Source organism: Diabrotica virgifera, chromosome 1 (assembly GCF_917563875.1).
Source record: "Diabrotica virgifera virgifera chromosome 1, PGI_DIABVI_V3a".
Classification (NCBI taxonomy): Eukaryota; Metazoa; Arthropoda; class Insecta; order Coleoptera; family Chrysomelidae; genus Diabrotica; species Diabrotica virgifera.
In genome coordinates, this window is record NC_065443.1 from 277,362,257 (window position 1) to 277,506,435 (window position 144,179).

A 144,179-nucleotide genomic window follows, 5' to 3' on the forward strand; every position below is an offset into this window, starting at 1 on the left:
CAAAAAATCCGGATCGGAATATTTTTCCTAGCGGATGCGCAGTGGCTTTCTGGACTAACTGCATATGACACCCAAATATAAATAAAAATACTACTTGTAGATACACAAGGGTACTGTAATTTCTTAGTTATTCACTAACACATTGCGGGCCATGCCTTAATCGGGATAATACTTTCGGGGGCCACAGCAATGAAAGTCAGTCATACGTGTATATCAAAAATGAGTGATGCGGCCCCTGGCAGAACATCTGTGTCTCTCATATATGAGCGACCTAGCACGCAATGTGTTAATAAAACTCTTCTACTGAATAATATGGTCTTTCATATAGATAGGATTTTGTCATTTTACAGAACTTGGGAAAAGATGTTGCAGATTTAAATTGTAGAGGGAGAAGTTTGTATAGTTTCTTTGAGGAATATTATATCTGAATAGGGCTTGTCTGTGAATAAATAAATAAATATAATATCGATTTCTTTACTACTCAGTGGATGGGATCAATAAATAGAAATCAAAGGTAGAATTTCTGGTGGAATGGTCATGATTAGGTCTTGCTGGAAAGATGTAGGTGTTTATAAATTAAGCAAACAGTTTCTAAAATATATAAAGAAGGAAATGTTAAAATCACGTGATCTTTGAAGTAGCTTCTATAATGTGTTGTTCTTCTGAGATCAAACAGATACCTTATTGCTTTCTTGTAATTTGAAAATATCATTGGATTGGGCAGCTGTACCATAAACCATAACCTCTAAAAGGAAGACCATATTTAACATGAGACTCGAACAAAGAAAAATATGATTTTTGGACGATGCAAAATTGATTTCCTTCAAAATAAATCTTTTTGCATAGCAAGCTGAGGCTAGTTTTTTACTTAAAAATCCATTATAAATTTAAGTACTACCATTTAAGTTTGCTGTTTAAGAAAATACCAAGAAATTTTACAGAATCAACAGTACTGATCTGGCTGTTATTAAGAGGCAAGGGTTGAAGAGCTCCTTTATAGGATAATGCTACTGTGGTAAAAGAGTAAGTATAGGATAATTCTACTAAAAGAGTAAGACTGTGGCTTAAGTTTCATGTCAGCAAATATATTTTTATGTTAAAACGTTTTAAAATGTTTTTTTCTTTAATTTTGTACCTTGTTAGGTGGGAAATATCCCCATTTTTCCTCCCTGTAGACCTGCCACTTTTTATAGCCAGATTTATAAGTTTTAGATAGGTTGCCTGCCCTGTACGTGGTAACTCGTTGATATATTCAGTGATAGAGACATTGGTAGTAATTTTCGAGATAAAAGCATCGGGTTTTCAAGGAGGGTTTGCTGAAGATGTTAAACTTCTTATATACTGCTTCATGATCAGATAGTCACACATTAATAATTGTAGAGCGGACATCAAGGGGTGAGAAATCTGAGACAATAATAATAATCAATTATGGTATATGTAGTTTTTATAACCCTTGTAGGAGAATTAATGGGTTGTTAGACCATACAATTCAAATATGTTGACTAAGGATATTTGGGTATCACAAGCAGCAGTATAAGTAATGCGTACCTGTATATATTGCTTTTGCTTGTGGCCAAGTACCATCTATAAGTACTATATTATAAAACTTATGAGAATTTTCCCTAAGCACTTCTCTAATATCTACAGCTGTTTTGCTTGGATAAAGCAATAGTGTGTTTGAAGCAGTTAATATATCTTCTAGAATGTTATACTTTCCCGGGAAGCGTTTCCCTTTAAATACAAGGCATTTTGAAGAATCTAAACCTAATTGTAACATAGTGGCAGTTCTAAGGCACCTCTTTTCTTCTGCTGGATGTTGTAACAGTATAATACTACTTTTTGGGCACATAGGTGGAACTGGTATCCATTTACAATAGCAAACTGTGGAAGGACGACTAAAAAATGTAAGGTTCAATATTTATATGTAACCAGGTAAAATATTTTCGAACTTACTGGCACTTAGAGCATATATCTCTCATTACCGGAGGATCTGCATGAATTGAAGCCAAGTCTGATAAGGCATCCAGTTCTTCTTCAATCATGACTGATTTTTAAGGCTATACTTGTAAAAGGATTCATTAACATATATATTATACGGAAAGATGTAAACTTTTGCATCTAGTATTATTTATATATAAAGTATATACCATAAAAAAGTAATATTCATTTTGACAACATAGTTTCGAATAAAAGTATGGTTATAGAGATAACGTCAATGTCATTCTGTAAACCAATCTTCTTTTAGTGTTGAATGAACGTACATCAGTACAAAAATTTAGGCAAGGCCAGGCAATTATTATATGTGGCAACACTGTGGAACTGTCAAATAGAGGAGAGGGCCTAATCACGCCCAATTTGTAAAATGGTAAAAGTATACATAATAGCATTTTTAAGGGTGATTTAAATAGTCAGTATTATTAAAGAGTATCTTTAATTTAACAAAAAACAAAAATTATAATCCTAAATTATTGTACCCATTTGTTTAAATTTTTAAGATGGTTCCCCATCCTCGTCTTTTTGGCAGTAGTTGCATTTATTTTTGACAATATGGACTTCTTCACGTTTTGAATGAGTATTACATACAAATATTTTAATGAGTATTACATACAAATCTTTTACAAATGTCCCACCACTTTGAATATTTATTGTCACTACCCCTACATGAATATCAACGACCTCATTTTGTTGCAGATTCCGGCACTTCTATTTGTTTCTTTACACTAATACCGGTGGTTTCTATGGCATCGATTACGGATTTATGTTATCCGGTGGGTTCTTTTTGTATCGATTCATTAGCTCTTCGTTTATATTGGGTGAGGTTAATTGTTTTTCAAGCTCTTCCAGAAATAGTTTTCTGTGATGTTTCATGTTTACTTGGGTGTTCCATTCAGGATTTATCATATTCCATAAAACGAAAGCATTGTAGCATGCAATATCCAAAAAGTTAAAAAAACATGTAAGGCCATCTTCTTAAATATTTTTTGGAAATGCATATCATCAATATATTTTTCTTCATTCCTTAACTATTTCTATAGTAATTTAAAACCAATGAACATAACAAAATAGGGATATTAACTGATACAAAAACAATATAAATTTATTAAAAAATAGTAATTTTACAATTTATAAAGATATTTAAGACGAGTTTCAATTAACGCTTGTAATAACCATAGATAGATAATAACAGAATAGATTAGGCCAGTCCGAAAAATAGCGTAACGCGGAACAGTTCGGGTCGGTGGTCTATCAATCTCTCTCTACCGGCGCTTAGCTTTCTCTCTCTAGCATATGATGGCTGCCGCCTCTGTGTAACTGTCGTTCCATTACTCCCACCTCTTGGTAGATACGCTCACACTCGCACGACAGACAAAGATAGCTAGACCACCGTACTTGATATCGGCGTTACACCCCGATGCATTGAGTGGCATATGACTAGCCAGATCTATTGTTGACATATCTCTGGTAATAATACCCCTGGCGTCGTCAAGCTGTCATTTTTTGAAAATGAATAACCATTTTCAATTTCGTTGCAAAACGAAAACACAGCCGAACCATATTCTAGTCCAATCAGAGAGTGCTGCAAGCACCCCTACCGGTTTCGAAACTTATTAGTCTCTCATCAGGAGGCACATATGCTGCTCTCCCTGATCCAACCAAAACAAACCCCAGCGTGCAGTCCCGGATTGCAACGAACGAAATGGCATAGATGCCCTAGCGGCAACTGCTAGCAAAAAGACTAAGTTTTCACTCTAATGGCATATAAAACAACATAATGCTATTCTACACCCCACCTTTTCTGAGGTTATCTTGACTATTAAACAAACTGCATCGTTTATGGTATTCCCAGAATAGTTCATTTTAATTATTTTTCAAATAATATTAAAAAACTGTAATACGTTATATAGTTCTTCCATTTCAAGCACATGCTTGAAATTATTTAAGAATTACTTTTTATACTAGGTCTCTATTTTACTCACAGAAACTAGTATCACAAAATTAGGCTACTTGTTCATAAAAGTCACAATAAGTTAAACAGGAATAAATAATACGGCATGTCTTTGATACCTTGTTTACTATAAATTTTGACGTTTATCATATTCAGTGACAGTGACATTAGCGCATGTGTTGTGTTTATTGGAATTTATAATCTATATTGTGTTTATTTTATAAAGTAATATTATTTGTGTTAAATATATTATAACATATTATAATATACATGTAGTTAAATATAAATGTACATACCTACAATATACCGGGTGTCCACTTATATTTTCCCCCATTTTAACTGCCTATAACACGCTATAACTTCTAAACGGCTCAAGATAGAAATATGCGGTTTTCGCTGAAATGTTTTATTTTAGTAAAAGTTTTGTCTGAATGGATTGAATTTTTTATATCGCTTTCAAATACGAAAAGAAAAATGGCGGATTTTTGAAAAAAACGTTGTTGACTTTTTTTAATGGAACACCCAGTATATTTTTTTGTAAATTAAAAGAAAGGTCATTCACCTATCCAGCGATATAAAGTTTTTCAAAATCGGTTGTCAAATCACTGAGTAATTAATTTTTAAAATGAGAGGTGCAACGTGGATATCACATAACTAAATAACATAACTAAGCAAATTGATGTTATGTTATGTGATTTCCACATTGCATCTTTCATTTTAAAAATTAATTGCTCAGTCATTTGACAACCGATTTTAAAAAATTTATATCGTTGGATAGGTATATGACCGTTTTTCAAATTTTTAGGTAAATGATCATTTTTTATAACGCTTTTAAATAAAAAATGGCGGATTTTTGAAAAAAAAACGTTGTTGACTTTTTTTATTGAAACACCCAGTATATTTTTTGTGTCTTCAAAAACGGTCATTTACCTATTCAGCGATATAAAAAATTTTAAAATCGGTTGTCGAATGACTGAGAAAATAATTTTTAAAATGAGATATGCAATGTGGAAATCACATAACATAATATCATTTTGCTTAGTATGTTATTTAGGTATGTGATATCCACGCTGCACCTCTTATTTTAAAAATTAATTACTCAGTGATTTGACAGCCGATTTTGAAAAACTTTATATCGCTGGATAGGTGAATGACCTTTCTTTCAATTTACAAAAAAATATACTGGGTGTTCCATTAAAAAAAGTCAACAACGTTTTTTTCCAAAAATCCGCCATTTTTTTTCGTATTTGAAAGTGATATATAAAATTCAATACATTCAGACAAAACTTTTACTAAAATAAAACATTTCAGCGAAAACCGCATTTTTCTATCTCAAGCCGTTTAGAAGTTATAGGCAGTTAAAATGGGGGAAAATATAAGTGGACACCCGGTATAACAATATACAACTTTATACAATACGTCCACCGATAATAGCCATTTCCTCATTATTACATTGACAATACATATCAATAATATTCCATATCGACGTAACTTTCACTTAATGTTTTGATTTAACTTGTTTGCAAATGAATCATGCCGTTTGTGCAAAGAAAAAGATATTGTAGCAGTTTTAACGAGTAGGTTACGTTGGTGGAACATACAATGAGTTTTTATTATGAACTGTATAAAAATGTGAATATGAGCAGATATTTATAGTCCATTTTGACATACACAGAACTTATATACCCAAATTATTTCACTAATACATCCAAGGCAGTGCTTAATTATGACACAGTTAAGCATGAGTTTACCCCGTTTATTCCAACACAATCTAGAAGTTTATGTGATGTGAAACGGTTGGTTGAAGGAGGGGCAATGATTAACGAAATGGATAATGATGGTGACACTGCACGACATATAGCTGTACGTTCCAAATCTAGAGACATAGTCAAATATTTGTTGGAAAAGGGAGCTGATGTTAACGCAATAGAAGAGTCAACCGGAAAAATTCCTTTACATTGCGCCACTTTCAAGAATGATTCTGAACCAGTTCGACTATTGACAGAGTCCAGTGGCATAGCTAGCCTCACAGGGGCCCCCTATCAAAGTTTGTCGCGGGGCCCTTTTCCACGACTGATATGGGATAGTGCTAAAAAAATGTTCAACAAAAGCAGCAAAAACGGGTGTATAGAATAGAATAGAAATATACTTTATTGTCACTGAAAATTTTACAATTTTATGGACAAAGCGTAGGTACAAAGAGTAGTAAAAAAACAACAACAAATACAGTTTACTGAAATTACACAAATCGTCAATATTATTACAAAATAAAAGATAATGAAATAAAACAAAACAATACAGTTTTATTAATAATTGGAAATATTTTAACTGTAGATTCCTGGGCTCAAAATATTACTGTTTAACCAAATCACCTACTCCGAAAAGGCTTCCTAAGGAAGCTGGAGCTCTTTGAAGATGGTGCCTTTTATATTAGTTTTTTGAAATACCTCTAGAACACATCTCTTTAGAAAAACTAAAACTGGTACGGCCATTTATCTTCCAGAGATAAATCTATTTCATAAATTGTGAATTTCTAGTACCGGTCATACGCATCCTCTTTGGGTAGGGCAACGGTTATTTTATCGCATAACTTTTAGTCTTTAACTTTTAAGCATTTTTGACACTGGATTATTAAATTGTGTGGTATTCTAGTAGGTACTAAAAGTTAAAACTTTAAGTCGGTAGGATACACCGTTTTCTAGAAAAATCAATTTGAAATTTTTTCGTTTTTTGAATTCGATCAAAATTAAAAATTTTTTCAAATAAACCTTGTATTTTACCGACATAAAGCAAGAGTAACTTTTAGTACCTAATAATTTAATAATCTAGTGTCAAAAATGTTTCAAAATTAAAAACACAAAAAATAATGCGATAAAATACCTGTTGACCTACTCAAAACGGACGCATATGACCGGTACTAGAAATTCGAAATTGATGAAATCGATTCATCTCTGGAATAAACGTACCGATTTTCGATTTTTTGTTTTTATAGCTTTTTTTGAAAATTTAAAGATAAAAAAGAAAGATAAATAGGCGTATCAGTTTTGGTTTCTCTAAATAGAAGCGTTCTGGAGGTATTTAAAAAAACTAATTACAAGACGCCTTTTTCAAACAGCTCTCTCTAGCTTCTGTAAGAAGCATTTTCAGACTAAGTGATTTGGGTTAAATCTTAATACATGTTTTGAGCCCAGGAATCTACAGTTAAATTATTTCCAATTATTAATAAAACACCCTGTGCATTGCAAAATTTAAATAAATTGCAAATTGCATAATACAACCTTAGGAACTAATAAGTTTAGCGTATAACACTCAAATATAGATAATAATAATACTAAACTATAATAATAATAAATCTAAACTCTAATAATCCAAAGTCGAAAAAAAGATTTGAATTGAGACTCATTGTTTTAAAACAGATTCAGTTTTTTCAAGCCAATGGTTAATATACATTGAAAAGGAGCGTAAACAAAGAAGCTCTGTTCTTTAACGGCGAGCGACCGGCAAATAGATATACCTAAATACAATTTTTAGATAAAGAACAGATTATACGAAAATATACGCAAACAATACACAGTGTATCAATGTTTCAAATTATCAAAGGCAAAGCGATTACAAATATTGCAATTTCGCATTATACATTATACAATGTCTCACACAGCCAACGGTGAATAGACAATAAGAAGTAGCTTGAAAACAAAAAACCTCTGCTGTTATAGAACGGCTAGAGGCAGAAAATAGATAGGTACCTGTACAATATATAAATATAGTTTATAATAAAGAATTCATTACACGAAAATGTCGATATATCCCAACAATATATTATGCGATTAAAAAAATCGATGATGATTATTTAAAAGCGTTTTAATAGTGAAATAATTGCAGAATATTTTGTTCAATTTTTTTAATGGAATTTTGTTTCGACATGTCGCGTTGGGGACCCTGAATGTCGGGGTTTCGATATGCCGCGTTGGGGCCCCTGAATGTCGGGGGCCCCGTATAATTGATAGGGCTGATACGGCGGTAGCTACTCCTCTGACAAAGTCTGAAGCCAATGTTCAGTATTCAAGTACAGATATAGATAATCCGATCCTATTTGCTTTAAAAGTAGGCAATTTAGAAATTGTGAAATGTGATTTAGAAAATGGGATCGATGTAGATGTTAAATTAGGAAAAGACAAAATAACGCCTCTTCATATTGCTGCTGGCAGGGGTTACATCAAATTAGTAGACTATTTTCTGTTGAACAACGCTAACGTGCATCTCAAAGATTGTCACAATCGGAGTTCAATTCATCATGCTGTTATAGGTGGTAAAGTTAAAATTGTTCATAACCTTATAAAAAGGAGTTGATATAAATGACCAAGATATATTTAAGCAGACTCCTTTATACAGTGCGTCCATAAAGTAACGCATAAATTCATTATTTCGTAAACGGCGATATTAAGGAAAAATCGCGAAACAGGTCGATTTTTATTTTTAAATTCCGATTTTTTTGGCATATATATCATACTAGTGACGTCATCCATCTGGACATGATGACGTAATCGATGTTTTTTAATGAGAATAGGGGTCATGTGATAGCTCATTTGAAAGGGTATTCAATTATTTATTCACTAACATAAACATTAACATATTTATTTATACAAGGTGTTCAAAAGAACATTTTTTTAATTAAAATAATTGAGACAAAAAGAAGAATGTATGTAATTTATTTAATTCAAAATACGTTTTACTGTTGTCAAAAAACAGGAAAAAAATGTTTATTTGACAAATAAATATTGTTTTTCGCTTAAATTCAATGTTAAAGCTGCCACCCACCTGTCTGTCTCTTGGCAGTTTGAACATTTCGTTTAAACGAAAATCAATGTTTATTTGTCAAATAAAATTTTTTTCTCTTTACTGACAGTAGTAAAATACATTTTGAATTAAAATAAATTACATATATATATATATATATATATATATATATATATATATATATATATATATATATATATATATATATATTCTTCTTTTTGTCTCACTTATTTTAATTAAAAAAATGTTTTTTGAACACCCTGTATAAATAATTATGTTAATGTTTATATTATTGGATAGAGAATTGAATACCCTTTCAAATGAGCTATCACGTGACCCCTGTTCCCATTTAAAAAAATCATCGATTACGTCATCACGCCCAGATGGATGACGTCACTAGTATGATATATATGCCAAAAAAATCGTAATTTAAAAATAAAAATTTTTTCCTTAAAGTCGCCGGTTTACGAAATAACGAATTTATGCGTTACTTTATGGACGGACTGTATATAGCTTGTAAACGGGACTTTAGAAATTGTCCAATTGAATTGAAATTGAAGTAGTTAAATACTTACTTGAAAATGGTGCAGACGTTAACAAGAAAAGTCAAGGGATTACGCCTTGGTATTTAGCTTACTGTATAACTTAACCATATGGACTCTTTTTTAGAAAAAATCTTTTCTAGATTATTCTTGAAATAATGTTAACGCTGTATAAAAGAGCAGCACAAACAATTCACAAAAACATATTTAAAAGAATTATTCCGGAAACACCATCAGCAATTTGAATTTTTATGAATCAATGCCATTTTCAAAACAAACTGTCAACAAACTTGACGTCACCACTTGGTATATGGCGTAGCCTACTCTCAAATACATTCAATATTGCTTTATTGCTAACAAAACGATAAACTACATATTTTATCATTATTACAATATTAAAATCAGACGTATAAAGTAGATATAAAACCAGTCTTACAATTATATAATAATTAACCGAAAAAAATAAAAGTTTCAAGTAAACCTAGAGCTGCCGTATATTTTTCTGTATCTTATAAAGATCGAAATATTTTTATAGAAAAATGACAGGTATGAATGACATTGCTTAGAAAATTTAAAGAAAAATGAAGAATGGCAAGAAAGATGAAGTAAAATAATTAGCAACACCAACGGATGGACCATAGGGATGAACAGCTACACATACCTTGGTACCAACATAAATGGGACCACCCAAATGAAATAAAACAACGCATAGAAAAAACAGGATCAGCGTTCATAATGATGAGGTCTCTTTTCAGAAGTCACGATTTCCCAATTGATACCAAAACCTCTATCATCAGATTCTATGTACCTACTTTCTACGTTATTATACGGAGTCGAGGCCTAGACACTTCCGAAGCTTCTTCCAAGGAATGTGAAATTATTAACACTATCAAATAGCGCAAATTAGAGTATCTTGACCATGTTATGAGGAATGAACAGATACAGGGTGTCCCGGAAAATAGTGCGTTCCTTCAAGGTACGGGCTAAGTGCACCATTTAGAGCAAAAAAGTCTGATAAAATTTTTTTGTAAAGTCAACCGTTTTCAAAAAATACAGCCGGCAACGCTGCGTTCCTTCTTCTGTGTAAAAATAATTTTACTGTAACTCAACCATCATGAATCATCGACCATTAGGCATAATATTATGTATTGATAAAATACTGATATCAGTGATACAAAAACAGCATAATATTTGTGTTTATTAAATATCTAATAAGTAAGGTTTGTATAGTGTTTTAACTTACGTGAGACATTTTTATTACGATCAGAATCAAGCTACGTCTTCAAGAAGTATCTACCTATCGGTAGAACAGGTTACAAAAAATTTGAGTATTACATTTCTCCATTCAATCTTTTGGGAAGTTCGAGTGGTTCAATTAGATGATTACTAATAATCCCAACCCATGCATTAATACTTTTGGCATTATAAAAGTAAAACCTACACACACCATTTCTCGTAAAACAAGCTTTATATACACACAACTCTTTACACATTTTGTTTTGAAACCATCTACAAATCCTTAAACTTCGAGGTAAATTGCCTTGGTGTACCTAAATCTTGCACTAATTATACACTATAGGTACGTAATTAACATGATACTTGCGATCGAAATCATGACAATACCACAACAATACGATGTATTCTCGGGTTACAGGTAATTATGATATGACTGTTTGTGTTTACAATTTTAAATATCTTCGCTATGTCAAAATAAATCAAACTGCCGGATTGCCAAATGTAAATTTTAGTAAAAGACATTATTTTATTTTTTTGAGGCAACAGATGACTTTAGAAACAAAAATTTACAAGAAAGTTTTATTTTAAATGGTGCATTCTACCCACACCTTTAAGGAACGCATTATTTTCCGGGACACCCTGTATATGACTTGTTCCAACTCATTCTTCAAAGCAAGGTATTTGGAAAGAGAGGACTCGGGAGAAGAAGAATATCTTGGCTTCAAAACCGGAGAAAGTGGTTTAATACATCGACAACCGGACTGTTCAGAATAGCAGCAAGCAAAGTTAGGATAGCCATGCTGATCGCCAACATCCGGAACGGATAGACACTGTAAGAAGAAGAACGGATGCAAAGAAATGAAACATTTAACACAAGATAATTGGTAGATTATTAATTAGATTAGTCAATTCTTCTTGCAGCCAGGTAAAAAAGTGATTCAACAGTGATGGTTTGTAATCAAACAGTTTTTTCTTAAAGGTAAATACTCCGCGTTCTTTGTTTGTATAATATTTTGAAATGTAGAAAAATAAATTTAAAAAAAAGCTTTGGCAATAACGTGAAATAACGTAAATTCTTTGGTTTGATCATTTTCCTAGAAAAATCTTAAGAACAAATAACTAGAAATTTGTTGTTTGTATGCCTCATAAAATTGAAATATTATTTCAAATCTAATAAATGGAAGACATTGAATTTGTTGAGCAAGTTGTGATTAAAACATTTTATTTGTCGTTTTTTTGTAGATCCAATGAGGGTACATAAAAATAATATCATTGACAAAAAATATCACTAAGAAAAATATTTAAACAACTCAAATGATATGTTGTGTTGCTATATTCACAACCAGTCCATAAGTAAACTAATGTGTGAATGTATCTTTAATATGTTAAGCCCTGCGTGACACATACGTTGTCTGTATCGCGGTGCACTTGGTGGACCGCGTGACTTTACCGATGTGTCTCACAGCGGTATTAAAATTAATATCTGGTCCACAGATCGCCTCACAAAATAGTATATTATAAGTGGATGTTGAGGTCTTTAAAACACGCGCGATTTTTCGAGCATGATGGCGCAACTGGAGTGCTCGAAATAGAGCAAGTATTTTAAAGACCACCAATGCTTTACGCTATTTTTTTATTGGTATACACTGAAATCATGTTTTATTACTAAAAAAAGTAGAAATAAGAGCTAATAGTGTAAAATGGTTGAATATGTCATGTACATCAATATACATTTCGTTGTTACGGAAATGAGAAAAACTTGCAACCTGTCACATAAGATTAATTGTTATTACTGGTTGTATATTGCTTAAAAATGAGTTCTAACATTGATTACTTAAATAGTAAAGCAAAATAGCGGTTAATACCGCAAAAATCGGAAGAAGCTTATAAAAACGAATACGCGAAGTTCATTAAATAGATGGAAGAGCAAAAGGTAACAGATACAGATGAACGAGTTGTGCTTGCTTACCTTCAGAAAATATCGGAACAGTACAAGCCGTCGATTATGTGGGCTTCTTCTTCTTAACGTGCCCTATCAAGTCCCCTTGACGTTGGCGATTAACATGGCGAAACTGTCTCTGTCTCGAGCTATTCTAAATAGGTGTTCTGCTTTCTTTATTCCTGTCCACTCCCGGATATTCTTCAACCAAGAGGCCTGCTTTCTACCAATTCCTCTGCGTCCTTCGATTTTACCCATCATAATAAGTTGAAGAATATTATACCGGTCTCCCCTTACTACGTGTCCAAAATAGGCCATCTTTCTATATTTGATGTTATCAAGCAGCTCGCGGGTAGCATTTGCTCTCTTAAGGACTGCCACATTTGTCAGCATAGCCGTCCATGGTATTTTCAGAATACGACTGTGCAGCCACATTTCAAAGGCCTCCAAACGGTTAATGGTGGATATTTTTAATGTCCATGCTTCGACACCACACAAGAGGACTGACCAAATGTAGCATTTAATCATGCGCTTTCGAAGTTGAAGTTGCAAGGTATTACAGAAGATACTACATAAGATATTACAGAAGAATGACCTCATTTTTAAAAATGTCGTGCGGGCTATCACGATTCTACATTTTATCTCTTTATCTGGATCTAGTTGTTCAGTAATATGGCAACCAAGATATTTAAAACTGGGTACTCTTTGAATTATATGACCATCAACATATAACCGTGAATCTTGATGGGCCAAACGGCTAAATACCATGTATTTTGTTTTTGAACAGTTTATATTTAGGCCAAACTCTCTTCCCACTGTGTCAATGGTATTTAAAAGGTGTTGTAATCCATTCATAGCATCACTTAAAATAACTGTATCGTCTGCATATCTGATTGTATTTATCAGAATTCCATTAACTTTCACACCCCATTCCAAATTATGCAGCGCTTCCTTAAATATTCTATCTGAATACAAATTGAACAACAGTGGGGACTGTATACAACCCTGTCTGACACCTCTTTGTATTTTGCATATTTCTGTTGATTTTCCATTTATGCAAGCTGTCGCTGTTTGACGCCAGATGATTCGTACATCTTGACTATCAACTCCTTTATCCTTTAATATTTTAATTAATTTGTGATGTTGTACTCGATCAAAGGCCTTCTCATAGTCAATAAATACAGCAAAGACGTCTTTCCTTTGATCTCGGCATTTCTGCAATAACACATTTAGTGCAAAGAGTGCGTCCCAGGTTCCCAGTCCATTTCTGAAGCCAAATTGTGTTTCATCCTCTTCTTCTTCACATTTATCTCTGATTCTACTGTGGATGATACGTAGAATGATTTTCAAGGTGTGGCTCATAAGGCTTATCATTCTATAGTCGCTACAGTTTATGTGGGCTATCCATTCGAAATTGCAAGTAAGTTGAGGATAAACAAAGGGGTCGATTTAAAATCATTTGTGAAAGTGCATGCATTCATGAAGGTAATTAGCAAGAATGATATGGCCAAGAAGGCGCATGTATTCAAGGAGGACGATTTGCGGAAGTTTTTCAGATGCACCGGACATTACGTATTTATTTTTGAAGGTGGTAGCGATTTGCGGTATCTTTGGCTCTTACAAGAGATGTGAATTGTGCGATTTATGCTGACATGACATCAATGAAGGGATAGATCCGTCGATCTGGCTTTTATAGATCTTAAGAAGGCGTATGACTGCGTATGAAGGCGTATGTGAACTGTGCGATTTATGCTTACATGACTCCTCCTCCTCAGTCGTTTCCTCATTGCTGAGTGTCGTGATTCCCTATAATACGAGCAACTATCTCTTTCCATCGGCTTCTGTCCTGAGCTTCCCTCATGGATTCAGAGAATGTTTTTCCACTGACTTTCCGTACTTGATCCGTCCATCGAGTAGGTAAGCGACCTCTACTTCTGCGCCCTTCAACGTTTCCCGAAATTATAAGTCTCTCAAGATTATCATCACTTCTTCTTGCAATATGGCCGAAACATTTTAAGACGGTGGAGAGGCAAATAGAGGAAAGTCGAGTATGAATATTAAGCTCTTGGAAGATTGAGTGATTTGTTCTGTGTTCCGTCCATGAGATCCGAAGCATTCTTCTCCAGCACCACATTTCAAAGGCGTCAATCCTTTTTCTGTCGTCCGATTTCATTGTCCATGTTTCGGATCCGTAATTAAATATGGGAAAAATTAAGGCACGTAATAATCTTATTTTGGTGTTCTTCGACAAAGAGCGATCTTTCCAGATTTTTGATAATCGACTCATAGCGTTTTTGGCCATGCCTATTCTCCTACGTATTTCTGTTTCACAAGATCCTGTATTACTGATCTGGGATCCTAGATAATTGAACTCGTTAACCGCTTCAAACTGGTCCAAGGCTCCTGTTGTCTGAAGTGAATTTGAATAATCTACTATCATAATTTTTCTTTTTTGTTTATTGATCTTGAGACCACATCTATTGCTTTCGGCTTCCACTAGCTGCAACAGGCTGGACATTTCTTCTTCGGATGCAGTTATTAATGTTGTATCATCTTCATATCTGAGATTTGAGATCTTCTTTCCTGCGATAGAAATACCGCCATTCCATTTGTCGAGTGCTTTTCTCATTATATACTCCCCATAGAAATTAAAAAGACTTGGAGATAGAATACATCCTTGTCGGACTCCTCTACCTATTTTAAAAGCATCAGACTTATGATTTTTAATTCTTATTCTGGTTTCACTGTTCTCATATAGGCTTTTCACCAGAGCTGACAGATGCACAGATGGCACAGTCAAATGCCTTCTGATAATCCAGAAAGCAGGTGATCATCGGAATTTTGAATTCTCGTGCTTTCTCAATGAGTTGTCGCATATTAAGAATTTGCTCCCTTGTGCCTTTACCCTTCACGAAGCCTGCCTGTTCTTGTGGTATTTGTCTACACAAATTACATTTGTTCTTACATGACGTCAAGGAAGAAATAGATCCGTCCATCTGACTTTTGTAGATTTTAAGAAGGCGTATGACTCGATACCTAGAACCAAGCTATGGGAAGCAATGGAAGACATTGAAGTCCCACAAAGGTTAATAACAGCAGTAAAAGCACGCAACAAGAATAACACAGTAGCTATCAAAATGGGCAATAGACTATGCAGTCCATTTAAGACGACAAAGGGACTACTACACGCTGCTCCACATCCCGTACCCTGTTCAAAATATTCCTGGAAAAAATCCTGAAACCATGGAAAAGAAAGTGAGAAGGAATGGGTATACCAGTAATAGTAATCCACAAATAGTAATCGCACAAGACGAAGATGACCTCAGTTTTATGATGAGGCAACTGGAACGGGAATATACAAAGAATGGGATGGTAATAAACCTAAAGAAAACTGAATACCTAACAACGGAGAATACAGAAATAAAACGACTGGAAATAGACGAAGGTAAACAAATCAGAGGAACAGATAAGTACAAGACAAGTATTGTTTTATAATACGACAAACAAGAAACTGCATGCGAAACTTGAACCCGATACTGTGGGATAAGAACATCAGCATAATACCATGACAAGAAGTATCCTCACTTATGGGTGTAAAAATTGGAAAATAAATAAGAAAACCAAAAATAAAATAAGAGCAACAGAGATGGAATTCCTAAGGAGAAGCTGCAGAGTAACAAGGAGAGATAGAATAAATAACATAAGATTAATAGAAGAATGGGAGTGAACTCAGACATAATAGACCAAAATCGTTGGATAAACCGAATAACAGAGTGGAGCCCGATAGGAAAAAGCAAGAGAGGCAGACCCCGAAGATCCTTCAGAGATGAAGTGGACGAAGCAATGGAGAGAAGAAATCTACAGAAAGGGGACTGGCAAGACAGAAAGAGCTGGAGAGAACGGTTGAGTGAAGGAATACAGTAAGAACTGTGGAAATCCTTAGTATATACAGTAGGAAAAATGAAAGAATACCCATGAACGAACATATAAAACACGCTGTATTTTCCTGTCACCGTGTCACACAAAAAATTGGCCAGCGCAAGTACCGGGTGTCCCAATAAGAATGGCTCTCGGCCATATCTCAGGAACCGTTTATAGTACAGCTTTGGGAAAAAAAATTTTATAACAAAAGTTACCTCGAGAAAAGCCTGGAAATTATTTTCATATTTGTAAGTCCACCGCTAGAGGGCGTAATTAAATGTCAAAAATTTAAAAATCAAAATTTTACAAAATTTACATAATGAAAGGGCACTGAAAATCCAATCATCGTATTCTTCGCAAAATTCTGCGAATATTTGATTTCACAAGTGTAACTCTACCTTTGCAAATAAGAGGTGGGGGTGAGTGGGAACCTTGTTATGAAAAATGGCTGTAAGTCCGGTTCTGCTTAATCGATTTTTGCAAACTTGGTCTCGTTGAAAACAGATCTTTTTCGTTAATGTAAGAGTTATAATTACGAAACAGCCTAGTAAGTAATATGCCAGCTAGGAGGCGCTATTTTATGTTTTTCAGAAATCTAGTTTTCTTTGGAAAATATTAAATACAAGTATGCACTTTTAACCCTATATTACAAAATTAGACCAAATTATCAACAGAATATCGAAAACCGCATGTCGATACCTTTTTTCTATCTCGAGATATTTTAAGAAACGTATAAATTGTAAACAAACTGATAATGTCACCGGTAAACGAAGTTAAGGAAATCAAAGTGAAAATAGGTAGTGTGCTATGGAGACAAATTAGAGCGGGACACTTGCGGAGTGCCGGCAGAAGTGAATATTTCTCATAGATTCAATTATATTCGGTTCGATTCAATTCGATTCCATTTAATTGGATTTAATTTTATTTATTATAATTATGCTTATAATTTAATACATTTAAAATATACCCAATTTAATACATAATATATATGGTTTGTCAAACGTAGAAAAGAGTTTGAAAATCTTACCATCGCCGAAATTTTTAAACTTTTTGCTACGTTTGACAAACTGTACTAGTGATTTTACCCATTAATTTTAGAATTAACAAACTTTCAAAAGAAGTTTTACTTCAAATTTGATAGTGAATTTAATTATTATTATATAAAATGAATAGGATTCTTAAAAATACAATTTGAGTATAAGTAGGTTGAAAGGAATAATGTAATTAACAAATTTAAAAAAGTCACTTTTGTATAACGGCCTCCCCTTTAATGAGAGTATCTAAAAATAAATGAACTCTTCCATGCATTATTTACGATTAAAATTTACACGAAGTATTTACTATACTTCATCAGTAATTAAATTTTTAAATTAAAAATATCGGTTACATTATTAAGAAAAATAATAACTTAAAGCTTTATGTATCTTTATATCTTATTAATCCTAATTTTAACGGGTAAAATCACTAGTATATAATATTATGTATTAAATTAGGTATATATTATATATTTATATTAAATTATAGATGTAATATATATTAAATAAAATTAAATCTAATCGAATGGAATCTAATTGAATCAAACGAATATAATCGAATCTATAATAAGTATTCACTTCTGTCGGCATTCCGCAAGTCTCACGCTTTAATTTTTTCCACAGCACACTACTTGTTTCCACTTTGATTTCCGTAACTTCGCTTACAGGAGACATCATCAGTTATCTTTAAAAATTAACACGTTTCTTAAGATATTTCGAGATAGAAAAAAGGTATCGGCATGCGGTTTTCGATATTCTGTTGATAATTTGGTCTAATTTTGTAATACAGTGTTAAAAGTGCATACTTGTATTTAATATTTTTCAAAGAAAACTAGATTTCTGAAAAACATAAAATAGCGCCCCCTAGCTGGCATATTACTTATTAGGCTGTTTCGTAATTATAACTCTTACATTAACGAAAAAGATCTGTTTTCAACGAGACCAAGTTTGCAAAAATCGATTAAGCAGAACCGGACTTACAGCTATTTTTCATAACAAGGTTCCCACTCACCCCCACCTCTTATTTGCAAAGGTAGAGTTATACTTGTGAAATCAAATATTCGCAGAATTTTGCGAAGAATACGATGATTGGATTTTCAGTGCCCTTTCATTATGTAAATTTTGTAAAATTTTGATTTTTAAATTATTGACATTCAATTACGCCCTCTAGCAGTGGACTTACAAATATGAAAATAATTTCCAGGCTTTTCTCGAGGTAACTTTTGTTATAAAAATTTTTTTCCCAAAGCTGTACTATAAACGGTTCCTGAGATATGGCCGAGAGCCATTCTTATTGGGACACCCGGTACATGTAATAATTATGGTTACATGTACTTGCACTGGAAAATTTTCTTTGTGACACGGTGACAGGAAAATACAGCGTGTTTTATATGTTCGTTCATGGGTATTCTTTCATTTTTCCGACTGTAATATATACAGTGATGAACGAGCTAATAACCGGCAAAATAGCACAAAAGATGGAAAACGCATTAAGATGTGTTATATTGTTTTCCATTATATTGATTGTTTTCCACCTTTAGACGTATCGCACGAATTTGGAAACTACCACTGTCACAGTGACAGTTTAAGTTGACATACTCCAATGATACGTGTAAAGGTGGGAAACAATCAATATAATGTAAATTTATTGGTTAATATGTCGCTAAATTTCCCAACTCGAATAGTTTCATTTCTTTTTATCTCACAACTTAATACACGTTTTCCATCTTTTGTGCTATTTTGCCTGTTATTAGAGCGCTCATCACTGTATACATCAAGGAAGAAAGAAGCGTATTGCTTATTACTATCCGACCATCTAAGACTGTGATGGCTCGACGTATTACAGTTGCTGATAGCGATGCAATTAATTATGTGCGTTTGGTGAAGAAATATTTATTAATGCGCCCCAAAAATGTAAGTACAGATCGAGTTTTAATGTAAGGTGATATGAATCAGGTCGCCTTTACCGCTACAAATTACAAAGCATGATTATACAAATTTTGATTTTCACCTTATCTCAACTCAAAAGTTCTGATTTTTTGTTCAGCTGTGTATATAAAGCTTATGATTAATTTGTAAGTTTTATTCCTTTGCTGGATTTAATAAGGCAGTTAAATAAAATGTACCTCAATTGTACCTCAAAAATACAAAGCATACAAACAAAACTTGATTTATAATCGTTTTAGCTCTGCTAAAAATAAAATATCACTTTTTATATAATAAAGGAACAAGTTTGGAATAGTCAATACTTCATAAATACATCATATCGAAAGTTCCGTTTTTTATTGACTGTTTAATTTTTATTGATTTAATCAGAAAGTCTACGTCCATTTCGTACCCGGTTAAGAGATGGAACTTGGAAAACACTACTCCGTTATCTTCAAAAAGTAAAATGTTCCTGGAATAAAAAAAATAAATATAAATTATTACTGTCAATATTTTTCTCAACCTTCAGAAACCTATTACTGTCAAGATTTTTCTCAACCTTCATAAAGCTGGATACAGCTATACGACAAACATGCATTTTTGAGTATATTTTCTAAAATATTTTTTTTATTGAATTTCCTTCGAACTATGTTTATTAAATGGTTCCATGACATCTCGTAACGCTACAGTTCGTAACCGGACAATTCGTAACAGCGACAGTTCGTAACGGCGATAGTTCGTAACTATACAAATTCGTTACGGACAATTCGTAACGTCCAAATTGAATTATTCTGTTTATTTTTATTAACGTGGAAACTAACTGTTAATACAGTTATAAATGAAATTATAAAGTCATTCAATTGAAATTATAAAATCAATTTAACGAATCAGTATCAGGATAAACATTTTTAAGGCATTTCATATTTTTAAGACATTTAATAAGGTAATTATAATCTTTCGTTTACAAAATGTTTACTTAGAAAGTTGGAAATGTCTAAAGACGGTTGTCGGCTTAAATATTTCACGAAATACTTCATTATTCCTTTGTCTAGGTATATCGCACACCTAGATGTAAACTACTGTAACTCAAAATACCTTATTTTTCAGAAATTGACAAAAACTGATTTTAGCTAATGTAAGGCAGATATAAAAAAAAATTGATAGTATTATAAAGATAATGGTTTTTAGTCCGTACTTAAGGTACTCATTTTTTAATTAATGTGTTCAAATTTAAATAATATGGAGATTTTTAGTTACTCCAGTTTTATACTAGAAGTACGCACTATTTTTGCACAGTATCTCCAGTTAGTTTACTTTACTTGAACAAAAAGAGTAACATTACTTTTTACTCTAACAAAATCTTCAAATTTCTTAGTATTTTGAGTTGGTCTTTCTTGTAATTATACTTACCGAATAATCTGAAGTACACTGATACTTATTTATGCCCTAGTGATGGAATGAAAACATAGGTGGTTAGTTTAAATCAAAAGTTATAATTTTGTCTTATTACAAAAGTTAACACAAATACATTAGCCTATTAATAATCTTAACTACTACATACTGTAAAATTATTTTATAGTTATTATTTATTTTACTTTTATAATGGATTTTTTTTTGTTTTACAAGATATTTTTATAATAACACTCGTAGTAAGATCTGGGTATAAGATTTCCACAAGTTCTTTGATATCCTTCTTTTTTGCATCTGACGAAGTATTTTTTACAGTATATGCCTTTATCAGTCCACTGGAAAAGTCAACATTAGTTTCCGCCATTTGTCTAGTGGATTTTTTTTGTGTACAAAACATTTTTTAAAGTTTGTTTCCGCAAATGATGTTTTATAATAGAAAGTGTTAGGACTTTCCTGTTCCATTTTAAGAACTTTAATGTCATGCCACCTAACTTGATTGTTTTCTTCATCCAAATTGAAATTATTTCCCCAACTTTCCTGCAGCGATTTCAAATCATAAAACTGGTCATGTGTCAATTCATGTACTTTGTATGCAGGGCCAGTTTTTTTGGCAGCCCTAATCAAAGTCGTACACTGCTGTGGGATGTAAATAGGACCTGACTTAAGATGCCTTTTTACTTGCTTTTCGATCACACTGTGAACGTTGTCCCCTTCATTTTGCGAATGACCCCGTATTAAAAATTTGTGCGTTATAGATTTTACTCTCATATTGGACACAGCGTAGGCATAAGCAGTCAATAAATACTTGTTCTTTTGCTGCCCACAGCAGTTATCTGAGTAAAATATCAGATCTATATCTTCATCGGAATGCTGATCTAACTGTGATTGAATAAAAGCCAATACACAACTACCGATTTCAACCGCTCCACGTTTCCCTTCCGTTTCATCCCAAAAATAACAGTCCACATTCTTTGCCTGTAAATCACTTATAGTGAAATTGAAACAATTAATTCTAGACTTGTAAAAGAATAGGGATACTTGCCCTTTAGGAATTTGCATACTGCTTGGAGATCATAAACCACCACAATAGCATCAGTCCGCTTTTTGTCATTCTCTTTTTCAATTCGAGCCAGTTCCTTTTCTGTTAAATGATTTTCATAGGCTTCCGAAATTTTGAGTTTACTTTCTTCATCTGCATTTTTGTAGTTTTCGCATAAGTCGCACAAATCTTTTTTCGGTCGATAGAAGCCAATGTTGAATTGAAAATTAAATATGCGCTGAAATGTCGAGCTTGTAGCGAATGGCATGTTACTTGCTTGGCGAAGTTCTTTATAATCGCGGTAAATATCTGATAAAGATCTGTCGCACTGAATGTATTCCCGTGAAGTTTGAGCACGGAGATAATGCGATTCAATCCTTGGAATAGTGTTGATAAATTGAACAACACTTTCAGTAATTACAGGGTCTATGGTGGGTTGATTTCCGTGCTTTCCTCTTTGTTCTCCTTCTATAAACCCACATTCTGTCTTTTTGGTAAGTGCTGTTTTAATTGCTTGATCACTTAAGTCAAGTGTGGCCTTAAAAAAGGTTTTACAGACACGAATTCGCGAGTTGTTCACTACAAAATAAAATGCTGAGTTTAGAGCCCGGTATTTAATCGTACTTACGTACCTATACTTGGGCTTTATTTCTTGTGAATGTCTCACTATAAACTCTCTCTGTCGCTGAAGGTCCCCAAGTCTCCAAAATGCATCAAACAATTTTTGGCGATCTGTGATTTCGAGTTTGGTACTGCAATTCCATCTGCATTTTTCTCCACAAGGCGGGCGAATTTGTCGTGCAGGAACTTGTTTCTTAGATTTAGATCTAGATTGGTAAGCTTTTCCCGAATTTCTAAGGCTCTTTGTGTAATTAATTTTCCACCCTTCTGGTTTTCTTAACCTCTTCTTCCCTTTCTTCTCTTCCTGGTCATGTGCCAAATCTTGAATTGCTCTTAACGTCGGACCATCGCAGATATTGGTTGCATCTTGTAGTATGTGACTAGTAGTATTATCATCACTATCAGAAGAAGAGCTACTACTAAAGCTGGAAGAAGTAGTCAAACTCGATGAAGAGGAACAGCTACGAGATCGCGTTGTTTGTAATTGAGGTAAATCAGCTTCACGATAATTCTAGTTCGGATCAGCGTCTGAGTCGTCTACATCACTTTCGTTACTATGGATCGGTGAGACATAGTAATGCTTTGGAATTTTTTTTACAGCGTTTGTCACATGAATATTGCTAGTTGGATTGTGAATAGGCAGTACCATTGTATCCAAAAGAGGAACAGGGGAAGACTCGCTAATAATCGGAGACACATCGTTAGCTTTTTTTGAAGAGTTTGTCACATCCTATACGTCAGTTGAAATACACTGAGTAGGTAAATCAATTCTATACATACCAGGAACAGAAAATACAGATTAAGTTATGACCGGAGGGTCAGCATCAGTTAACATTGGATTTATATTCTCTTCATTGTTGACTTGGCTGCTTACTGGTATATGCAGAACAGCTGCACGCTGTTGTTCTGCTTCTTTTTTCAAAATTTCTAATATTTTGCTTCCACGGCCTGTCATTTTCCTAAAAAAACAGAAAAGTTGATTGATATTACCAAAATATTCATGTAAAGTAGTGCAACTCAAAAAACATTATTTTGTCACAAAGTTATTTATGCATCTTACGTAGGGTCAAAGCTATAGTTCAAAATGTCACAATTAATTTCTTTGGATTGCGAAAATTGACAAACTTCAAAAGACTAACTGAATAAATGAAGGAAAAATTTTATTCATCTAAACTACTGTAACTCTGAAAGCAATAATTTTTTCACGATAAGTAAAGTAATTTGAAATATCTCAAAAAAATTTATCATATATTTCCACCAAAATCAGTACAACTTAAAATAATATCAAATCACTATTTAAATCGCCAAAGAAATGTTCATGTAAACTACATTAACTTGAAATAGAAAATGTTACTTACCACATATTTTTCACGTAAAGTGCTGTAACTCAAATTCAGCGAGTTTACTATCGACATCCACTTACGGTGACTGGAGGATAACTGAAAATGGCGTAGTAATACTCGAACCGCCCGGTTTAAAATCTTTCAACTAAAGTGACGTGTAGCGTCATCTCTCGGAAACTATTCAAGGTACTGTTACGTGGGTTTTATTTACGTATAGATCTTCAGGTCAAGAATTTGAAAATTTTGTTAAGTCGAAATGGTCAAATTTTGAGTTAACGCAGTTTACATCTAGGAGTGCGATATGCAAAATTAAGGAACAATAAGAGGGATAAACTTTTAAAAATATTGTTAAAAGTTTATTTGTATCTAAATATTTGTTTGTGTTTAAAAACTTTTAATATATTCTGAAATACGAAATATAAAATGTGTTAAACATGTTTATCCCGGTACTGATTCGTTAAATTGATAAACATAATTTCAATTATAACTGTAATAAAAGTTAGTTTCCACGATAACAAAAATAAACAGAAAAATTCTATTTTGACGTTACGAATTGTCCGTTACGAATTTGTAGTTACGAACTGTCGCTGTTACGAACTGTCGCCGTTACGAGTTGTCCGTTACCACTTGTCCGGTTACGAATTGTCGCGTTACGAGATGTCTGGTCACGTTATTAAATATGTATACAGTAACCGCAACTCTACTAGATACATAGGAACATTGAGCTATTACAGTCCTGGACCCGCCACTCTACTAGATACATAAGAACATTGAGCTATTACAGTCCTTTATTTTTATGTCTAGTGACGTTTAGAACGTCAGAAAATGTATTCGCTGTGAGCCAATGAGTAGAGGGGATTAAACAGTTTTCGCCAGCGCTGTTAGTGACAATTTTATAAGAAAAGTACAAGTTTCAAACCGCGACAGAGCGCTACCGGCTAAACTCACAGCCAATACAAACAGAGGTAACCTTTAAATTTCACATAAACTTCTTTTTCTCAATGGCCTTTTGCGTAAGCAGTTGTACAGTCGTAGGAACTTATTTATTAATTATAATGAATACAATAAAAAAGCATTATTACTTTTACTATTAATTATTTGTATTCGTTCAGTAATCAGTTTACAATATTTCAGTTCAATGTTTGTATTGAAAATAAATTGGAATAAATCCTTTGTAAAAGGTATAAAATTTATTAAAATCCCTAAAGGGCTACATCAGAACAACACGTTTTCGATTTTATTACAAAATCATCATCAGTGTAAGACAGTCTGGATGCTAGCTGAGCCACCAAAGAAATATAGGGGTAATAACCCTTCAAATATAAAATGTATGCTTTACAGATGCATATTTACTTAAAATGCCTTGTGATGGGCAAAAGGCAACAGGAATAATGCCCTAAGGTAAGGTATTTAAATTCCCAACACGTGGGATGCAAAAAAATTGAGTTTACATTTCGATGACATTTATGGCATTTTAAGTAAATATGCATCTGTAAAGCATACATTTTATATTTGAAGGGTTATTACCCCTATATTTCTTTGGTGGCTCAGCTAGCATCCAGACTGTCTTACACTGATGATGATTTTGTAATAAAATCGAAAACGTTTTGTTCTGATGTAGCCCTTTAGGGATTTTAATAAATTTTATACCTTTTACAAAGGATTTATTCCAATTTTTGTGATTGATGGTATACAGCCAACTACAGGAAAACTTTTCTTTCCTTGTGGATTTTGAAAATAAATATTATTACTAACAAGTTTAACTTATTTATTTCATACTTTCCTTTTTAAATTTAAATTAGAGATCCATGAATTTTATTTAAAATTTTCTGTTATGTTCTCCTTCATAGGAGCCTTCACCTTAATCATATGTTGCGACGTACGTTGCCTTTTTTACTTCACGGCTTGTAACTTTAGGTGGTTGTACTTACTTATGAAGCAAAAAACTCAATTTTTAGACGATCAAAAAAATAGTTAATGGCTCGGGCCAAGATATCCAATAAGTAGAGATTGTTGTATACATTTAGAACTACCTTCATCTAAATTTTTAGGCAATTTAATATTGTGAGGAAAAAATGCTATCAGCGCTATCAGTTTACAAATGACAAAAAGTGCGATTTTCGAAACACTGGCTATTTTTAAACACCTGTATCTTCGACTATATTAGGATTTTAATTTACAAATATTTTTAATATATATTTAAAAACCCTTTCATTTGCTGGTTTCTATATTTTGTTCCTCGGTTTGGTTAAATTTTGACAATTAGTTGAAAATCATAGAATTTTGTAAGTATTCTTTTCGTTTTTCTCAACAAATAAAATACAACGTATTTTTTACGGTTTTGCAAATTACTTCGTCAAAAAGTTGACAAGAAAATGAGACCTTGTGTAAAAAAATTGGTATACTGGACTCAAAGATATAGCTCTTCAAATATAGCGTAAAAAGGGCTATTTTTGACGCTTCAGATGAGCATATCTCAGGCCCACGGTCACCTAGAGCAGAGGTCACCAATTAGTTTCCCTGAGGGCCCGTTTCGAAAACCTATGACACTTCCGGGGTTCGGATTTAATGCTACCTGTGACTGGTTGTTCTGATTCGGTTTCTTTGCGCATTCTTGTTAAAACATATCCCCTATAAACAAATCAGCAGGGAGCCGGGCAAATTTTTAGGGAGAAATTATTTAACAATTCTTTTTAACAAATTCAAAACATTACCTTTTTTGCCACAGAAAATATGTTTTTAGCATTTTTGGTTCATCTTAAACAAAAAAGATGTTCTGTCATTTTCAAAACTAGATAGATTTCGAATTTTAAGCGATTTAAAATTTGAAAAATGCGAAAATAATTATTTTCCAAGTCTGAAAACTCTTTACAAAATTAAATTTTCAGTGAGAAAAATGACATTTTTCATTATGTACAACCTGTCTGAAGGTTGGAGTGAATTAAGTGCAAGAACTGATTCTCAATAGGGAGTTGAGATATTCATCTGTTATCTGAGATCTGTACCGATTTTTAATAAAGTCCATTCTTGATAAAGCGGCTTCGCACACAAAAGTTGAGCCAAACATAAGAAACAATTTCATGGCCAAACATTTTCAAAGTTGCCAAACACTGTATTCCGAATTTAATGGCGGTCCGCACAAAACTAGCCCACGGTCCGGATGCGGATCGCGGTCCGCCAATTGGTGACCCTTTACCTAGAGGGCTAAAAAAATAGGTACAGGCTACTTTTTGAAGGTACAATAATATACTAAAATTTGGTAAAAATCCACAGACCCCCCCCCCCCACATACACAAAAGTGGTCGAAAAGTAAAAATATTGATCAAATAAATATTAAAGTTAACGTAAAAAATGCAATAATAAAATCAAATCGAAAGCGAACTTACTTTATACCACACTTGCAGTTGTTTGGACAGACTTTAAAAACGGATCTCATCAAAACGCCACCATCATCTACTATCAATGGAATATCAACATTTGAAAATCGTGATTTGCGCAACACCTTGGCTCTTTCGTAAATATCCATCGATTTGCCCTTGGTGCACAATATAACTCGTGCATTGAGTTCCAAAAATTCTATATATCTATCTTGAATTTTATTAATCTCCCTCGTTATATTAGGATGCACAGCAAGGCTTAAAAGTATCGAGTTTTTAAAAATGGTGTAATAGTTATTTATGTATCAACGGCATTAAATAAATGTTTATACCCTAAAGGCGACAAGCTTATAAATTCGAGGGCATATGGCCCTAGAGTTTATATGTCGCCCGAGGGTATAAACATCTATACCCCAGGCTGTGGGTGAAAAAACGTGATATAATTCAGGAATTTTTGAAACCAGGTGTTGTAAAGGACGATGCCAGGAATAACTGTGTTGCAATAACCAATAAACGAAATTAAACTTACCATAGCTCAAATTGTAGGTTTTTTAATTTACTACAACTTTCTATTAAAAAGTTTTTGCCTAGAATCAATATCCTAAGCTGCAAAATTAAAAATCTTTAAAAATTGCAAATTTAACAAATGAAAATCGCAATAACAAAAAAAGCTCACAATATTTTTGGTCACATTTTAGTAGAAGTTATTCCTGGCATCGTCCTTTACAACACCTGATAGGTTTAAAAAATTCCTGAATTATATCCTGAAATCGACCTATTTTTCACTCACAGCCTGGAGTACTAATAATGCACGTAGTACAGACAAAACTTTATGTCATACCGGTTCATTGCATCAATTTAAGTTTTACTTTTATTTTGTTATAATTAGAAGTAATATTGTATGGCAGTAGGGATTTAGTGCCGTTGCTAGGAAAGTGATGTTGGTTAGCAATTTGTTATTAACGTAAACAAAGTTTTTCTATGTGACGCCAAAAAAAAAGTCAGAATGCAAGAGAAATTCGATATTTCTGAAGAAATAGTTAAAAAAGCCAAAAAGCGACTGAGAATCTGCTACGGAAAAAATCCAAAGAAACGTACGACAAGGAATACGCTAAATTTCAACAATGGATGGCAGAAAATAATACTGAATGCGTAAATGAAACCGTACTGCTGGCATACTTTGGAAACATATACCCGCGCGGACATACAGTATAACATTAGGGTAGGGGAGCCCAAGCGGGGATTTTTGCAGTTACTCGCGCGCGTCAGATTATCATATGGAGAGAAACCTGGTACCCTGCAGATGTACCTCTACCATATATTGGCTCTTAACACAGGGAAGTTCGTTAAGGGGGGCCCGAAAAAAATCTATAATGTTCCGTTTGGTGTGTGTTGACGGAATTAATTATATAAAATAAATATTAATTAAAACGCAAACAACTGTCAATAATATACTTATTTATTTTGGTAAAAAAGGGTGTTTTGCTTATAGATCTCGTAAGAGTTTCAGACCACTTGCCGGGATGCGAAATCGACCGAGACTGGTGAAAACGACTCCGCTGAACTAAAAACATTAGTTTGTGGTTTTTAAACTGATTTATGGGCCTAGGGTCTGATAAGGTAATTTCCCATACAAGGGCGTATAACATCTGGTTTTTTAAAAGCTGAGAACTGATATATTTCGTTTCTTAAAACTAACAGGCCATTCTACGCATGTGAATTTTAAATGGAACGCATTATTTCATTTTGAAGAAGTTATTAAAAATAAAAATTAAAATTAGCAAAAATAGTAATTAAAGCGTATCGCTATACACCCCCTTCGAGAAATATAAGTCGCTAGGTAATACATATCATATAATGAAAATTGAAAATAACAGAAAATACATTGCAGTGTTTATACGAGGAGAAAAAAAATCACTGAATTCACTAATGCCCGACACTTTCTTGATAACTTCCGATAAATCTTGCTTTTCTCTTCAGTCTGTTGTTTTCATTGTCTGTGTTCGTTTTGCTGGACACTGTCATTCTTTCTGGCTCGTGATGTATACTTTCGTGAAGCTCGTACGCCGGCTTCAATCTGTCTATGGAAATTGTTGTTTCTTTTCCATTTACACGGACGACAAAAGTCTTGACACCTCGCTTAATAACTGGAAAAGGACCGTGATATGGGTTTTCTAAGCTGCATTTGACTGTATCACGGCGGATGAAAACGTGAGAGGTGGTTTTCATGTCTTTGAAAATAAAGGTGCTTTTGGATCCATGATGCGACGGTTGCGTAGGACGGAGGTTTTCGAAATGGTTTCGAAGCGTTTTTAAGTATATGTGAGCACTGTCGTCGGTGTTTCTTCGCGACGAAAACAATAGTTCACCTGGCAAACACAATGGTTCTCCGTACACGAGTTCGGCTGCTGAAGTACCTAAATCTTCTCTCCACGCTGCTCGTATGCCCAGTAACACTGAAGGTAGGCTTTCGGTCCATCGGATGTTTTCATGACATCGAATTGCTGCTTTTAACTGTCGATGAAACCTTTCTACCATACCATTTGCTTGCGGATGATGGGCGGCTGTCCTTGAATGGGTAGTTCCAGTTAATGTGCAGATTGATTTGAAGAGATGCGATTCGAATTGTTGGCCTTGATCTATTGTGATGCGCTTGGGAGTGCCGAAACGAGCTATCCAACCAGAAAAAAATGTTCTGGCTACTGTGTCTGCTTCTTGATTAGGCATCGGGAAAGCTTCTGGCCAACGTGTGAAAAATTGCCATTCGAAGTGGTTTCGGTACAAATGGTCTGGCTGTAGATGTTGATATGTCACAGTACAAACTCAAGTTTTGTTCGGAAAAGCGTATTTTCTTCATTTGCAGTGATGTTTTCTCACTTAAAAAAGTTTGCAGTTCTGGATCAGTTTCTTGTGCAAGAGCTAAGTCCATGATGTCGATAAATCTATCCTTAAAAATACTCTAAATTATCAGATTAAGATAAGGTAAGTTAAGTAGATGCAAAAGAGTATACATTTCAGACATCTGACGATTTGAGCAAGGCGTAAGGAAATAGGTGAGTCAAAAAGTTTCACAAAAAAAGCGAATATTTCTCGAAATGAACGTCAGATCGAAAAACTAAAAAATATGTCTTCAATATTTTTCAAAAATCTATCAAGTGGTAATAAACATGACCCCCACGGAGAGGGGTGGGGGGTAAATTTAAAATTTTAAATACAAACCACGCGATATTTCGCAAAATAAACATCAAATCGAAAAACTGCAAAATACACTTTCAAAATGTTTTTGAAAAATCTATCGAACGGTACCAAACACGACCCCCACAGAGGTGGGGTAGTGGGTTACTTTAAAATCTTAAATGGGACCCCCAAATTTTTATTGCTGATTTGGATTCTTTACGTAAAAATAAGCAACTTTTATTCGAAACTTTTATTCGAAACATTTTTTCGAATTGTGTGGATAGATGGCGCTATAATCGGAAAAAACGATTGTTGGAAATGGAAAATTAAATTAAAAGATGGAAAGTCCCCACTAAAATGGAAAATTTTACTTAACTTTTTTGGTTTTAGGACCTAATAATCACAACCCAATAGGTCCCCATAACGCTCGAGTGACTGCAAATTTAGCTTACTTTGCTCCCCTACCATTATGCCCGCGCGGGCATAATATAATATAAGTAATAAATATAAGTAATATAAGTAATAAATACGCAATATTAAACCGGTATGACATAAAAAAAATTTCTATAGTTGAATATTGTCAATAAACTATAAACTACTTTTGGGAGAGGTTGTTTATAAGTTAGTTCGCTAATCTCAGACACAACTGTCTATAAGTAATTTATAGTAATTTTAGTAATTAGTTTTTTGCGAAGTAAGTTACATTTTGACAGACTAGACGTGGAAATTACTATACAACAAACAAATGTGTTCATAGCCAATATTAAGAGTAAACAAACAACGAAACAATAATAATACTAATAGCTAATAATATAAACAGTGGGAATAATACAATTATTTACTATAATATGTTAAATTATAATAAGTTAAATTTATATTTTGAATATTAGTTTAGTATACACTCCCACCATTTCCAATAATTCTTCTTATTTTAATGAAAGAACAAGTTTATTTCAGTGGTTAATAGTGTGAGGTAGGAATTTTTGTGTTGTATGTTTCCTACTCTGAATCTGTCAAAATGAATCTGAATTCAGCGAACGGAAATTTATTGCTAATTCAGTTATTTTATTGCTGGGATCGAATTTTAAGATTGGATTTTAGTAATATCGGTATGTAAAGTTCCCAGGAAGTGTGCTATTTTGTTTATTAACAAATTAGGGCTCCGAAAACTTGTTTTTTTTTTCAATTACTGCTCTGTAACTAAGAAGATTTTGACTTTAAACCAAAAACACCCGAAAAAAAAACCGTAATTTAATTCTGCACAGAGATATTTTTTTTCCGAATTCCTTCGACGAAAATTTTCCTTGGAAAATCCGCGTTTTCCCAACAAAATATTTTATTTTCAATTAAAATTTTAGGTAAGGAATTTTAGCAATAAATAAATTACTTGGTGACATAAAAGCTTTTTTGTAGTTCATACATTATATTTCCGGAAGCCGGCGACAATAATTATGATACACCAGAATCACTATTTTAGTATAAAAAGACACTATACCTATCTAACGTACTTTACATATTTTAAATTGAACTATTTGAGCGGCCGCAGGGATGTTTTAAAGTTGTAAACAATTTTTTGGCTTATAAACAAATAGAATATCTCGGTACCTACTAGATTAAATTAAATTAAGAGTATTAATAATTAAGATTTAATTGATTAATAAACGATATTTAAAAGAATTCGACAAGACGCTTCTTTTAAAAGAGAAAAAGTTAAATTGCGAGGAGTGGTTCATTAGATAAGCCAATCAAAGTTGACCGACATTTGCGACGAAGTTATAAACAATAGGATCGTAATCTTCGAATCATTACCTTTTCATTTCGGCCCTCTTTCTGCATACAAATTTTCATGTCTTTTTAGATCCAAGGAACTTGATAGATCCACCTAACTAACGCATTACTAAACGCCAAAGATGCTTTAGTGTTGTTAAAATAAATTAATTAAATTATAACAAAATAAAACGATTTTTTCCTATATTGTATTACTAACGTATTTTTCCTATATTGTAGACATTCTTTTAGAAAAATTTATCACACGTTTACCCTAATACGCTCAAAATACAAATATTCTCATTTGGCAGCTATATTTGTTTAAACAATCTTTGTTTAAATAAATTAAATTTTTTGTTAATAATTTTTTTTACCGGACGGCGGACTGAACGGTTTCAGCGGCTTTGATTTCGCTCCAGAACAATATGTTATCTGTGTTTATATTTCACATCTGAAAGGGTATAAGCAAGTATAAGGAAGGGGAGAAAGAAAAAAATGTTTATATTTCCTTGAGACAATAAAGACTATTTAATTAAACAAAGATTGTTTTACCTGTACCTTGTAGGATAAGAGAAATTCAATTTTTTTTATTGTTATTTATTGAAAAAACTCATAGCACTTGGGGAATGCCGACATAAGTGAATACTTCTTATAGAGCGTTTTTATTATGTGTGGGTTAATTAAATTTTATGTCTGGTTATTACTGAATTGTTATTAAAAAATCTTAATTTTTTCCTTAAAAATTTTTGTTTAATGATTTTAGTAATTTTAGTTCAAAGAATAATTAGTTAATTAGATCATTGTAAATCTTAGGTTTATTCAACTAAAATTTGTATACTTACATGTCATAATGGAAACAAATTATGGACAAATAAAATCCCTTAAATTGCTTGGAATTTAGCATTACAGGATTCTCTTTTACTAGACCTATACAAGACCATATTACCTCTTTTCCAAGTATATCAGGCCCTGAAATATTAGTTGGTCATTTAAATAGCACACGATATATCACTAAGTACCAATACAATTTCTTTTTAAATGAGTATTATTTGCGACAAGAAACAATATCGAAATATAACAAAAAATTCCTAGGAGAAAAGGAAAACAAAAAAGAAGAAAACTCACGAAATGTAGCTACTTTTATTAAAATAAAAAAGGAAGCCTGTCAGACCCACGATTTATTACAGTTGTCTACATGGACTTTATGTCTACATGGACCCAATGAACATTAAGGGCGCGATTACGTCACGAGATTACTGTAATTTGAATCGTAATATGATTAATCGGTATTTTTATGTCTGATGTATGGAAAATAGTCAAGATAGTTAAGAAATAAAGATGTTTAGTGGATTATACTACCTAATTATGGCAAACTTTTGATATTTATCCAACGGTTAATACAATATACGGAAATCTAGGACTTGAATCTCCATTGTACACTGAAAATTTGTCGCTGAATTTCCATTAGTACTGGATTAACTATTGAATACATACCATCCTTAGAGGTCAGTCAGGATTATGTAAATTCGTATTACTTGTATAATTTATTGTAAGAATTTAAATAATAGGTAATAAATTTGGCCACACTACAGCCTGTACCTGGCATTCTAAAACGTCAGCATTATTATTACGTTAATAAATAATGAAATTTTAACGTTTTAACCTACCTTATAAATACATATTCTTATTTAAGCTCCTACAATAGGTACGATGTACAACTACATATAATAAATAACTTCATGAATAACTCAAAAGAAGTTTTTACGGGAAATAACACCAAAATTACGATTACAAAAATATAAAGTAATTTAGGATATATAAAATATAAATGAATCGGTCATTTCAGAAACAACATGAGTCAGAAATTATAGTTTTGAGTTAATCACAATAAAAAACTGTTTTTAAAACGCTGTAGGAAAAATGCTTTAAAATGATTTTTACAATAATATTTCACAATCCTGTACATTACGCATCAAACATTTTTTTTGTAAATTTTTTTCTCTTGAGTCATATTACGATTTTTAGAAAAGTGACTTATGTTGATTGTCAAAAATTGACTCACGGTTGTTTCCGAAATGACCGATTCAAATAATAACACAAATAATACACAATAATACACATTCAATGTGTACTGAAAGGACGAAAAGCACTCTAATACTTAAGAAAAGAATGAGAAAAACAAAAATGAGAATTTATGTCAAAGGAACTGAAAATCAAGAAAAAACTGAAAATCCAAAAACGGTTACTTAACAAGAAGTTCTGAAAACGCTCTAAAATGAAAAACATTTTGAAGACAACATGTCAAAAGATTGGCAAGCATCTTTTAACAGCTCAACATATAAGATAAGATATAGTTGTTCCATTATATTTTTACACATGTCATATGATATTAGTATGTGAATTTTTTGCCAAAAATTTGCAATAGGCTAGGAAAGTCTAAAGCAGTTTGCTTAAATATCTACGTTGACAGTACTTACATTACTTACAGTAATTACATACAGTCCGTCCAATATACTTACCATTGCACGTCATCCGCGTCATAGCCCGTGACGTCACATGATATCAACACGAAATATTTAGGCGGTAGGTCTGTTCCTTTTTAGAATTACTTAGCCGAATACATGGGAATTACAGCAACTAGACATGTTTTATTGTATACGCGTAGAAATAATATTGGAAGATTTCTATTATTGTACATTTAAAGAAACATACCCTAACTTGTTTCATTTAAAATAAAATAACTTCTACTTCGTTTGTTTCATTTAATTAGTGTAATTGGAATATAAAGCGTTTTTATAAAGCACACTTGTTCGAATTACACTCTAACTGCGATCGAACAAAGGTGATATTTTGGCATAAATTGGTAACATGTATTTGACAGTTGCGGTGATGACACTTCATATTTGTTTTTATTCTTTACTATAAGTATTTGTTTTATTATATTTACTGTTTTTATTATTTACTTTAACGTAAGATTATAACTTAATTCTTGTTTTCTACTTCTAAAGTTTTTATTTATTTACATTGAATATTAATTTGTCTTGTTGTATAAGTATAATCCACTTCCGCAAAAATTGTGTGATATATTTCATTTAAAATGAATTCAAGAATTTTTTGTAATTAGGCAACAATGTCATCTTAGATCTCTGACGTTGATAATGACGTGCAACGGTAAGTATATTGGACGGACTGTATCGACGTATGTTTCACCATGATACTATAAATAACAAGATAATATATTGCGCATCGCGAAGAGAAGGGAGTCGTGACGTAACTGGAGACCCAAGTTCGTAATCGTTCGTAATGACCGAATGATTTCCGATTAGTTTGAATTGCTCGCGGTTGTATAGTCCAGGCTTTATGGTCGCCCCCGTTAGGTAAATTATTCCGATTCGATTTTTTTGCCCAAACTTACTAAAAAAGAGTTCCTTATAACAAATCCGCAGGATGTCGGGAGGTGCCGCAGTCAGAAAATTGGTTAAACAATTTTTTAAACAAATTCAAAACATTAATTTTTTCGATTCGTTCAATTTTTTAAAATTTTTTGGATCATCATAAGCAAAAAATGTCTCATGATTTTTCTCTAAAATTTATTTTTGTCGAGTTAAACGCGATTTAATATTTGAAAAACGCGAAAATCGCCATTTTCAAGGCTTAATAACTCAGTTAAAAATTATTACTATGAAAGTTAGAAAGTGACCAAATCAAAGTTTAAAGGCCACCCTACAAGAAAGATCCTGAAGAAATTTTTGTCATTATTTTATTACTAAGCTGTTATTTTTAATTATTAACAATGAGCGCTAACTGCATATAGGCGGCCGTCAATAGTGAGTGCGAAAGAGATGCACCATTCCGGCAGTCTAATGATGCATCTCACTTGCACTCACATTGAGGGCAGCCTCACTTAGCGCTCTTGGTTAACAATTAAAAATAACAGCTCAGTAATAAAATAATGACAAAATTTCTTCAGAATCCTGTAAGGTGGGCTTTCAACTTTGATTCAGTCACTTTTTGACTTTCATAATAATAATTTTTAACAGAGTTATTAAGCCTTGAAAATGGCCATTGTCGCGTTTTTCAAATTTTAAATCGAGTATAACTCAACAACAGTCAATTTTAGAGAAAAATTACAAGAGACCATTTTGGCTCATAATAACCCAAAGAATAAAAAAAATTAAACGAAGTGAAAAAATTAGTTTGTTTAAAAAAATTGTTTTAGCAATTTTCCGACCGCAGCACCTCCCGGCACTCTGTGTATTTGTTATAAGGAACTCTTTTTAAGTGAGTTTGTGCAACAAAATCGAATCGGAATATGTTACCGAACGGAGGCGACGATACAGTCTGGACTATAAGCTAACAACAAGAATTCAAATTCCGGTCTCCAGTTACGTCATGCGATGCGCGAACTCGGACGTATTTGCGCTACGGGAAGATACTATCTTGTTATTAATTTATAGTATCATGCGTTTCACAATGTTTTGATTTAACTTGTTTGCACATGTCATAGGAATTTCTGTCAGTCTATGTATCATGCTATGGTAGGCTGCTAATTTGTGTTGTGTAGGATGGGATGATGAATTGTGTATAGTTGTGTCAGTATGGGTAGGTTTATGATATACGGAGAACTCATGACAAAAAATAACTTCGAGACAGAACTAAATATCATTAGACAAATAGCAGTAAACAATGGCTATAACGAACAAACAGTTAACAACATTTTAAACCAAAAACTCCATAAGAAAGCCTTGAAATTAGTGTATCCACCACCACAGAAAGAACCCAGTACCTTCTGCTCTCTCACATATACTGACAAAATAACAACAAAAATAGCCAAATACATAAAAAACAAAGGAATAACACCAGCTTTCAGAACTAACAACTTAAGCAAACATATTAAAAACAATAAAAGCCGAAACAGAAAGCAACTACAGAGTGGTGTGTACAAACTAACTTGTGGTGACTGTCCGAAAACTTACATCGGTCAAACTGGAAGAACTTTTGACAAACGGATAGCAGAACACAAAAGGGCTTTCAACAATAGAAAAACAGACACTTCTACATACGCACTTCACCTTCTAGATCATAATCATTCTTTCAATGAAGAGTTTCAAATTCTACATATTCAAAATAAAGGCCTTAAGCTATCACTTTTAGAATCAATGGAAATTAATAAATTGAAAAATACAGATATAATTCTGAATGACCAACTCGAGAAAAACAGCTCCCCACTCCTCAACCTCTTCAGTTAAAGACTTAAAAAGGCAAACACATTGTAAAATATATCACTTGAGAAAGGCACTTTGCCGAAACAGCTGTAGTAATAACATAGTTGTAATAAATTTTGTGGAAGTATAGAAAACAAACGTTTTTCAGTGTTTTATTGTGAGATAAAATGAACTTCCATCAAGTAACGGTCGAATCCATCAATTACTTTTCAGTTTTGGTCTATAGTCTATTCTATAGCATAAATCTTGGAACAAATGTATAAAATACCAAGGACCTCTATCTTCACTTATATAACTAAGATGAGACCCTAAACCTTTAAAATTAAGAGAATTATGTGAAGTGATATATTAGATATTATGTTAGGTTAGGATGCAATAACAGATCTAGTTTATGGTATACCATAACCACGGAACAAATATGACATCCTTCTCGGTAAAAAGTGCATTATTATTTGAAACATAAAGACTTACTTTGGAGCAAATCTGTTTCGGCCGCATTTAGTTCATCTTCATTCTTTACCTCTACTTCATCGACATGTGAGCCATAATCGTCCCAACTTGACGGAGATTGGGGTCTCAAAGGATTGAACATTTTTATTTTCGGTGCAGCCCAATCATAATTTTCATGTTTATTTGATTCCAGATGTGAAGTGCTAGAACCGATACTTATAACTTCATCATTTCCTCTTACGACAGTAATATCTGAGTGTATAATAATCTAAAAAAATATTTTTGTTTTCAAATTAAAGATAATAGGCCTTGGGCCCGCATATACAATTATTATTTATGACCACACCGTTGAAACTTTTTGTACTTGTTATTTGGGTGGAGTCGGACAAATTTTGAGCTTGGCGCATTATGGTAGTGGGGCGTTTGTCTGTCAAGCGGTGACGAAGTTGTCAATTTTATGCAAGAAAAAAATTTATTACCACATTGGTCATTCTATTTTAATCAATGGATTTTATCATATAAACAACGAAAACAATTTTGTCGGACAAAAATATTGGGGCATATGACGCGTCGGACACGCTAAATATGTCAAATTTATGAAAATAATAAATTTATTACCACATCGATAATTTTAACGGTATCTATCATAAAACCTTTTTACAATAATGTGGTAACCTTGTCGGACAATTTTCACGGGGCATATGCGCAGTCGGACGCGCCGAAGATGTCAATTTCCTGAAATTTTTTTATTTACAACCATTTTTCCGACAACATTAGTAGGTTATAAGTAATTATATTCTTAATCAAAAAATCAAAGTGTCGGACAAAAATATTGGGGCAACTCGACAGTCGGACAAAAAATTTAATTTTTATTAGTAAAGTATACTTTCAAATTATGCTGGGTTCGTGCATCCCTTATCTTTACAACCATTTTTCCGACAAAAGTAGTAGGTTACAAGTAATTATATTCTTAAACAAAAAATGTAATTGTCTGACAAAAATGTTGGGGCAAACGAACAGAAAACTTAATTCTTTTAGGCTATCGACGAGGAGGTATTATCAAAAAAAAAATTTAAAACAGTGTTTCTCGGTTACTTTTGAATCGATTTAGCTGAAAATTGGTACACACACTAAGTAAAGCATTTAAAAGGGTATGACGCAGATCGGAACCCAAAATTTTCTTAAAAAATTTTCCGACAAGAGGGAAAATTTTAGAAAAATTGTGATCTGATAATGTGTGTACATACTCCTTGAACAACGACAAACATCGTTCTGTAGTTTTTTTTCTCGAAATAAAAAAAAATTTTCAGCGCATGTATCAGGTTATAAGTAGCTATATTTCAAATCAAAAAATCTAAGGGCCCGACATAAATAGTGGGGCACATCCAAAGTCGGACAAAAAATTTAATTTTTATTAATAAACTATACTTTTAAACTATTCTGGGTTCGTGCATCCCTTATCTTTACAACCATTTTTCCGACAAAAGTAGTAGGATACAAGTAATTATACTCTTAAACAAAAAATGTAATTGTCTGACAAAAATGTTGGGGCAAACGAACAGGAAACTTAATTCTTTTAGGCTATGGACGAGGAGGTATTATCCAAAAATATTTTAAAACAGATTTTTTCGGTTATTTTTGAATCGATTTAGCTGAAAATTGGTACACACACTAAGTAAAACATTTAAAAGGGTATGACGTAGAGCTGTACCCAAAATTTTCCCAAAAAAATTTCGGACAAGAGGGAAAATTTTAGAAAAATTGTGATCTGATAATTTGTGTACATATTCCTTGAAAAACGACAAACATCGTTCTGTAGTTTTTTTTCTCGAAATAAAAAAAAATTTCCGACACAAGTATCAGGTTATAAGTAGTTATATTCCAAATCAAAAAATCTAAGTGTCCGACAAAAATATTGGGTCAAATCCAAAGTCGGACAAAAAATTTAATTTTTATTAATAAACTGTCTTTTAAACCTTACTGGGTTCGTGCAACCCTTACCTTTAAAACCATTTTTCCGACAACATTAGTAGGTTATAAGTAATTATATTCTTAATCAAAAAATCAAAGTCTCGGACAAAAATATTGGGGCAACTCGACAGTCGGACAAAAAATTTATTTTTATTAGTAAAGTATAATTTCAAATTATGCTGGCTGCGTGCATCCCTTATCTTTACAAACATTTTTCCGACAAAAGTAGTGGGTTACAAGTAATTATATTCTTAAACAAAAAATATAATTGTCTGACAAAAATGTTGGGGCAAACGAACAGAAAACCTAATTCTTTTAGGCTATCGACGAGGAGGTATTATCAAAAAAAAATTTTAAAACAGTGTTTCTCGGTTACTTTTGAATTGATTTAGCTGAAAATTGGTACACACACTAAGTAAATCATTTAAAAGGGTATGACGTAGATCGGAACCCAAAATTTTCTTAAAAAATTTTCCGACAATAGGGAAAATTTTAGAAAAATTGTGATCTGATAATTTGTGTACTTACTCCTTGAACAACGACAAACATCGTTCTGTAGTTTTTTTTTTCGAAATAGAAAAAAATTTCCGACACAAGTATCAGGTTATAAGTAGTTATATTCCAAATCAAAAAATCTAAGTGTCCGACAAAAATATTGGGTCAAATCCAAAGTCGGACAAAAAATTTAATTTTTATTATTAAACTGTCTTTTAAACTTTACTGGGTTCGTGCAACCCTTACCTTTAAAACCATTTTTCCGACAACATTAGTAGGTTATAAGTAATTATATTCTTAATCAAAAAATCAAAGTGTCGGACAAAAATATTGGGGCAACTCGACAGTCGGACAAAAAATTTATTTTTATTAGTAAAATATACTTTCAAATTATTCTGGCTTCGTGCATCCCTTATCTTTACAACCATTTTTCCGACAAAAGTAGTAGGTTACAAGTAATTATATTCTTAACCAAAAAATATAATTGTCTGACAAAAATGTTGGGGCAAACGAACAGAATACCTAATCGTTTTAGGCTATAGACGAGGAGGTATTATCAAAAAAAAAATTTAAAACAGTGTTTCTCGGTTACTTTTGAATCGATTTAGCTGAAAATTGGTACACACTAAGTAAAGCATTTAAAAGGGTATGAGGTAGATCGGAACAAAAAATTTTCTTAAAAAATTTTCCGACAAGAGGGAAAATTTTAGAAAAATTGTGATCTGATAATTTGTGTACATCCCCCTTGAACAACGACAAACATCGTTCTGTAGTTTTTTTTCTCGAAATAAAAAATAAATTTCCGACACAAGTATCAGGTTATAAGTAGTTATATTCCAAATCAAAAAATCTAAGTGTCCGACAAAAATATTGGGTCAAATCCAAAGTCGGACAAAAAATTTAATTTTTATTAATAAACTGTCTTTTAAACATTACTGGGTTCGTGCAACCCTTACCTTTAAAACCATTTTTCCGACAACATTAGTAGGTTATAAGTAATTATATTCTTAATCAAAAAATCAAAGTCTCGGACAAAAATATTGGGGCAACTCGACAGTCGGACAAAAAATTTATTTTTATTAGTAAAGTATACTTTCAAATTATGCTGGCTGCGTGCATCCCTTATCTTTACAAACATTTTTCCGACAAAAGTAGTGGGTTACAAGTAATTATATTCTTAAACAAAAAATATAATTGTCTGACAAAAATGTTGGGGCAAACGAACAGAAAACCTAATTCTTTTAGGCTATCGACGAGGAGGTATTATCAAAAAAAAATTTTAAAACAGTGTTTCTCGGTTACTTTTGAATTGATTTAGCTGAAAATTGGTACACACACTAAGTAAATCATTTAAAAGGGTATGACGTAGATCGGAACCCAAAATTTTCTTAAAAAATTTTCCGACAATAGGGAAAATTTTAGAAAAATTGTGATCTGATAATTTGTGTACTTACTCCTTGAACAACGACAAACATCGTTCTGTAGTTTTTTTTTTCGAAATAGAAAAAAATTTCCGACACGAGTATCAGGTTATAAGTAGTTATATTCCAAATCAAAAAATCTAAGTGTCCGACAAAAATATTGGGTCAAATCCAAAGTCGGACAAAAAATTTAATTTTTATTATTAAACTGTCTTTTAAACTTTACTGGGTTCGTGCAACCCTTACCTTTAAAACCATATTTCCGACAACATTAGTAGGTTATAACTAATTATATTCTTAATCAAAAAATCAAAGTGTCGGACAAAAATATTGGGGCAACTCGACAGTCGGACAAAAAAATTATTTTTATTAGTAAAATATACTTTCAAATTATGCTGGCTTCGTGCATCCCTTATCTTTACAACCATTTTTCCGACAAAAGTAGTAGGTTACAAGTAATTATATTCTTAAACAAAAAATATAATTGTCTGACAAAAATGTTGGGGCAAACGAACAGAAAACCTAATTCTTTTAGGCTATCGACGAGGAGGTATTATCAAAAAAAAATTTTAAAACAGTGTTTCTCGGTTACTTTTGAATCGATTTAGCTGAAAATTGGTACACACACTAAGTAAAGCATTTAAAAGGGTATGACGTAGATCGGAACCCAAAATTTTCTTAAAAAAATTTCCGACAAGAGGGAAAATTTTAGAAAAATTGTGATCTGATAATTTGTGTACATACTCCTTGAACAACGACAAACATCGTTCTGTAGTTTTTTTTCTCGAAATAAAAAAAAATTTCCGACACAAGTATCAGGTTATAAGTAGTTATATTCCAAATCAAAAAATCTAAGTGTCCGACAAAAATATTGGGTCAAATCCAAAGTCGGACAAAAAATTTAATTTTTATTAATAAACTGTCTTTTAAACCTTACTGGGTTCGTGCAACCCTTACCTTTAAAACCATTTTTCCGACAACATTAGTAGGTTATAAGTAATTATATTCTTAATCAAAAAATCAAAGTGTCGGACAAAAATATTGGGGCAACTCGACAGTCGGACAAAAAATTTATTTTTATTAGTAAAGTATACTTTCAAATTATGCTGGCTTCGTGCATCCCTTATCTTTACAACCATTTTTCCGACAAAAGTAGTAGGTTACAAGTAATTATATTTTTAAACAAAAAATATAATTGTCTGACAAAAATGTTGGGGCAAACGAACAGAAAACCTAATTCTTTTAGGCTATCGACGAGGAGGTATTATCAAAAAAAAATTTTAAAACAGTGTTTCTCGGTTACTTTTGAATCGATTTAGCTGAAAATTAGTACACACACTAAGTAAAGCATTTAAAAGGGTATGACGTAGATCGGAACCCAAAATTTTCTTAAAAAATTTTCCGACAAGAGGGAAAATTTTAGAAAAATTGTGATCTGATAATTTGTGTACATACTCCTTGAACAACGACAAACATCGTTCTGTAGTTTTTTTTCTCGAAATAAAAAAAAATTTCCGACACAAGTATCAGGTTATAAGTAGTTATATTCCAAATCAAAAAATCTAAGTGTCCGACAAAAATATTGAGTCAAATCCAAAGTCGGACAAAAAATTTAATTTTTATTAATAAACTGTCTTTTAAACCTTACTGGGTTCGTGCAACCCTTACCTTTAAAACCATTTTTCCGACAACATTAGTAGGTTATAAGTAATTATATTCTTAATCAAAAAATGAAAGTGTCGGACAAAAATATTGGGGCAACTCGACAGTCGGACAAAAAATTTATTTTTATTAGTAAAGTATACTTTCAAATTATGCTGGGTTCGTGCATCCCTTATCTTTACAACCATTTTTCCGACAAAAGTAGTAGGTTACAAGTAATTATATTCTTAAACAAAAAATATAATTGTCTGACAAAAATGTTGGGGCAAACTAACAGAAATCTTAATTCTTTTAGGCTATCGACGAAGAGGTATTATCAAAAAAAAAAATTTAAAACAGTGTTTCTCGGTTACTTTTGAATCGATTTAGCTAAAAATTGGTACACACGCTAAGTACTACAATTAAAAGGGCATGACAAAGAATTATACACAAAATTTTCCAAAAAGATTTTCCGACAAGAGGGAAAATTTCGGAAATTTTTTTTAAAATTTTAGAATGTTCTCTACAAGGCGGAACCCGACATCCGACGCCCTGAAGGGCACTAAGGATTATGAGAAAGAAGAAGAAGGAATGTTCTCTACGTTACGTCCTTATAAATATTATAAGGTGTATTTCTACAAATTTTCAGTTTGATCTATGTAGATCTAACCGAGAAAAATTGTTTATAGTTCGCTTTGGTCTCCTTGATGCTTATTATTTTTTTATATCCCAGAGAACGGCTGTTCCCGTACATGCGACACTATATTATACAAGAAATTTTCGATTTTCTAAATGTGACTGAATTGAAAAAATTGGGCCAAATCCAATCTTAAAATATAGGCAAAGAGATATATGTCAACCATCCATTTTGGTCCAAGGGTGTGGATTTTACGTCCCATTTAGAGTCTGTTTTTCGTTCTCGTCCCCAAAACTTCCAAAAATTTCGAAAATTTAAGTCCGACTTTACAGCTTCTTATAGTACTGAACATTACCTTTCCAAAGCATGTTTAATTTTGAAAATTCTTCTCTTCTTCTTCTTCTTCTTCTTTCTTTTATATAGACATTACTATGTCTGTTTTTCAATGTGCCTCCAGTAAGTTGTCATTCCACCTTTTTCGTGGTCTTCCCACTGATCGTCTTCCTATTGGGGAACCTTCTCTGACCGTCCTTACTACTCTATTTGTTGTCATTCGGCTTATGTGGTCGTTCCATTCTACTCTTCTGCTTTTCACCCCATAGGCGTAACCAGGGGGTGGTTTTGGGGGTTATAACCCCCATTTTGGATGTACTTTGAGCTCTATACGCTTAACACAATTATTATTCCATACCCCCAGAGACCTTCAAGTAGACGTAACTCCCCCTTAGGATCATCCTGGTTACACCTCTGTTTCACCCAGTTATTAATGTTGTCCACCTTGCATCTCCTTCATATATCTGCACTTCTAACTCTATCCCACAGCGTCTTACCATCGATTTTTGGCAATGTTTTCATCTCTGCTGTTTCTATAGCATTCTTTTTGTCCTTTCTGTATCAGGTTGTGTTTCTGCCGCGTATGTCATTATTGGTCTGATGACTCTTTTGTAAATTCTGCCTTTCACTTCTTTTCTGGTGTTTTTATTTCTCTATTTTGTTTCATTCAGGCAACCTGCGGCTCTGTTTGCTTTATTCACCTGATCTTCCACTTTTGTTTCGAGCTTTCCGTAGCTGCATAGTGTGATGCCTAGATATTTAAACTCCATGACTTGTTCTATTATTTGACCCTCCAGCTCTAATTTACACCTTATTAGATCTGCTGTTATAACCATGCATTTAGTCTTTTTTAGGGAAATTTACATGTTAAATTTTCTAGCGGTTATATTAAATTCGTGCAGCATACGTTGTAAATCATCTTCACTTTGAGAGATTAGTATTGCGTCGTCTGCATAGCAGATTATTTTAAGTGGTTTTTCTCCCATTTGGTATTCTTTTTTTGTTCTTACTTTTTTTATTATTTCGTCCATGATCAGGTTGAACAACAGAGGACTCAGGGAATCTCCCTGTCTTATCCCATTGTCATTTTGAAAATTGTATATACCATTCAAAAGTTACCGATCTCAGAAATTTTATTCAATTTCTATTTAAAAAGGGAAAAATGTTTTGTATGTGTGCATGTTTGTGGAAAAGTTATACCGATCTGAATTTCTTTTCTATGTTTCAAGAGGGGGTCAGGACCGATTCAGAACCGGTATAGCTTGTGACTTTCGACCACCCATAAGCCAGCTATAGGACTTGGTAGGTACAAAACGGCATATTTTTTGGGGGTATATATCTTGGGTTCAAGGAGAGACAGGAAAACCGAAAATACACTAGTTGTAGTGGTTGCGACGCTAAATTTAATAGAGCAATCAAGTTCATTTACCGGTCATTCCAATATTTTTTTATTCTATTTCGTATAGTGTATATTCGATGGACACTAGATCATTTGAGAGATAATGGTAGAAAGACGACCATTTATCTTAACTAGACCAGGGCGCATCTGTAAAAATATTAGTACATTTGGACGTTGAGAGGTGACTCAAATTTTTTTGCAGAAATTGCTTGAAAATAAATCAAATAATAATATTTGAGTTATCCTCCCTCTCAAAAAGGTCCGGAACATTGTTTAAATAATCAAAATGTCAAAAAATTAAGGAAAAATTCGATTTTTTTCTTGGTTTTTTGATTATAACTTTAAAAGTATTCATTTCCGGAAAAAGTTGTACTGACATAAAAGTTGCGTAATTAAATTTCCTACAATATAGAATTGGTTAAAAATTTAAGAAATAGTCACCCTTGTTGCAAAATAGCAATAATTATGAAAAAAAACATACAAAAACAAGTATTCGCATTTTACGTTTTTCAACCATTTATGCTACACTTAAGACCTCCATATTTCACCCTGAAAAATTTTATGATACAGTAAAACAACACTGTAAATTTCATTAAGATCGGTTCAATAGATTTTGCAAAATAAAATTTGCAATCCAGTTTCATAAAAAAAAATTCATTTTTTCAAAATGTTACAGGACTGAAAATAAAGCAGATAGCAAGTTGAAATTTTTTTTTGCATATAGAAGTGTACTATACCTTTCATTTGCAATTTTGCAAAATTAAAATCGCTTAACACCACGGCGTCAGGAATTTTTTTAAATAAACATTAATTATTGGTGCTACGCGCAGATCAGCGGATAGGTTGCTCTGATTGGGCATTCCAATGACCTTTGATAATGATTGATACATTTTAATTATTATGACATTTCGATATAAATAAATAAATTTGTTTATTGCAAAATAAAAACACATACTCTATCCTTTGAAATAACACTTTTATTAGCAAAAACTTTCTTTGTTCATATATTTTAACTTAAATAATAAAAGTTTATTATTTTTAAACATATGCAATTGTTTAAACAATATTTCACAAACAATAATAAAATAAGTTTGATTTTTGTGGAATTAAAAAATTAAAATACAATAAAATATAGAGTAAGAAAATAATATATTAGATAAAGATTGGAAGAAATTTTGGTGGAAATCAACCTGTGTGAATCAAACACCGCTGTCCTGCGCGTAGCACCAAAAATTATTGTTTATTTCAAAAATTTTCTGACGCCGTGGTAATTAATCGATTTTAATTTTGAAAATTGCAAATGAAAGGTACAGTACACTTCTATAAGGAAAAAAAAATTCAACTTGCTATCTGCTTTATTTTCAGTCCTGTAACATTTTGAAAAAATGAATTTTTTTTCCGAAAGCAATATTGCAAAATTTATTTTGCAAAATCTATTGAACCGATCTTAATGAAATTTACAGTATTGTTTTACTGTATCATAAAGTTTTTCTGGATGAAATATGAAGGTCCTAAGTGTAGCATAAATGGTTGAAAAACGTAAAATGCGAATACTTGTTTTTGTATGGTTTTTTCGCAATTATTGCTATTTTGCAACTAGGGTGACTATTTTTTAAATTTTTAACCAATTCTATATTGTAGTAAATTGAATTACGCAACTTTTATGTCAGTACAACTTTTCTCGGAAATGAATACTTTTAAAGTTATAATCAAAAACGAAGAAAAAAATCGAATTTTTCCTTCAATTCTTGACATTTTGATTATTTAAACAATGTTCCGGACCTTTTTGAGAGGGAAGATAACTCAAATAATATTATTTGATTTATTTTCAAGCAATTTCTGCAAAAAAATTTGAGTTACCTCTCAACGTCTATCTCAAAACAGATCCGCCCTTGACTAAACGTGGAATCGAGAAACAATACATTTAAATTCATACATTTAATTTATAAATAACTTTGAAAAACTCCTGATACAAGAATAAAAAAATTGCTAAACGCTGTAAAAATAAGTGGCGCATACAATATTCCAGCTACAAATGAGCATGATTATGGAAACATCTTTTAAAATAAAACTAGAATTTTATTTTCGATCAAAATGAAAATACATTCTTGCGCCACGTAATATTTATATCAGTTCATTTGTAGCTGGAATATTGTATGCGCCACTCATTTTTACGGCGTTTAGCAGTTTTTTTATTCTTGTATACATATACAATGAAAAAAACATCAAATATTATGTAACAAATAATTCTTAAAAATACATAAATTGTTGATTAATTATCGTTATCTTCAAATTCTGAATCTTCAGATAGGTACAAATTTTGTTCATCTTCACTCTCATCGGAAGACGGCTCCCCCTCATCCTGATCATCAGAAGTGGAAACTAATAAATGAAACATTTTATTAAAAAAAAAAGTAATGAAAACTGTTAGACTTATTAAACTAAAGCATTTTTCCCTTTAACTACTCGCGCATCATGTCATAACATAAGTACACGCGTGGCGTACTTTTTGGCTTGGCACCACTTAAAAGCAACGGTTTTGTTTATTTTTTTTTAAATACACTTAGTTGTTTGTTATTAACCTTAATCGGCATTAGCGAATGCTTTGAGTTCCTTCTCAGTAAGTCAATTGGGATTTCAAGCTGGAACCTAATCAAAAATAAAATTATTAATATAAAATTTTTTGAAACATGATTTTTTTACATGAGAAAAAGTTTTGTTTATAAAGAAAAATATATTTTGTGCCATAATGACTAAAAAACAATTATTGAAAGAATTACGTACATTACTGCAATCATGGCGTATTTTGTACACCACCATAAACAACAAATAATAAACTGGTAATTACGGCTTTCTCAGAACGCCGATTCCAACGAAACTAAAACCAATTGTAAAGCACATTCCAGTGATAGGTTAGATAGATAAACTAGGTCAAAAATTAATTTTTTAAATATATTTTCAGTAGAATTCTTATATCTGGCGTTCAAAATACGCCACCGCGTGTAGTTAAAAGTTAAGTAAAATGGACTTAATGCAAGTAATTGTTTCGATTTTTTAAATAAAAATGGTTTAATTTTAAAATTCTTTAAAATATCAAATTTTAAAATATAAAAAAGCAGAAAAGCAGACATACAGAGAAAAACCTTAATATCAGCGTAATAGATTAAATTTTTAATGTAATTATAAATATATTACCTGAATGAGCAGCTATCTCTCGGAATGTGGGACACTGCTCGCCATCGAACCAAAAAAACTCAAAGCTGCCATCGATATTTAACCACCCGCACTCTTGAATATCAAGGTCTGTAGGTCGCCTCAGGTGAGCATTGCACCACACGTTACTGATATAAATGGTTCGTTTTATATGTTGCAATAACTCTTTTTTGGTTGGTGGAAGATTTGATGCGTCGAACCCTTTTAGGTTTTTTCTCCAAATTTTGTCATTTTCATTTTTATTTTTATATTTTCTTTCAAATACTTCGAATCTGCCTTTATCGATATCATTTTTTGTATTTAAACTATATATTTGGCATACATACTCTTCAATAGATTTAAATACTTCGTGTTCTGTATCCAAATATTTCGGCACCGTTTCTAGTAGCTGCATAAAAGCATCTTGATACGATTGTTTTTTTTTTAGTATGGCAAATGGTCTTTTTTTCCCTTTTCTGTAAAAAGCTGGATTAAAATCATTACCCGTAAATATGTGACAAACGGTTAGGGCTCTTGCTAATTTGTCACCTAATCCTTGGTAAATTTTATTCATATTCAAATACTCTCTTTTTTTGTTCGAACACATATTTACCGTAATTTGAATATCTGCTTTTAAATATTTCATATTTGCAAGAATAATTACTGGTATATCCGAGTCAGTGCAATGGACTTCAACGTTGTAATTATTAGGCAGTTGGCATATGTGGTACATAATCTTGGTATCTGCTTCTTCGTGAAAGCAACATAAGTTGTAATCTGTAGTTTTTTTAATATGATTTTCATGTACTTGGTAAGAGTAACAGGAAGTTCCATAACTTAACTTGACTATTTTATCTTGGCATAAAATAACAAAACAATCATCAGTCCAATCATCGATTAAAAATTCAACGAAACTTTCTTTGAAATTTTTACTTCTTAACAGTTTCCCAAAATCAGAGGGTCGCTTATTGTTTTTATGCACGCTATGAACGGTATCATCCTCTCCTCTTTGGCGGTGTTCATAATCTTTTATACTTGGATCGTTGAATTTGTCAAATATAATGTGGACTTCTTTTTTATCTGATACCAACAGCTTAAAAATATACATTGAAATTTTCCCGTATGTATTAGGTACATTTTTCAATGTGTGGAGCAAATAGAAGCCATCGTAGATATGGATATCGGCTTTCGGAGGATTGCCATTCTCTTCCTGGTAAATTAAAAAGTTTATTGTTAATAATTGATTTTATTAAACATTTATATTAATTTTAATTTTTTTAAATACAGTACAACCTGCCACATCCGTACCCGCTCATATCCGGACCTCCCCATATCCAGGTGGTTCTGCCGTCCGTATCTACCAAAATCCCCGGAGAAAGGCAGTCCTGCTGTTGGACAATGCAACCGACCCAAAAGAACTAAAATATGGCGAAATAATGTATTGTAGAATCTATAAAACGTGTCCATCGACGAACGTTATTGACAGCGCTGATTACTGAAATATATGAAGGAGAAAACGTTTCAGAGACTATAAAAGAAGTGGTTTTGATATCCGGATTTTTTCATATCCGGATCGGTCTGTCGCCACATTGATCCGGATATGGCAGATTTTACTATACTTATTTCTTAAAAAGGTTTACCTGATATGACTTCAACTCCTCGAAAATCACTGATTTTTGGGTTTTACAAATAGATCCGTCAGAGTGGCATAAAGAAAATGGAATAGGCGTCAGCGGATATTTCAACGCTTCTTTTAGATCTATATGGCTTTGCAGCGACGCATACAATAATCTTCCAAAAATGTCTCTTTGAATGGTAACTTCTTTGACTTTTCCATTAATTTTTACTTTTTTGACACATTTTGAAGCAAAATTAACAACAGTGTTTTTTAAAATAGCCTTGTCAAACCTTTCTGGGTCTATTTGAGATTCAGTAATAAATTTAATTCGTTGCAGCTCTCCTGTAGTTTCAATATTAGATAAGAATGTGTAAATATCTTCAGATACTGATTGCCCTGAAGATATATTGTACAAATTCTCTTGAGATAAATTGCTTGAAAAAGGATTCGTACATTGCTGTATTATAGTTAACAAATTTTCAACATTTTTATTGCTGTGACAGATAGAAGATTTCCTTAAATCTTTGGTTATATCATCCTTTGAATACAAATTGCAGAAATCCATTAATTTCGAAATCATGTTAGTACGCAGTGAATGGGTAATAGCCCATTTTTGCCGAGCACCCACAGAATTTGTCATATTTATAATGCCTGATGATCTAGAAGCAGCATGTGCATTTATAGTCTGTTCTAGTGTTATGTCGATGGGGTTTCTTGAAAATGGCTTTGTGGTCCTTCTTATGCCAAAGAAGCAATCTCCGTACTCTTGTATCAAACCAGGATGAGTTTCTTCAATCTTTTCTAATTTGTTTAAATATATGGTTAAGTATCTGGCATAATTTTGATGATTGAAAGCGAAAAAAATGTTTGTCATTTTTTCCAAGACATATTTGTAAATGTCAAAATTAGCAGTTCGGATACTAAATTCAAGCATTAGGTAATAATCTATCAATTGTATGTACATCATAAAAATTTGAGGTGTCTTTCCATGGTTCCCTTGTAAAGTATCTTTCTTAAATTGTGCATAATCTTCAAAAATTTTGTGACATAATTCATTATTTATCACTGGATTTTCATTTTCATTTTCTGAGTAATGTTTTAAGTAGGTTTTAATTGTTTCTAAATCATACTGTTTATTTTCTAAAAAAAATTCTACGTGCAATAGTTGAAGTGCAAGTGAAATTATTGGATGAATTTTACAGCAGCGATTAAAATGTTTACCAGTAAGAAATGTATTTATAGATCCATTCGCTAAAACTTCGGCATCAACAAGCATGTTTGTTAAACCACATCCATTAATGAATTTGCCTACAGCTTTAAAAAACGATAGCATAATGTGAAATGATCCTAAATGAATAAATAGATTTTTGAATTCTTCTTCAGCTGATTGAATTTTTAAAGCTATTTTAGCAATGGCCAAATCATAAGTAACATTGAAGTATTTTTTTCCACACTCAGAAGCAATTTTTAAGCTAAGACGCATTGTTTCTTTTATGACTCGTGGATCTGTAGGAGAATCATTGATTTGGGTCAAATAATCTATTTTTTGAATAGTTGAATTATCGTTAGAAATCTTTGCATTGTATCCTACCCACATAGGTACATTCTGTAGATGAAGTTTGTGGGAAAAAATCCAACAAAAGTTTATTTGTTTGAAAAGTAAAACGCACTTTTCGTTATCTGAAGTTGAAGATGTTTCTACGCCTTGGGTATTATCTTCATTTATAAATAATTCTTCGTTACTAGTAGGTGGATCAGTGTTCGTAGATTCTAAACTTACAGTAGTAGTTGGATTAGTGCTCGCAGATTCTTTATTATTTGAGATAAATTCAGGACGTTTTTGTTTCGTTGGTGGTAAATTTTCAGTTTCAAACGACTCAAAAGATCTTTTTCTTCGATTACTTTTATTTCGAAGATTCAGTGCTAAATTTTGTTCCTGAACGTTTGAGCTGTTATGGGATTCCTGAGCAATCAAATGGTTAGCTGCAGGAATATCCTGATAAGCGATTCCAACTGTATCATGAAGTGTATTTTTGCCTGATTGTGTTTCAACGAATCTATCATAATTATCCCAAGCGACTCCACATGCTAAGGAAGAAGTCGGAATTATGCCCGAAGGACACGTTTGTCCATTCGCAATGCACGAGTAAGCTGCAGAAGATTCTAATTCCGCTAAACCTGAATAGCTGATTGAATAACCGCACCTATTTAATATTTCCATTACCTTTACATTGCCAGTAAGACTTTTCATTGACATACCAAAAATAATTTGTTTACGAGGCTTTATATTACCTTTGGTAATGGAATAAATCGAATCGGATGCCAAGCACGCGGTTAATCTTTCGATTCTTTCGGTCTCTACTTTAGTTCCACTCAATGCCGTTTTCCAGAACACATTCAGCCAATTTGGAATGTCGCATTCACCCTTATTTAGAGCTTCAGCGTCAAGAAAATCTGGTAAAGGCTTTTTTTTAATTTGCAAGATTTTTTTTCTATATTTAATTGCAAATTCACGACATTCTTGCTCAAAAATTATGTCAAGGATTTCATCATCATTGATATTTTCTAAATCCGTATTCACTGACATAACAAACCATTTCTTTGAAAAATATTCAAACTTAATTTTTTTTTTCAGATGTATTTCCATATATTGTCTTAGAGTATTAGTCGTTATCAGGTTTTCAGGGAAGTCTTTTCCTTCAGACTCATAGACTTCTTGCAAAAATAAAATGTATATATCTTGCAAATAAGTGACAGAGAAAATTTTTGATTCGCTTACAACTTCCTTTTCAATATACTGAATCAACTGTTTACGAGCAATCTCGTTGTAACCACGTGTATCTGTCCAAATAGTTGTAGGTGGTTTGTTTGTATAAGCTTTAAAATTTGAAAAATATTTTAAACTGCATCTTTGATGATAGAATAACATAATATTTTCATTATTTACTTCTTCGTGAATTGACATTAGCATTTCTACATCATTCATTTCAGTTGCGTAGCTTCGAATTCTATCAAAAAATCTGATTTTATGTTTTGTTTGGCTACAATATAATTTGCGTCCTTTCCATTTAATACTTATGTTTCCACAAAAAAAACATTTTTCTTGACATTTTTGTTCATTTTCAACGATACTATCATCAACAATGTCATTATCCACCTCCATTTCATCTGCATTTTCAATGTCATCTGCATCTCTCGATAATTGTTGTCTTGTACATCTAAAATTACAATTGTAATTAAAACAAAATATTATTACATAAAAATTTAATGTACAAAAAATTGTTAAAAAATAAGATTTAATAATTAAAAAATACTCACTTAACAGAAACATTAACTGGTTCCAAATTAATTGCTGCCGATGAAAAAGACGAGTTAGTCGAATAATCTTCAGTCGATAAATATGACACTGCTGCTTCACTGCAATATAATTTTATTACGTAACATTTATATAAATATGTATATAAATAAAAAACATACCAAACCAACCATGAAGTGGATAAATTTGAAGAATTTGTTTTCAAGTTATCTGCTTCATCAACAGACGAAATTGTTGCACCCACTGATGTTGAGGGAGTCTCACTTAAAAAAAAGTATCATGTAAACATGTTAATTAAAACAAACTTAAAAAACCAAATAATATTGAAGTATCTAATGTTTTGAAACTTATGTTTCTTTTTGTTTAATTAAAAATGTGATCTTAATAGTACTTCAAAATACTTGACTTTTATTTTATTTTTTTTTTGGAAATAAGAACAATATGAATTTAAACTAACAATATGAAATATTACATTGAATTAAAGATTTTTCCTTTTTTCTGATACCTTAATGAACATAAAAAATGTATGAGAAAAAATAAAAGTGGCGTACTTTTTAATTTTTTTTCTTCAATACTTTGTATACCTACGGCTTTTTTGGTCAATTTATAGTATTTTATGAAACAAGACATATAAGTAAACAAAATATAACATTATAAGATTTATTAAAATCGGTTCATTCGGAGAAAACAGCTGAAATCTTATTTTTGGGGGGTAAGCTATCGATGTAAGGCTTAGGAAAAGGAAACGTTTAAATTTGGGAAATAACGACCACCCTAATGTATATGCAAATATGCACCATGTATACTGTGAAAAGTTACTTAATACATTTTATGTATGGGGAATATCAGAGGTCATTTTATGCTTTAATTCGGGAATTTATGAAACCTATGCTGGGTTATAAAGGGCGATGTCAGAAGATACCCTGCATAAAATGCAACGCCCAAATTTTTGGTTTTTATATTTTTATAACACTTTTTTCTAACAGGGTCCAAAATGCACGTTTTTGATTAAAGCCGCATATCACGAGAATCTACATCGATTAACCTTTAATTTGAGCGTTTATAAGTTTAATTTCGTTGAATTGTTATTGCAAAAATAGCCTTCAATTTTTTGTGAGTCACATCAGCCGGAGGGAGAATTTCCCCACCACCATGCCAATATCTCGGCATGCCGTTGCTCGAAAAAACGTATACTATATTTATTTCTTGATAAAAAATAGCTTGTTTTTTTTTAATGCCGCCAGTTTCATTTTTTAATTGTTGAACAAAGTGGCAGCGATTTAAAAAAAATGGCTATCTCAGCCCCTATTTATAAAGAAAATTTAACAACATTTTTAAAGCAATAAAAAAGGGTTATAAAAATTTTTTTAGATTGTTTTTAATTTTATATGAAAATATAGGTATTCAAAAAGAGAATTCAACTTAAATTAAGTACTGCGATTTTTTTCAAAAAGTTATGGCCCTTTACATTATTTTTCGTCTTGGAATAAATAAATTATCAGATTTTAGCAACAAATTAACCGATTAATGACCGATAGGTATTTATGGTTAACATTTGAACTTTATTAAACTGTTAATTGAAAATTTTATGTATAATCAAAAAACAAAGATAAGAGAAAAGAAAAATTGCTGAAAATTATCCAGGGTTTTTTGAATCATAGCAATAAACAACTAAATTATAACACAAAACGTGTAGCATTTAATTGGTTATTTAATTTTAACAAATAAAATGAACTGAAAAAAAAATTAATTAATTCATTTGAAATAATCAAATATTATCGGAATTTCGAAATTCAAAATTAGTTAGATTTGTTTTTAACAGCAGAAGAAGAATATTTAAACAAAAAATTGCAATTTCCAATAAATCCGAATTATAATTGTTTATTATAAAGTGACATTAATTCAAACATTGTTTTAAAAACAATACCTTTACTTCCGCTTGATTCGTGCTACACGTGCTGAACCTTTATTTTATCTGACGAAAGGTCACAGATGGTGTCTTCAGGATTTTATAGAAGACAAGAAGCGAGTGTATTTTTTTTGTTCAAACTAGACATAGGATTCCTCATTATATTCTATCTATAATAAAAAGTCCATGTGTAGTTTCCACGTCGCCACACTGTAAATTATATAATACATTATACGCATAGGGGTTGTGTGATAGCTCAGTCGAAAGGTTTTTCAATTCTCTATTCACTAATATAAACTTATTTATACAGGATGCCCAAAAAATGTTGTGAATTAAATTAATTGAGACAAAAAGAAGAATGTACGTAATTTATTTAATGCAAAATACGTTTTACTGCTGTCACAAAACCGAAAAAAATGTTAATTTGAAAAAAAACATTGATTTTCTCTTATAGTCAATGTTAAAGCTACCACCCACCTGCCACTTGGGAGTTTGAACATCTAGTTTAAGCGAGAAACAATGTTTTTTTGTGATATAAATGTTTTTGCGTTTTTTCTAACAATAGTAAAATGTATTTTGAATGAAATAAATTACATATTATTATTTTTATTGTGTGATTTAATTTAATTAAAAAAACATTGTGCACTCTGTATAAATAATTATGTTAATGTTTATCTTAGTGAATAGAGCAATGAATAACCTTTCGAATGAGCTATCACACCACCCCTATTCTCATTAAAAAAATCATCGATTACGTCATCACGCCCAGATAGATGACGTCACTAATATGAGATATATGCCAAAAAATTATAATTTACAAATAAAAATCGACCTATTTCAGGATTTTTCTCCAGTCTCCAGTTCTCGAGAAAATGAATTTATTCCAACTCAAACGTCCTCACTGTGTAATACTTTTTCGTCAGACGTTTTCTACGTTCAGTCCGTGCCGCCCCAACCAAGCGTGTCTTCAAAATTAATATCATTTGCTTATTATTATCACTTTTAATATTTTATATAAATCCCAAACAAAATTAATCACTTTGAATATTTTGCATAAACCCCATCTAAACAAATACGCGTTCTTGAATTTTCTTTAAAACATTTAAAATATTATTTAATAAACATACAAATTTGCTATATTTTTTAACAAATTTTATAAATTAATATACTTTCATAGTTGAACCAGAGGTACACATCTCTGATTGAACACACATGTATATTAACATTCTATAAAGTTATACCTTAATATAAAATAAATTATACCAGAATAAGCATTTAGGTATACACGAAATGTGAAAAAGAAAAATAGAAAAAAATTTAATTACAAAATAATATTGCAATTAACAATTTAAAGAAAATATGATAAAAATTCTTACCTTTCAGGAAGAAGAAATTGTTTTTTAACAATAAATTTTTTATAACATTGTGAATGATATCCTATTTCATTATTATCCCAATTTTCTGGCAATTCAACATCATTCCATTGATGCTGATGTTGTTGACGGGCTTTCAAAGATGTAGTACATGACAACCACGTTTTATTAGAGAATTCTTTTACTTTATCCTGGATACCTTTAAAATCTTTTGTTTGGGCACTTAAATGTTTACACAAAAAACACTGCATTTTTATTTATTTAAAAAATATATTAAAGCCACTATACTATACAACTACTTTTTCTATTGTCATACAATATATTATGTCAATTATGATTTCACTACCTGGATCATAATGAACTTCATTATGATACAGATTTTCATTACGATACAGATTTTTAACCAATAGAATCGCGATATGGCATTCGCGATAAAGGTGGCACACTCGCAGTGACCAATGTCGAGTCAAATGCATACGCTTTGACAGTTCTCTATATGTAAACAAACTGACAAACTAGGTACTTAATTTGTTTGCTTTACAAAATTAATAAATTTGAATACAGGGTGTTTGGTAAAGATTGGGTCATAGCTTAAACTTAGATTTCTGAGCTTAAAATAGGTCGATTTAAGCTAACTTACCTTAGTACGAAAGTTGATAATAACAACCGAAATACAGGGTGTCAAATTTAATCTTTTATTATATTTATTGTTGAATATTTCCTGACAGGCATAGGATAATGACACAAAATTTGGCAAGCGGGAGTTTTTTCGGATGAGAAAACTAAATTTGCTACCAAAAATGATGTATTACCCAGAGGGCGCTACGTACGTCTTTCAGCGCCAATTTAATACGTTCAATTTTTTTTTCCCCAACTGTACATACTTTTTGAATCAAAACTTTTATTTTCTGAATATTTTTGCTTAAAAAAGGTATACTACATTCATCTCGCTAAACTCAACTATTTTTGAGATAGACGCATTTGAACTCTGCGATACAACATAATTTTTTCCATAATATCGTTGTAGTTACACCCGAAAAACCAACTTGAAACCATAATAATTGTGCCAGTTTTCATTTTTATGTCAGTGCATCGCAAATTCCATTTGAAGAAATTGCAATACGTTTTTAAAAAAATTTTATGGTTTTAAGTTATTTTTCGTCTTTAACTACAATATTATGCAAAAAATTATATTGCCTCGCAGACTTAAAATGCTTATCGAAAATGTTTATCTCGAAAACGGTTGAGTTTAACGAGATGAATATAGTAACCTTTTTTAAGTATAAATGTTAAGAGAATAAAAGTGTTGATTCAAAAGGTATGTAGAGTGAGAAATAAAACAATTGAATCTATTAAATGAGCGCTGAAAGGCGTATGTGGCGCCCTCTGGATAATATATCATTTTTGGTGGCAAATTTAGATTTATTGTCCCGAAAAACCCCTGCTTACCGAATTTCGTGTTATTATCCCATGCCTGTTAGGAAATATTCAAGAATAAATAAAATAAAAGTTTAACTTTATCACCTTGTATGTAGATTATTATCAACTTATGTACTAAGGTAAGTTAGCTTATATCGACCTATTTTAACCTCAGGAATCTAAGGTTAAGCTATGGCCCATTCTTTACCAAACACCCTGTATATGTACACTCTGGACCAAAATTAATCAACCACCTTAAAAATGGGTTATTTTTGATGGTTTGTATTTTATAAACCTCTTGTCCGATTTAAGTGATTTTTTCGTAACATTAGCGCCTTATTCTTTAGCAATATCCCTGTAGTAATATTGTCGGTACACACATAATTTTTATTGCAAACCTAGTGTATGAATCAAACTGTGTTTTTTCTCAAAGTTCGCATCACCCCGTGGAATATTCTAGCATCTCAACATAGCTCATAGCCTCATTCCTTCTCAACATTCAGTTTTTTCATTAATTCGTTTATGTTGGATAATAAAAAAGTTAAGGACTTTAAAAACTAGCCATGTTTTTCATAGACAAAGTGTGTTTTTAAATGGCAAACTTTAAGGAGTAATTGTGCATGACAAAATAAAGTCAGTTTGCTTTACGAGAAAAACGTATGTCCACAAATGCATCGTTTCCGAGATAGGGGGTGTTGAAGTTTTTCTGACAAACTGACGATTTATTTATTGCTTTAAAACCAGTTGAGATATGCAAATGAAATTTGGTGGGTTTTAAGAGGTAGTTATTGCACATTTTTTAACTACAGTTAAGAATTTAATATTCACCATTGGCGCGCATACGGGTAATATGAGCCGAAGAATACGTAATTTAATATGAAGTCAAAAATGTATAAAATTTAATTTTTTTTAAATTGTACCAAAACGCCCCATTATTTTTGTCCTACAAGTGATCCAATATGCATTACACATGTAAAAAAACAGTACAAAATAAAAATAACATCTGTGGTAATAAATAAAAAAATTTCAGGAGATTGACATTTTCGGCGCGTCCGACTGCGCATATGCCCCGTGAAAATTGTCCGACAGGGTTACCACATTATTGTAAAAAGGTTTTATGGTAGATACCGTTAAAATTATCCATGTGGTAATAAATTTATTATTTTCATAAATTTTAAGTTATTTTTCGGGTGTAACTTTAATGATATTATGCTAAAAATGATGGTGTATCGCATATTTAAAATGCGTTTATCTCGAAAACGGTTGAGTTTAGGAAGATGAAAGAAGTATACCTTTTTTAAGTAAAACTAATAGGAAAATAAAAATTTTAATGTCAAAATTATACAGAGTGAGGGATAAAAAAAATTGAACGTAATAAATGAGTGCTGAAAGGCATATGTGGCGCCCTCTGGGCAATGCATAATTTTTGGTAAGGAATTTAGATTTCTCGACCCAAGAAACCCCCAAATGTAAAATTACATGTTGTTATCTCATACCTATCAGGAAATATTAAATAATAAATAAAAAAAAAGTTTAACTTTGACACCCTGTATCTCGGCTATTATAAACTTTGTACTAAGGTAAGTTAGCTTAAATCGGCCTATTTTAACCTCAGGAACCTGAGGTTAAGCTATGGCCCATTCTTTACCAAACACCCTGTATGCATAAAAATTACTTTTTCTTTTAATTGTACCAAAACGCCCCATTATTTTTGTCCGACAAGTGATCCAATATGCATTACACATGTAAAAGAACAGTACAAAATAAAAATGACATCTGTGGTAATAAATAAAAAATTTTCAGGAAATTGACATCTTCGGCGCGTCCGACTGCGCATATGCCCCGTGAAAATTGTCCGACAAGGTTACCACATTATTGTAAAAAGGTTTTATGATAGATACCGTTAAAATTATCCATGTGGTAATAAATTTATTATTTTCATAAATTTTAAGTTATTTTTCGGGTGTAACTTTAATGATATTATGCTAAAAATGATGGTGTATCGCATATTTAAAATGCGTTTATCTCGAAAACGGTTGAGTTTAGGAAGATGAAAGAAGTATACCTTTTTTAAGTAAAACTAATAGGAAAATAAAAATTTTAATGTCAAAATTATACAGAGTGAGGGATAAAAAAAATTGAACGTAATAAATGAGTGCTGAAAGGCATATGTGGCGCCCTCTGGGCAATGCATAATTTTTGGTAAGGAATTTAGATTTCTCGACCCAAGAAACCCCCAAATGTAAAATTACATGTTGTTATCTCATACCTATCAGGAAATATTAAATAATAAATAAAAAAAAAGTTTAACTTTGACACCCTGTATCTCGGCTATTATAAACTTTGTACTAAGGTAAGTTAGCTTAAATCGGCCTATTTTAACCTCAGGAACCTGAGGTTAAGCTATGGCCCATTCTTTACCAAACACCCTGTATGCATAAAAATTACTTTTTCTTTTAATTGTACCAAAACGCCCCATTATTTTTGTCCGACAAGTGATCCAATATGCATTACACATGTAAAAGAACAGTACAAAATAAAAATGACATCTGTGGTAATAAATAAAAAATTTTCAGGAAATTGACATCTTCGGCGCGTCCGACTGCGCATATGCCCCGTGAAAATTGTCCGACAAGGTTACCACATTATTGTAAAAAGGTTTTATGATAGATACCGTTAAAATTACCGATGTGGTAATAAATTTATTATTTTCATAAATTTGACATATTTAGCGTGTCCGACGCGTCATATGCCCCAATATTTTTGTCCGACAAAATTGTTTTCGTTGTTTATATGATAAAATCCATTGATTAAAATAGAATGACCAATGTGGTAATAAATTTTTTTCTTGCATAAAATTGACAACTTCGTCACCGCTTGACAGACAAACGCCCCACTACCATAATGCGCCAAGCTCAAAATTTGTCCGACTCCACCCAAATAACAAGTACAAAAAGTTTCAACGGTGTGGTCATAAATAATAATTGTATATGCGGGCCCAAGGCCTATAAAGGAACAAATAGAATCAAAACACATAGAAAATGATTGATGAAAATGATTTACTATCTAAAAAAGCTCTATGCAGAGGAAGAACAAATGACGCTAGAACTGGAAACATTAGAAATTACTACAAATGAAGAAGCAGTGGCGGCTCGTGGCCTTGGAGACAGGGTCGCAAGGTTTTTTTGTCTCCTCATATAGGTATACCATCAAACTAAAAGGCTTAAATCATCATAGGAGATTTTGTTGTTTTTTGTTTTTTTTTTATTTTATAAATATATTAATATTTTTTTTATTTACTTATTACATTCTCTCTTCTTTCATGGTGTTTCGACCATACGTGTTGATTCTTTTGAGACAAGATAAATCCCGTTTATTTGAGGCAGAAATTGGTGGTAGTGGTGATAAAATAATTGATGAACAGTTTGTTATAATTAATTGCAGTACTTACTACATAGAATTATACATACATATTTTGTAACTTATTCCACTGTCTGAAAATATTTGAATCGGCATAATTTTTAAGTACCTAACTTATTATAGTAAATATCTTGGAAATTCTTTGGCGAAGGTGACTTTTAAATTTTGAATCGTCAAAGAGGTCAAAAATTTGCAAATCTTCAAAATTCAAAAAACGAGTATCTATTTCCATATATTAGTAAGTATCCAAAATTTCAAGATATACCTATTCGTTTTTTGAGATATGTATCATGTTGTTGTCTTTTTTGGAATGGTTCGGAAATATCAAACGAGTCCAAAATGTCACTGCGTATATATTGGAAACTACTATCATTACGAAAATCTCTGAGATTTTGCACCAGCTTTCGTATTCTATTTTCTGAATAAATAATGTCAGTTGACTGATTTTGAACAATAATGAATATCTTGGGCAAACTCTGTCTTAAAAATATTTAAAAGAATTTAAATTTAAAAGAAAGTTCTCAAATCGATTGCTTCACGGATCGAGGTATCGCCAATTTCAAAATCGTCGCCTTCGATAATAAAATCAAAAACTTTCAAAAGCTGTTCACGAAAATCTGCTACAGATACTAAAACTATCAGAGATAATCTGCTTAGATAAAACTAACCGAGATTTAAAATTTCATCGCGTCTGACAAACTGTTCGCTTTTTTTTCGAAACAAATTTGTTCTAAAGCAGTACCTAATCCGTTTAGGTGAGCTAAACTGGCAAGAAAAGACGATATTCTTTATTTTTTTACACGTATCATGCAAAACTAAATTCATTATATGCGCATAATAGTGAGTAAATAAAGCTTGTGATGCAATCTGTAGTTTTAACTTTTGCCTGGAGACCATGCAATTCACCACACATCACAGCAACGCCGTCATAAGATTGCCCCAGTTTGCCCTACCAATTTATTTTTGATATCAAAAAATTTTAAAAAATTCTTTAAAACATCAAAAATATATTCTGCCTTATTGCTTTTACTCACGTTTCTAAAACCTAAAAACCTCTCATAAATATTACTACGTAACGACGTAACGCTTATCGAACAACAATAATTGATAATTGTGAATGACATGATAATCAGAAGTTTCATCTACTTCCAGCGAAAAGCAAATGGTTTTCTAAATCTCAGATTCAATAACGTTATTCAAAATGTAACTATTTGATTATATGTATTAGTTCATTCTGTATTACGAATACACTTCGAATCAGAAAGTAAATATTTCTAAAACAATTTTATTATTATCTCTATAATTACTTTGATTTTTAACAAATGCTTCGCTCCATCATGTCTACTAAATGATAATTCCTGACAACTTAAAAAAATTACAATATCAATTAAACGACGTAAAACGGCGTGATTATTTTTGACCATTTCTGCCGATGCGATCTGGCGATGCACTACCGACCGGCAGATTTAAATATGCCGTACCTGCCTACGGAGAGAATGTATGTTCGCTTGCTCATCGACTTGTTATTTCGTTGAGTTTTACGTGTAAATCGTCAGCTACGGATACGTTGATTACGGCTAGCCGAAAAGTCAGATGAATGGCTCGGATCATTCATTTTTTGAGAAGTCTGTTATGCGCAGGGATCACTTAACGCTCGGATTGATTAAATCCTTTTAAAAACCATGAATAAAATTTAGTCTGTATTATCTGACATATTTTTTTTACTTCACAGATACAAATATTAAAAAATCTATCTATATAAATGTGTGGGTCGGCACTGCCGACCCTGACCGGCCGCCACTGTGAAGAAGTTAATATACTCCGTCTAATTTACTTACCGTTGCACGTCATCCGCGTCATAGCCCGTGACGCCACATTATACCAACACGAAATATTTAGGCGGTAGGTGTGTTCTTTTTTAGAATCATTTTGCCGAGTACACTGGCATTACAGCCACTAGACATATTTTATTATGTACGCGTAGAAATAATATTTAAAGATTTCTATTAATGTTAACTTAAAGAAATACACAACAATATTTTTCATTTAATTTGCATAAATGGATTATAAAGCGTTTTTATGAAGCACATTTGTTCGGAACACACTGTAACTGCAATCGAACGAAGGTGATATTTTGGCATAAATTGGTAACATTCATTTGACAGTTGCGGTGATGACATATTTGTTTTTATTCTTTACTATAAGTATGTGTTTCTTTATATTTACTGTTTTTATTTTGTACTTCAACGTAAGATTATAACTTAATTCTTGTTTTCTATTTCTAAAGTTTTTATTTATTTACATTCAATATTAATTTGTTTTGCTGTATAATCCACTTCCACAAAAATTATGTGATGTATTTGATTTAAAATGAATTCAATAATTTTTTGTAATTGCGCAACAATGTCAACTTAGATCTCTAACGTAAATAATGACGTGCAACGGTAAGTAAATTAGACGGACTGTAGGAAGTTTGAAAGACACTTGGAAAGCTGAAGAACATTAATTAACAAAATTACACAACACAATAAAATACCGGAAGAACTAGCGAACTAATTCTACTATTCATAAAATAAGCTAAGAACAACCAGAAAACTACAGAGCCAAAAACTTGTTAAATACTATCCTTAAACTTTCAACTAATATTTTACAAGAACTAATAACAGGGTCTTCGTACTGGAAGATCGCGTACAGACGCAATACTCATCAAAAAGCAAATTAGAGTATAATAGAACAGAATTCCTGTGCCTTATTGACTTAAAGAAAGCAGTTGACAGAGTGAGACTCAAAGATTTAATCCATCTTCTGTATAATAGAAAAGTTCCCCTTAATATATTGTAGCGATATTACAGTTTACAGTTCGGAATTCTGTCTAGAGTCCTTTTCGTGAGCATTTTTCAGTGCGTCACAGTTTTTCGATTTCTTTCTAATGCATTAAATTGTGTGACAGAAAAAAAGGCACGTCTGTGATTACAGACATTTATAACATTTATTCTAGTTGTTGATAGATGGCGCTATAATCGAAAAAAAAATTTTTTACGAATTAAAATTTTTTACGAATTATATAATATATCTATGAATATAATCTGTACAATTTGTAAGACTACAAATCAAAGAAAATACCATTTTATAAATGCAAGAAACACAATTGATTTGTTTTTATGCCAAATTGCAAATAAAATGTGACAACTGTCAGATTTAACTAAAATGTCATGTTAGAATAAATGTCATAAATGTGTATTATCACGGACTTACCTTTTATTCTATCATTTGTGACGCACTGAAAAATTCTCATTAAAAGGACTTTACAACTAACTTAATTTACAAAATCTCGCGTTATTTATACTAAACGTTATTCTGTGGAACGTTCTGCCCATCTCTAGTAATCGCGTGACCTTTACTATCGAACATTCGGGAGAATTCATTCCCATCTCCGCTCGCTGCGCCATTCATCTCGATATTTCGGTAAACATCTGGCTATCGAGATGGAACCTGTTATACGGGGATCGGTCAAAAGTATCCTTTCGTTGCAATATCATAAAAACTATTGAAAACATCTACTAACACAACAAAATGGAAGTCAGAATAGATGGAAAACTTACAGAACCTACAGACATAGGCAGCGGAATAAGATAGGGGGGGGGTCTCATTGAGGCTTATGCACATCAATTTAATCACAGATGAAATAATCAACAAGGTGAGCTTGAAACATGATATTATCTAATTTACGATATCTTCAACTTTTTTTGTTGGAATATCTTGTACAACTCAAAAGTAAACAATATAAGACAAAATTTAAATTCGCTAAGCGTCCTCTTTTGAAAAAAACGATTTTTTCTAAAAAAAGATAAAGGACATCGCACACATCTTATGGAAAATATAATGTCACTTAAATTCAATAAAATTTATACGAATAGATTCGTTTTAAATTAACGGTCAAATCTTATCATTGCGCCAACTCTTAATTATGATTTATTATGGCGAAAATTGAAATTAAAGTTTATCGAAATCAAATTTTTTAGTCAGTAAAAGTGTCAGTTACAATCACTATTGCTCTGGGTGCTATTCAAAAGAGCTTAAACCCCGCTGGGCCTAAGCGGATTAGTGAAACTAATCCGCTGATTTATGGAGTACCGACAATTTGGGTATTATAAAATATTTTTTCTCTCTCTAACTTATGTACGTATCCATTTGATTTCAGATTTATTTATATCAATTTCTGCTCTTATTATTGAAAATATGGTGTTGGCGCAATGATAAGATTTGACCGTTAATTTAAAACGAATCTATTCGTATAAATTTTATTGAATTTGAGTGACATTATATTTTCCATAAGATGTGTGCGATGTCCTTTCTGAAGAATTTCTTGAACCGTCCCGCATATCCTCCACCCGGTGCATTTTTTTTTTAATTTGCAAACTAGTGGATAAAAGAAAAAAAATAGATATGTATTTATTTATAAGCCGAAACAGGTCGATTTTTATTTTTAAATTATAATTTTTTGATATATATTTCATACTAGCGACGTCATCCATCTGGGCGTGATGACGTAATCGATGACTTTTTAAATGGGAATAGGGGTCGTGTGGTAGCTCATTTGAAACGGTGTTCAATTCTCTATTCAGTAATATAAGAAGAATGTATGTAATTTATTTAACTCAAATACATTTTATTGCTGTAAAAATGTTTATTGGGCAACTAAACATCGCTTTTCGCTTAAATTAAATGTTAAAACTGTCAAAAGAGGAAGATAGGAGCCTGTTTGTGATTATTTCCACCAATAATTTAATTTTTTTGTCAATTTGCCAAATGATTTAATTTAATAAAAATGTTTTGGACACCCTGTATAAATAATTATGTAAATGTTTATATTTCTGAATAGAGAATTGAAGAACCTTTCAAATGAGCCAGCACACGACCCGTATTCTTATTTAAAAAAAATAATCGATTACGTCATCACGCCCAGATGGATGACGTCACTAGTATACTATATATGCCACAATATCATAACTTAAAAATAAAAATCGACCTGTTTCGGGATTTTTCCTTGAAGTCGCCGGTTTACGAAATAACGAATTTATTCCTTTCATTTTCACCATACTGCATACACATGCAACGCGCAACGGTGGAAAATACTGTCGCGCACGCTTGATTAGCAATTAAAAAACAAAGGAGTCTTGAATATTGTATTGCAAAAAACTCTTCGGGATTTCATCAATCGATACTTAAAGAATATCTACCTACCTTGGCAACATTCAAATTTTCAGTTTTTCACATAGTTTTTGAGGGTTAAAAATGGCCGATTTCGCAATTTTTAATCGCTTATATGTCAAAAACTGTCAACTTTAGAGAAAAGTTACTAAAGACCTTTTCTGTTTGGAATGATCCAAAAAAACTGAAAAAATTTTGTTCCATGCAAAAAAAAATTATTTTAGGGAAAAAACAAAAAAAATACGTTAAAAAATTTTTGACCAACTTTTGGTCCTGGCAACATGCAAATTTGTTAAACGGGGTCCTTTTTAAGTAAGATTGTGCAAAAAATCCGAATTAGAATATTTTTCCTAGCGGATGCGCAGTGGCTTTCTGGACTATATGTAAAATGTTACTTTTCAGAAATTTATATTTAGACTGGGATGATGACTAGGATGTCTTAGTAACATTATATGGCGAAACCGACACATTTACACTGAGATAAAGTCAAGAATTTACGAAGCCAGTGTAAGATCAATAATGACATAATATGCACCAGAAACAAAACCCGACACAGCCGCAAACACAAAGATTACTGGAAACGACAGCGATGAGAGTACTGAGAAGACGTACAGGAAATACGCTGAGAGCTCGAAAGAGGGGGAAGGCATTAGAAGAAATTGTACACGTACAGTGGATAAATGAATGGATACTAAATAGAAAAACGAATGGAATATCCACATAGACAGAATGGGGGAGTCTCGTGTGGTCAAAATAGCAAGAGATAAATCACCAATCGGCAGAAAAAGTATCGGACGATCGCGCAAAAGATGGAGTGACAACCTTCCATAGAGCTAACAATCTACCAATGAACAAGTACAATTGCCTCTAAAGAGGAAGAAGAATATGTTTCGCTCGGTATTTGAATCGAGTATCACTTGAATTTTCTATCGTGTTACCCGTTCTAAGAAAAACAAGAAAACGTTGTGAATTATGCAATTATGCAAGTAGAAAACAACAAATATTATAAATCTACAGGGTGGGACGTTAGTGCGAGGAAGTCCAATTACTAGTTTGTCGTAAAGTTATTTAGGTACAAGTTGGGGCACAGATAGGACCATAATTTAAAAATATTTTCACACATACAGGGCCATTGATAGGTAACACAAACTTAGGCTTTTTTAAATGGAACGCCCTGTATATTTTTACATTTTTGGATTCTCTTCGATGTCTTTTTTTGTTAATTTCGTAGCAACATTCACACCATGTAGAATTGTAGTGATTTGACATTTTCTATATGTGTTCCAACGACTTTTAATATCATAGTCTACTATTGTTAAAAATTATTAATATAGTACTCTGGGCTAATTAGCAAAAAGTTATTTACCAGCAATTTTATTGCTGGAATCGAATCCTATGATTGTATATATTAATAATATAGGTATGCAAAGTCCGCAGATAGTGTGCTACTTTTTTTATAAACAAAATGGCGCCGACAAATCGTATTTTTTCAATTATTGCTCTATAACTCCGAAGATTTTAACTTTACAACAAAAACACCCAAATAAAAATTCACCGCAATTAAATTCTGCATAGAGATATGTTTTTCCCGATTTGCTCCGACGAAAATTTTCCTCGGAAAATGCGGGTTTTCTCTACAAAATCTCGTAATTTTCAAATAAAGTTTTAGGTAAGTAATTATTAATCAATAATTAAATAACTTAGTGACATCAAAGCTTTCTTGGTATAGATTGTAATTCCAGAAGGCGGCGAAAATTAAACGAATATTTTAGCAACAATTCAATTGTTAATTAACAATTTACGATCGCAATAATAACCAAAATAATCATGATACATTGATCAAACTTATAAAGATTATAAAGATGAGATGCTTATTTAATATTTTATCGACAAAATATAAATTTTTCGTTTTTTTTGCATAATCTTTAAATTTTGAAAAAAAATAGTTATAATACGCTGGTCTAATTAGTAAAGAACAAAGAAAAGTTATTTACCAGCAATTTCATTGCTGGAGTCGAATATTATGATCCTATATATTAATAATATAGGTATGCAAAGTCCGCAGGTAGTGTTCTACTTTTTTTATTAACAAAATGGCGCCCCCAAATCGTGTTTTTTTCAATTATTGGTCTATATAACTCCGAAGATTTTAACTTTGCACCAAAAACACTCAAATAAAAATTCACCCCAAACTAATTCTACATAGAGGCATGTTTTTCCCGATTTGCTCTGACGAAAATTTTCCTCGGAAAATGTGGGTTTTCCCAACAAAATCTCGAATTTTCAAATACATTTTTTGATCAAGTAATTATTAATCAATAATTAAATAACTTGGTGAAATAAAAGCTTTCTTGGTATAGATTATAACTGCAGAAGCCGGTGAAAATTAAACGAATATTTTAGCAACAATTCAATTGTTAATTAACAATTTACAGTCGCAATAACAACCAAAATAATCATGAGACATTGATCAAACTTTGAAATCTTATAAAGATGAGATGCCTATTTAATATTTTGTCGACAAAATATAAATTTTTAATTTTTTTGAATAATCCTTAAATGTTTAAAAAAAATAGTTATGAACAAATTAACATTTCTCAGAAATTGTTTATTATATTATAATTTTAAAAAATACTTAAAATGCGTATTTCAAAGGTCTTGAAAATGAATGCTTTGAAAATTTTTTCCAACCATTTTCAAAAAAGTTATGAAACAGCAAAGTAAACATACGATTACTCTGTTGTTTATAATTTGTTTTAATTGTTTCAAAGCTTAAAAGTGAGTTTGTGGTACAAACTAATTACTCTCAAAAAATATCAAACATTAGTTCAATGGTTATATTTTAATCAAAGATTAAAAATGTTTTTTGTTGTAATTTTTAGCGCGAAAATAGGCTTGATACAGAGCCGGAGCTAAAATGTTCACTCGAAGCGACTAACACGCTTTAAACTCGCGCGAGTTGTGTATGTGGACGGGTTATAATACATAATTTTATTTATTAACTACTGTACGTAGCGCGGCGGTCGTCGCTTCGAGTGAAAATATTAGTCTACTTTCGCGCGTGTAAATTACAAAAAAAAAATATTTATAATCTTTAATTAAAATATAGTAATTAGCTTGTACTTTAAGCTCACTTTTACGCTTTGAAAGAATTAAAAAAAATTATAAACAACTAGTCATCGTATGTTTACTTTGCTGTTTCATAACTTTTTTGCAAATGGTTGCAAAAAAATTTAATGCATTCATTTTCAAGATAGTTGAAATATGAATTTTACCTATTTTTTAAAATTAGAATATAATAAAAACTTTCTGAGAAGCGTTAATTTGTTCATAACTATTTTTTTTTAACATTTAAAAATTATTCAAAAAAATTAAAAATTTATATTTTGTCGACAAAATATTAAATAGGCATCTCATCTTTATAAGATTTCAAAGTTTGATCAGTGAATCATAATTATTTTAGTTATTATTGCAACCGTAAATTATTAATTAACAATTGAATTGTTGCTAAAATATTCGTTTAATTTTCACCGGTTTCTGGAACTATAATCTAAACCAAGAAAGCTTTTATGTCACCGAGTTATTTAATTATTGGTAGATAATTACTTATCTAAAACTTTAATTGAAATGTAAAGATTTTGTTGGGATAACCCGCATTTTCCGAGGAAAATTTTCGTCGGAGCAGATCGGGAAAAACATGTCTTTATGAAGATTTTAATTTCGGTGAATTTTTATTGTGATTTATGGTGTTTTTGGTGTAAAGTTAAAATGTTCGGAGTTATGGAGCAAAAATTGAAAAAAACACGATTTGGGAGCGCCATTTTGTTAATAAAAAAAGTAGCACACTATCTGAGGACTTTGCATACCTATATTATTAATATAATATATAATCATAAGCTTCGATTCCACCAATAAAATTGCTGGTAAATAACTTTGAAATAGCCCAAAAATGGCCTATTCTCCGATAGTCAGTCCAGACTATAGCGAATTATTTAATTTTAGTATAAAGGGTTGGTGGAAACTCGGAATAAACATTTTCTATTTATGTTCAAACGATTTTTAATATTATAGTCTAACATTGTTAAAATTTATTAATATAGCGAATTGTTTAATTTTAGTATATAGGGCTGGTCGAAACTCGGAATGAGTATTTTCTGAGTTTTCTTAAATGGAATACCATGTATTTTAGTATTGTAATGAAATGATATTTTATGGTACTTTTTAATTTCTTAAGCATTCCCTATACCTAAGTGATTTATTCGTGATTCTTTAAGTCAAACTTTATGTGCAACAAAAGTTGTGTGAAATTTTATTAGGTATAGTCGGTTCGCTTAACTCAGACACAACTGGCTAGTGATTTTAGTAAGTAATTTTGCCATAATTGCCATAAACCGACCATATTCAATCAAAAGTAATTTTTCGAAAAAAAAAGTACATAATATTAATCTAGACTGATCGTTAATTTGTTAATATTATATGAGATATTAAAATACCTACGTAGTTACGATTGTTGGTGCGTAAAATATTAATAAAAACATACAATATTCTACCTAGTTGGCTATGACACTAAATTTGCTTAAACATTTGACATACTATTTTTATAGTTCCAGTTGCTTTTTTACCATTACTAATATGAATTTTTCTAATGAGAAACTTATTAATATGGTTTTTGTGCTAGCACAGTATAACAAAAATGTGCTACTAGCAATAAGAATTTATCATCAGATGATGACAAATTCCCTGATAGACGACAACCAAGAAAAGAAACTTTTGAAAATATACTAAAACGGTTTCAACAGACTAGACGCTTAGATTATGAGAACGGTCATACTAATATGCAGATCCTCAGTGACAGTAAGGATTACATGTAATTCATTTTATTCATTTACAATAGTTTTTATTCGATCAGATTTCTCATAATCTGTGTCCAGTCCGTTGAAACTTTTATAGTAAACTTTCAAGTTTCTCTTCTTGGTTGTTGTCTATCAGGGAATTACTGATGGTAAATTCTTATTGTTACTAGCACATTTTCGTTATACAGTTCCAGCACAAAACATATTAATTCATGGTAAGAAAGCAACTGTATATGCAAATTTAGTGTCGTAGCCAACTAGGTTGAAGATTGTAGGTATTTATTAATATTTTACACACATACAATTTTAGCCACGTAGGTATTTTGATATCTCATGCAATATTAATAAATTAAGGATCAGTCTAGATATTTAAATATTTTCACGACCACCTAATAAAATTTCACGTAATCTTTGTTGCAATTGATGTTTGGCTCACGAATAGCTCACAAATGAAAGCACTTAGTTATAGGGAGTGCTTAAGAAATAAAAAAGTAGCATAAAATATCCTTTCATTACAATACTAAAATATAAGGTATTCCATTTAAGAAAACTCATTCCGAGTTTCCACCAAAACTGTGTACTTTTTTATTTAGCTAATGACTCGACAACTAATGGCCATTGGCATGGTGCAGTGGATTTTCCAATTAGGTACCTAGTGTAATGTGTAGTGTGTGTGTTGAGTAAGTGTCTTGTTACTTTGCAAAGTCGACGTCATTGCCTTGGCAAAGAGACGCTAATTGTATCCGAACGTCTGCGGTCCCTCCGGTGAGTACCGATCCCACAAGGACAGAAACTATTTTCATTTATCAATTTACAATAAACGAAAAATTCTCTACCCAGGTGAGATTCCAACTCACGACCATTCGGACCTTTCGATCTAAAGGTAGGCGCTCTTACCATTGAGCCACAGAGGGGGTAAAACTGTGTACTAAAATTAAACATTTCGCTACATTAATAATGGTTAACAATAGGTGGACTATATTAAAAATAGTTTGAATGTAAATATAAATTTTGGTGTTAAATCACTACAATTCTACAGAGTGTGAATGTTGCTGTGTGTGAAGAAGACCCCAACAATTATAGAGGTATAAATCTACTGAACACCGCACTTAAGCTAACCACAAAGGTCCTAACTAACAACTTTATCAGATGAACAACAAGGATTCAGATACGTAAGATCCTGCGTGGACGCCGTATTTGTGCTGAGACAAATCACAGAAAAAGCCATAGAGTACAATAAACCAGTATATGTTTTATAGACCTGACAAAGGCTTTCGATCGCATCCAAGTCGAAGACGTCTTACACTTACTGTATAGAAGAAACGTACCAATCAATATTATACAAACCACGAAAACATCTACGTCAATACAGGCAAAGATAAATGGAAAACTAACACAGTTTATACCAGTACAAAGCGGAGTCAGACAAGGTAACTCGTTAAGCCCACTTCTCTTTAATATAATAATGGACGAAATAATAGAAGTAGTACGTAAAGGTCATGGTTACAGAATGAGGAACAAAGAAATCCAAATATTATGTTATGCAGACGACGCCGCATTCATCTCCGAGACAGAAGACGATCTCCAAAGATTAACACACATCTTCAATACAACAGCCAAAAAATACAATATAATATCAGCAGAAAAAACCAAATGTATGACAACATCTAAATACCCACTACGATGTAAAATCCAAATTGATGGGAAAATAATAAAGCAGGAAGCAAGGTTTAGATAGCTGGGAATAGATATAACCAGTTGTGACTAGAAACAACAGAGACGAAAATACTTTGACGAATATCAGGGAAAAGTCCGTTGGATAGGGAGACAAGCGAATACACAAGATCATGCGATGTAGAAGACATAAATGGATGGGTGACAAAACGGAAAGAGGAGTGGAACGAACACATTAGTAAAAGGCAGAGGATAGGATAGTACGAATAGCACGAGATAAGCCACCAAATGGACGAAGAAGTATTGGCAGACCAAGAAAAAGATTTAGGAGGCTAATATTGAAGAAGAAACAGGCTTTAAAGCCTACATAAAAGAAGGAAGAAGAAGTGAATGTTGCTAAGAAATTAACGAAAAAACGGAATTATCTTTTAAACCAGTGGTTCTCAAAGTGGGCGATAACGCCCCCTTGTGGGCGCTGGAGGCCTCTAGGGGGGCGGTAAAGGGCACAGAGAAGATTGGGGGGCGTTGAAGCGGTTTACAGGGGCAATGGCTCATTTAATTTTTTACCACAATAATTAATCAGTTTATTAAAATATCAAAAAAAACAACACAATTCTATTACAAAAATTATCTTTAAAGAATACTCAAAAATATCAAAACTGCTTTTTCTAGAAAATATAATAATACTCTAGCTCTCTGAGAGGAAAACCTACCTACTGGTTATAATACCGCTTTTTATCGATTCCCCGCCCGCTGCCGAGGCCGAGGCGAGGCCCGCCCGCTGCCGAGGCCGAGGCGAGGCCCGCCCGCTGCCTCATATAAAAGCGCACGCCATCCAGTCATGTCATTCGACAATCTGCTCTACTAGGGACCGAACGTCTCAGACGTCAAGGAGCATCGCGTTATTACGAAAACAAGTGAATTTAGTGACGAGATAAAGTGCTGTACGTACAGTGCCTAATTTGCTCAGTAAGAATACTGTTTATTTATTTTTTTATTTTTTTTAGCGTATGGCTTAAGTATATCACAGAATATAGTTAGATTTATGCATTATACAATGCATCACAAACAGATGTCCAATTTTTTTATATATTCGATTGACCCTTCGGTTGCCATTACAAAGTCTATAGGGTTGCCTGTGTATGCTCTGCGTGGGCAGTCCTGAACAATGTGACTGATCGTCTGTCTTGCAGCGCCGCAGTCACAAGAAGGCGAGGGGAGTTTACCCCATCTGTGGAGGGAGTCGGCGCATCTTCCACAGTTTGTTCGAATTCGATTAAGGGCTGCCCAAATCTTACGGGGACGTTCAAATTCGCCAGGTTTCCCTATGATGTCCGGTAGACTATGGTAATGCGGATCTGTCCTACTTTCCCAATCTTCTCTCCATCGGGTATTTAAGTCAAAGTTGGATTGCTGCAGCGCTTGAGCAGATTGTAGAGGGGGTAACCTGGATCGGAGACGGTTTCCAAGAATATCGGGGATGTCGTTGTTGACTAGAAGCTGGCGACTGTCCATTATTTTGTTATATTCTTTAACCAATGCATGTTCGCGGCGTAGGTTGGGTGGTGCTATATTACTAAGGGTAGGTAGCCACATTGTAGGGGTGGGCTTAATTGTGCCTGTTATCATACGCATAGTACGGTTTAGTTGGGTGTCGACCAGGTGGGTATGCCTGCTATTTAGCCACACTGGAGCACAGTATTCTGCCACCGGATATATCAGGAATATCAAGAATACTGTGAGTGGTGTCATTAGCAAGTTTTTAATACTCGATTCTTTACTTCGGCATTTTTGAAGACAAAATTATGTCGGAAGCAAAAAAGAAGAAACGGCAGTACAGCGCGGAATATATAAAATATGGATTTATTGAAAATCCTACAAATCCATCTTCGCCTATGTGCCTTCTTTGTCAAAAAACATTTTCGAATGAAGCGATGAAACCCTCAAGGTTGCAAGATCATTTGAATAAAATGCATTCAGATAAAAAAGACAAAAATGTGACTTATTTTCAAGACTTGGAAAAGAAGCACGCAGCTCAGCCAACTGTGTCAAAACTTTTTTCAGCGGCTTCTAAGCAAGACGAGGACGGACTCCGAGCTTCCTACAATATCTCCTTGCTAATTGCTCGAACAGGTAAACCTCACACTATTGGAGAGGATTTAATTTTACCGGCAATAAAAGAAGTAATAACTACTGTGCTCCATAAACCAGCGGCAGATATCCGAAAAATTCCTTTGAGCAATAGTTCCTTGCAAAGACGAATTGATGAGATGGCTGAAAACATTGAAGAGTCGTTGTGCAATCATCTGAAGACTTCTAAATTCTCAATTCAGTTAGATGAGTCCACTTTACCAACTGGTGAAGCATTGTTGCTGTCATACGTGAGGTTTATTAAAAATGATAAAATATGTCAAGAACTATTATTTGCCAGAAATTTAGAGACCGATACAAAAGGAGAGACCATATTTAATACACTGGAAAAATTTTGTGATGAGAAAGAAATTCCACTGAAGAATATTATATCAGCTGCTACGGATGGCGCTCCGGCTATGACAGGACGTCACAAAGGCTTCATAGCGTACTTAAAAAATAAAATTCCAGATGTGCTCGCTGTACATTGCGTCGTTCATAGACAACATTTGGTTGCGAGAAATTTGAGTGAGCGTCTCTCTCAATCACTGCAATATATCATCACAGCAGTCAATAAAATCCGAAACAGCTCTTTAAATGACCGATTATTTAATCAGCTTTGTGTTGCTAATGATGAAGATTTCAACCGATTGCTATTTCACACAGAAGTACGTTGGTTATCAAGAGGTAACTGTCTGACTCGATTTTACAATCTGTTTGAGTCTGTGATAGAGTTCTTGGAAAACAAATACAAAGAATTGCACGACAACCTCATCACTTCAAAGAATGATATTGCGTACTTGACAGACCTATATAAATTATTTAATGATGTCAATCTCCAACTTCAAGGTGACGACTCGAATTTGATTAAAACAAAAAATGTCATTGCTGCTTTTGTAGCTAAACTGCTCTTATACAAGAATAATATCGGCAGACGTGAGTTTCACAATTTCCCTAATTTGTCAGCAGTATCCTTCAACAACGACGACTTGCTTGTTTACTGCCAACATTTGGAGAACCTCCACAGGAATTTCACAGAACGATTCCAGGACATTTTAAACTTGGAAATACCGGACTGGGTGTTGGATCCTTTTTCAAATATCAACACAGCAGGATCACCCCAGCTGGAAGAAGAACTCATAGAACTGACAACGAACGAGGAAATAAAAATAAAATTCAAAAATGGATACCAAGAATTTTGGCTACAAAGGCTAATCCCGCAAGTGTACCCTGGATTGTGGTCCATCGTTCAACTATTTTTGATAGCATTCCCATCATCGTATTTGTGTGAACGTGGATTTAGTGCTGTGACAACGTTGCTAACTAAAAAGAGAAATCGGTTGCAGATTACCAAACGCGGTGACTTACGGCTGTTTTTGAGTAAATTCGAGCCTGATATTAACAAACTTGTTAAAAATCATCAGATTCATCCTTCACATTAGATTAGTTTTAAAATTCAAATTGAAATGTTTGTTTTAATAACATGAATAAAAGTTTTTCTAATATTACAAAATGGTGTTTTAAATTACTCTCATCAGAAAGTCTTATTTTCACATGACACGCATAATTTAATTATTAAAATAATGACTGCGATTGTGATTCTTAAGATGTAGTAAAGTAAAAAAAATGGGGGGCGCTAGAAAATAATTAATTTTCGAAGTGGGCGGCAGACAAAATAAGTTTGAGAACCTATGTTTTAAACCATCTCGTATAATATTACAAAACCCTATATTTTAGGAAAGGAGACATCGAGGAGAATCTTAAGATGTAAAAATATACAGGGTGTTCTAATAAAAAAACATAAATAATTGATTGATTCGACCGTTACTTGATGGAAGTTCATTTTATCTAACAATAAAACTCTGACAGACGTTTGTTTTCTGTACTTCCACAAAATTCAAACGACCAATTTTATGGAAGTATAGAAAACAAACGTTTTCAGTGTTTTATTGTTAGAAAAAAAAACATAAGTTTTAACCCTGTTAATACGGGTGGGCCTATATATTTGAAAATATTTTGAGGTTATGGTACTATCTATGCTTCAACTTTTACCTAAATACCTTTTTTGTATCTCTTACGACAAACGAGTAATTAAGCTTCCTTGCACTAATGCCCCACCCTGTATTTACTTACCTTTGTAGAAGTTTTTTGTAGTATTCCTGTAGCCCTTTTACATGCAAGACGTGGTTCCTCACTCAAATCACTACCAGTTAACGAGTTTCTCTTGTGATGAGTTCTTTTGACGATCGACATTCTATTTCTAAAATTATCAGAAGTGGAAGGTTTCTCTGAAACTGCAACAGATGAGCCGGTTGATTTTTCAGATTCAGATAAACGCCTTTTCCTTTGAGACATTGGCTTTTCTAATATTTTCTTCCCATTGTAAACACCCTGTAGTTTATTATTACTATGTGAAATTTCACTTTCATTTAAAGAGAAAATATCTGAAAAACTTCTTTCGCTATTTACAGTATCTGTCTTGTTTGATAACACATTTTTTGATCCTATATCGCTTTTAAAACCTTTATAAGTCCGATTTGCACTCTCTGAGCCACTTTCCATTAAGTTCTGATGTATGTAATTTTCATCATCAGTTTTGTTGTTAAAATTAGAATCTCTTGCCCTAATTGGCTCATTTCGGGTTGAACGATGCTTCAAACGTTTTGATACAAACTTCAAAGTTGCAGAAGACGAAACGGGGCTGCCATTAAGACGACTATGATCTTTATTCGGGAAAAATTTATTTGTGAACTGGATATAACGATCAAACCCATTGGCTATACGTTGAATCTGTTCTTCGGAGGTAAAGCAAATGCTAGCGTTATCAATTTGGTCTTCAATATCCGCAAACATAGCATAATCTTTATCAGGTTTAATATATATCACAGCAGGATTTTTATTGTTGCCTAGTTGATGAGTGATGTTGATATCTTGAGCTTTCAGTATATTTGATAGGGATTCGGTTAATTTAGGAAGACTGGTTCCGATTTGTACAACTTCAGATTCAGATATGGACGTTGCATCTTTGCAGATGTTGCAACTCGATGATTTAGAAGTGTTGAAATGGTCAGAGCATTCTGTGCTCTTATTATATCCCTGAAACAGCATTCACTTAAAAAAACATAAAAAAACCAAAACACAATAGAAAACAGTTTTCAACAAAACATTTTGGCGAATGTACATTATAAGGCAGTTGATGGAAAAATACAGGAGTAAAGAAACAAACGCTCATATGGTATTCATTGATCTTGAGAAAGCATATGATAGAGTTCCTCGAGAGAATCTGTGGTGGGTACTCAATAAGAAAGGAGTCCCTGGTGTATATGTAAGAATTGTGAGGGATATGTATGAGGGAGTAACGACTAGTGTTAGGACAGGTGTGGGAGAGACTGATAAATTTCATGTGAAAGTAGGATTGCACCAAGGCTCGGTGCTTAGTCCTAATTTATTCTCATTAGTTTTGGACCAGATAACAGCAAAACTACAGGGTAACATTCCATGCTGCTTAATTTATGCTGATGATGAACTGATTGTAAAAAGCAATAGTTTTAAGTACCTGGGATCGGTATTACAGAGTAATGGAGAAATAGATGGAGATGCATGCAATAGAATTAGGGCTGAATGGTTGAAGTGAAAGGAAGCGAGTGGTGTGTTGTGTGACAGAAAAGTTCCAATGAAGCTGAAAGGAAAATTTTATAAAACAGCCATAAGACCGGCTATGATGTACGGAACTGAATATTGTGACAGTGAAAAAGAAAGAGGAACAACGAATGCATGTGGCGGAGATGAGAATGCTTAGATGGATGAGTGGAGTGACAAGGATAAAATTAAAAATGAGTATATTAGGGGAAGTCTAGGTGTGGCACCAATTGATGCCAAAATGAGAGAGCATAGGTTGAGCTGGTTTGGTCATGTTCAACGTCGAGACGTTAATCATCTAATACGAAGAGTAGTTGAAGTGCAGATTCCTGGAAGGAGTAGGAGAGGAAGACCAAAGAAGACGTGGGGGGAGACGATTAGGCAGGACATGTTGGTAAAGTAGATTAATATTGATATGACCGAGGATAGAATTGTGTGGAGAAATGCAATTAGAGAAGCCGACCCCTCATAGGGATAAGGCAAAGAGAATGATGATGATTTTGGCGAATATACAGGGTGTCCAGAGACTCTACCGACCAACGAAGACAGGAGATCCCTCAGATAATTTTAAGACAATTTAACCCAATTCAACTACTCCGAAAATGCTTCCTAAGGGAGCTAGAGCTCTTTGAAAATAGCGTATTGTAATTAGTTTTTCTTAAAAACCTCCAGAACGCTTCTATTTAGAAAAACGAAAACTGGTACGCATATTTATCTTGGGGAGATAAATCGATTCCATACATTGCGAATTTCTAGTACCGTTCATAGGCGTCCGTTTTGGGTAGGGCAACGGTTATTTTATCGCATAACTTTTTTGTCTTTAACTTTTAAGCATTTTTGACACTGGACTATTAAATTGTGAAGTAGTATTCTAGTACTAAAAGGTACTCCTGCTTTACGTCGGTAAGACTTTAAGAATTAAGAATGCACCAAAGTGCAAACGTCGGGATTATAAATTATTATTTAAAATGGAGATTTGTGTAAAAACTTACAAATTGTGTAGGTGTGAAGCACATATTTGGAGAAGAGGAAGCATAATGAATAAAATAGAAGATACGATTTTAACTATCCGGCGCAGCCCACTTAACTAAATTTTTGATTGAAAATAATTTACAAGTTGATTTTTCTGAAATAATTTGAATTCTCCAATTATGTACTTGTTACAATGCCAGTGACAACTGCAGAAACAGAACGATGTCTCTCTGCATTGAAACGAATCAAAACTTTCGTTAGAATAGCTATGGGCCAGGATCGATTAACTGCACTCCCAATGTTTTCAATTAAAAAAAAATGATTCAAGAAATTCCAAATTTTACTGAATTTGTTTGTGAATAATTTATCTAAAAAATAACAGGCGACTGACTTTCGCTACAAAACTTGTTTGTAACATTTAAACACTAAATTATAATTTTAAGTCAATAAAATACATTATTTATTATAATTTTTTATAAGGTCCTTTGATTTTTACAATTTGAAGACACTCAAAAAATTTTACCTATGGAAATAGGGTCTCAAGGTCTTTTTATATGTTAAGTGTGCACCCCCAATATTTTACACCAGGCGCCGCCACTGCTATGACCGGTACTAGAAATTCGCAATGGATGGAATCGATTTATCTCTGAAAGATAAACATGTGTACCAATTTTAGTTTTTCTAAATAGAAGCGTTCTGGAGATATTTAAGAAAAACTAATTACAAGACGCCATCTTCAAAGAGCTCTAGCTCCCTTAGGAAGCATTTTCAGACTAGGTGAATTAATTTAAAATGTCTTAAAATTATCTGAAGAATCTCCTGTTTTCGTTTGTCGGTAGAGTTTCTGGACACCCTGTATAACTACAATAAAGTCATATTTATTTCTTCATGTGGATCTTCAATTCAAGTACATGGAAGAGATGAACCAATATGTCACCCGAGAAATCTCACGTGCTTTTTCAATCAAGTTTCCACATCTGCTCCCTTGACCCTTGCCATTGCATTCCACATCTGATCCCTTTAATGTTGTCGCATGCTTATCGGAAATCTATGAAGAATTCACGAATCTATTGCGAATAATTCGAATAACGAATAATTCCCATTATTTTTCAAGCAGCTGCCTTAGAGTAAAAATCTTATCTATGGTCGATATATTTTTTTCTGAAACCGACTTGGTATTCCCCTATGAAATTTTCTACAAAAAGTGTTAGCCTACTTAACAGGATGTCCGATTCAATTGTGTACGCCGTATTAGGTATAGAGATGCCTCTATAGTTACAGCACTTTGTCTCGTAACGCACCCAACGTAAGTTTATAAATATCTCTCAACGAAGTCAAGGTGTTAATAAGGTTTATTGACTTTTCAGTCATGATCCATGTTTCTACACCATATGTTGCTATTGGCCGTATGAGGGTTTTATATATTCTAAACTTTGGTTCCCTATGGATGTCTTTGGATCCAAACACCTGCGACAAAGAGAAGTATGCTTTGTTAGCCTGTAACGTTACAAACGCCACATCTTTGATATTTTGTTTTTAAATATTTATTTTACTTTATTTTCTTTAATATTACATTAGTAATAATTTTCTTCTATTTGTATTACCTGTTTTCTTCGTTAAAAACTCGTTGGCGCCCTCTTTTATTATCTTCTATTTACTATATCTCTTTTAATTTAAATCATCAATTGAACATACTGAACGTACCCCGTATATTCTTTGTAAATATCTGTCTTAATACGGAACATGCCTACCTTTCTACAGTTCACGCTGTCATTTCAATTCTCAAAATGGTGGTGGTAATCTTATAAAAGGCAATTACAGAGCTGATAATAACTATCTATTTCCAGACTTATTATTCTCTTGGGGTGAGTTTTGTATTCTAAGTTTTTTATAGTCTACTTTTAATTTTTTATAATGATTTTTTTACCTAACCTCGACGTTACTCTCCACGCGTATTAGTATCTTAATTTTGAATATTTCATTTCATATTGATATTCTTTTAGTAATCAAATTATTTAACTATTCCGTCACTATTAATTTTATTTTGTTCCTTTGCCAATGACTACTCTTTACGATTATTTGGCAAAGGCTCGTTTTTTGTTTTTCTTCTTGATTATTGGTATGTGTCTTTATCTTATAGTTTTTGGAAAGAAATCAACCTTTCCTTCTTCGGGAACCTAAGCCTCACGCACCACCGGTGATGCAACTTTAAGGCGAAGAATGAGACCATGACATCCTGACTACAGCACTCTGACTTACAGGTCTATAAGAAGTCTACAGCAGTACCATTCGACAACAAGAAGTTACCATCGAACCAGATACCAAAAGCCATAAGTATAATCTACAAATTGTTAGTTTTTGGTAAGCATTTGAATATATTTGTTAATGCATTTACTAAATCATATTTTTATTATATCTTTATCGAACAATAAACATGATTAGTTAAAAATACTGTTTTGTTTGCTTTCATTCCGAATTTTCATAGTTCATAATATAAGATTAGGACAAGACGAACAAACACCTTGAGAGACTGAGCTAAGCTAAGGGTGTAGCGATGGCTATCTTGGATTATTGAGGTATTTTCGAATATTATTGGCGCCCAACGTGGGCCAGCATTATTCGTTTCCGTATTTCTTCCCCATCGCTGTGCTTCTCAGTTATCTGTACACCCAGGTATGTGAACTGCTCTACTACTTCTACAGGGTGTTAGTAAATAAGTATGAAAAATTTTAAGGGCTAATTCTACATGAAAAATTAATGCCAGTTTGCTCTATAAACATATGTCCGCAAATGCTTAGTTTCGGAGGTACGGGGTGTTGAAATTTTTATTTCAAACTGCCAATTTATTTATTTCTCTAAGACCAGTTGAGCTATGAAAATGAAATTTGGTGAGTTTTAGGAGGTAGTTATTACGAATTTTATGACATACAATTAATAATTTTGTATTCATCATTGGCGCGCCTACGGGCAATGGTCTGAATTATTTTAAAGAAAAAAATAGTACGCCACTGAGATATTTCGAATTAGAAATTATTTTTAAATTCCACGTCTAATTTATGATAAAAAACCTTTCTTGCCTTTTTTTCATATGATGCACTGTTTTTATGCAGAAAAATAAAACATCTTGGCGCATATTCTTCATTTCTTAATACATCATCAAGAACTATCCAATATAATAATACTAAACTAGAACAATAACAGAAAATATTACTAATACCATTTCAACTAGGTGCAAAGCTGCAAGAAATGTTTAAAATGATCTCCTTTACAGGTAACAGAAGAATTTTATATGCATCATTGGCGCGCGTACGGGTAATGGTATGAATTTTTTGAAGAAAAAAATAGTACACCACTGAGATATGTCAAACTAAAAATCATTTTTGAATTCCTCGTTCAACTTACGACAAAAAATATTTCTTGCCTTTTTTTCATATGCGGCGCCGTTTTTATGCAAAAAAATTAAACATCTTAACGTTTACAAAGTATTTGAACTAAGTTTCTATGCATATGGAAACTACCTCAAATACTTGGTAAGCGTTAAGATGTTTTATTTTTTTGTATAAAAACGGCGCCTCGTATGAAAAAAAGGAAGGAAAGATTTTTTGTCGTAAATTGAACGAAGAATTCAAAAATGATTTTTAGTTTGACATATCTCAGTGGCGTACTATTGTTTTCTTCAAAAAATTCAGACCATTACCCGTACGCGCGCCAATGATGAATATAAAATTCTTCCGTTATCTGTAAAGGAGATCATTTTAAACATTTCTTGCAGCTTTGCACCTAGTTGAATTCTTATTAGTAATATTTTCTGTTATTGTTCTAGTTTAGTATTATTATATTGGATAGTTCTTGATGATGTATTAAGAAATGAAAAATACGCGCCAAGATGTTTTATTTTTCTGCATAAAAACGGTGATTCATATGAAAAAAAGGAAAGAAAGGTTTTTTATTATAAATTAGACGTGGAATTTAAAAATAATTTTTAATTCGAAATATCTCAGTGGCGTACTATTTTTTTCTTTAAAAAATTCAGACCATTGCCCGTAGGCGCGCCAATGATGAATACAAAATTCTAAATTGTATGTCAAACAATTCGTAATAACTACCTCCTAAAACTCACCAAATTTCATTTTCATAGCTCAACTGGTATTAGAGCAATAAATAAATTGGCAGTTTAAAACAAAAATTTCAACAGCCCGTATCTCCGAAACTAAGCATTTGCGGACATATGTTTATTGAGCAAACTGGTATTAATTTTTCATGTAGAATTAGCCCTTAAAATTTTTCATACTTATTTACTAACACCCTGTATATTAGCGTCGTCTATTGTTAAATTCTGCAAGTTTCGTTGGTTCCTTGTTTGTATTAGGGCTTTAGTTTTATCTACGTTGACGGCCCGCCCTATTTTCGCATTTTCTTCAATCTCCACATATAGTTCTGTGACGTCTCTTGCGGTTCTTCCCATCAAGTTTTGTTTTTAACTTTATGCTAGACCTGAAGAAATCTCTAACGTTTTTAATAAAACAAAAACATCGAAACACTTTAGAAATATGCTCTAAAATTGGAATTAGCTGTAGTACTATTTAATTTTGTCTTGATCTACAACATTAACATCAACTAAAAGAGATTATTTCATGTATACAATTTTTGTACCGATGTGTTTATTTTTTGCTTTCGTAGCGTTCGTGACTGTTCTTCTTCTTTATCATCATTGTTATTTTAACTTTTGATACTACAGCCCTAAAGACCTCAGTTGAGCTGCATTTAAACCATTCTCTGAGATTTCTCAGCCAGGACATTTTTATTCTACCTATGCGGCTAATTCCTTGAATCTTTCCCTGCATTATTAATTTTAGAAGTTCATATCTGTCACCACGTGTTATATGACCCAAGTATTGCAGTTTTCTTATTTTGATGGAATCCAGTATCTCCCTGCTGTTCTCTATTCTCCTTAGTACTTCTTCATTGGTTATTCTGTCTGTCCAGGAGATTCTCAGCATTCTGTCCACATTTCAAATGCTTCCAATCTATTGAGACATTGTTTATTAAGAGTCCATGTCTCCACACCATACAATAGAACAGAAAATATATAACACTTTATTAGTACTCGTTTACTAAGATTTAGGCTGAGATCTCTACTACATAATATTTGTTTCATATTATTGAATACACTTCTCGCCTTTTCTATTATAACTCTGATTTCTTTGGTATAATAGTTTGTTTCATTAATGTTTGTCCCTAAATAGTTATAATTCTTAACTCGTTCTATCGTCTTATTATTTACGTGTAGATTGATGTGTCTAATATTTTTCTTTGATATAACCATGAATTTTGTTTTCTTTATGTTTAGTGACAGATCAAATACTTCACTCGTTGCAGCAACCTTATCTAAAATTCTTTGTAGATCTGTAACTGATCCGTGACTGTTCATACTCACCCAAATAGGCTTTCCAACATTACACACCTTTCTATCATCCCCAGGCGCCTTTCTCTAAAATCAAAATAAGTTTATAACTCAGCAAAAATTAGATTATCTTAAATACTTTTCTCTCTCCTATTTTGTCAGGCTTACGCAACCAGCGACTGAGTACATCATTAACCAGAAATCTGGCTTCTTCAGAAGGGTTTAACTTCAAATGAACCGAGAGAGCTTTATCAAATATGGTTTGGGAGCTCATTACGGGTGATTTGAGATCAATGTTTATGATGATACATTCATCGTAGCTAAAAACACAAAATCAAATTATAATTGAAGTGGTGAGATCACAAAAGAATTTTGTGAACCTTATTTACAGTTTGAAGTATTGACAAAAATACTTCAAACTATTGACCATCTATACTAATAACTAGAGGAATGACATGAACCGTTTCCAAATTGTTGTTATCAAAGAGTCCTGTACCAAGCTTGACTCCATCTTTCAAAGTATCTCAAAGCTGAACAAACATCTCTTGACCAATTATAAAATATATATAATTATGATTATAGAATGGAGAAGAGTTGATACAGATAGGACGAAATGGGAAATTTTTTAAAGAAGTCTTTGGCTCATAATAATAATATCGTATGCCATTTTTGTTGACTACCAAAAGGTGTTTAATTGTGCAAGCTGGATAAATCGTTGGTCAATTTTAATAGAGATAGGTGCACCGATAAACCTGGTGACACTTATTAAACATCTTTACCAGTCCAACATGGCAACAGTAAGACTAGATCAGAGGTTCCCAAGTCAATTCAAAGCACAGAAAGGTGATAGGCAAGTATGCGTTTTATCACGTGACGTATTCAATATATACAGGGTGTCCCAGACTAATTTACCCACGCTATATCTCTTAAACGAATAGAGATTTTTGAATGGGACAAAAGGTGATATATTCTACTTGTAATACACTTTAATTGGCGTACAAAAAAATCATCCCCTAAATAATCATCCCTTAGTTACAACCCCTAACTTTAATTGTTTTAATAGCACCCTGTATATTTTTTTATAGTTTTGGATGTGGTCTTCTATCATCTATTCAACACATTTTTTGAAAATAAAATCGGTTCGTTTAATAAATAGCCAAGAAAATATCAGTTTAGTTTTGTGAATTATGTGTCCCAGACTAATTTATCAAAGCTATATTTCATAAACGAATAGAGATTTTCGAATGGGACAAAAACTGATCTATTACATTTGTAATACACTTTAATATGGCGTAGAAAAAAAGAATGTGTGTGTACTTTGTACGCACGTAAGAAGTTATACTTCTACTACATATTATGTGATTTTTAAGACTATACCAAAAATTTAAAAAAATAAAAGAATAAAACGCACACAAACACATTGAAAAATGCCACAAAGAAAAAATGATTTCTGGACGATAATAATTGTTGGCAAAAATTTTAAATACGCATTTGCTGAAAAAAAAAATTATATAACAAATATACTTACAATCATAATATGCATAAAAAAATAAAACTTGCATCGGGAATTGAACCCTTGAATTTCGTGCCGCTTTGACTCGTAATCGAAGCGTAGACTCACTCGTCCAATCGCACATTATTTATCATGTGGAAAAATACGGTAACTGAACGTTTTACTGTTTGACAATTGTTTTGAAAATTATGTAGTTTAAATTTTGTGGAAGAAAATATAAAAATATAACAAAACAGTAAGAAAACAATATATTAGATGAAGATTGGTAGAACTTTTGTTGGTAATCAAATTAAGTATGTAAATCAAAGCATTACATACCTACTAGATAAATAAATCTACGCCAAAAAATCATAATTTAAAAATAAAAATCGAACCTAATTTGGGATTTCTCTCTAAAATCCGCATTCTTGAGAAAATAAATGTATGTATTTCAACCTAATCCAAATGTATAATTACAATATGATTATAATAAAAACTAGGTACTTACCAAATTAGAATGAGTTTTCCTTGTCCAAAATAGTCCAAAAGTCCAAAAATATAGGTATATGAAAACTATTTAAAAAGGCAGTATAACTATTAACTAACTTTTGTTTGTTGTTTCTTTTCACACAAATTTTAAAACGCAACAACCATAAATAATCCAACTACAGCTGTGCCACAGCCACCATATTGAATAATTTTTGACATGTCATTTGAACATCCAATCAGAACAAAGTTATAATGCGCATGCGCCCGGTCGCTAGGTTTTCCCATATAAAAATTTACCCTCTATCGCCGGTAAAGAAGTATAACTTCAAAAATATCCCCTAAATATTCATCCCTTAGTTACAACCCCTAACTTTATTTTTTTAAATAGCACCCTGTAAGTTAGGGATGAATATTTAGGGGATGAATTTTTTCTACGCCATATGAAAGTGTATTACAAATGAAATAGATCAGTTTTTGTGCCATTCGGAAATCTCTATTCGTTTAAGAAATATAGCCTGGATAAATTAGTCTGGGACACACAATTTAACAAAAATAAACTGATAGTTTCTAGGTTATTTACGAACCGATTTTATTTTCAAAAAATGTGTTGAATAGACGATAAAAGACCACATCCAAAACTATAAAAAAATATACAGGGTGCTATTAAAAGAATTAAAGTTGGGGGTTGTAACTAAGGGATGATTATTTAGGGGATGATTTTTTTGTACGCCATGTTAAAGTGTATTACAAGTAGAATATATCACCTTTTGTCCCATTCGAAAATCTCTATTCGTTAAAGAGATATAGTGTGGGTAAATTAGTCTGGGACACCCTGTATATATGGTGAACATGTCATGAAGATAACTTTAGAAAGATGGGTAGGTGGAGTGTCAAAAATTTACAATTAAAGATTTGCTGATGACATTTCTCTTATGAACAAAAAATGCTAGTTAAATTGGCTGAAACATTGCACAAAGGTAGGTTTGGTCATGCTGATCAAAAGTTCCCATTGTTCCAAAACTCAGAAATCAATCGTTTCTAAGTTAGAGAGGTTCAAAGTATCGGTTTTTAGTCCATTTGAATAATACATATGTGTATAATATACAAGGTGTTAATAAATAAGTGCAACAAACGTCAGGGACTGATTCTGTATGAAAAATAATGACAGCTTGTTAACTTACGTCTGTAAAAGCTTCGTTTCCGAGATACAAATGTTGAAATTGTTATACTGAATCAAAAATTTTTTTGTTGCTCTGAAACTACACTCCTGGCCAAAAAAATCGGGACACCTTAAAAATGGGTCATTTTTGATTTCTGGAATCTCCTAAACCTGTTGTCCGATTTTAGGGATTTTTTAATATGTATAGCCTTATTGTATAGCCTTATTCTCTAAGAATCTCGGTTTGTAATAGTGTTGCTGAACAAGTAAATACCGGGTGTAACAATAATACTGTGTTTTTTCCTGAAAGTTCGTAACATCCTGTTACGCATTCTAGCATTTAAAAAATATTGAAATTAAAACTCAGTTGTAGCCTTAGACTTTCTTAACATTCTGCTTTTTGACTCATTCACTTATGTTGGATAATGAAAAAGTTAGGTACTTTGACAACTAGCCATGTTCTTCATCAATACAGGATGTTTCTAAATAAGTGCGACAAACTTTAAGGGTTAATTCTGCATGAAAAAATAATGACAGTTTGCTTGATAAAGATATGTCCGCAAATTCTTCGTTTCCAAGATACGGGATGTTGAATTTTTTCTTACAAACTGACGATTTATTTATTGCTCTAAAACTGGTTGAGATATGTAAATGAAATTTGGTAGGTTTTAAGAGGCAGTTATTTCACATTTTTTGACATACACCTAAAAATTTTATATTCACCATTGGCGTGCATACAGGTAATAAGACCCGTGTGCACGCCAATGGTGAATATAAAATACATAATTGTATGTCAAAAAATGCGCAATAACAGGCTCTTAAAACCCACCAAATTTCATTTGCATATTTCAACCGGTTTTAGAGGAATAAATAAATCGTCAGTGTGTAAGATAAAATTCAATATCCTGTATCTCGGAAATGAAGCATTTGCAGACATATGTTTATAAATCAAACGGTCATTATTTTTTCACGCAGAATTACCCCTTAAAGTTTGTCGCACTTATTTAGAAACACCCTGTATTGATGAAGAACATGGCTAGTTGTCGAAGTACCTAACTTTTTCATTATCCATCATAAGTGAATGAGTAAAAAAGCAGAATGTTAAGAAAGGCTAAGGCTACAATTGAGTTTTAATTTCAATATTTTTTAAATGCTAGAATAATCCACAGGGTGTTACGAACTTTCAGGAAAAAAACACAGTATTATTGTTACACCCGGTATACAATGACATTTACCTGTTCAGCAACACTATTACCACATCCATATTCTTAGAGAATAAGGCTAACAAAAAATCTTTTTTCCTTTTTTTCAGATGTGGAGCCATTTTTATGGAAAAGATTAAACGTCTTAACGCTTTTTTTTCATTTCTTTAATACATTCCCAAGATCTATCTAATACAACTCAGAAATCAATATACTGAGGATATACAAAAAGAGCCAATATACTAACTTAATTTAATGTAAATTGTTTATTGCATTAGATAGGAACTTAAATATGTACGACCACCCAATAGACATATATAGTAGTTTTTATAAAAAAAAAAAACTGCATTGCCTATGTTCCCTATACCGTAAAGTCAACAAGGTGGGACGGACATTAGTAGTTATTCGGCGAGGGGCGATGACTGCAAAGCGGCACATTAACGAAGTTCTTGAACCGCATGTCCTATTTGCTGAAAATATGGATCCAGAATTTATACTTCAGCAAGATTATGAGGATGTTTAATTTTTTGCACAAAAACGTCTCCTCATATGAAAAAAAGAAGAAATATTTTTTCTCACAAATTAAACACAGAATTTAAAAATGATTTTTGGTTCCAGCCAATTTAACTAAAACCACTTTCACCTAAGAAAGGTGTCGGGGGGCCTTTAAGCTTATTTTTTGAATAATACACTAACATCCTTTTTATTCTACAAATAAAACCGAACTATACCTCTGAATATCAATGTTTTCTATGCTACTTCTAAAAACCATAATTAAGTCCCAATTTCTAGCATGCAAGTTCTCTTTACTTTTACCCTTCTCAGGATTTAATGATTTTTTATCTGTATACCAACTAATTATTGAATCTAGAAGATTAATATCAATCCAAACACCAGTGCTTTCACCCTAGAAGAAATTGAACAAGCTAAAGCAATAAAAGGAAGCTTATAATTATATTGTAAAATAAATGAGTTAGGAATAATTATGAAATAACCGAATACAGGTAATTTTTTTCAAATTATACTAAATAAAACCGATCTTTATTAAAATATTACAATTTAACATCTTCTGTTAACCTACTAATTTTGCTAAGTAAGCACCAAATACTTTTCAAACAAAATAAGTTATCAATCGAAGTACCACAGAAAACGACAATAAATATCGTTCCCATACCACTAGATTGACAACAGGTGGAATACTATCTTTGGTTACACCTCCTGAGATTTTCAAAATTTATAAATCATACAGGATGCCGAGGAAATTAAGATGAGAGAATTTTAAATAATTCACAACTCATTAGCTGCTCAGCGTGGTAAAAGTTCCAACAAGAAAGATTCCTTAATACTCCTACCAATTTCTTTGCAACACGAAAATGCAGCAGCTGCATAATACTCTGGTTAAATCGGAGAGTGCAGGAAGAGTCTATACCGGTTTCGGAGGTCTTTTCGCCCGAAAGCACTCTCCGATTTAACCAGATTATTATGCAGCTGCTGCATTTTCGTGTTGCAAAGAAATTGAACATGTTTATACATTTTTAATTCATTTACTCTTTTGTAGGAGTATTAAGGAATCTTTCTTGTTGGAACTTTTACCACGCTGAGCAGATGAGTTGTGAATTATTTGAAATTCTCTCATCTTAATTTCCTCGGCATCCTGTATGATTTATAAATTTTGAAAATCTCAGGAGGTGTAACCAAAGAAAGTATTCCACCTGTTGTCAATCTAGTGGTATGGGAACGATATTTATTGTCGTTTTCTGTGCTACTTCGATTGATAACTTACTTTGCTTTTCGGTAGATGGCTCTAGTTCATCCGTGACATTTCTTGCTTTGCAATTCGGAAAGGCCCAAAGTATGATACCTGGGGAAATCGGAGAGAGGAGGATATGGGACTACTGATGGCATTACTGAAGACCTCCGAAACCGATATAGACTCCTCCTGCACTCTCCGATTTAACCAGAGTATTATGCAGCTGCTGCATTTTCATGTTGCAAAGAAATTGAAAATGTTTATACATTTTTAACTTTTCAAACTACACTCCGACCGGAATAAGAATAGACGTGAACGTGAGCATACTTTATTTGCCTCCTTTATGGTCAAATTCTTCAACAGATCTTTTACGAATTTTATGTAATAGTGGGCACTTGTTTTGTTATAATATAAGTGCCCACTATACATAAAATTCGTAAGAGATTTGTTGAAGAATTTGACTATAAAGGAGGCACAGAAAGTATGTTCACGTCTATCCCTCTTACGGTCGGAGTGTACATTTTTCCAAAAAATGTTAGTTATTGCACTGTTATTCCCAACACCTGAAATATGTAAGAAAAAATAACCAAGACAGGAGTAAGAAAAAATAACCAAGACAGGATGGATATGTGTAACTATTATATTGTTTAATTAGAAGTTGAACCCGTTTTTGTAGCTAAATCATACATTTGTACATGGCGATTAGGCGATTACACCTAGGAGGTACAGATGTACAGTTACCGTTATAGAGGGAGTCTACTGTATTAAGCCAAGTATTAGTATACGACTGATACTTACAATATTCTGCTCACAATCTATATAATCAATCATAACCTTTTCACAGCATATAGAAAATATTGCATTAGTTCTACAGTTCAATACTTGTAGGAAGCTCCTAGCAGTCGAGTCGAATTTTCGTGGGCTAATTTCAGAAAATTTTGTTCTTAACTCTTCCGATTCTGGAAAAAGATCATTTAATATTTTTTTCAAATCTTTTTTAATGCATGTTTTCAGTATCAGTTCGAGAACAAGTGATTGAAAATCATAATCTCCATAAATACTCAATGTGTCGACCAGTTTGTATCTAAAAATAAAAGAATATTTTTGGGTTAGTTAAAGAAAACACAAAGACATGTTAAAGCTGTATTAAAAATTTTCTGACTTTTCAGAATACAAACAATTATCCGACGCCGTAATAGGCATGAGGGCAAGGCCCCCGCAAGGCTGAACGGCGCCCGCGTGCGGCACATATTTTAGCGCCCCTTAAATAGATTATCCACTTATTGCGAATAAATCTATGTTTTATTTTTTACTTGTAATAAAACAACAGAAATTGCAGGAACTCAAATTTTATTTTTCTTTTAACTGATTTGTTGGTGAACGCAAAAAAACAAATAAAACAATAAAATTAGTACAATCTGGAAATCTATACCTTAAATCTAAATTGAATTAAATGGGTGTTTTTCTAGATTTGACAGCAGCAAATTCTTTTATAATATCTTTAAAGTCAATTTTATTGACGAGCTCTTGCTGTATAGCTAATATTTCCAAATTAGATAATCTTTCCTCTAGCATAGTAGACCTCAAATAATGTTTAATTAACTTTAATTTTGAACATGATCCCTTACCAGAAGCCACAGACACAGTTAAAGTGAGGAGTGTTCTTAATGAAATTGTGATATTTGGCAAAGATTTATGAAGTTATAGTTATTTTCATATATTGAAGATTATTAAGAGGAAATTTGATGAGTCAGGTACTAAAAAATTTTTAAAGCTTTTATCTCACTAAATAAATCAGTTGCATCAATATCCGCCCCCGATTTTACTGGATCAGTTAGCTTTTGCTAAAGAACAAGACAGCTTTTTAAAATATCATGGTCACTCAATGTAAAAATATCACTAAAAAACCAAAAACATTATTACAACCAGACATCATATCAGATCTACTATTTAACAAACTTAGTACCCGGGAGGTATTAGATAGACGTTCAGCCACGATTTTCTGAGTCCTGCCCTATGCAATACTACTGGTTTCCTGTGCCATTTTCCTGTGAAAATTAGATTTTCCATGAAAAAAATGGGGTGCAATGAATTTCTGAGTCCTGCCATATCCATAGAATGACAGGATATGATCGATTTTATGACGAACATTTTTTGGACAGAAGGGTTGCAATTTTATGGATATGACAGGACTTAGAAATTCTTTGCAGCGCCCCTTTTTTTCATGCAAAATCTAATTTTCACCGGAAAATGTCACAGGAAACTCGTGGATTTTCCACAAATTGTAAGTACCACCTCCAGTAGAATTGCATAGGGCAGGACTCAGAAATTCGTGGCTGAACTTCTATCTAATATCTCCCGGTCTATTGATCAATTATTCTAGTACTGTCTACTTTCTATGTTAAAGGTATCATTATCTGCTATAAGATTCTCACAAATTTTAATTGTATGAAATTTGAATGGATTTATAACTCCTATCCTATTCGAACATCTTATATCACTTTGGGGTTTTAGATTTATCTCAGGAACATGTAGTGTTATAATATCCCATCTTTTTGTGGAGGAAGATAAAAATACGTAAAGTTCTTGTACAATATTAAAAAAGTTTACTATTTCATTTGACACTTTATATTAGTAGCATCATTCACTACTAAATTTAAGCTATTTGCAGAGCGTGGAACAAAAAAGCTCGAGGGTTATCCTACCCTTATCATACACGCATATAGGCAACGTTATCACACCCTTTACCTCTCATGTCTCTTGCATTTAAATTTTGTAATTTAACTACAAAATTAAATAGTGATTCCTCTGTAGTGTCAAATCAGTAGAAAGCTAAAAAAGAATGTGTGTGTACTATGTACGCACGTAAGAAGATATTCTTCTATTATATAATAGGTAATTTAAACGAAGTAAATATACTTAAAAGGTTATTTGTATTTTATTTAAAAATCAAACTAACTTTCTTATCTACCACTTTCAAAAAATTTTTATTAAAACAACCAAAAATACAAAAAAAAACATGAACCGCCCGGGGGAATTGAACCCGCAACCTTCCAATCTCAGTGCTAACGCATTTCTAACTACTCCATCGAGGCACTAGAAATAAACATGTAAGTTTCGGATATAATTATACAACACGGCGACATATAGTGTAAAAATGTTATGCTTACATAATATTTTATTAATCCAAAAACACAAGAATTATAATAATTAATACATTTCCTAAAACCACTAATATATTCTTTTAATGACTTATTTGCACGGTTACAAATACATACATACCTATCTTGAAATATTAGCAACATACTGTCAGAACTACTTACTGTCAGTGTGCGCAGGCGCGCGGTAAATGTACAATTTTACCCTCAATCGATTCGCCGCTAAAGAAGAATATCTTCAAAAACTCTCTTTTATTTAAACTTTTTTAGAATTATCGTTTAATAATACATAACGTAAAATTAGGTCTATTTGCTTTTATATGACTTGAATCTGGGGTACAGTCCATAATTATTGAACAATAAGTATTTGGAACTATGCATCATACCTACCCCAAATATTGTTCTTTACTTTAGAAGACATTAATTCTTTCTTTACTGCAAAATAGGTATGCTGACCTTAGGTATATTGTGTTAAAATACAGTAATATTAGTATTATTAACACCAAATATTATAAAATAAGATTTTAATCATTTCTTCAGTAATAACACAATATTTGATTTTTGGGATTTCGCTAGGTGTTCATAAAAAAATTATAATTCAAATTGTCTAAAAAAATGATTACCTCATTTAAAATAAATATTTCCTATTAACCAAACCTTCGGTTTGGCGCCCTTTTGGGGTTGCGCCCGCGTGCGTCGCACGCGTTGCACGCCCGGTTACGGGGGACAAGAAGAAGAAGAAATACAAACAATAAATATAAACCTGTAGATTGATTCGATAGCATATCATCGCCCAATTAACTCATTTAATAGAAGAGCGCCGATACGACAACGAGCAAGAGGAAGACCGAGACTTAGGTACCAAGACAACTTAGAAAATTATTTAAAATCTATTGGAATTCCCATATAGCACACAACGTCCGATGTACGTCCATATAACGTACATTTAAAGTCCAAACGTCCATGGACCAAAACTGGACGTACTATGTACGTACATTACGGGACGTCCATTGGACGTTTGATTTCAACATACATTGGACATCCATTTGTGGTCCATGGATATTTTACACAAAACGCGACTATTATATTAAGTCCCAATACAAACTAAATGAGAATCTTCTTGACAACGTTGTCGCTCTTCGCGCTATCGGTCGTAAAAGGTAGTATTAGGCAGGTACTTTTAGGGGATTATCGCTGTTAATTGTTGTGGAATACTGAAGGATGGTTTATTTATGATAATTCACAGAATGGCAAACGCGCTTGTAATATACAACAACGGTACTGACTCTAAAAATAGTTTGGAAAAGAAACAGAACAGAGATTAAACCTCTTTTAATGTGCATGCTTCCTAGGGCGTCATTATCTGAATCTCGTCTTTATGAAAATACATCCTGTGATATATTTGTGTTTTCTGTTTATCGTGCAAGTGCAGTCGTGCATTAACGAAGTTCCTAGTTCCTATAATAAAGTATATATTATAATGAAGTTATAGTAAAGAGAAATAAAAAAGGTCTTTTGTGTAATATTTTTAAGTATAAGTTTAGTATTATAAGGAACTATTTCCTATAAAGGCTTTTGCTATGTACATATTCACAAAATTATGGATACTAGATTGCTTTCTGAAAAGTGCCCTACAAATGTCCATAAGACGTACATTGAATGTACATAAGGTGTACACTGAAAGCTGCAATACAACGTACAATGTACGTTTGTAGCGGACGTTTGTAGCGGACGTTCTATGGACGTCCAATTTTGTGAACTCTGGACATTCGTTGGACGTCCATCGGATGTCCATTGTACCTTAGCGGGACGTCCATTGGACGTTCCAATGTACACAGATGTACGTCCATTGGATGTCCATAAAACGTACTTGTGCTATCTGGGTTAGAGCATGGAGAAGAGTTGCCAGAGACAGGGGCGAATGGAGGATTGTTCTGAAGAAGGACAAATTTTAAGGTGTAATTCTGCATGAAAAAAATAATGACAGTTTGCTTTATAAACGTATGTCCGCAAATGCTCCGTTTCCGAGATAGGGAGTGTTGAAATTTTTCTTACAAACTGACGATTTATTTATTGCTCTTAAACCGGTTAAGACATGTAAATGAAATTTGGTGGGTTTTTAGGAATTAGGAATTTAATATTCACCATTGTCGCGCATACGGGTGATAATGGTGAACATAAAATTCTTAATTGTATGTCAAAAAATGCACAATAACTACCTATTAAAACCCACCAAATTTGATTTTCATATCTCACCCGGTTTTAGAGCAATAAATAAATCGTCAGTTTGTAAGAAAGGTCAGTTTGTAATTTGTAAGAAAAATTTCAACACCCCCTATCTCGGAAACGGTGCATTTGCAGACATACGTATATAAAGCAAACTGTCTATTTTTTCATGCAGAATTACACCTTAAAATTTGCCATACTTGTAGACAATGACAATTTACCTGCCTAGCAACAGTATTATTACAGCGATTAAAGAATAAGGTTGTAACATGTTATTGACAACAGGTGGAACACTTTCTTTGGTTACAACCTCCCGTGATTTTTAAAAATTATAAATCATACAGGACGCCGAGGACATTAATATGAGGGAATTTTAAATAATTCACGTCCCATCTGCTCAGCGTGGTAAAAGTTCCAGCAAGAAAGATTCCTTAGTATTCAACAAAAGAGTAAATGAATTAAAAATGTATAAACATTTTCAATTTCTTTGCAATCCGAAAATGCTGCAGCATTATACTCTAGTTAAATCGGAGAGTGCAGGAAGAGTCTATACCGGTTTCGGAGGTTTTTTCCCCCGGTAAAACGAAAAAGAGGTTTTTCCTCCGGTCTTGTTGAAAACAGCTCTTTTCGTCAATGAAAAGTTATAATTTCGAAACAGCCTAATAAGTAATATGTCAGCTAGGAGGCACCATTTAATTTTTTTCAGAAATCTAGTTTTCTTTGGAAAATAGTAAATACAAGTATGCATTTTTAATCCTGTATTATAAAATTTGACCAAATTAGCAACAGAATAACGAAAACAGCATATCAACACCTTTTTTCTAACTCTTTTTTCTATAAATTTTAAACATAACTGATACTGTCACCGGTAAACAAAGTTCCCGAAATCAAAGTGGAAATAAGTAGTGTGCTATGTATAAAAATTAGTGCGTGGCACTTGCGGAGTTCAGACAGAAGTGAATACTTCTTATAGATTCGATTATATTCGGTTCGATTCAATTCTATTTCGTTCGATTAGATTTCATTTTATTTACTATATAATTATATATTTTGCCTATAATTTAATACAGTGATGAGCGCGCTAATAACCGGCAAAATAGCTCAAAAGATGAAAAACATAATACATTGCGTAACAAAAAGAGATGAAACTAGTGGAGATGGAAATGATCGTTATAAACGTATAAATTAACATTAAGTTACATAGTTTCCCACCTTTAGACGTATCAGAGGAGTATGACAACTGTCATTCTGACAGTAGAATTTTATGAAATACTCCTGTCACAGACGTCTAAAGGTGGGAAACTATGTAATGTAATGTTAATTTATACGTTTATAACGATCATTTCCACCTCCACTAGTTTCATCTCTTTTTGTTTCGAAATGTATTATGTTTTCCATCTTTTGCACTATTTTGCCAGTTATTAGCGCGCTCATCACTGTATATAGGTATACAGTGATGAGCGAGCTAATAACCGGCAGAAGAACGCAAAAGATGGAAAACATAATACATTAGGAAGTAAAGAGAGATGGAACCAGTAGAGGTGAAAATGATTGGTATAAATGTATAAATTAACATTACATTACATAGTTTTCCACTTTTAGAGGTCTGTGACGGGAGTATTTTATAAAATTCTCCTGTCACAGTGACAGTTGTCACATTCCTTCGATACACCTAAAGGTGATAAACTATTAGTAGTGGAGCAAAGTATGCTAAATGTGCAGTCACTCGAGCGCTTTGGGGACCTATTGGGTTGTGAAGAGTAAGTCCTAAAACCAAAAAAAGTTAAGTAAAGTTTTTCATTTTAGTGGGCGCTTGTCATTTTTTAATTTAATTTTCCATTTCCAACAATCGTTTTTTCAGATTACAGGACCATCTATCCATACTTCGAACAAATGTTTCGAATAAAAGTTGCTTATTTTTACGTAAAGAATCCAAATCTAGAATAAAAATTAATTTGGGGCTCCTATTTAAGATTTTAAAGTAACCCCCACCCCACCTCCGTGGGGGGTCGTGTTTGGTACCATTCGATAAATTTTTCAAAAATATTGATTAAGTGTATTTTGCAGTTTTTCGATCTAATGTTTATTTTGCGAAATATCGCGGGATTTGTATTTAAAATTTTAAATTTACCACCCACCCCTCTCCATGGCGGGTCATGTTTGATATCATTCGATAGATTTTTGAAAAATATTGAACACTTATTTTTTAGTTTTTCGATCTAACGTTCATTTCGCGAATTATTCGCTTTTTTTGTGAAACTTTTTAACTCGCCCATTTTCTTACGTCCCGCTAAAATCGTCAGATTTTTGAAATATACACCCTTATGCATGTACTTATAGGTCTGGATCCCGCGTATGAAAAAAAAAGTTGATTAATAGCAAGCTGAAAATTTGTTCTATATGGTCCACACAATGTCCAGAAAAAAGTCACACCATTTTGAGCGTCGGGTTTGGGGGAGAGAGGGGAAGAAATCGATAAATTCGTATTTTTTTAAGTTTTTCGCCAATATTTCTAAAACTATGCGGTTTAGCATGAACAACCCTCTATACAAAATTGTTCTACATTAAATTTGAAATAAAAAAGGCCCTATGCACAATATTTCTAAAATGAATGGTTCCAAAGTTACGTAGGTAGTATAACTATTATAACTGGTCCAAAAAAAGGCCTAACCCAAACATCCAAAGTAAAAGTTTTCCTCCAACACCAAAATGTTCTATATGGTCCACATATTGTTCAGTAAAAAGTTACACCATTTTGAGCGTCCGGTTTGGGAGGGAGATGGGAGAGAAGCCGGTAAATTAGTAGTTTTTTTACGTTTTTCGTCAATATTTCTAAAACTATGCTTTAGCGTAAACAATGTTATATACCAAAATGTTCTACATGAAATTTAAAACAAAAAATATTCTATACATAATTGTTATAAAATCAACGGTTCCAGAGTTACGGAGGGTGAAAAGTCGAGGTTTTCGATACTTTTTATTATTTTTTGGGCAATATTTATGATACAACTATACCAAAAACCCAGACATCCAAAGTGAAAGTTATCCTCCAACACCAAATTGTATGGTCCACATAATGTTCAGAAAAAAGTCACACCATTTTGAGCGTCGAGTTTGGGGGGGGGGGGAAGAAATCGGTAAATATAAAAAGTATCGAAAACCTCCACTTTTCACCCCTCCGTAACTCTGGAACCGTTGATTTTATAACAATTATGTATCAACCTTTTTTGTTTTAAATTTTATGTAGAACATTTTTCTATAGAACATTCCTTACGCTAAAGCATGGTTTTAGAAATATTGACGAAAAACTACTAATTTACCGACTTCTCCCCCATCTCCCCCCCCCCCCCCAAACCGGACGCTCAAAATGGTGTAACTTTTTACTGAACAATATGTGGACCATATAGAACAATTTGGTGTTGAAGGAAAACTTTTACTTTGGATGTCTGGGTTAGGCCTTTTTTTGGACCAATTATACTATACTACCTCCGTAACTTTGGAACCGTTCATTTTAGAAGGGTTATGCATAGGGCCTTTTTTTATTTCAAATTTAATGTAGAACAATTTTGTGTAGAGGGTTGTTCATGCTAAACCGCTTAGTTTTAGAAATATTGACGAAAAACGTAAAAAAATAGGAATTTGCAGATTTCTTCCCCTCTCCCCCCCCCCCCCCAAACCCGACGCTCAAAATGGTGTGACTTTTTTCTGAACATTATGTGGACCATATAGAACAATTTGGTGTTGGAGGATAACTTTCACTTTGGATGTCTGGGTTTGGGTCTAACTATACCATACTATTTATTAAGAAAAATAATTTAAAGCTTTATGTAACTTTATATTTTTTATTAATACTAAAATTAACGGGTAAAATCACTAGTATATATTTGTATTTGGATAATTGGGTATATATTATGTATATTACATTATAGGCATAATATACAGGGTGTAACAAAAATACAGGTCATAAATTTAATCACATATTCTGGGACCAAAAATAATTCGATTGAACCTAACTAACCTTAGTACAAATGTGCCTAAAAAAAAAAGTTACAGCCCTTTGAAGTTACAAAATGAAAATTGATTTTTTCCAATATAGCGAAAACTATTGGAGATTTTTTATTGAAAATAGACACGTGGCATTCTTATGGTAGTAGCATCTTAAGAAAAAATTATAGTGAAATTTGGACACCCCATAAAAATTTTATAGGGGTTTGTTCCTTTAAACCCCCCCCCCAAACTTTTGTGTACGTTCCAATTAAATTATTATTGTAGTACCATTAGTTAAACACAATATTTTCAAGACTTTTCTTCCTCTTAGTACTTTTTCGAAAAGTCAAATTTTATCGAGATATTTCAAATATTTGTCGTATCCTCTACATATTTGTATATGGTTAAGTACGATTATGGAGACTTGGTAATAATATGAAAATATTTTTATTATTTACATTTTTAGGGATATTTTGAACCATATTAAAAAAGAAGCCACATCTCGATAAAAGGTGCCTTTTCGAAAAAATACAAAGAGGCAAAAAAGTTTTAAAAACACTGTGTTTAACTAATGGTACCGCAGTAATATTTTAATTGGAACGTACACAAACATTTGGGGGGTTTAAAAGAACAAAACCCCCATAAAATTTTTATGTAAACATATTGAAAAATAAGCCTCAACTCGATAAAAACTGCCTTATCGAAAAAATACTAAGAGGCAAAAAAGTTTTAGTAATATTGAATTTAACTAATGGTACCACAATAATAATTTAATTGAGACGTACACAAAAGTTTGGGGGGGTTTAAGGGAACAAAATCTCCATAAAATTTTTATGGGTTGCACAAATTTCACTGTAATTTTTCTTTAAGATGTTTCTGCCATAAGAATGCCACATGTCCATTTTCAATAAAAAATCTCCAATAGTTTTCGATATATTCGAAAAAATCGATTTTCTTTTTGTAACTTCAAAGGGCTGTAACTTTTTTTATGTGCATATTTGTACTAAGGTAAGTTAGGTTCATTCGGACTATTTTTGGTCCCAGAATATGTGATTTAATTTATGATCTGTATTTTTGTTACACCCTGTATAAAATAAAATTAAATCTAACCGAATGGAATCGAATTGAACCGAACCGAATATATAATCGAATCTATAAGAAGTATTCACTTCTGTGGGCACTCCACAAGTGACACACAGTATTTTCCTCAACCTCGTTTCCTTAACTTCGTTTACCAGTGATAGTATCATTAAGGGATGGTACTGTGGGTGAGAGAGTGCCTTTCCCGGCAATCTTAAATAAAGCATGTCTCCCCCATCAAATATTATTTGACGTGTTTTTGCGCTTCTTCTACAAATCAGTGGTTCAAAAATTATTTAACCCGGGAGCAGTCGCGCCGTTAGAAAAAATCTATGTTTTATCCTTTTCCGTGATAACTTAATGAAACATTTTTCAACATAACTTTCCACTGATAAGTGCCTCGAGGAAGGTTGTAGTAATGCGTAGGTACTTTCTTTTATTTTTTTGTGCAATTTACGGCTTTGGTGAGAACCAATTAGCTTTAAAATTATTGGAAGTAGATATTTTTAACATAACAAGCAAATAAAAATATGACAAAATGAAAATTTGCTTTAAATTCGAATTTCAATTCGTATTGTTAGATTTAATCTAATCGCGCGCCTGCTTATGTGACAGAAATGAGCACGACTGTTCCCGGGTTAAGGTGGAAAAGTTATCTGAAAAGCACTGTATAGGTAAATTTAAGATAAAGCCAAAACATAATTCTTTAATCATTTCTCTATTATTTTACTGACGTAAAAGTACAGAAGAGTTTTGTACAGAAAAGTACAGAAGGTTGTGGTTTTTTTTGTAAAGAAGTATCATACTTACATATAGAATTTATTGCAGTCACTCAGATTACTGAGTTTTTTGTTGAGAATATGACATCTTACGTCCTGTATTTGACCGAGACAGTCCAGTAAAACTTTTAAAATTTCTTTTTTGATTGTCCATCTTGCTTTTTCTCCGATTAAAATGTCATAAAAAAATGTTGTATTATTTATAGCAAACATTTCCATGTTAAATCCAACCAAAATGTTCTAAAAAATAGTATACATGTAAAGAAAAACATGAAATCTTGTCAAATACAGGAAACAAACATTTTCATTTTTAACAATTGGAAAAAATAGCGCAAACAGCCAGCGATATCCTATGCAATGAATTGACAATTCAGAAAGTTTCAAGTTTCATAAAAAATTCAAAGATATTTCTCCCCGAATCCTTTTGCTTTATTATACGTCTTTCAGAGTAACATTACAGGCTGTTCACTTAAACCAGGGAGGAAACGTTTAAAGGTGGATGTGAGAGGTGGCATTCGGCTTTTTGCAGAAAAAGTTAAGTGATAACTTCAGTAATAATAACTGACTTATCCCCCCTCTCACAATATGCCCGGAAAATTAATAAAAAAATTAAATTATTTAAAAATTACTCAAAATTTTATTTTTTTTTTCTCGAAACGATTCATTTTGAAGCAAAGTCATAAAGAAATAAAATAAAGATAATTAAATTTTATATGAGATACCACTGGTTAAAAATGTTTTAGTTTATTACCCTTGCTGCAAAATAAAAATAAATACAAAAAATGCATAAACAAGCTTTTCCTTATTCAATGCTTTTCAATAGATTGCACATAGTAGTTATAGGACCTTCATAATTCGCACAGAAAATCTTCTAACACAATAAAATAGAACACGAAATTTCATTAAAATTGATTTAATAGATTTCGCATCATAATTTTGCAATCTATTTTTTTTTTATTTTAATTTTTGACAATTTTCCCAACAACAACTAATCACATATAGACATGTAGAAGTTTGCCAATTATTTTGCATATGAAAAAGCACTTCACCTATCTAACATACTTTATAGTTTATATAGAATTGAAATCAGACTATTTCGGCGACCTCAGGAATACTTAAAAGGTATAAACAATGTTTTGGCTTATAAACAGATAGAATATCTCGGTAACTATTAGATTAAATTAAATTCAGAAAACAACACGACAAGATGCTTTTTGTAAAAGAAAAAAAGTTGAATAGCGAGGAGTGGTTCGCGAGATACAACCGGTCAAGTTATAAACAACAGGGTGGTAATCTTTGAACCATTATCTTTTTCTTTCGGTCCTCTTTCTCCATACAAATTTTCATATCTTCAAGTTAAAATGATAAAATAGTAAAACAAATAAAAATAATAAACCAATAAAAACAAAAAAATAGAATTACATATCGTCGGTGCAAAACCTCTTATGAGATTTTTTTTTTCAGAATTTAGCTTTTTGCCCTGTCAGAAACTCCGTTAAAAAATACACATGTTAACGTAATGAAAATGCCAAGAAACCCAATTACGTTAACATAGTTACAAAATGACATTTTCATTACGTTAACATGTGTATTTTTGAAGTTATACTTCTTTACGCGCGATATGAGGGTGAATTTTAATAGGATTAAAACCTTTGATCCCGGCGCAGTCGCATTACAACTTTGTTCTGATTGGATGTTCAAATAACATGACAAAAATTATCCAATATGGCAGCTGTGGCACAGCTGTGAGACTGTGGTTTGGTTATGTATGGTTGTTGCGTTTTAAAATTTGTAGGAAGAGAAACAACAAACAAAAAGTTAGTTAATGGTTATACTGCCTTTTTAAATAGTTTTCATATTATATTTTTGGACTTATTAACATAGAAGAGATGATTCTTGCATGCCAATGTGAAAGCCCATCAAACTGTGACTAGTATGAGTGCCGCAAAATTACTGATAAAAAACCTATTAGCTCGAAGGCGTAGAGAACTGTGGATAACAACAAAGCTAAAGAATGGTAAGTGTTTTAAAAATAGTTGATCAAATTTTGTTATGATATTTGAACATAGCCACTTTGCACGATGCAAGTGATTGCGAAATTTATTAGTCGTTATACGGGCTCTGATTGGGTGTTGAAATGATCTGTCAATAATAAATAATTGTTCAATATGAAGGTAAACAAATGTATAATATATAAGTTTTATTGTTGTGAGGACAGAAACAAAAAAGTTTATAATTGTAGTATTTTTAAATAGTTTTTAAAGCAACAGGCACGTAATAATTGTAAATGTATCATAGGTACCTACCTATTTGAACCTACCAAAATACATAGTATGTAATACTTTTATTTACATAATTTGATTACCATCAAAATTTCTATCAATATTCACCTAATATATTGTTTTCTTACTCTATGTTTTGTTGTATTTTTTCAATTCTAAATCATTTCAATTCAAAATCAAAATAATTTGATTTACATAATTCAAAAATGTCAAAAGTTTAATCCGTTTAGTTAGTCGATCTTCGCACATAATGACACACTGTCTCCGTGGCGAAGCGTTTAATGCGAGTGAACCCCAATACAACGCCAATACCAGCCGCGCTGGTAAGTTGGTTCGAATCCCAATAGAAACTTTTATTTTTTTTATACATTTTATGATTGTAAGTATATTTATTATATAATTTTATTTTCAGAAAATACGTATTTAGTTAAAAAAATTTCCGACAATTAATGTTCAGAAATCATTTGTGGCATTTTTAAATGTATTTGTTTGTGTTTTATTGTTTTAATTTTTGGCACTGTTTTAATAAAAATGTTTGAGAAGTAGTAAGTATAAATTAGTTTAATATTTAAATAAAATATAAATAAAAAGTATATTAATTTCGTTTATAATCATATAATCATATAATAGAAGTGTAACTTCTTACGTGCGTACAAAGTACACACGCATTCTTTTTTTAACGGAGTTTCTGACAGGACAAAAAACTAACTTCTGGAAAATAATTCTCATGCGAGGTTTTGCAGAATCACCGACGATATTTCACAGTTCAAAATTGATTGGGTAAAAAATGTATTTTCTCGGATTCCGATAAAGCAATGTTCTTAATTTTTTAATCCGAAGGAACTCACGTAGTTCCCCCTAACTAACGCATTGCCAAATCTCAAAGATGCTTTAGTTTTGTTATAATGAATGAATTAATTTTGTTTGTATTTTGTGTGTTTATATTTTCTTGATGAAATAAAGACTATTTAATTAAACAAATGTTGAAATAATTATTATACAGCTTTAAAATGAGACTATTCGCATTTAGAGCGTTAAAAGGTCTACAACGTAGGAAAAAATATATGTAAAATAGTTTTATTTTGTAATAAATAAATTTATTTATTTTTAACAACATTAAATCATGTTTGGGATTAAGTGCAGTCCGTACAATATACACATACCGGCAAAATTAGCCGAACACGTTAAAAATGGGACATGTTTGATGTCTCGTATTTCATAAACCAGTGGTCCGATTTGAGTGATTGTTTTAGTATGTTATAGCCTTATTATTTAAGAATATCGTTGTAATAATATTGTTGCTAGACAGGTAAATACCATTTTATACCGGGTGTACCAATCATACTGTGTTTTTTTTCTTAAAGTTTGGAACACCCTGTGGATAATTCTAGCATATGTAAAATATTAGAATTAATACTCTATTGTAGACTTAGGCTTGCTTAACATTTTCCTTTTCGATTCATTTACTTATGTGAGATAATAAAAAAGTTATAAATCCTCATAGTAGGGGAGGAAAGTATACTAAATTTGCAGTTACTCGAGCGTTATGGGGACCTATTGGATTGTGAAGGGTATGTGCTAAAATCAGAAAAAGGTTAGGTTAAGTTTTCCATAAAGTGGGGGACTTTTCATTTTTTAATTTAATTTTCCATTTGAAATAATCATTTTTCTCCGATTATAGCGCTATCTATCCATAATTCGAAAAAATATGTCGAATAAAAGTTGCTTATTTCTACGTAAAGCATCCAAATCTGCAATAAAAATTGGGGGCTCCTATTTAAGATTTTAAATTAAATCCCCCACCCCACCTCCGTGGGGGCTCGTGACACCCCACGGAGAGGGGTGGAGGGTAAATTAAAAATTATAAATACGAACCCTGCGATATTTTGCGAAATGAACATCAGATCGTAAAATTTCAAAATACACCCATTCAATATTTTTAAAAAATCTACCGAATGGCACCAAACCCGAGCCCCCACGGAGGTGGGGTGGGGGGTTACATTAAAATATTAAATAGGAGCCCCCAATTTTTATTGCAGATTTGGATCCTTGACGTAAAAATAAGCAACTTTTATTCGCAACATTTTTTTCTATTATGGATAAATGGCGCTATAATCGGAAAAAACGATTGGTGGAAATGGAAAATTAAATTGAAAAATGGAGAGTCCCACACTTTATGGAAAACTTAACTTTTTTTGGTTGTACCACCCATTCTTTACAATCCACTCCAGGTCCCCAAGAACGCTCTAGTAATTGCAGCATACTTTTCTCCCCTACTACGAGGATTTATTGATAAAAAACATGGCTAGTTGTTAAAGCACATAACTTTTTTATTTTCCAACATAAGCAAATGAATCAAAAAAGAAAATGTTAAGAAAGCATAATTCTACAATCGAGTTTTAATTTTAATATTTTATATATGCTGGAATATTCCACAGGGTGTTCCAAACTTTAAGAAAAAAACACAGTATGCTTGTTACACCCGGTATAAAATGACATTTACCTGTCTAGCAACAATATTATTATACCGATATTCTTAAATAATAAGGCTATAACATACTAAAAGAATCACTCAAATCGGACCACTGGTTTATGAAATACGAGACATCAAACATGTCCCATTTTTAACGTGTTCGGCTAATTTTGCCGGTGTGTGTAGATACCGTTGCACGTCAACCGCGTCATAGCACGTGACGTCACATGATACCAGCACGAAATATTTAGGTAAGTGGTAGATCTGTTCCTTTTTAGAATCATTTAGCCTAGTACACTGGAATTACAGCCCCTAGACATATTTTATTATACCGGGTGTCCACTTATATTTTCCCCCATTTTAACTGCCTATAACTTCTAAACGGTTTAAGATAGAAATATGCGGTTTTCGATGAAATGTTTTATTTTAGTAAAAGTTTTGTCTGAATGGATTGAATTTTTTATATCGCTTTCAAATACGAAAAGAAAAATGGCGGATTTTTGAAAAAAACGCTGTTGACTTTTTTTTAATGGAACACCCAGTATTTTTTTTGTAAATTGAAAGAAAGGTCATTCACCTATCCAGCGATATAAAGTTTTTCAAAATCGGTTGTCAAATCACTCAGTAATTAATTTTTAAAATGAGCAGTGCAACGTGGATATCACATACCTAAATAACATAACTAAGCAAAATGATATTATGTTACGTGATTTCCACATTGCATCTTTCATTTTAAAAATTATTTGCTCAGTCATTTGACAACAGATTTTAAAAAATTTAATATCGCTGGATAGGTAAATGACCGTTTTTTCAAGCTACAAAAAAATATACTGGGTGTTTCAATAAAAAAAGTCAACAACGTATTTTTTTCCAAAAATCCGCCATTTATTATTTAAAAAGCGACATAAAAAATGGTCATTTACCTAAAAACTTGAAAAAACGGTCATTTCCCCATTCAACGATATAAATTTTTTAAAAATCGGTGGTCAAATGACTGAGCAATTAATTTTTAAAATGAGAGATGCAATGTGGAAATCACATATTTATTATGTTATTTAGGTATGTGATATCCACGTTGCACCTCTCATTTTAAAAATTAATTACTCAGTGATTTGACAACCGATTTTGAAAAACTTCATATCGCTGGATAGGTGAATGACCTTTCTTTCAATTTCCAAAAAAATATACTGGGTGTTGCATTAAAAAAAAGTCAACAACGTTTTTTTCAAAAATCCGCCATTTTTCTTTTCGTATTTGAAAGCGATATAAAAAATTCAGTCCATTCAGACAAAACTTTTACTGAAATAAAACATTTCAGCGAAAACCGCATATTTCTATCTTGAGCCGTTTAGAAGTTATAGGCAGTTAAAATGGGGGAAAATATAAATGGACACCCGGTATAAGCGTAGAAATAATATTGGAAGATTTCTATTAACGTAAATTTAAAGAACCAGAGACTAATTTGTTTCATTTAATGTCTACAGGGTGTCACCGAAAATAGTGCGTTCCTTAAATGTATAGGTAGAAGGCACCACATGTCGAGCAAAAAAGTCTTATAACATTTTTTTCTAAATTCAACCGTTTGGCCAAAAAACCAAAATACATTTTGGTATGCAAATTGAAATCTGACAACTATGTATACAAAAATCTAAAATTAGACAATCACAATTCAAAAATAGTTGCAGCATTAGCCTTAATTAAACCCTGTTTTCATCCTAAACAAACAAACAAATTCTTGTTTTGTTTGATTTTCAAACATGGGGTGGTATAATTATTTTGCAGGTGTCTACCTGTCTGACCTACATTTATGGTGTCAATAATCCAAATCACAAACAATTCTTGTACAGTGATGTCAGATTGATTAATTTTATGAAAATAAAAATTCTCTTATATGGAGAGCAATGTATTTTTTTTTAAACAGTTAACTTTAGAAAAAAATGTTATAGGACTTTTTTGTTCTACATTGTGTATTATATCCATAGATTAAAGGAACGCACTATTTTCGGGGACACCCTGCATAAGTGGAATACAAATAGTCTGGGCTGATTATCGGAGAATAGGCCATTTTTGAGAAAAGTTATTTACCAGCAATTTTATTTCTGGAATCGAATCTTATTATTGTATGTATTAATAATATAGGTATGCAAAGTCCGCAGATAGTGTGCTACTTTTTTTATAAACAAAATGGCGCCCGAAAATCGTGTTTTTTTCAATTTTTTCTCTATAACTCCAAAGATTTTAACTTTACACCAAAAACATTTAAATAAAAATTCACCGCAATTAAAATCTGCATAGAGACGTGTTTTTTTAGATTTACTTTGACGAAAACTTTCCCCGGAAAAAGCGGGTTTTTCCAACAAAATCTTTAATTTTCAACTAAAATTTTAGATAAGTAATTGTTAATCAATAATTAAATAACTTGGTACTGTAAAAGCCCTTTTCGTATAGATTATAATTCCAGAAGCCGATGGAAATTGAATGAACAGTTTCGCAACAATTGAATTGTTAATTAAAAATTTACGGTCGCTATAATAACGACAATAATTATGATGCATAAGAATAACTATGATTTTTTCATAAAAATACATCATACCTATCTAATGTACCTTACAGAATTGAAATTGGACTATTTAGGCGGCCTCGGGAATATTTTAAAATTATAAAGAATTTTTTGGCTTATAAACAAATAGAATATCTCGGGAAATATTAAACTAAATTAAATTGTAAAAACGGTATTCGAAAAAGAGCGGCAAGACGCTTCTTTTAAAAGAAAAAACGTTTAATTGTGATGAGTAGTTCCTGAGATACAACCGGTCAAAATTGACCGGAATTTACGGCAAAGATATAAACAATAGGATCATAATTTTTAAACCATCACCTTTTTATTTTTGTCCTCTTTCTCCACACCAATTTTCATATCCTTAAAGTACTTATAACATATATTATTATAATAAAAACTATCGATAATACGTGTGAAAATTGCCAAAAATAGCAAAATTCTAATCAAAAATTAGGTTGGAGAAAATGTACCCCTCTAAGTTCAAAATCGGTATACGTTAAAAAAATGCATTTTCTCGGCTTTCCATGGAGCAATTTCCTTCATTCTTTTTTTGTTCCCAAGTAACTCGAGTAGAGCCATCGAACTATCGCATTATTAAATGTCAAACTTGCTTTTTTTTGTTATAATAAATTAATTTATTTATTATAACACAAAATTTTAATTTGTTATATAAATAATTGTTGTATAAATAATTATACAGCTTTCAAATGAGAATATTTATGTTTTTAACTTTAAAAGGTACACTTGTAGTAAGTTTATCCAAAAAAAAGCCTACAACTGGAAAGAATATGTAGTTTTCTGTTCTTATAAATAAATTAATCTATTATAACAAAACAAAAGCAAGTTTGACATTTAATAATGCGTTAGTTCGATGGCTCTACACGAGTTATTAGGGAATAAAAAAAGAATGAAGGAAATTGCTCCATGGGAAACCGAGAAAATGCATTTTTTTAACGTATACCGATTTTGAACTTTGAGGGTTACATTTTCTCCAACCTAATTTTTGATTGAAATTTTGCTATTTTTGGCAATTTTCACACGTATTATCGATAGTTTTTATTATAATAATATATGTTATGAGCATTTTAAAGATATGAAAATTGGTGGGGAGAAAGAGGACAAAAATAAAAAGGTGATGGTTTGAAAATTATGATCCTATTGTTTATATCTTTGCCGTAAATTCCGGTCAACTTTGACCGGTTGTATCTCAGGAACCACTCATCATAATTAAACGTTTTTTCTTTTAGAAGAAGCGTCCTGCCGCTCTTTTTCGAATACCGTTTTCATGATTTAATGTAATTTAATATTTCCCGAGATATTCTATTTGTTTATAAGCCAAAAAATTGTTTATAATTTTAAAATTATCCTGAGGCCGTTTAAATACTCCAATTTCAATTCTGCAAAGTACATTAGATAGGTATAGTGTTGTTTTATGAAAAAATCATAGTTATTCTTATGCACCATAATTATTGTCGTCATTATAGCGACCGTAAATTTTTAATTAACAATTCAATTGTTGCTAAGCTGTTGCTAAACAATTTCCATCGGCTTCTGGAATTGTAATCTATACGAAAAGGGCTTTTACATTACCAAGTTATTTAATTATTGATTAACAATTATTACTTGTCTAAAATTTTAGTTGAAAATTAAAGATTTTGTTGGAAAAACCCGCTTTTTCCGGGGAAAGTTTTCTTCAAAGTGAATCGGGAAAAACACGTCTCTATGCAGAATTTAATTGCGGTGAATTTTTATTTGTGTGTTTTTGGTGTAGAGTTAAAATCTTTGGAGTTATAGAGCAAAAATTGAAAAAAACACGATTTTCGGGCGCCATTTTGTTTATAAAAAAAGTAGCACACTATCTGCGGACTTTGCATACCTATATTATTAATACATACAATATTAAGATTCGATTCCAGCAATAAAATTGCTGGTAAATAACTTTTCCTTGTATTTTGCTAATTAGCCCAGAGTAAAAGCGTTTTTATAAAGCACACTTGTTTGGATTACACTCTAACTGCGATCGAAAAAAGTGACATTTTGGTATAAATTGATAACATTTATTTGACAGTTGCGGTGATGACACTTCAGATTTGTTTTTATTATTTACTATAAGTATTTGTTTTATTATATTTATTGTTTTTATTATTTACTTTAAGTAAGATTATAACTTAATTCTTGTTTTCTATTTCTAATGTTTTTATTTATTTACATTGAATATTAATTTATTTTGTTGTATATTCCACTTCCGTAAAAATTATGTGATATATTTGATTTAAAATGAATTCAAGAATTTTTTGTAATTGGTCAACAATGTCAGCTTAGATCTCTGACGTAGATAATGATGTGCAAGTGTATTTATATTGTATGAACTGTAATGACTTATTTAGTTGTCTCTGTTTAACCTAATTAAAAAAAGAAGAAAAGTGAATTAATATTGGAGTTTGTAAAAATCAAAAGAAGCAATTTTCTTCTTTGTTTTTAACCCTGGATTGCTACACTTATTTTCTAAACTCAATCTGCTATATCGGGGTACAGTGGTACCCCAAATAAAATTGACCTAAAATATTTATATAAGATGTTTGTTTTATGAACTTATGACAAAAAGTATCTTAAGATAACATTTATTTTGTATACAAAAATATTTTATTATATTATTATCCACAAGTTTATTTACATATTTTCCACACCCAATACTGCAAATTGGTGTAACTTACAAACAAGGTTGGGGTACAAGTGTACCCCAGGTAGCATTCCAGGGTTGATTTGATGGAATTTAAAAAGCATAACACTTCACTTTGTCATCATTTACTTTATCAACTGCTTGTATATAAACTTGATACATTGATTAGGTCACTGGTTGCCTGGCATAAACAGTCATAATATGGTAATTAAATAATTGATTTAAGGTGTGAATAATAGAATGACTCATCTATGATACACTACAATGAAAGAATGGCTGTTGATTCTGATTCCTTTGTTTCACTCACAGTGTTGCCAAATGCATAAGGAGACTTAACAGAAGCTATAATAAGGGATAATATTAAACAACAAAAAAATATGATGTTGTTTTAATAATTTCTATCTTTAATAGGAATTAACCACACTTTAAGTTGAAAATTATAGTAAAATTATTATTAGTATTAAATAATGTAACATTTATAGTAATAAAATAAATAGTAAAATGTAACAAGAAAATAGATTCAGCACAATATTAAGAAACCAGTCAAAGTTATGAGACTAAAATTTTGTATAAACATTGGCACATAGTGAAAACCCAATTAAATTTTTATGAAGTTTTAGGGAACACATCATGCCAAATGGCTTGAAATTATGTCCAGTTCATCATATTCGAATGCAAGGTTACAAAAAGTTTTATATCAAGAAATTTATCAATAATCAGAGAAAGGTTATAGTTGGCTCACATTCTCGGAAATTACTCAGAACTGAGAGAAAGAACAAAAAAACAAGGTTGGCAAAAACCAAGGTTTTTTTAAAAAAACCAACAAAACCAGGTTTTTTGGTTTAAACCAGGTTTATTTGGTTTAAACCTGGTTTATTTGGTTTAAACCTGGTTTATTTGGTTTAAGCCAGGTTTATTTGGTTCAAACCAGGTTTATTTGGTTTAACCAGGTTTGTTTGATACAAAGTATAATAAGTCTAAATACTTTAAAAATGAATAAATTATTTTATAAAATAATAGTAATAAACAATGAAAAAAATATTAAGACAACTTTTATTTTTATTTACACATACAAAAAATTAATGCAACAAAAAAAAAACATCTTCAAATGTAATAATATTCAAAATCACTAAGTTCGAAATTAAAAAAATAGATCAAAAATGAATAACCATTTTCAATCGACCATTTTCAACCACACGAAACTACAGCCGCATCATTATTCCAGTGCAATCAGAGAGTGCAGCAGGCACCTCTACCGGCCTCGAAACTTATTAGTCTCTCAACAGGAGGCACATATCCTGCTCTCTCTGACCCAACCAGGACAAACCTCGGCGTGCAGTCGCGGATTGCAACGAACGAAATGGCAGGGATGCCCTAGCGGCAACTGCTAACAAAAAACTAAGTTTTCAATCTAATAGCACATAAAACAACATCCAAAAATGCTACTCTACATCCTACCAGATTGAAATCAATGGGAACCTTCTCTGGTAACACCTCCGAGGCTTCTACAATTTGCAAACCATAACGGATGCTGAGACTAAGGAAGATGAGGGAATTTTACAATTATTTATAATTCACGTCCCATCTGTTCAGCGCAGTAATAAATAGAATTTATTTATCTTAATTTTCTTCATTTGTGGCAGTTGTAGTAAAATAAAAACTTTAAATAAAAACACCAATTTGGAGGCTCAATAAAAAAACCAGGTTTAAACCAAGGTTTTTAGCATGTTCATTTAAACCTGCCAACCCTGCAAAAAAGAACAATACATATTTTCAAAGAAGCATATTTATGTCTGATAAAAAATATATTCCCTTAATATAAAAGTGAACTGAACAAATATTGTTTTGGGTTACGTGTTATTAGATATAAAAAGATATTTAAAAATTTTTTCCTAAAAGTTGTACTAATAGCAGTTCTAGCAAATATGTTGTGGCCTTGAGAATAATTTTGGCATCTTATCAATTATGTAACAATTTATTTACATAATATTTCTGGAAGCTAAAACTGTTTGATTAAGATTGTTAAGTTTTAATTTACCTCCAAAAAAAGTAGAAATATAAAATATGTCGTGTGGATTTAAATGCTATGGATTTCATAAATATTTTGGTTAAAATGTAGAAAACACAGTCTTTGATAAACAGTATGTCTCCTTCTAGAATCTAAAAACAGACTATAAAATCCTCATCTCACATTACAAATTGTTAAAAAGGTTGTAGACATTTTAAAACTAATCAACCTTTGTTCAACTATCAAAAACCAAGAACCTCAGACACTGTAATGCCTATGGATTAATCAGCTTAATGTCACAATCATTAGATCACTTTTTTAACTTTAAGTACCATGTGCACAAATATGGACACACTCATACTTTCGCATAGTCTATGTGACCATATCTGGACAGATGTAATATGCTGTTAATATTAACTAAAGAACAGTCAGTAAAGGTAAGCCAAAATGCCTCGGTCGTTGAAGTGTTAAAGGTTATACATGCAAGAATATTCAGAAAGTGTGAAGCAGTTATGAGTAATAGACAGTTTGGCTTTCGTAATGGTTTCAGAACAGTAGAAGCTCTTAGCCAGTACCGGCGCTAGGGTATAAGGTGCCTGCCTGCAAAACTAGAGTAGGCGCCCTTCAGTTTTTTTCAATTAGTATTTTGTATAAAACACCAGCAGAAAAAAAGCTCAATTTGGCGACCCCAAACAGGGGCGCCCTCCTGCAGTGCATCCCTTGCAGGCCCGTTATCGCCGGCCCTGCTCTTAGCTAGAAGCTATAGTTTCACAACTCTTATGCAAAAATGTCAAAACCAACAGAAAGATCTTTTGTCGCATTTATAGTCAATGAAAAAGCTTTCAACAAAGTTAAACATAACATTCTCATGGAATGTCTAAAGAGAAAACGGCTCGACAAAAATGATATTAATATAGTAAGAATTCAACAATAAACATAAAGAAAACAAAAACCATGGTTATCAGTAAGACGGGTAAGGCCATAACAAGGATCCAGATAATGAAGATTGAACAAATGGACAAAATGAAATACTTAGGAGTCTGGATTATTAAAGATATAAATCCGAAATCAGAAATTCGATCAAGAATAGAGCCATCAAGAGCAGCATTTTTGAAGATGAGGAAATTTCTAAGTAATCAAAGACAGACTCAATCTGCAAATCAGATGGTGAAATTTTATAGCCACTCTAATCTTTTTATGATACAGAGGCTTGGACTCTGTTGACTTAATAAGACAGCTGGAAGCTTTTGAGATGTGCCTTATTTTTAGGAAAACTTTCAAAATACTATGGACCTATTATATCGAGGGAAACCCGATAACTAACAAAAACATTGTTTTGAGATAATAACGATTAAAGATTTTAGGAAGTTTGAAGAAGATTTCAAATCGTCATAGGAAGTTTAATCAAACATTTGTTATAGCCAAATGGTACAGAATTTAATATTTAGTTAGACTGATTTATTTTAAGTTTAATTTATAAAAAAGTATTTACAAAAAAAATAAAAAACCTGATATTTATTGAATGAGTATAACATTTGGTTTTATGGGTTTTTATTTTTAATTTTTTTAATTATAAAATAAGATTTAACTATATACTACTCCAACAAAAAAAATTAATTTACATTCTGTTTAAAAAATTAAAAGGTAAAATGTCTTCTTCTTCCAATTGTTCTCCCATCATTACGTCTGGCATTCGAGCTACGATCTTATTACCGGTTTTTAAATTTGTTATCCAAGCAGGCACTTCTGGAAAAATATTTTCTTTGCACATCTTCATAATATCCGTTATTTTTGCTTTCCTTATTGGAAGGATACTTTTATATAACTTTGGTAAATTGCCCGGAGTTGGTAATGGTAAGTCTATGGTTGCTGTTTGGGATGAAATTTGTTTTTGCCTTTTATGGCATAGAGTAGTTTTTTAATTGAAACCAATATCTTCTGATATTTTATTAACTGGTTACTGTTTTCCGCGATTGTCTTCTTTAGAGCATCATCCAGTAGAATCACTGTTAGCTACAGCATTATTATATTATCTGAGAATATACACAGCGTTTTTGTAAAAAAACTTTTGGCACACAGGAATTCATTCATGGTAAGCTTGTGGAAAGAAACATTTCTTACTAAATGTTCCTTCCTTTCTTTGGGAAGTTTTAGGGACAAATCTAGTCCTAATTAGTTTTTTATTAATTAGTAGTTACAGTTATACTGTTCAGAATAAAATTTTTTCTGGACTAGACTACTACTACTAGACTCTAGTAATTTCTAGAGTTTGTTTCTATAGTCTTCAGACAACTTTGCAGTACACTTAAATTTAAATTTACTACAATTGATTTGCTGTGGTACCTTGGAAGTTCTGTTTTTGTTTTTCGATATAAATATGGGCCCCATTCTAACCGTCTTTTTTTCGTAATATTCAATTTCCAATTTACGCCATGTTTTAATGGGTTTCGCAGGAAAAAAGTTTACTGAAATTTAATAAACTATCATAGTCTCAAATTCTTTATAGGATTTTCGCATGAATTTAGTTTGTCAAAAGTAACAATTTTGTAATCTTCATCTCTGACCTCCGATAAAATTAATTATCAATTTTTAACTCAGAAATATTTCTAATAAAATTAGTAACTTTACACAGGAAAAAGAAAATAAATGATTTTACCAGAATCTCGTATTATAAATATATCTACAACAAAGTATTTTTATTAGTAAAGTTATATTGGTTTGATGTTATTTAAAAATAGCAGTTAACGGTTTTTACTGTTTGATTTTTATTAGTTATTGTGCTTAAAAATGTTAATATCAAATAATAACTTTTATCAGTGGTAGGAGACGTGTTTTTAATGCCGCAGAAATAAAATACCGGATTTCATAATTTTGGTATTTATCGTGTTTTTGCTCGAACCCCTCGATATTACAAATGAAATGGTGTTGCACAGAATGAGAAGAGACAGAGAACTTTTGACCACCATTAAAAGGAGAAAGACAGCATATTTGAGCACATACTTAGAAATGATAAGTACAAGTTGTTGCAGCTGATTATCAAGGGTAAAATCTAAGGAAAAAAGGTACTGGTTGGTTGAAAACTAATTTGTTTCCAACCCTGCAAATTTCAAAGTGTTCGTGCAATAAAATCTTTCTTCGCGTTTTGTATATTTTATTGTGTGACGTGAGCATTGATTAACGTCACAGATCGAGTTCTGCGTTGCTAATTAGTTTATTTATTAACAAAAATCAAAAATCAGAAAAAACTCTGTCATTAGAAAAGTCTCGCCGAAAAATCTCCTCTCCCTCTGAATCTCAAATATTAAATCGAAGAACCAGAATTTGTCACAGCGATTGCGAAAACTTAAGATTAGTGTAACAACATATTAGATATAAACAACAAATCAACCTAGTATACCTGTTCCTGTTACCTATAGTGCGTAAAGAAATAAAAGTTTGTATCGTGTTACTCTCATCTTTTACGTACTAAATAGAAACTCCAAATAATACAGTCCATTCAACAACTCCAGAAAATTCACCAACAACCCCAGAGAAGACAAGGTGGTTGAAGATTCACAAGAACGAAATAACACAATTCAATCTCAAGCCGCCTGCCTTCTCTCCACTGGTAGATAACAAATATCCTGATTGAAAAACACTCACGACTGAACACACAGACGCTTTTAAGAACAACTGAAGATAGAGACAGATTTGCAATGTTTATAGCCAACCTTCATTGGTGGTGTCCGCACTAGAAGAAAACTAATTTGGAACAATAATAACAATATACATACTACTATAAGTTTATAGTTCAGTAATTTTAATGTGTTCGCATTCACTATGTAGCTACTCACAGCCAAAACTGGATAGAAGGAATAAGAACAATAATATTAATATATATACTACTATAAGTTTATAGTTGAGTAATTCTAATGTGTTCGCATTAACTAGCTACTCACTGCCAAAACTGGATGCTTCTTTAAAATGAATACTTACAAATTATTCACCAAAACCTGAATAAATACAATCAAAACTACTTCTACAATTTTCCAAAAGGTTTACATACTTTAACATCTTGCATTCGGGTTCTAGCAATACATATTTCCTCACTAAAATTTTCCAAGCTCCAGGTATCTGCAATTACATTTTGTATGCTATTCTTTATGTATTCATAATTGTTATAAGTATCCTCCATTTTTACTTATTTACCAAGAAGAGCACAAGAGGAACAATCAAAAAAGGAACATATCCATAAACATAATAAAAAACTTCTTCAATGTTTAGTTTCTTGCGGTATTTAGATATTAGATTTGAAAAGCGATTTGAAAAAGCTTTGAATTTCAATTTCAAGACGCCGACTGTCAAAGTCAAAAAATACATAAAATATTCCAAATGTCAGACCGTCTTCTTTTTTGTAAAGTATTATGCAGTGAACTGTTAACCAGTAGTTATTATTTTCTGTGATACGTTTAACAGTGATATACATTTGATTGGCATCATTTTGGTAAACATTAACATTAAACTATTAACAAATATAATTATTAAACTAAAAAGAATATGAGAACTTCCAAAGTTTTGGTCTTGATTTAATGTATGCAACAGTCATTGGCGTGGTAGCGCATTGTCAGTTGCCATAACAACAGTTCAATTTAACTACTTACTGTCAACATTTCATAACAAATCAATTTTCATGCTTTAGGTAAGTCATTAACTGAATTTTTTCCAAACCATAAATTAGAATCACAAAATAATGCATTATTGCATGCATAAATATAATACAGGCTATTATTATTACCTTGTCACATCAAAATCGATATAGTTGAAAAATTGTATAGGCGTATTCCCCTAATTAGCGAAATGAGTCTCCTATTAACTTTGATTCTTTGATTTATAAATTTCTGCATTAACCTTTTTTTATTGCCATTAAATTCAATGCTTAGCGATTTCTTTTACAATGTGGTCAACCTTGTGACATTTTTCTTATTTTGGTGACCCAGACAAGGCGAGGGATTATTTTTAGTCCATGTTCTTTTAAATAAATTATATTTATGTCAAAATAAGTAATATGCAAAAGTGTAAAACTATTTTTGTAACAAATTGTATTCAAAACATTCTGACAATATTTATAAATAATTTTAAATTGTCCTTAGTATTTTTGACCTCATTTAGTCTTTAGAATTAATTTATATAAATATGAGCTAATTATTTTTGCGATAAAGTTGTTTAAATTTAGTTGTTGATAACATTTTTTGCCTCGTTGAATTCAGGATATAATTTAATAAACATTTTTAATTTATAATATAATGTCTTATAAGTTGACAAAATCCTGTTTGATTTTTATTCAGTGTTACTGTTATTATGTCTTAGACTGCTGTAGGTCATACAGCACTTTATTAGGAACCTGCCTTTTATTGATTTTTTTGTTGTATGGTGCTTATTTAAATATACAGTGAACACCTAAATGTTGGAATAATTTCATTTTATCGAGAATGAGCGATTTTAAAAATAAATTCCGAAACAGGTCGATTTTTATTTTTCTTATGATTTTTTGGCATATATATCATACTAGTGACGTCATCCGTCTGGACGTGATGACGTAATCGATGATTTTTTTTAATGAGAATAGGGGATGTGTACTAACTCATTTGAAAGGTTATTCACTTCTCTATTCAGTATAATTAAACATGAACATACTTTACAGGGTGTACAGGGTGCTGTACAGGGTGTCTAAAACAAAGTTAATTAACTTAATCGACACAAAAAGTAGAATGTATGTAATTTATCTAATTCAAAATACATTTTGCTACTATCAGAAAACAGGAAAAAATGTTTATTTCACAAATAAACATTGCTTTTCACTTAAATTAAATATTCAAACTGCCAAATGAGTGGGTGGCAGCTTGAACATTAATGTTTATTTGGTAAATAAACATTTTTTTCTGTTTTCTGGCAGCAATAAAATGTATTATGAATTAAATAAATTGCGTACATATTTTTATTTGTGTAAATTAATTTATTAAAAAAACATTTTTTTGAAGACCCTGCATAAATCATTATGTTATTGTTTATATTACTGAATAGAGAATTGAATTGACCTTTCTAATAAGCTAGGACACGACCCCTATTCTCATTTAAAAAAATCATCGATTACGTCATCACGCCCAGATGGATGACGTCGCTAGTATGATATATATGCCAAAAAATAATAATTTAAAATAAAAATCGACGTGTTTTTGGATTTATTTCCAAAATCGCCCATTCTCGAAAAAATGAATTTATTCCAACCTTTACGTGCTCACTGTATAAATAGAAAAAATGATACCTTACCTATTTGCTAAATTATTTATGTAGACACGAACAAAATGTGGACCGAGATTTACTCCAGAACAATAATGCCACTTTTTGCTCCTAATTCATAAACATTTTTTTACAAGTATGTGAAAATTTAAATTATTTTTAAACCACTAATTATTATTGTAATTAACAAATCCACAAGTAGTCCAGGAACCAAAGCTGTTCCCTTCGCAATTTTTATAGAATGGATCAATTTGCTTGAAAATTTGAGAATAAGTAGTGGATAGTCCTTGGGTCAAAATCTATATGATGCCAACAGGCGCTTTTACCATGGGGGTGGTTACAACCCCATCTCGGGGGTGGAAATTATTTATTACATTTTGACCGCAAAAGTTAATAAAAACATTCATTCTAAGGGCCGGCTGTTCGAACGCTAATCAACAATGATCACTATCAAATATTTAATTACTGTCACCAACTGTCAATGTCAACTTTGATTGGGTTGCTGAAAATATAATTGATTATAATTATAAGATTAGTTAATCAATTAACATAACAATTATTAACATAATTGATTAACTAATTTCATAATTGTAATCCATAATTATGTTTTCAGCAACCCAAAGTTGACATTGACAGTTGGTGAAAGTAATTAAATATTTGATAATGATCATTTTTGATTAGCGTTCGAACAACCGGCCCTAAGTAAATAATGTTCAATACAATTATTTTTTGATAAAATTAATAGTTTTTGATTTATTCGCTATCGAAAGTGTTAGTTTTATATCTAAAAAATCAATGTTTTTCGATGGTATACTCATTTACGATTCACTCAATTTTTGCCGTAGAAGAAATTTTGTCAAACCAAGTTCTGGGGAATTAAATTACCTACAATTTTATATTTAAACATTTTTTCGTATCTCTGATGCTAATCTTTCTAGTCTGAAGAAAATATCTTTTTCTACCAAATTGCAAACATTCGTTATTCGATTTAAACTTCAGTTTTTTAAAAACTAATCATTCTAAGCCAGTCAAACTTCTAGAATCTATTAATAATACATAAATAAGGAAGAATAAATAGGGCCAATAACTAAAAACACCGCTAACTTACATTATTATGTTTCCAATGGGATTTCTCCTTTTTTTTTAATATATTGACATTTTAATCGTAACATTTTTATTTTTTATCTTAGAAAGTTCGTTAAAACGAATTTTATAGGTTTTTACAAGGTCTATACGGCTGTTAATATTAAATCCTTTTAAAATTCTCAGGCACAAAAAGAGGCGGCATTGAAAAGGTTGGTAAAGGTGGTTTTTGCATGATATTACAAGTTTTAATTGTCAATAGCTCACTCAATTTTTGCCGTAAAAAATTTTTGCAAACCATGTTCTTGGGAATTAAATAAGCTACAATTTCATATTTAAATATTTTTTCGTCTTTCTATTCTGAAGAAAAGGGCATTTTTTACCAAACTACAAAAACTTGTTATTCGCTTTTAACTCCATTTTTTTAAAAACTAATCATTCTAGACCAATCCAACTTCTAGAACCTATTAACAATACATAAATCAAGAAAACCATATGACCAATGGCAAATTTTAATTAGGGTGGTGATTAGGGGTTGTTTGATCACTTTTTTGCTGAAAAAAATAGGGACTGACATTCTTTTAATTATAAGTCACTTAATTTTTTTAGCTAGAGCTTTTTTTTTCTGGAGATAGATATTTTTAAATACTTTAAATTAGTTTCAACAAGTTATCCTCGAAAAATGTATAGTTTTCCCGTCCTTTGACTTTGAAACTACAATATTTAGCATTTGACGAAGAAGAGCCAACATATAATAAAGTATAGCTCGATTACTATTGGTCTTAAAGAAAATAAAAAAAAAACAGTTTTGTTTATTTTTGTAGTTTTGATAAAACGAAAACTTTTTGAGTTATTAGTAGAAAAACTGATTAAAAACATTGATTTTTTCGATATAAAACTAACACTTTCGATAGCGAATAAATCAAAAACTATTAATTTTATCAAAAAAATGTATAGAATGCTTATAATGAATGTTTTTACAAACTCTTGCGGTCAAAATATAATAATAAATGGTAAAATCGCCTTTTGGCATGATATAGATTTTGATCCTTGGACCTTGGACTATCCACTACTTATTCTCAAATTTTCAAGCAAATCGATCCATTCTGTAAAATTGCGAGGTTTTGTTCTATTTTAAGTTTCATTACTTGGACTAAAGGAAAAAGGTTTTCTTGTAGCTGGCTGTATACCTATACCATATATTATCACAAAAATTAGTACCGCGCTAGAGTGACATCAGGTGGGTGTCGGACTCGGCGATCGGGCCCTCTTTTATGTCCGACAAAAATAATTTATTTTATTCTAACGCATAATCTTTTGATTAATATTAAAAATTATAGTTTTGCAATTACAAAATCTAACCGCGCTAGAGCTACAAGTTTAAGCGTGGGCTTGCGGAAACGCGTCCAACCTGCACTCTGAAATTTTTCAGAAAGTGGTAGACTCGCTCAAACGAAGCAATTAAAACCATTTTTAAGACTTTTGTAATCATTTTTGAAAAAGAACAATGTACTGTGGACTATATGGAGGGTTTATAGCTATACAAGTCTGCCAATACATACTTCCAAATATCTTTTTCTAATCTATATCTATATCTCTATCTTTAAATCCATTATTAATATACTGATTGTTGACTGTTTTTACTCATTCCGGTAACTTCTTTTATTTTTTATGAATATTTGCAATTAACTTATAATACATGTTTTACCAGAGAACGGCAGTTCTCGCCAGTGGCGCACACCTGCACCCCCTACACGGCGACACTATATATACACGAAATTTTCGATTTTCCAAATCTGACTGAATTGAAAATTGGGACAACTCCCATCTTAAAGTTCAGGAAAAGACTCACCCATTAATATATCAACCATCCATTTTGGTCCAAGGGTGTGGATTTTACGGCCCTTCCTATTTAAAGTCTGTTTTTCGCTCTCGTCCCCAAAACTCCCAAAAACTTTGAAAATTTAAGTCCGACCTTTGCGGCTTCTAATAGAAGCGATCATTACCTTTCCAACGCATGTCCAATTTTGAAAATCGGTTATACCTAGTGTGACCAACTCCAATTCAGTCGAATCCGGGACAAGGCTGAAAAAAATACCTAAAATCCGGGACTTTTCAATGAAAATCGGGCCATTGTTTTTTTCAGGAGACGATAATTATAATACTTATATCTTTTACCCATTTCTTCCACGCCTTCCGATCTCCTGCCACTTCCTTCATCTGTTGCACTGTTTTCCCTCTCTTGGTCCTGATTTACTGAATTTGTTCCATCCACCCCTTTCTAGGTCTGCCCCGTCATCTTTTTCCTTGTCTTTTCGCATCTGTCTCCTTCTTTACTAGTCTGTTCTCGTTCATTCTAGTTATATGTATGTCCAAATCAATTCAGTTTTCTTTTTTCAATTTTTTTCTCTATTGCTTCCTGTCTTTCCCTGTCGTTCCTTTCCCTGTCCAGCTTCATCTTTCCAGCTATTTTTCTCAGCTGCTTCATTTCTTCTGCATTTGTGGCACTTTCATGTCTTGTATTTGTAACCCATGTCTCGCTTGTATATAGAAGAGTTGGTACTGTGATTGTAATATAATACCTACATGTATTTTTGTTTCCTGGCTGATTTCCTTTTTTCCAAGTATCGTATTATTAATCGCATAATATATATTCTCGTAGCTTTCTTTGTCCTATTTGCAATATCTAAGTGTAGCTTTCCGTCGTTCGAGAAAAATTAAAATTAAATTAAAATACAGAAACGAAAAAAATTCCACCGTTTTAGTTTTCGTAGAACTATAATAATACCAGGATATAAAATGCATGCGGTTTTGAATGTAGTGTTAGCATTACACTCTAGAAATTGTCGACTTTTTTCGTCCCACCAATACAATTTGCTGTGAATTATTTGAAGAATAACGTATTCAAAATAGATTTTTAAGAAAACGTTGAAAATTCGGATGACCCGGAAGATTTGTCCGGGACGCCGGGACACGACTTTTATTTCGGGGCCATGTCCCGGATTTTTCGGACTAGTTGGTCACACTAGTTATACCGTTCAAAAGTTACCGAGCTCAGAAATATGAGTCAATTTTTATTTAAAAAAGGGAAAATGTTTGTGGATATGTATGTATGTATGTATGTATGTATGTATGTATGTATGTATGTATGTATGTATGTATGTGTGTGGAAAAGTTAAACCGATCTAAAATTTTTTTCTCTGTTTGAAGAGGGGGTGAGGGCCGACTCAGAACCGGTGTAGTTTGTGACTTTTGACCACCCATAAGCCAGCTGTAGGACTTCGTAGGCACAAAACGACATATTTTTGGCGGTATATATCTTCGGTTCAAGAAGAGACAGGAGAACAGTAAATAAACCAAATCAATAGTGTTGAGTTAAGCTTTCAAACGGTGTCTAAGCTGTCAGGATCAGACATACACACGGCTCAGTATAGCCGAAAAACTGAAAAATTAAACTTTGAAAATTTTGGTTTTTCGACAATTACTCAAAATTTTAACCTACGAGTTACGCCAATAACTAAGTGTTTGTAGAAGGACTCTTGACGAATCTAACGGTGTATACCTTATATCCGGGAAAATTCGAATTTTTAAGTTATAGGCTTCATAAGTATGATCAAATCTATTTCTTGTGGGAAAAACTGTTTTTCAAGCTCAATAATTCATGTAATAGCTTCAGTTATCATACTTGACCTTAGATGCATAATATACTACTTGTCAATACGTTTCAAACTCATGTTTAGTGAACAAAATCGGTTAAGCCGTTTAGAAGTTATTAAGCTACAAAGTATAATCCAATTAACGATTATTCCCTAAATGGTTTATGTAGTTGTAGTGGTTACGACGCTAATTTGATCTGGCAACGGGGAATCCGAGTTCGTTATCCGGCCATCCCAATATTTTTTTCAATCTATTTCGAATAGAAAAAAAATCTAGTGTGCATTCGATGGACACTAGATCATTTGGGAGATAATGCGACAAAGGCGACCATTAATAAAGCTTAACATGTAATCGAGAAGCATTGCATTCAACTTTATACATTTAATTTATAAATAACATTGAAAAACTCATGATACAAGAATAAAAAACCGCTAAACGCCGTAAAAATGAGTGGCGCATACAATATTCCAGCTACAAAAGATCTGATATGAATTTTACGTGGCGCGAAAATGTATTTTCATTTTGATGCAAAACAAAATTGTGGTTTTATTTTAAAAGATTTTTTCATATTTGTTAAATTTGAAGTAAACGCGCCACAAAAGAGTTTCAAAATTCATACTGTATCAAAGTTACTCTTTTGTGGCGCGTTTTACTTCAAATTGGGCAAATATTACGAAAATATCTTTTAAAATAAAACTAGAATTTTGTTTTGCATCAAAATGAAAATACATTTTTGCGCCACGTAATATTCATATCAGCTCTTTTGTAGCTGGAATATTGTATGCGCCACACATTTTTACGGCGTTTGGCGGTTTTTTATTCTTACAATAAAATTATGAAAAATATTGAAATTTACGGCCTTTAGCAATGATGCAATGAGAAAAACGTGCAGTAAATTCTTTCCTAACGTAAATTGGTTTAGTGAATGAGTATTAATTGTAACTCCATTAGGATTAGGAGTTATGAGACGTTTATCTCTATCTCTTATAAGAAATTAGTTGTCCCGTGACCTTGGTCTGTATTTAAAAAAATCGTTTATTAAAAAAAACTTCAGTGTGTTATACAATAATAGATAGAAGAGAATAATAGTCCTGCTTTGCTCGGTTTATTCCATTTTTATAGTATAAATAAAAAAATTCTGATTGATATAAACTACAAGGTATAAACAACCTATAACTGCATATATCTTGAATTCTTGGTGTTTGACATACAATTGATATAGAAAGATTAGTGCATTCTGCGCCTGATAGTCAAATCGCCTAAAAACGCGGAACTTTTGGATATATGTACAGTAAAACCTCGATATAACGGACTAATTGGGGGGGATGGAATGTCCGTTAAAGCCGAAAGTCCGTTATACAAAAATAGGTTTCAAATCGATAAAAATTTTTATTTTAATAATATGTACCCACTGTATTCAGATACAGTGTACACATCTGTAAATTAAAAAAGGTATCAAGTCATCTAAAATCTTTCTACAATATTCTCGTTTGGTTGCCAAAGTTATTTTACCATCGTTTACTTACAAAGTTTGGTTCCCATTAGAGCTATAATATGAAACGAGCAGATGATGCATTATACATATCTTTAACAACTGTAGGTTTACGAGATTTGCCAACAATTATAGCAGTCAATCGATGCAATCCATCGGCGTTAGCACAAAGCAGTACCGAGATCCTGTCCTTGCTGATTTTTCTTCCAGAATCCGATTTTTCGTATTTTTTTGCATTCATTTTTTTTTACATTTGATCGGATTTTTTGTCCGTTATATCCGAAGTCCGTTAAATAGAGGTCCGTTATATCGAGGTTTTACTGTATTTTGCTTCCATTAATGAGATTACAATTTTGAATTCACGTTCACGTGTCAATCCATACAGGATATTATAAATAAGCGAGCGGCCCTAAAATGATGTTATACCGAACACGAAAATCAACTTCCAGGTGAATGACGAATTTTTGTCATTCTTTATGTTTTCGAGGTCGCTGAAACCGAATATGAAGTTCATTTTCATGCAAAATTTTATGCAAAAATGCGAAAAATCAATTTGGATAATTTTTCAAATTTAACTCGCTGTATCTTTGGTTGCTGTAAATATTTTCTTTCAATCATTTTATTGTATTATCTTTGAAGTGTTTAGATAACAGCGAGATTTGTCCGAAATGTTTACATGAATTAAAAGAGGAATGGTTAATTTTTTTAAACATTTTGTCGCAGATTTCGTTAGTCTCATGTTTACTTAAAAAGTTGGGTGGCAAACTTTTTAGTTTATAATTTTAACGAACAAAGCATTAAAAAATAAGTCATGAAGAAGTTTTGCGGAAAATTTCAAGTCAAAATATCCAATAGGAAAAAAGTTATGTGACTTTATAGACGAGTGGCACTCCCCCAAAAAGCGCTTATTTCTCAAGATACTGACCACGGAGTGGTGAATGGCTAATTTTGGTCACACTTTATGTTTTTGATGGTGCTGAAAACGAAAATGAGGTTTATTTTTAATTTTAAGTGGGGGAACATTGTCAAAATCAATTTTACCCTAAAATAAAAAAATAAATCACGTTTATCTTAAAATTAAAAGTTGCACCATTTTTTTTTCAATAAAACATTTTGTTCTTTGTACTCTATATTTTAACATAAACTTGATTAAAAAGCTTGATTTCAAATTTTATCACTCAATTTTTGCGACTAAACTTTGCAATTCAGGAATCTTTACCTTTTACTTTAAAAAATTCATAACTTTTATTTTAATAAGACTGAAAAATTGAAGCAGGTGCAATTGTCTTTAGAAAGGTGAGAAATATATATACACATCAAATACTTCAGAGAAAAATATTAAAATGGAACAGAGTTGTAGCGAGTTAAACGCAAAAAAAAACGTGATTGAATTTTTTTTATTTTTAGGGCAAAATTGCAATTTTGACAATGTTCCCCCACATAAAATTTAAAATAAACCTCATCTTCGTTTTCAGCACCATCAAAAACATAATGTATGACCAAAATTAGCCATTCACCACTCCGTGGTCAGTATCTTGGCATAAACCTCAGCATATTTTTACCTGAAATTTTCCAGAAAACTTCTTCATGACTTATGTTTTAAAGCTGTGTTGATTAAAATTATAAACTAAAATGTTTTTCACTCAACTTTTTTAAGTAAACGTGCAACTAACGAAATCTGACTAGAAAATGTTTAAAAATTTCGGAGAAACATTGTTAAATAAATACTTCAAAAATAATACAGTAAAATATTCACAAGGGAATATTTACAGCGACCAAAGATAAAGCGAGTTAAAGTTGAAAAATCATTAGTTACTTGTATAGTGAATTGTCTTAATTATTAATTCTCACAATAAAACACTGAAAAACGTTTGTTTTTCTATACTTCCACAAAATTTATTACAACTATGTTATTACTACAAATAAATTGAAAAATACAGATATAATTCTGAATGACCAACTCGAGACAAACAGCTCCCCACTCCTCAACCTCTTCAGTTGAAGACTTAAAAAGGCAAACACATTGTAAAATATATCACTTGAGAAAGGCACTTTGCCGAAACAGCTGTAGTAATAACATAGTTGTAATAAATTTTGTGGAAGTATAGAAAAACAAACGTTTTTCAGTGTTTTATTGTGAGATAAAATGAACTTCCATCAAGTAACGGTCGAATCCATCAATTAATTATTAATTCAGTTAATTAATATGATAATTTTTTCCCTAACTATGTATTCAGTGATTGTAATAATTTATCTACTGTACAACAAAAACTAATAAACAATCAAGAAAAGAGGAAAAGTGATTAAGTGATTTTTTAATCATATATTGTTACTATGAAAAGCTTACAATTTTGAACATCTTTAACAACAGAATACTTGGATCACTGAATATATCCTGGTGTATTCTCTGCTTTGGATCTTCCATAAATAATAAACAATAAATTACTTTTTATTAAGTTCACGTCTTAAATCAATTATTTATCAAATACACTATCAATATTATTTAATCAACAACTCAAAATATTCCCGATGCCATGTCAAATATTTAAAATTGTCACTGATAGTCACTGTCTGACTGACAATATGCTGACAATGACAATATTCTATTCGACTGAGTGCGTTGTATGACAAAGATAGATTTGGAAAATATTACCAGGGACATTGTGTTTATTTTTTTCGAATCCTGAAAAAACCAATAAATATGTTTGAAAAATTTAAACGCAGAATGAAAGACTAAATTATTACCGAGGGCCGAAAGTCCCTTAGAATAAATAAAAAGCTTATTTTGAATGAAATATTTGAAATTAAAAATCACACTAAATTTTCTCTTAGTTTTTCACCCCTGTAACTTATTAAAATAAACATTATAGAAGTTCTCAGGGACTTTCGGCCCTTACTAATAACGTAATCTTTCATTCTGCTTTTAAATTTTTCAAAAATACTTATTAGTTTTCTCAGGATTCGAAAAAAATGAATCCCATTTGAATAGCATTGGAGCAGAAACTACGTACCCATCCCATTAATAAAGATCGAGAAGGGTTTCAAAATGTTGCGGAAACCGTGCTGAAATCCGAACGCAGTTTACTTCAATTCGATTTTAACTTCCAACTTCTAATTTGTATCAAAGCTATATATATATATATATATATATATATATATATATATATATATATAAATAATATAATAGGACCTGATTGGTTAACTAGTTCAAAGCGGATAGTAGTTGATGTAAAATGTATTAGAAAAATGAATAATTCATTTAATAACACGATGTAATAATGATTTTCATTTTCCAAGTAACCGTAAACGAATAAAGTGAGCTTGATTTCGTCATTTACATTTTAATGAAAAGCTGTGTTTGTAAGAAATAGTTTGTGTGGAATTTTTGCCGTCTACCTTCTCCGTTATAATTTATTCAGATTGCGAAGCATACTTCGACATCAATTTGTATTCTCGTTTATCTCAGAATTCCCAGACGGCCTAGAAGTCGTCGCAGATTTCAAGATCAGAGACTTTCCGAAATTGACAAATTCAAAAATTTACAATCGGTATCGGAAACACACCAAAGATTTGAGTTGGAGTATTACTCCAGGGTAATAATCTAGAAATAGACCATGTTCGGGACACTCAAAGATTCAGGTAGTGGACTACTTTTTTAGTTATTGTAGACCTATAGGAAGAAAACCTACCTGTTTCCTGCCTAGAGTTCGCGTCCGTTTTTTAATTATTAACAATTTAGTGCAAAAATCGCGATTTTTTTGATTTTTTGCACCCCATTCAAAAGCTAAATAGTTGACATAAAATTATAGGTCTGGATCCCGCGTATGAAAAAAAAGTTGATTAATAGCAAACTGAAAATTTGTTAATAGCTTAAGGGTGTCTAGTCGGACAAACTTGGATATATGGGAACACTGGAACAGGGGAAGTTTTAATTGTGGAACAGGTTAAAAATTTGGAACGGTCAGACCACGAAAACGGCACATGTATTTTGTCCGACAGAACAGACTTAAACTCTTCGAACAGAGATTAAACTCTCATGCAAAAATCAGACTGCTATTTATCACCAAATGGGCGTTTTAATGAGTGGAACATGTAGAATATGTCAAATGACAGGAATTATGACAGGTGATAAATAGCAGTCTGATTTTTGCATGAGAGTTTAATCTCTGTTCGGAGAGTTTAAGTCTGTTCTGTCGGACAAAATAAATATGCCGTTTTCGTGGTGTGACCGTTCCAAATTTTTAACCTGTTCCACAATTAAAACTGCCCCTGTTCCAGTGTTCCCATATATCAAAGTTTATCCGACTAGACACCCTTAAGCTATTAACAAATTTTCAGCTTGCTATTAATCAACTTTTTTTTCATACGCGGGATCCAGACCTATTACAGAATTTACTTTTTTCGAACATTAAAAAACCTTCAAAATGCCGATTTTTGAAAGTTAATAAGTTTTACTAAAACTACCTTAGAACTTTAACAGAATTATTATCAATAGTTTAACAAAATGGGAAAAGTAAATCAAACGAAAAATAAAGTGAAACCCTCCAAGAAAAAGTCCATTAAAAACCATGTAAAAATTATGCGAAAATCGAAATTTGTTTCGCTTCACAACGAAAAATGATTATTTATTATTGTTTTATTATTAGATATTTCATGCAAATACCTATCTTAACATAAAATTTTCACCCGTTTTGGTTTATTTTTATAAATATTTATTTACTAATAATAAAATCGTTTTCTATTACTTCCATTTAGCGCGACTATGATATTGTCAAAATATTAATCTTAGATAATGTCAAAGATTACCACTGTTGCCAAAGTTTATGATACTATCTCCCGAAGTTATATTTTTTTGCTACCTGTTGATCGCTACTGTTGGCTCTTGAGTAATTCTTACTTAGTTTTAGTTTAAAAAATGGTCTCTCGGCTGAAACTACAGAAATCGGTATCGTTAATAATATAAGTAACACAATAGTAATGTTTGGGAATGAGTGGACCAAGTTATTTTTTGCAATGTTTTTTTTTTGCTTCAAAAAATATTAAGTTTTGAATTGGATATTTATTTAATTTTGCCGAGTCAAAGGGGGCCTTTAACGCCTTGGCGCCGTCGTGCGCCGCACGACGTTGCCCATATGGACGGTTGTCCCTGAACTCCACAACTCGAACGCTTTTAATTTATTAAGATTCTTCACTTTTTTGATTATATTATAAATATTTTTTAATTTAGAAAATCTTATTTTAAAGAGCAAGTCGTCTGTTGAACGTTTCATCTACAATGCGCAGTTTTTTCATAATATTAAAATTACAGAAAAAAGTCGCTTTTTTGCTTAAGTGTTATCTAATAACAAACGTGACTAAGTAAACATTTCTATACCCACGGGATGGTACACCTTTTCTATTTATTCCCGCAGATATCCCTTTTAAAAACAGCGGCCAATATTTTTTTTACTTTTTCAAGTGCTTTTTCGGTTTCGTTTCCTGGAGTAATATTAGAAACAGTAATTTTTGTGGAAATAAAAAGGGGGATTTAAAATTTACCAAATGTTACACTCAAGAGATAATAGGGAACTTGCACATTTTTTTTATTACATAATAATGTTCAGTTGTAATGTATAAAAATGAGATTTCCAAAATTTCACGCTTCAAAAACTCATAATAACTTAGATAGTGGAGTCACTGAAGGTTGATATGAGCTATTACCTCCGATTTCGTTGAACCTCCATCGATTTGCATGAAAATTGGTGAATGGTTAGGGGATATCTCAAGGAACAAAGGTGACATGGTTCCAACTTGCGCTTTTATGCTGGGGGTGGATGCCACCCCTTCTCGGGGGTGCAAATTATTTTATTAAAAATAACCCATAGTTCGATAGAGGGACAAATTCTAAGCAAAGTTTGTTATATAAAGTTATTAAATTAAATTAAAACTTTTTGAGTTATTAAAGATCAAAGATTTTAATTTTTCGTGAGAAAAATGCATGTTTTAACCGATTTTTCATAAATAACTCAAAAACTATAAGTTTTTACAAAAAAGTTATTATTACCAAAATTGAAGCTAATAAAAAATTTAATAAACTCCTTACTAGAAAAACCTATTAATGTTAACTAAAAGTGAGTTGTAGGTAATTAAATGTATATTCTTTTCGGCGAGTACAGAAATCTAAGTATTCAAGCTTAAATAACGGGAAAGTTATGAGTCCCGGAACAAGTTGATAGTATTAAAATTTATGCTCCAAAAATTTTTCAAAATTCATCTTTTAAAAATTTTTCCAAAAAATGTTATTGTTTTTTTTAATAACTCCGTTAATTTTTATGACGTCAGGTTCATCTAAAAACCATTTGAAAGATAATTCCAAGGGCTATTAAACCACGTTGAACTTAATCTTTTAACCTCTTACTTTTTTAAAAATAAAAGGTTAACTGGCCCCGGTTACATGGTTCTCTCAGCAAAATTTAAGCTTTACACGTTTCTATCTCGGTTATATTTTACACTACAGAAATAGTAAGAAAGGTAAAATATTTGATACAGAAAAACTAGAATTTGGTTATTTATCATTTTTTACGCATATTGAGTATTTTTGGAGTTATTATCAAAATAAAATGAAAATTACGATAATTTTAAACATTCTGATTTGTTTAAATTATATCTTTTTTCAATAATATGCATTCTAAACCGGTCAAAATTGTTGAAATCATTACTTATGCTAATATAAAGAAATTATTGTAAGGATTACTATAAATTTTAATTTTTGTGGAAATGGCACATGTTTCATTTTTCACTTTTTCCTCAAAAATTCGAAAGGGTTCTCTTATTTTCATCATACCTTGCTTAATTTTGATGCTATTAACTTCTCCTGGAGCTAATTTGATAGGTATTCTGAAGTACTTTGATAAGTGCTTGGCAGGTATATTTTATAAAGTGCATCGTTTTCTCGTTATTTAAGCTTGAATACTTAGATTTGAGTACTCGTCGAAAAAAATATAGATTCAATTACCCGTAACTCACTTTGAATTAACATTAGTTTAGCTCTTAAGTGAGGAGTGTTTCAATTTTTTATTGTCTTCAATTTTGGTAATTATAACTTTTTTGTAAAAGCTTTTAGTTTTTGAGTTATATGTGAAAAACAGCTATAAAACACGCATTTGTTTACGAACAAATAAAATCTTTGATCTTTAATAACTCAAAATGTATTAATTTATGTTAATAACTTTATATAACCAATTTTGCTTAGAATTTGTCCCTCTATCGAGTTATGGTATTATTTTTATTAAAATAATTTTCACCCCCTAGAAGGGGTGGCATCCACCCCCAGGGTAAAAGCGCAAGTTGGAACCATGTCACCTTTGTTCCTTGAGGTATCCTCTAACCTACTTACCAATTTTCATGAAAATCGATGGAGTTTCAACGAAATCGGAGGTAAAAACCTTCAGTGACTGCACTAAGAAGTACACATTTAAAGTCTTCTTTATCTTAAAATAGTTCAAACGACCCGTGACGTCACAGAGTTTAACTATGTGGTTCAGTTTATGGTTATATTTACGTATATTCTTCTTCTTCTTTAGTTTATTGGCCTCCACCTACTTGGGTATTTAGCCAGATCGTCGTCGGGGAATAAAGGAAAAATATTTATATTCTAATGACATTTATCGTATGTCATTGTAATAAAATATACCAGTTTGTTGAGATTGCAGTTTGATACAGTTTTTGAAGGAAAGGAAAGAAGATTTACTATTGAAAATAAAACCATTTTGTAAAAGTACAAATTTTCTATGAATAGTTCAAACGATCAAAAACATTTATAACGTCACATAACTGTATTTTCTACTGACGTTTATAATGTCTAATTTAAAATTATATATATACAATTGGTGTAGAATGTAAACATACAACCCCGTGACGTCACGACGCGATTTGGGGTGGCTGGTATAGGTTGAATTTTTAGTCGTCTTTAGGCGCCAAACGAAAGAAAAACAAAACTTTTTTATTTTTGATACAGGTTCTAAATTATGTTCTGTTGTGATCTATACCATTTTTTTCGAATTTAAAATTTTATGCAAGTTCCATATTAAGATCCTGTTGTCCTGTGTTAAGAGATAATCAAGACAACACAGGATGGGATAATGGATGTAAATATTTAGAAACGTATATGAACTCTGAATATGTATTTATATTATAATCTTGATGCACATCAGCGTATCATTATCTTGTCATAATGTGGCATACTAATACGCTACTACAAGTGTTATTTAAAGAACGTGCCCGTGATCTGTTTGTTTTATACATACTAAAATACTAACAACTCCATCCTTGCAGTCTGATAAATAATAACTAACTGGCGAAATGTTTAGTTGAGTTGAAGAGGAAATAAGAGTTTTTATTTTTGAGTAATCTGAAATATATATACAGAGAGGGGCAAAATTATGGAATAAGTTCATTTTTTCGAGAATGGTTTCATTTCCTTTTCTGGCCAATATTCAGACATTTTTTTGGGGATCCGTATTGCAGAAATTTGTCTCATGTACCGGGTGTCCCAATAAGAATGGCTCTCGGCCATATCTCAGGAACCGTTTATACTACAGCTTTGGGAAAAAAAATTTTATAACAAAAATTGTTTTGAGAAAAGCCTGGAAATTATTTTCATAATTGTAAGTCCACCGCTAGAGGGCGTAATTGAATATCAAAAATTAAAAAATTGAAATTTTACAAAATTTGCCTAATGAAAGGGCACTGGAAATCCGATCATCTTATTCTTCATAAAATTCTGCGCATATTTTATTTTACAAGTTTAAGTCTACCTGTGCAAATAAGAGGTGGGGGTGAGTGGGAACCTTGTTATGAAAAAATCGCTGTAAGTCCGGTTCTTTCTGCTTAATCGATTTTTGCAATCTTGATCTTGTTGAAAACAGCTCTTTTTCATCAATGTAATAGTTATAATTTGGAAACAGCCTATTACGTAATATGTCGGCTAGGAGGCGCTATTTATTTTTTTTAGAAATCTAGTTTTCTTTGGAAAATATTAAATACAAGTATGTATTTTTTCCCCTGTATTACAAAATTAGACCAAATTAGCAACAGAATACTGAAAACCGCATGTCGGTACCTTTTTTCTATCTCGAGATATCTTATGAAACGTGTACATTTTAAACATAACTCTTGCTGTCATATAAGTGAAAATATATAGAAGCAAGTAATGCACCGCATATAATGAATCAAAACAACAATAAGACAAATCACACTATAAAATATAACAAAAAAGAGTGTGTGTACTTTGTACCCGCGTAAGAAGTTATACTTCTGTTATGATTTTAACGGAATAAATATATTTTAAACAGTTTAATTTTATTTTTATTTAAATAGTACACTAATTTTAATACTTAAAATAATACCAATACTTAAAAATACCGTTAATATGTAAATTTTTATGAATTGTTGCCTCCGCGCATTTGCTTTTCTCTCGCTTAATCATAGAAAATGTAAAAACGTCAGATTTTCGACACAAATTTTTAATTTTTATTTCATTATATTTTAATACTAATTATCGTATTCCCAACTAAGATAAATACCTAACCGTTATTTTCACCGGTAAACTAAGTTAAGGAAGTCAAAATGGAAACAAATAGTGTGCTATGGGAAAAAATAGAAGGATTAGAAGTATTAACTTCAGAAAGTCATCATGTGTCAAATCAGTAAAACATAAAAATTTGTTCATTGATGGTTTGTTTCTATTAAATTTTATATAAAATTTATTCGGATTGAAATTCAAGATGATTCTTACATTCTCTTTCTTTTTCGTTTGTAAGAATCATCTTGAATTTCACTCGGAATAAATTTTATATAAAATTTAATAGAAACAAACCGCAACAAACCATCAATGAACAAATTATTATGTTTTACTGATTTGACACATAATTTGACACATGATGACTTTTTGAAGTTAATACTTCTAATCGTTCTATTTTTTCCCATAGCACACTATTTGTTTCCATTTTGACTTCTATAACTTAGTTTGCCGGTGACAATAACGGTTAGGTATTTATCTTAGTTGGGAATACGATAATTAGTATTAAAATATAATGAAATAAAAATTAAAAATTTGTGTAGAAAATCTGACGTTTTTACATTTTCTATGATTCGTCGAGAGAAAAGCAAATGCGCGGAGGCAACAATTCATAAAAATTTACATATTAACGCTATTTTTAAGTATTGGTATTATTTTAAGTATTACAATTAGTGTAATATTTAAATAAAAATAAAATTAAACTGTTTAAAATATATTTGTTCCGTTAAAATCATAATAATAGAAGTATAACTTCTTACGCGCGCACAAACACACGTTCCTGAGATATGGCCGAGAGCCATTCTTATTGGGACACCCGGTACAAACAGACGTGATGACGTGAACTACACTTGCGATCATAAAAAGTGGGTCACTCGATGAATTATTCAAGTTACTAGATGTCTCGAATTTTCTAAACCTCCTGTCCGATTTGAGTGATTTTTTAGTATGTTATAGCTATAGCCTTATTCTTTAACAATATCACTATAATAATATTGTTGCTAGACAGGTAAATTGTCATTGTATACTGGGTGTAACAATCATACAGTGTTTATTCCTCAAAGTTCGGAAGACCCTGTGGAATATTTCAGCATAGATAAAATATTGAAATTAAAACTTGATTGTAGCCTTAGGCTTTCTTTTTTGATTTATTTATTTATGTTGGACAATAAAAAAGTTAGGCACGTTAATAACTAGCCATGTTCTTCATCAATACAGGGTGTTTCTATTCTAAATAAGTGCGACAAACGTTAAGGGATAATTCTGCATGAAAAAATAATGACAGTTTGCTTTATAAACATATGTCTGCAAATGCTTCGTTTCCGAGATACGGGATGTTGAAGTTTTCTTACAAAATGATGATTTATTTATTGCTCTAAAACCCGTAGAGATATGCAAATAAAATTATTGTGCATTTTTTGACATACAATTAATAATTATATATTCACCGTTGGCGTACATACCAATTTCATTTGCATATCGCAAGCGGTTTTAGAGCAATAAATAAATCGTCAGTTTGTAAGAAAAAATTCAACATCCCGTATCTCGAAACCGAATAATTTGCGGCCATACGTTTATAAAGCAAACGGTCATAATTTTTTCATGCAGAATTACTCCTTATAGTTTGTCGCGCTTATTTAGAAACACCCTCTATTTATGAAGAACATGGTTAGTTGTTAACATGCCTAACTTTTTTATTATCCAACATAAACCAATAAAGCAAAAAAGAAAATGTTAAGAAAGCCTAAGGTTACAATCGAGTTTTAATTTCAATATTTTATCTATGCTAAAACATTCCACAGGGTGTTCCGAACTTTGAGGAATAAACACACTATGAGTGTTAAACCCGGTATACAATGACAATTTACTTGTCTAGCAACAATATTATTATAGCGATATTGTTAAAGAATAAGACTATAACGTATTAAAAAAATCACTCAAATCGGACAACAGGCTTAGAAAATTCGAGACATCTAATTCGAGACAGTAAATCATCGAGTGACCCGCTTTTTATGATCGCAAGTGTATTAGCCCAATAAATGACCGTTTTGGAGTGTAAATTTCAGGGGCATATCCGAATTGCATGAAAATTTGGATTTAGTTTCTACTTACCCTCCACTACAAAGTTGAATTTGTGCCGTTGGTTACTTTTACTTTGGGGGTGAAGTCACCCCCGAGAAGGGGTACGTTCAAGATAAGCCCGGAAATGGATAAATTGACTGATTATAAGCAACTTTCGTTCTATATAGTTTTTTATGTAAGTCAATACTTTTTGAGATATTTGCGATTGAAAATGTGTATTTTTCGACAATAAAACTACGTTTTCAAACGGGTTTCCGCAGATAATTAAAAATGTAAATATTTTATCGAAAAAAATATTCTTAGCAAAAGTGTAGATTATAAAAAAACTAAAAACATGGTGTATCAGTGAAGTCTATAGACCGAGAAAAAGCAAAGTTGTAGCTCATAGAAATACGTTCTTATTCGTCTAATTCCAAGTCGAATATTTCAACGGGAAATCACCGAAAATTAAGCAATTCTCGGGAAAAACTGGTTAACATTTTTTAAAGTATTTAAATAAAACTTTATTTTTGTTTTTTACAAAAGTTTCTAACATCAAAAATAAACGAGTTATGCTCGCCTTTTTTTTGGTAAATAAAAATCGTGAAAATCTCACTCTATTTAGCACCCTAAATAAAATTTTTCGTTACCGCTTTACCATATACATATATGACATCAGACATCACGAAACTCACTGGTCTTTTATTACAAAACAAAATATTTCTCGCCTGTCTCAACGAAAATAATAGAAGATGAAGGAAAATGTTTTTGCTCACGACAATCAAATGGTACCTACACTGTACAACATCTACACCAACGACCAACTTGTACCAGTAGATACTAGGACCAGTAGATACTATGTGCAGATATTACAGCTACTGCTGCGCAAGCTGAAACTGTTGCCGAAGTGTAGACATTTTAGTAGGCGTGAAGTGCTGAAAACAATGACAACTTAGTACCAATCAAACTACCTTAAATTAATTCCCACAAAAAATGTGCTCTAATTATTTACATAATAGAGAAGCATCCAGACAGCTGAACATCCAATGGTTTGAAGGTCTTGAAAACTGGGTCCCTTAATTACCTTGAGGTTGCTCTTGATCGCACTTGATATTCAAACAGCATTGTTTGAATAAAAATAATGACCAAACTAATATCCAGACACTCCGCAAACTTGTTCTCCCACTGTATTAATATTATTTACCACCTCTTGTAATTCTTCTAAGATCTTCTCTTATGTTGTTTGCTACGATATGCTAGGGGAGCAAAGTATACTAAATGTACAGTCACTCGAGCGCTGTGGGGACCTATTGGGTTGTGAAGAGTAGGTCCTAACACCAAAAAATGTTAAGTAAAGTTTTCCATTTTATTGGGGACTTGTCCATTTTTAATTTAATTTTCCATCTTTAACAATCATTTTTTCCGATTATAGCGCCATCTATCCGTAATTCGAAAAAATGTCTCGAATAAAAGTTACTTATTTTTACGTAAGAAATACAAATCTGCAATAAAAAATGGAGCCTCCCATTTAAGATTTTAAAGTAACCCCCCACCTCACCTCCGTGGGGGGTTGTGTTTGGTGCCACTCAATAGATTTTTTAAAAATATCGATAAGGTGTATTTTTCAGTTTTTCCGCGAAATATCGCGGGATTCGTATTTAAAATATTAAATTTACCCCACACCCCTCTCCATGGGAAGTCGTATTCGGTATCATTCGATAGATTTTTGAAAAATATTGAGTACTTATTTTTTAATTTTTCGAATCGTCATTCATTTCGCGAAATATTCGCTTTTTTCTTGTGAAAATTTGGGACTCGCTTATTTCCTTACGCCCCGGTCAAATCGTCAGATTTTTGAAATATACACTGTTATTTTATTTATTTAGCGTATGGCTACATCACAGTTTTTGTACATAAATAAAACGAACAATACATTGTTCGTTTAAATACAACCTCCGCCACCTGAATACATATTTAAATATAACCTGCCAAAGCAAGATATTTCTACTATCGTCAGATTAAAAACTCGACACGGGAAATATGAGGCACATCTGCACAAATTAGGAATAATTAATTCATCAGTCTGTTTTTGTGATAATGTTTCGATTAGAGATTTAAACCATATTTTCTTGGAATGCAAAATTAACGAGAGATATATAAATCAATTATATTACAATTTACGACAAACACAAGTTCATTTTCCAATTAGTATAGAATATCTACTAAGTTGTCATAAAATGGAAATATTTAAATTACTCATAAACTACTTGAAAGAAACAAATATAGTCATTTAAGTAAAATAGGTATAAATATAACAAAACTAATAAATTGAGGTAAAAATAAAATAAAAATCTGTGGCTAACGGACTCGCATCCAAGCCATTTTTTTCACACACACACACATTGTAAATAATAATAAATTTTTACATACAAAAATTTAGTTGACATATTCAATCGACTGCCATCGTAGAATATGATCGGACAGTCCTCCACTAAATGTTTGCTCTTCTCATAGGTACTTTCGATATTAAATTGGCACGCTCGTACAGTCCATTTATTAGTAGTTGTCTCATCTTTAATTACTTAAAAAACTGTGATATCTTTCTGCCAGGAGATCTTGGAAAATATTGTCTGGCGCCTCTTGTGCTAGTCCATTTAGATTATCCAGGATAAACGTGCAGTATTATCCTGCGGACGCGAACTAGCTTTAAACTGTTTTTCATTTCGAGTTTTTCTAAGGATAGATTTTTTTTCGGCCCCCCTTTAACGAACTCCCCTGCATTAAGAGCCAATATATGGTAGAGATACATTTTCAGGGTACAAGGTTTCTCCCCATGTAGACATGTCCCCATGTAAGCATGTCCCCATGTATTACCACCGACATTGTGTTCATTTTTTCGAATCTTGAAAAAAGCAATAAATATTTTTGAAAAATTTAAATGCAGAATGAAAGATTAAATTATTACCGAGGGCCGAAAGTCCCTTAGAATAAATAAAAATTTATTTTGAATGAGATATTTGAAATTAAAAATCACACTCAATTTTCTTTTCATTTTCACACCTGTAGCTTAGTAAAATAAATATTATAGAAGTTCTCAGGGACTTTCCGCCCTCGCCAATAAGGTAATCTTTCATTATGCGTTTAAATTTTTCAAAAAATACTTATTTGTTTTCTCAAGATTCGAAAAAAATGAATCTCATTTGAATAGCATCGGAGCAGAAACTACGTACCCATCCCCTTAATAACTAAAATTCTCGTCCGAACTGTGACGGGCATTTTTGTATTTATAATGTGTTAGGTATATAGTACCCAAAAAACCCATTTGCAACCTGGCTGGTCAAGTGTCCCGACAAAAACCTTATTTCTCTGGACTACAGAGCGACATAAAAGTAACGATTATTGTATTTTAAATCCAAATAAATACAAGGAAGGAAATCTTAATATGGATTAACGTGACAATACTAGTAAAACCCACGGAATGTTTTTATATCGTTGAATTTGCAAGTAAAATATTTAGATTGTCAACTTGATTTGCATTTAAAAGGAGTTAATTTATTATTTCTTTTTCGTATTTTTCCGTAATTGTATCATACCCGAGGTGTCATGTTTGTACAAAACAAATATCAATATTTACCGATTTGTTATACATATTACAATAGAAGTCCTGTTTTGTATATAGGTAATGTCACGTTGGTTATGATCACGTTCTAACAATTTTTCAACTTTAAATATCTATTTTCTTTTATCAGGAGCGGTAGGGTAAGATGGGTAAGATCAAGATCAATAGACCAAGTAATGAAGCTTAAAATAGGACAAAACCTCGCAATGTTTACAGAATGGGTCGATTTGCTTGAAAATTTGAGAATAAGTAGTGGATAGTCCAAGGATCAAAATCTATATCATGCCAAAAGGCACTTTTACCATGGGGGTGGTTGCCACCCCATCTCGCGGGTGGAATATTTTATTATATTTTGACCGCAAGAGTTGGTAAAAACATTCATTATAAGCAAAAAACGTTCTATACATTTTTTAATAAAATTAATAGTTTTCGATTTGTTCGCTATCGAAAGTGTTAGTTTTATATCGAAAAAATAAATGTTTTTAATCAGTTTTCTGCTAATAACTCAAAAAGTTTTCGTTTTATCAAAACCACTTTACTTAACAAAAATGTACCTTTTGAAAAAGAAAACAAAACCGCTTTTTTTTATTTTCTTTAAGACCAATAGTAATCGAGCTATACTTTATTATATGTTGGCTCTTCTTCGTCAAATGCTAAATATTGTAGTTCCAACGTCAAAGGACGGGAAAACTATGCATTTTTCGAGGATAACTTGTTAAAACTAATTTGAAGAATTTAAATAGTTATTTTTCTACGGCCGTGCTAAAAGAGCCACTTTCACGCACGCATTTCGTTTCCGAAAGTTGCACTTTCCCGCACGGCGTGGGTGAAAGTAAATTTTCCCGCACGGCGTGCGGCAAAGTAAAATACCTTGTAATATGGCATTATAATATATTATAATACATGCAATAAACTAATATTTAGATATTATTTACTAATTTATTTAAAATTTATCTTATTGTGTTCATATTTTAATGAAATTAAATTATAATTATAATTATATTTAATGAAATAAAATTATTTTGACATAATATTTAAAAGTCAGATCAGTAGACAATTACAATGGTTTTCAATCGGTGTCATGGAAACCAATATCGTCATCGTGGTAACCCATTATATTGAAAGTTTGGTTTTGACAACCTTGTCAAAGAATTAATTTGTGTATTTTCACTTCTAAATAAAAATTGATACAACTCTATTTTTTGTGGCTTTTTTTTCCAAACGTACGGCCCTAGAAAAAATATTGTTCCTAACTCATGCGGAAAGTGTATTCCCCGCACTCGACTGCTTGCCCGAACTCCGCTATCGCGTCGTTCGGGTCAACGGCAGTCTT

General features: G+C 32.0%; 3 protein-coding genes across 3 annotated transcripts in view; all 3 read right to left on the reverse strand.

The window, feature by feature from the left end:
* The window catches only part of LOC114327609 (tRNA-uridine aminocarboxypropyltransferase 2), an 8,039-nt gene extending 5,816 nt beyond the window's left edge, over window positions 1–2,223 (reverse strand). The window contains exons 1-2 of the mRNA XM_028276281.2: window positions 1,954–2,223; window positions 1,549–1,895 (exon numbers count right to left, since the gene is read on the reverse strand). Coding sequence (XP_028132082.1) covers window positions 1,549–1,895; window positions 1,954–2,042 — 436 coding nt within the window. The 5' untranslated portion in view covers window positions 2,043–2,223. The remainder of the gene's footprint in view (window positions 1–1,548; window positions 1,896–1,953) is intronic.
* A 17,358-nt stretch (window positions 2,224–19,581) lies between these two features.
* On the reverse strand, window positions 19,582–119,415 carry LOC114327608 (uncharacterized). The gene is made up of 11 exons (XM_050650844.1): window positions 119,148–119,415; window positions 103,131–103,339; window positions 92,668–92,953; window positions 90,851–91,026; window positions 85,917–86,097; window positions 85,811–85,864; window positions 77,896–78,858; window positions 37,772–38,018; window positions 32,918–33,044; window positions 27,141–27,389; window positions 19,582–19,813 (listed from the first exon to the last, which is right to left on the reverse strand). The coding sequence occupies exons 1-11, from the start codon at window positions 119,274–119,276 to the stop codon at window positions 19,666–19,668; spliced, it is 2,769 nt and encodes a 922-aa protein (XP_050506801.1). The 5' UTR covers window positions 119,277–119,415; the 3' UTR covers window positions 19,582–19,665.
* LOC126884709 (uncharacterized) lies at window positions 47,578–57,670 on the reverse strand. The gene is made up of 6 exons (XM_050650834.1): window positions 57,059–57,670; window positions 53,935–54,036; window positions 53,776–53,874; window positions 50,480–53,675; window positions 48,843–50,049; window positions 47,578–48,029 (listed from the first exon to the last, which is right to left on the reverse strand). Exons 1-6 carry the CDS (start codon window positions 57,304–57,306, stop codon window positions 47,920–47,922), a joined length of 4,962 nt encoding a protein of 1,653 aa, XP_050506791.1. The 5' UTR covers window positions 57,307–57,670; the 3' UTR covers window positions 47,578–47,919.
* Window positions 119,416–144,179: the final 24,764 nt, after the last annotated feature.

What these genes read in the sequence shown, in the direction of transcription:
- LOC126884709 (XM_050650834.1), bottom strand. Translation starts at nt 57,306, where the DNA reads ATGCAGTGTTTTTTGTGTAAACATTTAAGTGCCCAAACAAAAGATTTT. An exon ending in TCCACTTCATGGTTGGTTTG is followed by an intron (nt 53,875 to 53,934) that starts GTATGTTTTTTA and finishes ATTATATTGCAG; the next exon opens with TGAAGCAGCAGTGTCATATT. An exon ending in AGGAGTTGAAGTCATATCAG is followed by an intron (nt 50,050 to 50,479) that starts GTAAACCTTTTT and finishes TTAATTTACCAG; the next exon opens with GAAGAGAATGGCAATCCTCC.
- LOC114327608 (XM_050650844.1), bottom strand. Translation starts at nt 119,276, where the DNA reads ATGGAGGATACTTATAACAATTATGAATACATAAAGAATAGCATACAA. An exon ending in ATGTTGGAAAGCCTATTTGG is followed by an intron (nt 78,859 to 85,810) that starts GTGAGTATGAAC and finishes ATGCTGTTTCAG; the next exon opens with GGATATAATAAGAGCACAGA. An exon ending in ATTTGTTTCCATTATGACAT is followed by an intron (nt 27,390 to 32,917) that starts GTAAGTATACAA and finishes GATACTTTTAAG; the next exon opens with CCTTGCTGTGCATCCTAATA.